At 38.0% G+C, this 115732-nt stretch overlaps 2 protein-coding genes across 3 annotated transcripts; one reads left to right on the top strand and one right to left on the bottom strand.

The window, feature by feature from the left end:
- Nucleotides 1–325: 325 nt before the first annotated feature.
- On the bottom strand, nt 326–70390 carry snrka (SNF related kinase a). Its single transcript, XM_039694491.2, has 6 exons — nt 70186–70390; nt 60345–61061; nt 29625–29766; nt 11480–11692; nt 7254–7388; nt 326–4262 (listed from the first exon to the last, which is right to left on the bottom strand). Exons 2-6 carry the CDS (start codon nt 60931–60933, stop codon nt 2933–2935), a joined length of 2409 nt encoding a protein of 802 aa, XP_039550425.2. The 5' UTR covers nt 60934–61061; nt 70186–70390; the 3' UTR covers nt 326–2932.
- Nucleotides 70391–76330: 5940 nt separating this feature from the next.
- Nucleotides 76331–91243, top strand: pomgnt2 (protein O-linked mannose N-acetylglucosaminyltransferase 2 (beta 1,4-)). 2 transcript variants are annotated; one of them, XM_039694566.2, is made up of 3 exons: nt 76331–77112; nt 77215–77230; nt 86815–91243. In XM_039694566.2, exon 3 carries the CDS (start codon nt 86853–86855, stop codon nt 88599–88601), a length of 1749 nt encoding a protein of 582 aa, XP_039550500.2. In that variant the 5' UTR covers nt 76331–77112; nt 77215–77230; nt 86815–86852; the 3' UTR covers nt 88602–91243. The 2 variants fall into 2 exon arrangements, with proteins under 2 accessions (XP_039550500.2, XP_039550501.2); XM_039694567.2 differs by lacking the exon at nt 77215–77230.
- Nucleotides 91244–115732: the final 24489 nt, after the last annotated feature.

The following is a 115732-nucleotide window of genomic DNA, read 5'->3' as shown; positions in this document are numbered from 1 at the left end:
CTTGAAACACCCCTGAAAAGCTCTGGGTTATTGGAAACTCCTTGGCAGCACAAGCGGGCCGTAAATTAGGAGCAAATACCTTTCAGCAGCAGGGAGTTGTGGGTAGCGCAACCCTTGCCAAGTCGAACTTCTTTCCACAGTGTGTAGTCCTCTGAACTGAGAGGTTTACTATTGTACAGAAAGCCCACATATGCGAACTTGGATCAATTTACTTTCATATCGTGACGTATTTTGGAGTGAAACAAGATATTCAAGGAGAAAACCGTAGTGACCCACCCCACCCCCACACCAACAGGGGGAAAAAAAAGGACAAAAGAAGTCCAGGTTTAAAGACAACATATTTCACATTTAATTTTGGACATCACCATAGCTATATGTAACTTTTAAGGACACGTTTCAGCAACAGAACATTTATTCATTTTGCTTGTTCAAAGTAGTTTTTTTTTTTTTCTTTTTCTTTTAACGTCAGTACATGGTTTGGTCCTGTAACATTTTCTGGTGGTTCTTTTCCTCTGAATGAACGGGGATCAAAAATGTCAAACGCACAACACATGCACATGTCGTTTAGCCGTTTACACAAAGGTAGGACAAAGTCAGAGACTGACATAATGCATATAGCACTGTTTTCTATTCACCCTCCCTTGCTCTGTTCTTGACACTCATATCTAATAAGGCTATATTACAGCTATGAACAAGAAGTCCAACACTGCATTTCTAAGTGTAGAGCACCATATTTACACCAATATTTACAGACGTTACATTTTAAAACAAAAAGACAAAACAAACAGAAATACTTAAGATAAATTTGGGTCAAATGAGCAATTTGAAGGATGTACAGGTTTGAAATAGAAAAACAAAACAAAAAAATATATATTTACATATAGCTGCAACTTATAGCTTAGCTTATTGCAAATGCCCTTTAAATCTCTCAGCCTATTCTTTCACACTCAGTCCTGTAGAGCTTTGACTTATTTCCATACCATATGATGGTCAGCCAATGACCAACTCTTGAGCCATATTTCCTGAAAGAGTGGCCATCCACTGAATAGATGACATACCATTTAATTATTTATCTGTGATCGGGTGGCAAAAAAAGCCCCATTTTATCCCAATATAAGCCGGTTTAAGGCTCGCATCCAAAACAGCAGTCCTTTCAAAAAATAAACTTTCAAAAAAACATATGTACATACTTATAAACAGCCCGTAAGGCCAGTCAATTCTGAGACTGGTGTATACAGTAACTCAAAGCTGAATGGTACAAGAACAACAGGGTTGAAATAGATCGGAATCTGCAACCGAAAGTGATTTCTTAAAGGCAAACTCCACTTTTTTTTGGAAATATGCTCATTTTACAACTCTCCCAGAGTTAAACAGTTGAGTTTTACCGTTTTCGAATCAGTTATCAGTAACCAGACAGTTTCTGGTCTCATTGACTTCCATAGTAGGAAAAAAATATACTATTAAAGTCAATGAGACCAAAAACTGCCTGTTTACTAATATTCTTGTAAATATCAGAAAATCGTCTGAATACATTCGAAAACGGTAAAACCCAACTGTTTACCGTTGGGGGAGTGGTAAAATGAGCCTATTTCGAAAAAAAAGTGGAGTATCCCTTTAAGCCAAAGAAGAGTCTTTAACGTTAAAATTATTTCTCCATTCAAATTTTGTCTTGGAATAATGACATTTGAAAAGAAGGGTACTGGCTCAATGGTTCTCATTAAAATATTCAGTACAACACAAGCTGAATACCGTCGCTGTCTGCTGGTTTGATTTCGCTCGGGCAGAAACGGCATTGTAAAGGCTAATTATCCCCACTGTGATTCAAAGTATCCTAATTGTAGACTCTACTTCAGTGCAATTTATTTTTATAATTTGATAAGAATAGGATGAACACATTAATGTGTGGGTGTATCCACAGTGCTGTCTGGGATGCGAATTTGGCAAACATTATTACTTAAGAGGGAATTTCGGAGAACAACATTTACCAGCTTGAACGGATAAATTGCACTTAAATCCTAAATGATCCCTCAAATATATATATATAAAAAACAAAAAAAACAAAATACATAGGTGGTGTGACTTAAATCAAAAACATGGTGAACGTGTCGATGTAATTCAAATAAAGTCATGTGGATTATCCGTAGCCCCCTTTTAGGAATTTGCCCTTGTTATTGCAACTGATTGTCACTAACCTCAAACATTTTGTTATACTGAACATTTCTAAAAGGTAACGAGGAAAACACTTCAAAAGCACTAAACAAAACAAAATGGTAATTAAGTTTAAAACTCATCAGACAGCACTATGAATTAAAACGGGGTTTGTTAATGTTATTTACTCTCACTATTGCTTTAACTGTATTACCATCTCGTTACAATCCTATTGGGGCTTAAATTCACAAAACCAATTGTGATATTTATAGGTTGAACTTCTTTAAGTGCTTTTGCATTATGAATTGCCATGTTCTGCTCTATCACATACTGTTGGTCTTAATTTAAATACCTCACTTTATTAAAAGGTCATTTTATTTATACATACAGTTTCCACAACTCTTGATTGATTGGATGGTGTTGGAACCATGGAATTCAAATTAAGAGTGTTTCATTTCAAGGGCTATAAAAGCAAAATAAACAGGACTTTAAAAAACCAACCAAATGTTGAATTCTAATAAAGTCTGACTGGGCAAAACGAATAAAGACACACAAAAAAAGGAAAGGATAGCAGCGTGCACTTCATTAAAAACAAATGGGTCCAAGAGAAGAAACTTAATAAATAAGTTGTAAAAATCATTAAGACGACACAGAAGGCAGGTTTAAAGGTCAAGTTGGGATCAAGAGAGGTCATATACAGCTACTGGTGGAGAACTCAAGTCATCATATGCTACAAATGTGGCAATTGGAACAATCCACTCAGAACCAGCCATGTGCTGTGCCATCATATGACTTGACAGCAGCTGGCCTGGGCTGAGGCACAGAGTAGCCCATCCCTGGGGCTTCGCTGGATGTTCACGGAGATGGTCTTTTCACACAGAGGTAGCTGGAGAACATTATTTTTCAAGTTCAGATTGTTCTCCTTGACCAGGCCGAGTTCGTTTAACATGACTGCTGTTTGGTCTTGATAGTGCTCCATTGCCCCAACGCCACCATTCAAGGCAGGGTTGATCACTTTGTCTAGACTGTTGTTGGAGCCAATGCACATCTTCCAGGAGGACTTCTCCTGGATTTTAACGCTGGACAGGCTCTGAGGATCAAGGATAAACCGCCCCCCACCACCCCCTCCAGAGCTGCGATGTTGAAACTGAGAACTTAAGCACAGACTCATGAGTTTTAGACTTTCCACCAGTTCCCCTGCACTCCGAGCGGCGCTACGTGTTGAGCCAGATGAAGCATTGTTGTTGTTGCTACGCGAACAGCTGGAAGGGCCTCCCTGTCCTTTTGTACTCCCGCCACCTCCACTGCTCCCTCCTGTACTTCCCCCATTTCCTCCTCCTGGAGGGCTGCCCTTGTCTGGTCCTGAGTTACCTTCCCCGGGTGGTTTGCCCTGCCCTCCGCTACTACCGCCCCCATTACCCCCAGAGTTTCCAGGCGGACCCTCACTACTGTCCCTGCGGTTCCAGCTGTAGGTGAACCCCGTGTCTTTGTCTAGTCGTCGGCGATGGCTCTCCGAATCATCATCGCTGGTCTCCGAGCTAGAGCAGCTCGAACCCCGGCCCTGACTTTTGCGCCGGTGGTAACGCTTCTGGGCCGTACCAGGAGATGCTATGTTCATCTTCAGCCGGCTGAGCTTGGGCGGAAGACTCTCATCCATGTCAAAGTCATCATCTGACTCGCCTTCCTCCTCGAAGATCTGATTGAGCACTGGGGCACTTTTTCGAGATGTAAGTCGGTTGGTGATGGACAGTGGTTTGCGCCGCAATACCACCTGATTCGGCAACGGCGAAGGCTCCTGTTCTTCCTCCTCCTCCTCATCTTCCTCCACCCGAAAGAGGCAAGTTCGTTGCTTGGCTGAAGCGGATGCAAGAGGGGCCATGACCCCAGGCTTAAGGGGGTTTGGGGGCAAAGCGGCAGGTACAGCAGAGCTGCTGGAGGCTTCGCTGATCTCCTCTCTACGGCTCACTTCCAGAAGCCCTTTATTGCGGTGACCGTTTAGCAGGCTCTCTGCACTGCGAGCCGGAGCCTGTGGACCACCAGCATGAGAGATGGACGAAGAAGCTAAGCTGTCCTCGATATCCTGATGCATGTCGATTTTGGTTGGCCATGACTGCCTGCAAAAAAGAAAACAACGTAGTCCTTGTTATAAATAACCTTGCTTTAAATAAAGTACAAAGTCAAAAACAGCATAAGGTTGTGACTAAAAGCAGGATAATATTAAGTACAGGTGGACACTGCCAAAAACCATTTTTAAAGACAGAAGCTCTAGAGTGCCTAAGGAAAACAACCCAAATGTGAATGACAGTCCTTGACAAAAAAAGCCAGACTTGCTTCTTGAGCCAAGCACTCGAGCAAGAAACATGGCAATTCAGAAATATATCTGTGACTTGATGCTGCAACTCGCTCTTTTCTTATATCCTTACCTTCCTGCTAGAGCATCATTTACAAAGCACAGTGTGTGCACTTATGCAAGTTGCTATGGAAAGATACTTTACTTTAGGCTTTTGAAACAAAGAGAAACAGAGCTCCACAATGTCCTCCTTGGTTGTCATAACCACATCAACACTGGTATGACAACAAACCAAACACAAAAAAATATTTAGCTATATTTAGCATGTTTAGAGGTCTGGTGTGAAATGATTGTAAACATTTCCGTATCTGTTCATCAGTGTTGTGCAAGTTACTTCCAAACTGTAATACATTAGGTATTACTAGTTACTGTTATTTAAAAGTAATTCATTACCTTATAATATTACTGTCCCAGAATTGTGTTACATTACTCATGTATTACTTTTGAGTTACTTTCACCAAAATAACTAAGTAGAACTTAACTTTGGGGCTGTAACGATATGCAATATGAAACCGAAATCGCGAATCGCCACACGACTCAGATCCACGAACCTACAGAATCGCGACACACCTCTTCCAACTCCAGCGTTATTCTCCTTACCGTCCAGATCCAATGCTGCCTTATCTTTAAATTAGGCTATTAGTATTATTTGAAGTTAACATTATAAAATACGTAGACCTACACCACAAAACTAGTTGAGGATAAATTATTGAAAATTGGGGAAGTCCAGCATTATGGACATTACATTTGCAGTCAAAACTTGAAATAAAAATTCTCAGAAAATACATGTATTGAAACATATATAGGCTACTTCCTTAAAGGACTCCAGACATTAGACAAATATCAGTTTATGTTTTATTTGCAATATTAGGGAAAAGACACACAGTCATGCGTGACAAAAAAATAGGAGGCAAAATATATTTTTTGTAATTCTGTTAATTACATGGCGCAAATCAGATGAGGAAGGGTTGGCTCTCCAGTCTCCATAGAACTTAAAATATTCATTTTATTTTAGTTTTTGTGTTCGCATTTATGAGGAAAAAACAATGTTACAGACGCGACCGCTCTGAACTGGCACTAAAAGACTGCTTTAAAACTTTCACAGAGTCTGTTGCCTTTAAGAAGTAAAAGTAATACAACTGTAATACAAGCCTCACTGAACATGTAACGAGTAAAATATTACTGAAAATTGATTAGTAATGCCTTACACTACTGCGTTACAGCAAAAACTAATATGTTACTGTAATGTATTACTTTTGTAATGCGTTACTCCAGTGTTATAGTCGAGACCACCTCACTCGAGTCCGAGTCGACACCGAGACCAGAGAGAGTCGAGTCCGAGTCGAGTCTGAGACCAGAGACGGTCGAGTCCGAGTCGAGACCGAGACCAGTGAGGGTTGATTACCTAATTTACTTTTATTTACTTAGAGAAATCCTTTTTTTTTTTTACTGAATTTACTTAGAGTTTAAAAATATGATCAGTTTAGGGTAAAAAGGCCACATAGCAGGTGGTGTTAAAAGTAATTTTATTACAATTTGTCATGAGCAGTTGCACACTAGAAAATCACCAATCACTGGGCGTGTCAATCAATTTAAATAAATATTTTATTAACATACATTAATAATCATGAAAAATATTTTTAATTGAACTCGAGTGGACTCGGGAATAAGTCCGAGTCCTAAAAAAAAAATGTTGAGTACGAGTCAATTCCGAGTCCAAATGGACACGAGTCCATGACAAGACCAAGAAGACCATTAAAATATGGTCTCGAGACCGAGTCCGAGACGAGTCCGAGTCTCGAGTACTACAACACTGCGTTACTCCCAACACTGCTGTTCATCATAAAGAAGAGAATAAGATCATTTCTGCAATGGCTTAAGGTTGTTGCAAATGATGCTGTCTCTACCACTCATCTATATTCTCCACTAGGATGAGGAATTACAATTCTGAGTACATACAGCCTATAAACTCTTTCTGTCTATGAAGGGCACACTGATGAACGAGAACAATACAATCGTGATCTGAGTAACCAATGGCTACAAAAAAATACATTTTTCGGTTCGGTTTGCTTTTGCATTCTGTTGATATTTCTACGTGGATTACCATAAAAAAATCATGTCACCCTTCATGATCCCTGCTGCATCCTGAGGACTCTTTCCTATCTTCACCCCATCCGACATATTCCTCTCTCACTACTTTCCCACACCACATCCTCTCATTTCTTCCATTCCCTGCTCCTTTCAAAAAGCATCCGCAGCCTCGCCGCTTTTCTAGGTCAGTCCAAACCAATTTCAGCCTCATCTTTTAAACACATTTGTCACCCCGTGCAGCGCTCAGAGGATGTGCTGGCTGTCCACACTCAGCAACAGAGAACAGACAGGGATACTGACATTCAGCAGAGCTGACCTCTCACAACCGCTTATAGTGAATCCTGCCCCTCTCTGAGCACTAAGAGCCAACAAACCTGTGTACACCATGACATGGTAAACTCTTTTGAAAGATAATATTTTTGACAACAAATAATACGAGCAAGACTATAAAGGATTTAATATTTCATTACATGTGGCTTCATACTGCAAAAACAATCTGGAATGAATACAAATCACAAAACGTTTCAAATACCTTCAACATGGAGTTGTGAATTTGTCTTTTTGCACCAGGACGACTTAATACATCTCATAACTAAATAGCATCGTACTGACAAAACGTGTCTAAATAACAGACAGCAGAGATGGGGCAACCCCCATGAAGTACCTGAATTGGGCCTTGATGTTACTGGGGCTGGAAGAACGAGGTTGCACCTCTTTCTCCTGCTTTTCCCTCAAGATCCGTTCAGCCAACAAGAAGTAAGTTGCAGTGATGTGGTTGTACTTGTTTGTCTCCAGGGCTCTGGAGGCAGAGCAAAGAGAATGGACAAGTGAGAAGGAGAAACAGTGTGTGAGAGAAACACCAGTTTAGACAATGAAATTTGGCATGTCGGTAACAAGTAAGACTCCACGGCTCTAACAACTAGAGACCCATGTGGCTTCTATGAGTTCAAAAGGTCTTGTATAGTGGCATACATTTTGAACACCTGAGACTAAAATAACTGAACAATCCCAAATAGCACACCGTCCCAATAAAAAAAAAGGGACATTCTGCATTTCGTTTTTTAAGATGGCGAGTCTGGGCATGTTAGCAGAGATTACACTGCTTCTTCAGGGATTGCATACCAACAATTGAACAAATGAGTTTGAATCATGCAGCGACAATCTTTTGGCAAGGACTGAGTTCACGTCATGGCCCAGTTCAGCTCTTATGTGTAATAAATGCACTGAGATCTAACTTATTTTTGTGAGTATGTGAAACAAGGACATTTTGGAAAAGGAAGAATGACTTGTACATGGGATTTTAATGCAGTCATTCAGTACACATCCTCTTTAAAACATCTTGAGGGTTCCTTTAAGGCAGATTGACTGCAGTTTGTCATAGTGGGGTTCCCCAGCTGCCAGGGAGTGGAATCGAAGACATTAAGGGAAGACTGATGGGTGCTTTGAACTGTCACCCAGCATGCATCTTTCTACAAGACTGTACAGCAGGAGTCTTCTACACTATGTTCGTTTCATGCTCCACTGTCATTGGGATGAACTTATTTTTCAACACTTGTGAAAAATGGTACCCTACTAATAATAAAACCATGTTATCTTACAATAGCTTAGATAGACACAACAGAATAGAACACAATCAATCATTTTGATTTAAGAGTCATAAAGTTGTCAATTTAGGCTTTGAGCATGCAAAATTTCTTCGAACACTGCAGCGGTCATGATATGCATTTAACATTTAGTAATACACTGAAAATGTAAAAAAATATGCACTCTACTTGACTTTATGGGACAAAAAAATATTGTTCTATTAATTCAGCCAAGAGGTCACGATGTGACGTATCGATCTGCTACTGGTCACAAGTGTTCACGTAATGCGAATTCGAAGCTCAGAATTCACCAAACTTGAATTTTGGAATGCAGTGAAATGCAAAACTTTTTTTACCTGTTGCTCTGCCATTACAGTAGTCGACTTAAAGGGGACATATCATGCAAAATCCACTTTTTTAGCCCTTAAATGCATTTTGTTGTATATTTGGAGTGTTTATAAGTACAGAAAGATGAAATTATTCTCTTCAGGTGCTTCGTTTATATCTTTATATTCTGTTTTGGTCATATTTTTCAACCTGTTCAGATAGTTCTGTTTTCTATGACGAGTTTTTTGAGCAAGTGCGTCACCGTATTTGCAGCGGAACTGCCAAATAAGGACATTGACTATCGGTCCAACACTTCGAGCAATCCGCCATTATTATTTCTCGCTCCGATTTTGTAGTCCGAGCTCAATGATGCAGAAGTTACGAGAGGGCAAGTCAAAATGTTCGGTTGTTGGATGTACGTTAGTGACCTGAAGCACTTCAAGGATTCCCACTTCAACAACCTCCGCCAGTATAAAGAAGGGTTTGCCGATTGACTTCGTCTGAATGAGGGGTAAATTCCTTCTATCTAAGGAAGACGACAAACAGAGCATTTCGATAAGCTGTAAATATCGTTAATAAAAATAAAGTACTTTACTTTCTTAAAACACATGGTGTTCATGGTTTAGCAGTACCTTTGTCTTTCTTTGTTTTTGTTTTGAAGTAACGTTACACGTCTGCAGTATTATTGTTCTTGAGTTTCATCAATGGTCATTTAGCTGCGTTGTGTACTGATGCTTTTCTAAACGCATCATATTGTCAATGCAGATTTTTTGTGGTAAGATTAGACCGTAGTCATTTATCTTGTCAGTGTGCTTGTTTTAACAAGAGAAATAGTCGACTTTCACTAATAACACAAAACAGTTATCTCACATACCAATACATCCATAAGAGGTTGTTCTGCAGGTTCGTCGTCGTCTTTATCAACTCGCTCGCTCTGGCTCGAATATGTAAGGCTTGATGGACAAGTCTTCTGTTGTTGACATTTTATTAACGTGTGATCTCTAATCAAACTACAATAATGGCCGAACGCGGGGAGTTGAACTGACCGTGAACTAGGGCTGGGCGATATGGCGATATATATCGTTACCGCGATAGAAAACATCGGTCGTAACAGATTTTTTTTATTCCGTGTATACCGCGAAATGCAAATAAGGGGGCGTGGTTAACTACCGTGCAGCGCGCGCGGGACTGATGCTGAGATTTGTCAAAGAAACATGGAGAAAGCAGATCAAGAGGATCCACAAAGGAATTACATTTTCTAAAGGATTGTTGTTAACGTGATATGTTCGGGGGGAAAGGCAGCCGTCAACTTGAGCAGAGCAGCAGCACCCAGGCTACAGTTTAGAGGAGTGCACGTTCGCAACGGGGAAAGCATGAAGTTACTTGATAACAACGTTTCATAGGCTATATCAATATCATTACGAGAAATAACCTTAAATAATGTATAGTTATCCGCATCTTTCCTTCTCTTATGTATAGTTACTTTTTAAACATGAAAATCGCTTTTAGCATGAATGAACATCCTGCCTGTTAAAACGAATGTATAATCCTGTTTCTGAGGCAAAATTACTAAATATGCAACGCGAGTTATATATGTTTTAACTCCAAACAATTGCCTACTGAACCAGTTGATAAAATCTTCCTTTGATTCGATCCGTGATTACAACTTCACTCTAATCGATCGTGCACATGCACTGAGAGGGAGCGCGCGGTGTTCGACACACTGTTATAAGGTGTGTATAATTTAAACTACTTAGTCAACACTAACAGTAGCTGCGGTTTGGTTTTCATATTGCTGCTCTCCTTCTTGTCACTTCTGAACTGACGGGTTGCCAGATATAACAAAAAGAGCAAAACAAGCCCGTTAAAACAACAGTGTGTGCAGTCTCCGGTTGTGCAGGAATACCCTTCTCCGTTAAAAACGCAGTATAATAAGCACATGTGGTAAAAAATATTATAATTATATTATATTATATTATAAACTGATTGATGAAGTAAAGCAATGCATGAGATTGAAAAATTATTTAAAGTTGAAATGCTTCTGAGTTGTATTTAATATCAATCTGTTGTGGGAAGTTCATCTAAAAGTTTGAGTGTTTTTTGTTAACTATATTTTGATATAAAAATAGTTTACCAAATAAATAATTTACCAAATAAAATAAAAATAAAACAAGGTGACATACTTTTCATTTCTAAAGTATTTGGGTTTATTTATTATACAAAGTCGATTTTTTTTTTTTTCTTTAGGATAACTATATAAATAACTATATCGTGAAATATATCGTTACCGTGAAATAAAATTAGTCATATCGTGAAACACAACTTTGGTCATATCGCCCACCCCTACCGTGAACTCATCGACTTGGAGAGCGGGCGGGGTATGACGCATCTCCTTTTTATTTAAAGGGGCCGCTTTGAAACTGGTCGCTCAAAGACGCACATCAGAAAAGGGGTAGAAAAGGGGCTTGTGGAGCTATAATAATGAGGAATTCAGACCCAAGCATTGCAGTTATGTTTTAAATAGACCACAACGGTATGATTTATATGTAAAAATGAATGATTTAAAAGCATGATATGTACCCTTTAACACAAAAGACAACTGTTCAGGCTAAATAGAAAGAATGTGTGAAATCTAGAACATTTTGTGTTCTTGAATTGTGTAGAGTACCTTTTGGGCCTAAGATGTTGGCTAAGACATATTACTTTAAGTGTCATTAAAACTAGATTGAACACTCCTCAAGTTTAATACTACCTATTCCTTGTCCAACTAACTGATCTTCAAGCAAAGTGCTTTGGAACCCTTTACACCAAATTCTTTAAGGTGACCACAGATAAACCTGGACTCTCTGTCTAACGCAATCTTTGATTTCAAGACGGTCCAACTTAAGGAAAAATATGAGGACAGAGATACACTTTTGTGGAAAATGTTGTACATCTCAGCTTCCTAAAATCTGCATCACAAGCCTACAACAAGCCTTACTCGATGATGGCTTCTCTATCGGCGATGTCTCCCAGCACCATGCGTTGGATGATACCGTTGTGTTCCTCTTCTGAAAGATTCTTGTGAGACACCAGTGGGGTGTTGAATTTGGTAGCTGGAGATGGGTCCACCCCTTGAAGCCACGCGTGGCTCTCGATCTCCTCCAGTGATGCTCGCCTCTTCGGATCCCTTTGAAGCATTCGGTTGATCAGGCTGTGAAGAGCAGAAAGAGAAAATGAGGATGCACATCAACATTTTCTTGAACATGTGAGCCTAATTCCAGACACCGTTCAAGCCTTAAAGGTACAATATGCATGATTTTTGCAGTAAAATATCCAAAAACCATAGGCCAATGTTATACATTTTGTTTAGTTGATTACTTACAATATCCCAAATGTTTACAACTATTTGTAGATTGTGAAAAAATTGCGATTTTTAACCAAGGAAACGGGGCGTGTGAGCAGGGGTGAGAGTCAATGACGTCATATCCGCGTTACCCCCAGTTTCCGCCAGGTTTGACCTCATACTGCAATAGTAACCATGGCGACAGACGTGGACAACTGGGTTGGTTATGCCCGTTATGCGAGCTCAACAGCGTGAGCCTCCCAAGCAGGGTTTTGTTCAAACATTATGGACCATGGCAAGCAGACTTTAAAACAAAAAGAGGACTAAAACGAAGATCCAACATCTTTCCAGATGCCGAGATCTCCATGTCCGCGACCAACTTCGACTCGAAAGAGACGCGAGTGTTGCATGTTACTTGAGCAAACAGGTAAGCAAATCAATGTATATAAAACTAATCAATGTTATGTAGTTCAACATGATGAAAAGTTAGAATATGATCTGTATGTTATTCTAATGTTGCCTAGCTTAGTCTTAGCCTAGAAATCTAGACGCACCCTAGCGGCAGCAAAAATTATTTTGCAGCAAAGTGTGGTCTAGCAACTCTCCGTTGGCTTTCGAAGCGGAAAAACCAAACTCTGGTCCGGCCAATCACATCGTGTATAGAGTTGGTGGACGGGCTTAACACAATGACGGCAGAGTTGTGATGGTTTTGCGCCGTGATTTCCATTGGTGATTTCCTTGATACTTGAAAACAAACAAGATGCAGCTGGCAGACAGCGGTCTTTCGATTCGGCTTTGGCCGCGACTCGGATGACTTGGAGTTAAGAGAATGTCACTTAAGTCATTCTTAAAAAAGGAAGATGTGTTCAGAGTTTTGACGACCAGATACGGCAAAAGTTTAATATATCAACTTGCTCCGCTGGAGAGAAAACCATATACGTCTGGTATACGTCTAGCAATCGTGCCCTGCTTCATACCACAGTCATGTTAAAAACATCAATGTATTCACTCATCCATAAAAGATCCATCAACTTGACAACAAGATCCATAATTCCGCTTAATGCGGAATATACGTCATCAATATACGCCTTTGTTATTGTAAGAGGTTAGCGACCCCTGGTGGCAAAAAAATCTTGCATATTGTACCTTTAACCCAGAAACCTTAACATGTTTCAATGGTCAAAATTCTAAAAGTTTAGCTAGGCATCTTACATGGTTATTTACACTGAGAACGAATAGAGAACATGCTTAAGATGTAGCTGCCACAGAGGGCCTTCTATCATTAACTGAAGAGAAGCCAATAACACTTGTATTAGCTGACTGAAAATGACTGGAGTTGCTGTTGTTGTGAGCAGCTGCTGAGGAAAAGTTCGACCGGGGCGCATCAGCATTCAGCACACGTACGTGGCAAAATTACAGCCCAACCACCATGAAAGAGCCGAGGAGATTCAGCAGGCTTACAGCGGCAGTCTAAAAATCAGCACCACTGAGCAGCAGAAGCAGCCAGCCCGCTCTAGTCATTATCTGCACGCTAGAAATTTGTGAAGGCAGAGAGAGAATAAATAGATATGAGAACTGGCGAGAGAATCTGCCTGTTCGACTCCACTTGATTATGCTGCCAGGCTCTTATCAACCAACATTACATCTCAAATTGCCATTATAATTCCAAAAATGGGATTCAGAACAAGAGGACTCTTTTAGAACAGAAACTAAGTGATTAAAGCCACAATTTCTCCATCACAATATGATAGGGGACGCGACTGTAAGCTGTCATGATGACGTTTCCTCTCCAGGGTTTCAGAAATAACTAGTCATTGGGCATTCTGGCAACAACAACTGTCATTAGTGAAATGTAATAAGAGTGTAGTTATCATTGATGTAACCTTTCAATGTCAACAATAAAAATCCCAAAAGAACAAACTGTGCACAGCACATATGTCTGACATCTCAAAGGCTGTGAATAAATGATGTCACGGAATTTCTGTCATCAAGGCTGCTAGAGTTTATTAATATGCTGTTGAAACGTTTAAAGGTGAAGTGCATTTTTCATTTTGATATTATTGAAAATAACGATAACTTGCAGTTTAAAGGCATACCATGTAATTTTTCACCACTAGAGGTGATGTATCCAAAACAAAGGCACGGCTTGATGATGCCTTGATTTAACAGAATCATGGGAGTTGTTGTCTTAGTTATGTGACTACACGGTCACAGCGTATGTTGCTCTTGCATAGTCCGTCAGGACAACTCAATAGTAAGATGTTCCTTGCCATTACTCCATGGTACATCTTTTACACCTTTTTATTGCATGACATTTAATACAGACAAAACTCACATTCAACACTCAAGCAAAAAAATTAAAAAAAAAAATGGCGAGCTGTAAAGTGGTGCAAGATGCACTAATATCTAAAGCCAATCTTTAAATCTGTGCTGCTAATGCCACACCACTGTTAGGCTTTCCAGTCACATTCCTGGTTTCTTATGGCAAAGAAAGCAATCTACCTAACCTCACCCAAAGAGAATCTGTCACCAGGAAAAAGGACACCACTTAGATTCATAGCCAACTATATACTTTTAAGTTTTAACCTGTCATTGTTTTGAACACATTTGTCTATGAAATATTCATGCTACAGAAGAGATTTCCATTTCTATACTCCACAGTTCTGCAAAACAAAATGCTTCAGGGCTTTGTCTAAAACAGTTACACTCGTCTCAATCTGGTAATGACTATTACGCCAAGTTGCTAACTGTCCGTGGCCTCTCTGTGAAGGTCATTTTACTACTTTCAAATGTTCTTATTAGCTAAAGACAAATGACAGCTAAAGAGAGATTTCACAAAAGCTAGACATTTGAGTAGCTTGCAGTTGAAATGAAGGGCTGTACATCAATAGCTTGAATTTCACATGCAAATCAAATGTGTGAAAATAGAGGTAGTTGTTTAATGAGAGTGAGAACATTATGCAAGAAGGCAGTGACTAAATTAATCTGCCTGACGCGATTTCCTTAAAATACCCAGTCTGAAAAGCCCTGGAGATAAAACCACCAAATCCAAACAAAAGAGCTTAAAACCGAAATCAGAGAGACTCTGACAAGCCGCAAGACAGTGAAAATGAAGGAGGGATCAAATCAAATGCTCATATATGAAATAATAAAATACTGCCAACATAGAAATTAGATTTAATGTCAACAATAAAGAGATTTGGACATTTAAAATCAAATTCCAATCCATTTATTTCGATAAATATTTAAATAGACAAAATTAGGGCTCAAGCACCGATGGTGTGAGGACCTTATTGGAATTGCTCTGTTTTAAAATAAATAAATATAACTTAATACTAGAAAAAAAAACTATTCTTAAGGTCAAGGTGTCTTTATTAGTACCCAAGGGGGAAAAAAATTCTTGTGCAGACAGCAAACCATATTTAAGACAATCCATTAAAAAAAAAAAAAAAAAAAAATCGAAACAATAAACATAAAATACAAAAAAATGTGATTTGTACACATTGTGATTTGTCATCTTGCTGCAGTGGGTTCAGCATTGGATTCATGGATCTCTCTATGATGCCAGACTGCTGTCAGCAACCACTTCCACACACTGCACAGATCTCCAGCATGACAGGCCACCCTGATAAGACGGCTACTCAAGCCTAATAATCACTCTATCGCTGCTGAACGCCCCAAAACAGTGTAGCAGACCACTACAGCTTCCTTACAGCACACATGCCAGCTCATATCTGGGACACAAGAGAAGGTTTATACTCCCAACGTTAAGTGAATGTCTCCTGTCTGGGAGGAAAAGTATCTAAGCAGAAATGCAAGGCCTCAAAATATACTTCAACCGAAATCAAAGAACGAACCGGTGACAGAATTACGAACAAAATCTGGCTAAAACAAAGTTCGCTTGAAGTTCTTTGAAAATAACTTGCCAAAGCAATTTTTTGGAAAAGTTTGCTCTGGCTGTTTAACACCTTTGAGCTACCATGTCGATTGCATAATAGGTAGGTGTGTTCAAAAGCTCCGCCTTCTTTGACGTGGAAATCTTCTTCATATCATTTCTTCAGTCCAGTCTTTCAAGGTCAGACGTGAGTAAAAACATGAACACACTGGAGAGCTGCTTTTACAGTACAAACTGAAGTTAATTTTTATTGAAAGTGACACTATCACTACTTTTTCATGTTTAATACTGTAAAACTCCTTGCTTTAAAGCATTTTAAGCATTTTTCATGGTCATTAAGCCGTGACCTAATTTTATTTTAGAAATTTGATCATATATAGCCAATAAAAATTATAAAAAAATTTGAACACTCAAAATGGTCTTGCAACCCACCAGTTGAGAAACACTGCTTTTAAAGCAATCAATTGTAAAAAGTTTTGCTGATAATTTACTCACCCCCATGTCTTCCTTTCTTCAGTCGAAAAGAAATTAAGGTCTTTGATGAAAACATTCCAGGATTTTTCTCCATATAATGGACTTCAGTGGGAACCAAACGGTTCAAGGTCCAAAAGACAGTTTCAGTGCAAACTGCAAACTGTTCAAAGGGCTTTAAACAATTCCAGATGATGTATTATCAAGCAAAACGATCACTCATTTAAAAAAAAAATCTTTTTCCGAGTCAATTTGTTAATTTCGTTCGTTGTCTAAACTGAAGAACTCGAAAAATAGATTCATTCATTTTGATGAACGAGTTCGAACAAGAGAGTCACGAACGCGCATCATAGAACAGAGCAAGACGAGCGTTTGTGCTTATAAAACTTAAACTTTGTTATATTTTTATAAAATGAGCGATCGTTTCAGTTGATAAGACTCTTATTCATCGTCTGGAATCGTTTAAAGGAGAGGTCTCAAACTCGCGGCCCGCAGTCCGCAAGGTGATATTTTGTGGCCCCCTCCTTGAAATTAAAGTTTAATGTTAGTGCGGCCCGTCGTTGCGTTTGCCGCATTTTTTTATTATTATTATCCCTTATGGGCTACCATATATAGTCTCGTGACAGCTTACGGTGGGTTTGTTGTCAATAGTCGTCATAGACAACCACGAAGTACAAATATACTGCGCCTGGAAAAAATGAGCGCGTCGCTTCAATTATGAGTGCGCTTGGCGATTGATTTGTAACGTAACGTTAGGCCTACTTGAGCGAGCGACGTGTTGGATACCCCTGCTCTAAAACAATGTGAGAATAATCATTTTGAGCTTGTAATATGTGTTGTGTCTGAACGCGTTCAATGAACGGTGGTTCATGAACTCGTTCATATTTTGGGCGAACGTGAACTGAACGTAGCCTACTGTATTACTTCCTGATGAACGTTACAGTGAACTCGTTCATTCTAGTGTCTGTGAACCGAGGAGCGAGGAGGCGTCGTAAGATCATTTAAAGGGGTTTTATGAGGTCGGTGAGGATGGGAAAATCTTACATGTCTGTGCAAACTTTGCCCGTCGATAAAATGATTGTTATCTGTGGTTGTATATGGGCTGTGGCAATAATAATAGCCTAATAATAAAAAAGAAGCTCGCAGCAACATATGGAAAAAAATAACTAGTTCATTTTTGAAATATGAACTGAACTAGTTCATTTTAAAATTTGGGAACTGAACTTTTAACTAGTTCATGTAATGAACTTGGTCCAACAGGTTGATAAGAAGGTTTGCTTTGATATGTGCAAAGTCAGTAATTTGCCTGAGACACTATAGCCTGGTTCAACCAGACTCTAGCTCATTTCATTTCCACATAGAGTCTGGAACCGCTCCATTGACAAACGTTTCCTTCCTTGTAGGCGGGTTCACTATTAAAGTTCAAATCTATTGGATCTGCCCAAAGTCACGTATGTCACGCGCCGAAATGGCTGGAAACAACAAGTCCGAATGATCAGAGGATTATGTTTACAATAGGATTTCAGTCAACGAGCGCCGCAGGTTTTGTTAATCTAGGAACAATTATTAATTCGAAATGTATATTTGACACGAAGGACAGTGATATATTCATTCAACGGTGGAAGCTGTGTCTAATCATTACAAATACGCCACTGTGGTCGTTTTCTGATCTGCTGCAAATGCTGTAGCAGCTACAGTGAATGATCAGTCTGTCTCTATCTGCAGATGTGTAATAAACAACAATTTTCATATTACGTCTTATTGTTTCTTAATTACCTTAATTATGGTCTTCAAAGTATGTGTTTGTACATTTTTATGTGGCATTTATTTTTTTTAGTAAAACAAATCAACCATTGCCATCTAAAACTGAAAATCAAATATTTTCAAAGTATGGTTTTTCACATTTTTATTTATGACAATTATTTTTTTTTAAATCACAACCAATTTGTATGATTTACAACATGTAAAACTGACACACCAACCTCCTGCACGAGTGCACAAAGGGGCTCAAAATGTTCTATTCATCACAAGAATCAGTAAATTTACTGTTGGGAATCTGAGCGACTGACATGACTCCTGAGGATTTTCAACAATAGTTTAGCAGCCAGGACTCGGGGCTTCCGAACACCGCCAACACCAGGCTAAACCGTCCGTCGGTCATCGTGCACGAGCTGCCCAGCACAAACTTCCAAACTTTCTGCCTCCTTCACTTGGTCCTCAGTTGTGCAACAAGAGGTTAGACGATAACAATCCGGATGTCGATAACAATCCGGATGCCAACAACGAATAGCTTTTCTCACGTCTTTCTCCGCTGCCATTACTGAATTGAAACTGACGCGCTTACATCAACGTCATCTTTCTCAGCCACTCCCTCTATTCGCTGATTGGTCCTACAAAAAATTGGTTTCTGGAAACCAAAGGATATGGAGCGATCCCAGACGTAGTACAGAAGTAAAATGAAATTGAGCGGAAGTACGTAGGAGGGCGCAGCCAGGCTAGAGACACTATACATGTGTAGAAAGAATTATTTGCATTTCAAAAGCAGTAATTGTTTTTCTAAGTATAATAAAAGGAAATGTGCCTTTCGACAAAAAAGACAAAGAAAGTTTGTAAAATGAACTTCAACTGTCAGAAGGACAGTTCAGAGGAACAGTTCAGAAGAAACGCTAATAATAAAGATTGAGAAGATTGGATCAGTTGTGCTCCATTTTTGGAATACTTAAATAAAAATTTTTTTGGAATACTCGATGCGGCCCGGCCTGAACCAGACTATCTCCAGCGGCCCCCAGTTAATTTGAGTTTGAGACCCCTGGTTTAAAGCCCTTTGAACAGTTTGCAGTCTGCACTGAAACTCTCCTTTGGACCTTGAACCGTTTGGTTACCAGTAAAGTCCATTATATGGAGAAAAATCCTGGAATGTTTTCATCAAAAACCTTCATTTCTTTTCGACTGAAGAAAAAAATGACATGGATATCTCGGATGACATGAGGGTGAGTAAATTATCAGCAAAAGTTAGTTATTGAGAGAAGCACGCAGCACTGACAATCACCTTAAAGCTTCCCTCAGATATTTTAAACGTATTTTTTAAGCAAAAGAACGAAAAGAACTTTGCCGTGTGCATATTGAGGCCTTAACACTTCAACTTCAGCAGAGATTTGTAAAGGATGTATGTCCCCCCCACCCACCCCAGCTGAGAAATGGGCCCTTTGATTGTTTAGTCTAAATTTATCTCCAGTATCTGTGCTAGCGGAAAGGCCATCGCAGGAGGAACCGTGGAAATCTGTTTGGAATGTTTTCGCTCCTCCCGAGGATAACAGCAGATATCACTGCATGTAAAATAACACACAGACTGAACAATTCAAATTATGCTTTCTTTTAGTGTTGCACTAAGAATATGGATGAGATCCACATGAAATTCAAAACCCTCTTTCTTCTCAAAGAATGTAGAGTAAAAAAAGGTGACCAAATAATGATGAATTATTCATGTTAATGATGGTTGACATTAAAATGGTGGCAGATGGAAGCCGAGTGATGTTGATGAGCCAACCACTGCTTGTACATGTATTAACCACATGGTGTGCTGCAATGCCTATCAAATTCATCTGTGATTCTGCAACGCTGAGAAAGCAAACTATCTGACAGCAGTCACTGGGGTATAGAGAGGGCTGAATCACACAGCTGGCTCTTTTTACGGCCAAAATACACCCTGAACGTGGATGTCAGTCTTAAACACTGCAAGTTTATGCTGCACGAGCCAAACTAAACACAGAAAAATAAATAAAATGAAGTCACAGGAGGAATTTGCAGAAGTGCCCCGCAGGGTTGGACGTGGAGCAGGGCACACCCTGATGAGAGGATATATTAAGACAAAATGACAGATAGTGCAACTAGTTCTTGTTGCTGAAGAATCTTTCCTTGTGTTGACACACAGGCCAGGGTTCCTTTTTTTTCTGTTAACAGTGTTTTAAAGGAGCAGTGCAATAATTTAGTTTGAATTAGATTTTCATTTTTTATCATTTCATTTGGTAATTTTTGTACGTTTTAGTAATTTGTGTTGCCATTTTTATTAGTTTTTTTTTTTTCACAAAATTTTGTTTTAGTTTATTTTAAAACTTGAGAAATGTTCATTTGAGAACTAGCTTAATTACAATTATAAAAAGTTTAAATGCTGTGGAACACCTTTTGATAAAGACCTTCACCTTTTGTGAATGAAACCCAGGAAAAGATTTAGCCAAGAAGTTGCACTTTTCACTTAAATGATTTAGTAATGGGAGAATCATGCTTTTTATCATACTTAATATTTAGACCCATGATAATCTTACACTGCATGGTACGGCTCACTTTTGGGGGTGTTTCCATGGTGGTTAACACTTTACTTGAATGGGTGTGTAATGACACCTTCGTTACCATGACATGACATATTTGTTGAATATGAAGTAAGGTTTATGCATGTTTATGACAACTGTCATTAAGTGACTTTCGCTCAATAATGACATTTTGAATGCAAATATGTCTTTGTTATGACATCTTGACATAAACCATTACATCATAACCCGTCAGTGTCTTTGTCATGACAACTTGTCATAAAATTAAGTTAAATTGTCATGTGGTTGGTTTTGACATTGGCCGTCATGAGGCCATTATAACTGTAATTTTTCATGAATATTTTTGTGACCTCAATTACAGTGATACAAATTGAATTTGTCATTAAAAAAGTTATTATGGCTTCATGACAACCAATGTGGTTGTAAGTGTTTTTTTTTTAAGTTGATAATGAATCTGTTATGTCATGTTTATGACATAGATTTATGTGTTGTCTTAGTAATGTCAAGTTGTCATGACAAAGACACTGACAGGTTATGATGTATTGGTTTGTCAAGGTGTCATTACCAAGACATCTCAAACAACGTAATATTTGCATTCTAAATGTCAGAACTGAGCGAATGACACATAATGACAGTTGAGTCACAAGAAACATGCATAAAAATTCCTTCATATTCATAACATGTCATGATTATGAAGGTGTCATGTTAGTCTTGCACACCCCTTCAAGTAAAGTGTTACCCCATGGTGTACAGTACCTAGTACCTGGTAATATTTTTAGTACCACCTCGGTTGAGGTTCCACGCGAGCCGTACCGATACTAAAATGTGACGTGTAAACACTGCAGATCACTGATTGGTCAGAGAGAATTGCCACTACCAGCATCATTGGATTTGCGACACGAGACACCAAACCTGCTATTTTTCAATAGTCAGTAACAACCAAATCAGTATAATTTGTTTGCACTTTTTTAAAAGACTTGATTTAAACGACCGTTGAAATGAAATGGATGTACATGGTCAGTAGACGAGGTGATGACGTTCCTCTCATTGGTAGCCGAGGAGCGGCAGTAGAGGCGGCTACAGTCTATAATCCCACACACTTTGAATCTTTGGGTGACACTAAATGGAGCTGTAAATGTAACGATATATCAAGTTTAATTACGTTTTTGTTGTTGTTGTTGTTTGTTTTTTCCCCCAAAGATGAATTATTCTAGCATAACGGGGGGAAAAAATACTTCAAGGTTTATTATTCTTATCTACTGAACATTTAAAGAAGCTTAAAAGCATTCTTTACTGTAAGTGATGGAATGTATCAATGCTGAAAGGTAAAGGAAATCATTTCAGAGAAAACCAAGTTTCTATAATATTGGTTTTAGTGGAGACAGTTTGCTGATAAAGCCATAAATCACATCGACCACACTGCACTGTAACAGAGAGTTTGTTTGTGCAGCAGATCCAGTTCCATCGTGAAATCAAAATGACAAACACCAGCAACAAACAAATGTGAAGAAAAAAATAAATAAATAAAATAAAATGAGAAGGGTGAAAGCACAGGACAAAAATAGAAAACTAATTGAGGCAAAAAAGAAAATGAAAACCACTAATGGAATGCTTACATTTTTCATGCATCACTTGTTCGCATTTGAAGATGCCGAGAGAGCTGCACATTAAATGATTATCATCCAATATTATAAAACTTCCAGAGAATAATAACAAACAGGAATTTGAAGACTATGAAAGGCAAAAACAGAAAAATGTTAATAAAGAAAAAATTATGAAATAAGATTTGAAAAAAATCAGCTAAGCGAACTTTTTCAACAGCCAATTAGCCCAGTGCTCTCCATGTGAACATTTGCACAGCTTACTGTGTTAACCTTATTAACATGTACTAATGTTGGCTCTACGGTGTGTTATTGCTTCTAACAACGTATGCATAAACAAATAAATCTTATGCTTTAACACCATGTACTAACCAGATGTGACAACATGTCGTTTTGTTATTTCTGCGTTACAAATTTTCATATTATCACAGAAGTTGGCTACTATGATAAAAGTTTAAGTTCTCATATAAACACTGTTGTCTACGATAACTATCAAGATTGTATCGATTGCATTGTTACACCACAGGGTGAAGCCATGGTGAAGCCATTGCCAATGTCATTGAAGCATTCGTTCAAAACCGCTGATTCATCCAGTAATGAAACAAGTGAAGTATTTAGAAATGAGTAATTGAATTGTTCATTCAAACAGTTGTTAAAATAATTAATTCAGATTAAACGTTTTAAATAGACTGCATCAATTAACATTTTGTCAGAACTCTTGTTAATTATATGTTATTTTGTTTAGTTGTCTGTTCAGAATTGTGATCTCTGTTTGAAAAAAAAAAAAAATGTGATTTAACCAGAATCGTGCTGCTCTAAAGCTGTGTTTTGAAATGAGTCTTGGTCATTTGAGAAACTGGCTAAACTAGGTTATCCTGAAGTCAGAATAACCACCTCAACATCTTTGTAGAACGTCACAATCTGTCACCTTAAAGGATTAGTTCACTTTTGAAAAAACTTTTGCTGATAATTTACTCACCCCCATGTCATCCAAGATGTCCATGTCTTTCTTTCCTCAGTCAAAAAGAAATTTAGGTTTTTGATGAAAACATTCCAGGATTTTTCTCCATATAATGGACTTCAATGGGAACCGGATGGTTCAAGGTCCAAAAGACAGTTAATAAGTTTCAGATGCAGCTTCAAATGTCTTTAAACGACACCAGACGATGAATAAGGGTCTTATCATGCGAAACGATCGGTTATTTCAAAACTTATTCCAAAAATGTAACTTTTCTAAGGACAAATGCTAGCCTTGCTATATTCTCTGAGGCGCGTTTGTAACGTCACGTAATACGTAATTACGTTCAAAAGGTCACGGGCGATGTAGCCGGAAGTACAGAATCAAAATCGTCCGACATCGTTGTTTTTCTTTTTAATTCCTTTTTTTGTAAACGGTGTTTGAGCTAGTTTGCACGTTCAACCTATGCGTTCAACTTGTAAACACTGACTCTGTACTTTCGGCTACGTCGCCCGTGACCTTTTGAACGTAATTACGTAATACGTGACGTTGCAAACGCGCCTCACAGAATAGAGCAAGGCTAGCATTTGTCCTTAGAAAAGTTACATTTTTGGAATAAGTTTTGAAATAACCGATCGTTTCGCATGATAGGACCCTTATTCATCGTCTGATATCGTTTAAAGACATTTGAAGCTGCATCTGAAACTGATATTAACTCTCTTTTGGACCTTGAACCATCCGGTTCCCATTGAAGCCCATTATATGGAGAAAAATCCTGAAATGTTTTCATCAAAAACCTAAATTTCTTTTCGACTGAGGAAAGAAAGACATGGACATCTTGGATGACATGGGGGTGAGTAAATTATCAGCAAAGGTTTTTTCAAAAGTGAACTAATCCTTTCACAAAGACAAAACCTAAAATTCCTTTCATTCTAAGAGTAGTTTGCCTTTATCAATGAGTTGAGTTTATCAATTGGTCTTTACGCAACTATGTACTGAAATATTAACCACCGGTGAAACAGGTTTTGCTTCTGTGCTAAACTGGCCCAACTGTTCATGTCAGTTCCAACAGAGCATTGTGTGAATCTTTTAACAGCCTAACAATTGCATCCCGCTGAGAAACGGCGTCAAGAACCAACACATTTCCGTACCCCGCCACAGTTTCCACCTTGTTCACCCTGAAAGTGATAACGACAGGATGAAGTCTGCAGCAGTGTCTGCATCTGAATTCTTTGTATGTGTTTGGTGGTACTTAAATGTATCTTAAACAGAGACTGTGATAATCAGAAAACCAAAATCCTGTATAAAATATCAAAAGTAGACACAAAAGGCATTAAGGATTAAGTATGTACAAATAACACAATTGGCTGACAAACTTAAAAGTGCAATATACACCGCGTTCCAAATTATTATGCAAATGATATTTTACACTGATTTTCCTAAATAGTCAATGCAAATGACAGAGTCAGTATAATTTTCCAGTCACCAACCACTAGGGTATAAGTTGAATTTCATAGAACAAAACACCCAACGAAAACAGTATTTTTTGAAAAAATAAAAAACTCAAAATGCACTGTTCCAAATTATTATGCACAAAAGAGTTTGAAAACATTTTATTGGTTGTAAAGAACTGAAAATGGTAATATGATGAATTTGCAGCATTAGGAGGTCAAATTTAATGAAAACAAAAGCTATTTCAATCAAACTCATCTTAACAGGGCAAGTTACATGTTAACCTTGGACCCCTCCTTTGATATGACCTTCACAATTCCTGTATCCATTGAAGTTGTGAGTTTATGGAGATTTCTGCTTGAAAATCTTTTCACGATGTCAGAATAGCCTTCCAGAGGTCTTTTGCTTGAGGATGCTCCAAAGGTTCTCAATAGGGTTGAGGTCAGTGTGGGGGCCACTCCAAGAGTTTATCTCCTTTTTTGCCCATAGCAGCCAATAACACAGAATTATTTTTTGCTGCATGAGATGGTGCATTGTCATGAAGGACAATAATTTTGCTACGGAAGGCATGGTTCTTCTTTTTGTACCATGGAAGAAAGTGAGAAGAAGAAAGTCAGAAACTCTGGATGCATTGCAGAGGGCATTTTCACACCTTCAGGGACGCTAAAGGGACCTACCAGCTCTCTCCCCATGATTCCGACCCAAAACATGACTCCGCCTCCTCCTTGCTGACGTCGCAGCCTTATTGGGACATGGTGGCCATCCACCAACGATCCACTACTCCATCCATCTGCGCCATCCAGGGTTGCACGGCACTCATCAGTAAGCAAGACTATTTAAAAATTAGTCTTCATCTATTTCTGGGCCCACTGCAACGTTTCGGCTTGTAAGTATTGGTTAGGGGTGGCAGAATAGTAGGTTTATGTACAACTGCAAGCCCTGGAGGATCCTACACCTTGAGGTTTGCGGGACTCCAGAGGCCCCAGCATCTTCAAATACCTGTTTGCTGCTTTGTAATGGCATTATAGCAGTGCTCTCCTAAATCCGATGCATTTGTCTGGCAGTAACCTTCCTCATTATGCCTTTTTCTGTACAAACCCATCTGTACTCTGAATCAGCCACAAATCTCTTCACAGTACATTGATCATGCTTACATTTTCGTGAACTATCTAAAGTTTTCATACCTTGTCCAAGGCACTGCACTATTTAACTCTTTTCCGCAACAAAGAGATCCTTTTTCTTTCCCATATTGCTTGAAACCTGTGGCCTGCTTAATAATGTGGAACATCCTTCTTAAGTAGTTTTCCATTAGTTGGGCTCACCTTGCAAACTACTTATCACAGGTGTCTGAGATTTTTTTCCGTGATCCAAAGAACTTGGAGACACAATACTATCCATGAGTTTGATTATAAAACTAAATATTACATTTTTATGACACTTATTTCCAATTTGCATAATAATTTGGAACGCGGTGTAGATTGTGTAGATATAGATTCTACAGAGGTCTCAAACTCGCAGCCCGCGGAATGATATTTTGTGGCCCCCTATTTGACATTAAAGTTTAATGTTAGTGCGGCCCGTCGTTGCGTGTGCTTTTTTTTTTTAATCCCTTATGGGCTACCATAGATAGTCTCGTGACAGCTTACGATGGGTTTGTTGTCAATAGTTGTAATAGACAACCACGAAGTACAAACATATACTGCACCCGGAAAAAATGAGCGCGTCGCTTGAATTATGAGCGCGCTCGGCGCTTGATGCGCGCCTACATTTGAAACGTACTTGAACGTGCAAAATATGTGAGCTACCACCACCAAATCAGGCCACAGCTACTGTTAGCTCGCGAGCGACGTGTTGGATATCCCTGCTCTAAAACAATGTGAGAATAATTTTGAGCTTGTAATATGTGTTGTGTCTGAACGCGTTCATGAACTCATTCATATTTTGGGCGAACGTGAACTGAACGTAGCCTACTGTATTACTGCCTGATGAACGTTACAGTGAACTCGTTCATTCTAGTGTCTGTGAACCGAGGAGCGAGGAGGCGTCGTAAGATCATTTAAAAGGCTTTTATGAGGTCGGTGAGGATGGGAAAATCTTACATGTCTGTGGAAACTTTGCCCATCTATAAAATGATTGTTATCTGTGGTTGTATATGGGCTGTGGCAATAATAATAGCCTAATAATAAAAAAGAAGCTCGCAGCAACATATGGAAAAAACAAGTATGAACTAGTTCATTTTTGAAATATGAACTTAACTAGTTCATTTTAAAATTTGTGAACTGAACTTTTAACTAGTTCATGTAATGAACTTGGTCCAACGGGTTGATAAGAAGGTTTGCTTTGACATGTGCAAAGTCAGTAATTTGCCTGAGACACTATACATGTGTAGAAAGAATTATTTGTATTTCAAAAGCAATAATTGTTTTTCTAAGTATAATAAAATTAAATGTGCCTTCTGAAAAAAAAAACATTCAATATAATAGTGTTGTATAAAGAAAATAAAACGCAAATATGACTATCATCACAAAGATGTTGTGTATAAGAAAAAGACAAAGAAAGTTTGTAAAATTAACTTCAACCGTCAGAAGGACAGCTCATGAAGAACCAATCATCTACAAAAAGGAATGTTCAAATTCAGAGGAACAGATCAGAAGAAACGTTAATAAAGATTGAGAAGATTGGATCAGTTGTGCTCCATTTTTGGAATACTTAAATACAATTTTTTTTTTTTTGAATACTTGATGCGGCCCGGCCTGATCTCCAGCAGGCCCCCAGTTAAGTTGAGTTTGAGACCCCTGATATAGATTATAGGTATAGATTATAGTTGTAATAGAAATGATTAAACATAAACATAAAACAAAAAAAATATAAGATAAATTTCTAAAGACTTGAGATTTGAAAAGACTTTTGCACTATTTTTTAAATGGTTTGATGTTACACAATGTATTGTCTTTGAAAAATCTTTTAATAAGACATTCATTTTTTATTGATAATAATTTGGGAGCAAATACTAATAATAAGTTGCAATTAATCACCATGTCAAGTAAATTAATATGCGTATATTGCAAAGAAAATCAGTTAAAGCTGGAGAGACGGTTCAATAGATAATCCAAGATAAATTTCTGCTCAAACAGTGGCAGGGCATCTAAAAATCACACAAAGCATTTTGGATCAGATTGTAGCGTGCAAGCATGTGTGTGTTCTGTGCTGTTTCTCTGTGAACAGACTTTCCATTTAAGCTATGATATAAGCAGAGTCTAATTTTAGCTTTTGGCAGTAGTTCTGAAAAATGTTAACACTAAACATGTGTGCTGCTCACAAAGCCCAGACAAAGAACTGAAAAAAATAAATAAAAATAAAACACTCGCCTGACATGCAAGTTCCCGAGGACAAACCTCAAGAGATAGCTAGTAGTGTGAGCTAAACGACACAGTTTGAAGTGGAGGGGGGGGGGGGGGAATATGATGAGTGAATGAGAAAGGTTAGTTCTGGCTTCTGTAAAGATGCCCGGAGCTTATCAGTTACATAACCATGCTGTTGGACTCAATACAATCAGTCTGGCTGCAACAGCCTATCATCACAACACAAACTCTGACTCCCGGAAAACCAATCACAAGCACCCTGACACCTTAAAGGGTGTTTCACCCAAAAATGAAAAATAGCCCAAGATTTACTCCTACAGTAGGTGTAAATGGCATTCTTCTTTCAGACGAATACAATCAGAGTTATATAAAAAAAAAATGTCCTGGCACTTCCTAATGGGAGTCAATGGGTATATTTTTTCAAAACGGCTCTGCAGGGGTTAATAAAGGTCTTTTGAAGTAAAATATCCATATTTAAAAAAATTATCGACTAAAAGAACTAGCTTCCGGCAGATGGCCGTACGCAGGTCGACTTGGGAGTACGCCAAAAGAGTAACTTGACGCACAACGTAATGACGAATGCAGTTTGCCCTGCTCTTTAATCACAGATAGATAGGCTTTGATGGACTTCGCAAAAAAAAACAAAAACAAAAAAACAATCCCTAATATAAATCTTGGAAGAGCCAGGGCATTTTTTTTTTTTTTTCATATAACTCTGATTGTATTAGTCTGAAAGAAGAATGATAGTTCTTTTTTGGGTGAACTATCCCTTTAAGGACACATGAGATCTCGTTTTACCTTAGGTCTTTAACCCTGCTAAATAAGGGAAATGTGTGGACATTTTCATATACCCTGTAGAAAAACTCTGTCTGTACAAAAGAAAAGGCATATAAATCTCTTGACACATGTAATTTGGTACTTAGCGCTCATGTCCAGTACATTGAATACCAATATTTGTTATTTTAATTTTTTTTATTATGGACCGAGGTACTGCCTAGTGTCAAGGACACAGCTATTTATGACGTGTGCTATAATAAACAAGTCATACAACTATGTATGTACGTGTGGTGTAGCACTTGCATGTTGCCTTCTAACCTTCTCTAATGCTACTACTACTACTACTATCTAGTCTATGAAAATGGTATAGGTTTAAATATTATTTTATGCCGTCATAACTGTAGGGATAATAGATTATTCCCTCTATTAACTGCGTATGTGCATATTAAGTAGATCTATTGTCATTTATCAGTCCAATCCATTTAATGGCTTGCAACCACAAAAGTCTGCGTTTAGCTTTAAAGCGCATCTTAGACAATGGTATTTTATAAAAATGAAGATCCCCATTACACATTCTAAAAGTATACAATTTGGCCCCACCACTTTTGGAGTAGTGGTGCCACCCTTGAATTAAATTATTAATTGCAATTAGTATGACAAACAATAACTGACAAAACTCATATAATCGTGACAGCTCCACATAAGACCTTTAAAAAAAAAAGTTGATCAAGACAGATATTTGGATTCTGGGAAGGTCCTTCAAAGTCTGTCTGAGGTAGCTTATTAATATGTCAACAATACTGTGTCTGGCTTTCTAGATGATGAACTCATGATGAAATACTTCAAAAAAACATTGCGTCTCAATGGCCTAGGGAAAAAAAAACGTCAACATTTAAGATGAAGGAAATGCCAGAGATGATCCGGCTGGGTCTGATACAGAGGTTAAGGCAGTGACTTACTCTTTGCAGGCGCTGGAGACGTGGGCAGGTACGGTGTATTTGCAGTCCATGATCATAGTGAGGGTCTCGCTGTCGTTGGCCTCCTGGAAGGGGGGCTGACCACACACTAGCATGAAGAGGATGACCCCTAGACTCCAGATATCTAGAGGGAAGAGGGTGAAAATGTCATCAGCCTTTTCAACAGATTGTTTCATTCATTAAAACATTGATGGAAGTCATCAGAGAGCCTTCACTGCCTCAGGAAAGGTAGAATTAAACAAACCAAAGGTAAGGCATACACATTTTTTTGTGTGGATTACACCTTAAACTGGTTCAAGGTAAGCGTGACTGAGTGCATGAGTGCATGTCAAGGTCTACACACCTTCAATGACAAGCAAGAATTTGGCAGTCACATCAGGCACATTTTTTGCTTTCTCATTTATGCTTCTCAAGAAATCAGCTGCTGTTGTTCTTGTTTTTGGTGTGGACCTATTTTCAGCCAACCATAACATTTGGTTACTTTGATTAGTGCGAACGCTGTCATTAAAACATGATTGCATACAAAAGAATGTTGGGGTGGTGATGGCGCAGTGGATAAGACACATGCCTTTGGTGTGAGAGACCTGTGTTCGAATCCACTGTGAGACACCAATGTGTCCCTGAGCAAGACACTTAACCCCTAGTTGCTCCAGAGGCGTGCGACCTCTGACATATTTGTAAGTCGCTTTGGATAAAAGTGTCAGCTAAATGAATAAATGTAGAAACTGTATGACTCTATCTAGGGGGGATAGCATACAAAAGGAAAGGGGTACAACATGATTTTGGTTTCAAACTTAAAGGGATAGTTCACTTTGAAATTAATTTTTTAAATGTTTTAGCTTACCTCAAGGGCATCCAAGATGTAGGTGTCTTTGTTTCCACAGTATTTTCAATTTTGACATTTTTTTCGGTCACCGTTGTTGTCTATCAGTCATATAATGCAGGTTTAGGTGGTCCCACCTCAAAGAGCATACACAGAGAAGTCAAAATTAAACATGATTTAATGACTCGTAAATGTAAGTACACTCTGATGGCCTAACACACGAAACGACACGAACAGTATTTATATAGTTTTTACCTCTTGTTAACAGCTACGTCGAACTGATCTGAATCAAATGTCCAATTGAACCGAACTGAACCGTGAACGTTACGCCGGAAGTGATCTCTACGTCACGCATTGTTTACACGGAGACTTCGGAAGTTTTTCCTTTCACTAAAATATTTAGATATATCGAAATCGTCTTCCATTGCGATTTCCCGTATATTTAAATATGTTTAGTGAAAGTTAAAACTCGAAATCTCCGTGTAAACAATGCGTGACGTAGACGCGCGAGAGATCACTTCCGGCGTAACATTCACGGTTCAGTTCGGTTCAGTTGGACATTTGATTCAGATCAGTTCGACGTAGCTGTTAACAAGAGGTAAAAACTATATAAATACTGTTCGTTTTCTCACACAAACCGCTCGTTTCGTGTCTTAGGCCATCAATGTGTACTTACATTTACGAGTCATTCAATCGTGTTTAATTTGGACTTCTCTGTGCATGCTCTTTGAGGTGGACCCCCTAAACCTCCATTATATGACTGACAAAAACGGTTTGACCGAAAAATGTCAAAATTGAAAATACTGTGGAAACAAAGACACCTACATCTTGGATGCCCTTGAGGTAAGCTAAAACATATCAAAAATTAATTTCAAAGTGAACTATCCCTTTAATTTTACAAACAATATAAAATAAATAGTTCACCGTGAAGTGAAAAACTATCATCACTATCAAAATAGTCAGATGATTTGAATTGAAAAAGTGTGTTTTGAAGAAAAGGGAAACAAACTGAATTCGGTTTCAGAGCCAATCAAATGTACCATGTGTGAACACAATTTTGAATTAGTTCACACTAAAATAAAAATTATGTCATCACTTTCACTCATATAATCTCAAACTGTTCTTTCTTATGTATTATTCTAAAGAAGAACAACTTAAATAAATGGACAGTTTATTTTTGCGAGAACAAGAAAATCTAATCACCACTGGTTACAGTTGGAAAAACATATGCATGTAATTTAGTCAAATAACATCTTGTGAGGTGGCGTAAATTGGACTGACTAGCCTGGCACAGGAATTTCCCTAGATTTTTCCCTGAGTTCCCAGAGTAAAACACACTAGCTTTAAAGGGTTAGCTCACCCAAAAATGAAAATTAAGTCATTAATAACTCACCCCCATGCTGTTCCAACCCCGTAAGACCTTCGTTCATCTTCGGAACACCTTTATATTTTTGATTGAATCTGAGAGCTGGATCAGTCCTACATAGACTGCCTAAGGGACTGGCTCTTGACGGCCCATAAAGTCATTAAAGAAAAGGTTTAAATATTCCATGTGCCTACAGCGGCTCAATTATAAGTTTATCAAGCGACGAGACTACTTTTTGTGCGAAAAAACATAAATAACGACTTTATTTCACTATTCCATTACTTCCTTATGGGCGCATGCGCGAGAACTGAGACGAGGACGTTCTCATTCGACCACTTCTTGTTACCGGCTGCTCACCGCTTAGGAGTTTTACCGCCCCCTACCGTATAAGATGATGTGCTGATATAGCTGGAAGCGCAAAACTTTCTGTTTACAAGCAGAGGAAGATGCGCGCTGTACATACGCTTTTCAATTTGCGTATTTTCCGCACTATAAGGTGCACTTAAAAGCCTTTAATCTTCTCAAAAAACGACAGTGTTCCTTATAATCCGGAGCGCCTTATATATGGATCATCATTTTATACGGTAGGTGGCGGTAAAACTCCTAAGCGGTGAGCAGCCGGTAACAAGAAGTAGACGAATGAGAACGTCCTCGTCTCAGTTCTCGCGCATGCGCCCATAAGGAAGTAATGGAATAGTCGAATAAAGTCGTTATTTGTTTTTTTCACACAAAAAGTAGTCTCGTCGCTTGATAAACTTATAATTGAGCCGCTGTAGGCACATGGAATATTTAAACCTTTTCTTTAATGACTTTATGGGCCGCCAACAGCCAGTCCCTTAGGCAGTCTATGTAGGACTGATCCAGCTCTCAGATTCAATCAAAAATATCTTTATTTGTGTTCCGAAGATGAACGAAGATCTTACGGGGTTGGAACAGCATGGGGGTGAGTCATTAATGACTTAATTTTCATTTTTGGGCGAACTAACCCTTTAAAGGTATGCGAATGTTCATTGATTAAAATGTTTCTGTAATCGTACAGTATTCCATATGCACTTTCCACTCCGGTGGTGAGCAACAGAAAAGAACACAGTTTGGAAGAAGTGGTTGAGCCCATTAGCAGACATTAAATCAATTTAGCAGTGTGGGTGGGCCACAGAATAGGATAAATTGTTTTGTCACAGCCAAAATCTACCACACGAGCCCAGACTGTCAAAACACATGGGGAGTAATTAACAAATGCTACGGAACGTTCAATAACTACCCACTGCATGAGCAGTTTGCCGTGGCATGAAGAATTTAATCTCAAATCAGAAATTCCAAGTACAGCTGTAACTTTAATGAAAGAGAAGTTTAAGCAAAACTTCCATCAGCCCTTCAATCTCAGAGGATGTTGGCACAACTATGGCAGTAGTTCGCACTTCGCAGTGGCAAGAAGCACCACTTTAACAGCCCTATTTATGAAATTGACAACACAGTCAAGAAAACGGAAGAGGCATGATTTCTTGCTCTAGCTTGCACAGATGGCAGGGGTGCATTACTAGGAGGTAATGGGAGATGTTTTATCTAATAATGGCCCCGCGGAGAGCTCCAATCTGCTGCGGAGTGTGCAGAAGTACACCTGAGGCACAGAGCAGACGTGGTTACGCACCGTGCCTGTGACTCCGGACCGTTTCTGTCCCTGCTGGGACTGTTCGGCTGTAATGACCTGTACACCCACAGGCCACAGGTTTTTGCTCTGACCACTGACAGACAGATGGATTAGAAACAAATCTGGCCCAGCAAGAGGTATTTTGTATAGCCAGAGATCCTGAAGTATGTCAAACTATATATCATTCACATGAGGGTAAACACACGGCATGCTCTACTATGAGCAAAGAGGTTAAAGCCCCCCTGTAGTAAATATTTGCTTCCCCTTAAAAATCATCTTTGATCACTAAATTATACATTTAAACGCTTTTTACTTTTAAAACAATTCCTGCCTTAAAGGGATACTCATTTTTAAAAGGGAAATAGACTCATTTTTATCACTCTCCTGGCACTTAAACAGTTGGGTTTTACAGTTTTTCGAATGTATTCAGCCAATTTTTATGATATTTAGAAGAATATCAGTAACTAGACAGTTTCTGGTCTCAATGACTTCCATAGTATATTTTTTTTCCTACTATGGAAGTCAATGAGACCAGAAACTGTCTGGTTACTGATATTCTTCTAAATATCAGGAAATCGGCTGAATGGATTTGAAAACTGTAAAACTCAACTGTTTAACTCTGGGGGAGTGGTAAAATGAGCCTATTTCCAAAAAAAAAGTGGAGTATCCCTTTAAAATAGCCTGAATGTAAGTCTACAACCTAGCTTCATTATATACCTGGTTCTATGAATATGCAAATGAGCCCTGCCTCCACTCACTCATACCAGCTCAGAGATCCAATCGTTGACAATGTCATTGACCCGAAACCCGATTGGTTACAAGGTAGTTAGGGCCTTTAAACAAAGGGCTGACTGACTAATGTGTATTCCTCATGCACTGGATCTATGAAATATTTTAAATATCCAATATAAATGCAATTCATAAACATAATGGTTTGAATGTGCTTCTATTTTTTTATTCTGAATTAAACTATCATCCAAAGAGTAATTTGCAATATTTTGTTACTGAAATATATCCCCTTAAGTGGAGCGACATGAGGCGTAAGTAATTAAATGACATAATTAATTCATTAATTAATGCTTTTAATAATTATTTAATTTGATTGTTAATGAGATTTAAATAAACAGATTTAAATGTCAATTAATTTGTAACTTGTGATTCATCAATATTATTATTATTATTGTTATGTTTAACTACATTTTAAACATGAATTAAGGATTTAAATTAGAGCCCGACCGATAAAGGATTTTGAAGGCCGATACCGATACAAATATTTGTTGGTTTTAAAATCCGATATTCCGATATATCGGCCGATATTTTTTATTTATTATTTGTTTTTTCAGAAATGCGCAGCAAAACATTAACAGATTTCCCTAACATTATTTGTAGTTATGAGTTTTAACTAAAATAATATGATAATGCATTTTAAAAAGAAACTTGTTTCTTTTATTGTCACAACAGAACAGACTGATGATAGTGGCATTAGCTAGCTTTGTGGTTAGCTAGTCTATGATAAGCCATAATTTAGCAATGGATAACATCATACTGCAAATTGTAAAACATTTTCAATATAGAGATGATACGTCTCATTGCTATAACTGTCACGTGCTATTAATTAAAGAAATACTTCAGTCACATTGTCAAAAGTTAAAAGGATAGTCAGTCAACTACACTGTAACAACGTAACGTAATTATTACTACCTAATTCTGCTTCACTCTCGGCTTATTTAACAGCAGCAAAACTGGATATGATAGTCACAAATTTTGTCATGCTTATTTGAGTTAAGAGAACTGATGGGGATGTTCTTTAAATTGTTATTCAAGCAATGTATGTATCGTGACCAAGTCAATGAGTGTTGCCAACAGGGACGGTGTAGAGTGCCCTCTGATGGACAAACTATACAACTCCAACACTCATGACATGGTTGAAGCGCGTTTTTATTTTATTTTTGAAATATTCATTTATCGGCCATTATAACTGCTGATACCGATTGTTTGGAAAATGTCTAAATGCCGATAAATCGGTCTGGCTCTAATTTAAATATGTATATTTATTTGTCAATTCGTTTTTTATTAAAGAGCCCCTATCATAGCATTTGAAATGTTCCTATTTTTGTTTTAGGAGTTCCCAAAAACAGTTTAACGTGCATGCAAGGATAAAAAACACTTTATTTGTCTTATAATATGCATTTATTTTTAATTGATTTGCTCAACGACTCCCAAATGATTCGTTCGACGATTAATTTTCCCAAACACCTCCTTTGAATGACGCGAATCTGTGGCGATTGGACAAATGACCCAGTCAGTTGTTATTGGTAAACCGTAGGCAGAGACTGTCGGCAACGGAACGCCCATAACCAGGATTATAGCTTGTCAAGCGTTGAAAATTGTATATAGTGTTTGAACAAACGTGTCAGAAAAAGTTCACGTTCCACACGGTCCCTTACTCGCGTCTCCGTCAAGAGCAAGCTTTCCCGGCGAAACTCACATTGCGGTGGCTTTTGAAGGGCAGGGCTTATTATAGAGCGAAGACATATTTGGCTAAGTCGTTTAGGAGGTAATTGCCATTTGTGAATATCAAAAACAAAACTAACTTTATCCCGCTTAGAAGCTGCGCGGAGTGTACACAACACACACAACACAATATAACTATATTGTGCATGCTACAGAAAACATAACAGCAAACATTATTAATATTACTTACAGATTGTGATTCGGAGGAGGAAGAACCTGATCCATATAGACTGAATACTGAGCCCTCCTTCAGGAACAACCGGCTTGCGAATCCACATTTGAATTCATTTAGGTTTTTGAATTTGAATGATTTGTCATTAAAATGATGAGAACACAAGGTCCGGGCTATACTGTTGTGGTATCGTTGCAAATATGAACTCTGACCACTGATTCTTCACATGCTCGTCCCTGGGCAATGAAAACAAGTGGTTGAACCGTCTTTGCAATGCAGAACACAGCGTCTTCTCGACATAATGCGATTCAGCTGAAGTATTTAAATGTGTTCTAGACGTCACTTCAAGTTTACACTTCCGTATGCGCGCGCAGTTGTTGGGAGCGGCCAATGACCTCTCTACGTCACGATGTAACAGCTACTGACTCGTTTCAAAAACAATTCATTTCATAGACTCAGAGTCGACTCTCACTTTTGAAAGACAATAACTTTATATACGGTGCACTTATAAATCTTTGCGTTTATTTTTAAGTGGCACTCCATATGTGATGAAAAAATAATCCAAAATGTCAGGCTGTGCATCTCCATCTCCATGATTAACTCCATCTAATTAAACGTGCTGGAAAAAGTAGACGTGTATCCTGTGAAAGCACCTTTATTCACTTCGTGGCTTCTATTATTTCAGCACACTATTACAACAATCATAATCAGATTATTGATAGATCATGCCTTTGCCAATTCGTTAGAGAAATTAAATTGCAACAAAAGGCGAAAACAAACAAAGACACTGAGACTCTCATGATCGAGATACTGGAATCATAACAATACGAAGTCATTCAAAGACACAATCTCAGATATTCACAGCTCGTTGGCACATCAAAGCTAAATAAATCAAACAAGTCGTTTCACCGTCTGCGTATTTCAAATATAAATGCATTTGGTGACGGGGCAATGCCTCCAACACACTCTCCCCAGCTCTAGACAAAGGCTAATGGGTTGTGGCCAAACATTTAGTGTACAAGTCCATCTGTGGCACTCTGTCTGTCAGCTGTGGATGAACTTCAAATGTAGTTCCCTTATAAAGAAACAATGGCACAGTCTGTGAAGTCTGCATTAGAACTGTAGCAAGTCTTGAACAGATGCCAACACCACTGCGCCCCGTGATGTCTGGAGTGCTTTTCTTTGTGTCAAGCCGTCAGATGCAGCTCTATTCACGGTTCGTTGTTGTCACAGCGCACTGGGTGACAGCGCCCTGAGTCAAGTCACCTTTATTTATATAGCGGTACAATACAGATTATTCCAAAGCAGCCTTACAGTGATTAACATTATTTAAAAAGACTTTGTTAAAGCGTTATAAGCCATAGGCCAAACCAACCCAACCAGCTACAAGGCAAATTAGGGATGCACCGATCCACATTTTTTCACTTCCGATCCGATCCCGATACCCGACTTTGGATATCGGCCGATACCGATACTTTTCCGATACCAGAGCTGGGTTTGCTTTAATATTATTTATCATTATTGTTGATTTTATATGATGTTGAAATAAACTCCTCTCTACAGGCAATGATGATACGTGCGTATGTATGTCAGTATATATATTAAACAATAGATAGACAATTAAACAAATATGCACATTATACAGGCCTACACACTGCTTTAATTTCAGGAAGGTCTACTAACATTATTCAGGTATGGTCTAAAAAGAATTATAATAAAGTAATCAAAAGTAAAATAGCACTGCAAAGCTTACCATAGATATATTTATACTTATTAGAGCTGAAGTTATTCATTCAAGAGCTGTGAGTGATTTTCTCTTTGCCTTTTGTTGTTTGACTCTCAGTAATGTCGCAATCGTCACATTTATACTGCTGCCCCTTTAAGAACGAGTTCAGATTTCATATCTACTGATGCACCATATTTTCTCCCAACTACTTCCATAACTACGTTCATTTTAGACATAAACGGTTTAAGTGTTAATCTCCAAGCCGGTCGGTTTGACATTTTTCTTGTGCAGGCTACATTTGATCGTTTAGACGCGCATATGAAGCCCAGATTATAATTTGCTTGTCTTGTTGCAGTCTGTTTCGGAGCGCGCGCGCATTGGGAACAGCATTTCTTGCGCAAATTTTGTGCTTTTAATAGCTCTCTTTATTATTAAAAGTGTCCCGCAATTTAGCAACAGCAGAGCCTGCATTTTACAACAATCACAGATCGTGCTGATTCTGTCTTAAAGTTTTAGTATTAAGGAGAAATGACAGCGCACCGCCGCGATGGGAAGAAAGTTGGCTAGACAGAATGCGGCTATTGTTTTTAATGTTTTTTTTACCTCAATATATTCTTTAATCTTTGGAAATCAGACTAATATCATAGCCTAGATATAACCAGGCTACGTTTCCTCTGTCGTCACTCATTAAAGGCACTCTATGCAAGATCTGTACCTTAATATAACAGCTTCAAAGTCGTTTTGGTGGTTAACAAAGTCTTAGTAGGGCGAATCATCCTGGTAGGAAAGCTTGGGGGGGACGCCGCCGGAAAAACCAGCCATGCAAGTTTGAGAGTGGCGCCCCTGACACAGCGCGTGAGAATCACGAAATGGTTTACGGCAACGACGTCACACGCATCAACGCTACTTTCGAAACAGGGAAAGAGAATCGGACCGTGCTAGAAACCGGACAAGAGTCCACTCGGTCGGGCTTTCACTCGTTGGCGCGAGCTTAAAAGCTGCACTAGATTGTAACTGCGATGCTGACCTGGCGATCTTGTTGATGGACTTGTAAGTAAATCTCTTATTTATAAACTTGTTTGTATTTGTATACTAGTTGTTTCTATATTGTATGTTGCTGCACTGGCTTGTGGTATGTAATTTTTTACGGTGCTGTTCATTCATTCATTGTTGATAATAAGACCAGTTCAATAATTCTCACATGTCTATAGCTTTCGATTACCAGAGCTTTAAGCAGACTTCCTAAAAACAGTCGTTTCTCTTAGTCTTGTTGTTTTTTTCGTTATGTTTTATTGCCGAGCTTGCCACAAGAGCTAGTTTGCCAGCTGAACTCAGGTGTTGTGATGTGTATTTATCACGTATCTTTAGTCCTGTGTCTGGTTCGGATTTCTTATGACGTGTGTAAGTTACTGTTATATCAAGTTTATCTGACTAACAGTACACTTCCCGACTGTAACTTCAAATTGTGTTGATTATGAATCAATCAAATCTTGACGCTGTTGATGTTGATTCTTGCGATTACCATGAGGACATAGTCAATATCTCACATAATTATTAGGACATGTAAGCCTAGAGGTTGTAAATAATTGAACACAATTTGCTATTATGATAAATTGTAATCATGTCTAAATCATAACGTCCAATGTTATGAAATAATGCGACGTACATTTAACTTGATTGATGTCATCTGACATTTTGTAATTTTAACATTACAATCAAAAAACATGAATGAAATTATACAGTAGCCTATACACTATAGGCTAATTACTTCTGATTTTGCAGAAATCATGTAAAAACGCTATAAGCCAGCAAACGCGATAGGCAACTTTATTATTAAAAAGCAGTCTAGCACTTGACAGTATATGCAGTAACAGGGGAATAACGGTTATTTACGACAGTGCAAGTACACCACAGCGGCTCTAGAGGTCACTGTTTTACAAAAAAACCAGAGAGTGCATAGTGTGCCTTTAAGCAGGGCTGTCGTGTTGTGCGTGCTGTGGGACTGCGTGAGAGATCTCTCTCTTTCTCTTCTGGACTGCGAATTGCAAACATGCATCACAGACAAATAGTTTAATTAATACGGCTTTGCAAACATTGCATTTTGCGGTCTTGCTCTGCTGCGGTGTTTCCAGTGTGAAGTATTTCCACACAGCGAACATGTTGGTAGCTCAATCCTATCCTGCTAGCTGGCTGCAAACTGCGGAATGGATTTCCTGAGTGGGGGTCTGTGTGTCTCATTGAGCCCTATTTTTTACAGTCTATGATTGAGCTGCACCTCCGTTCAGAATATCCATTCCACAGTTTGCAGCCAGCTAGCAGACTAGCAGGCCCGGGGAATCCCTTTTGCAGTCATTTCAGCAGACAACGTTAAAGCGCAGACATGGATCATAAATATCGGATTTCTCCGCAGGTTGGATCGGAAAAATCCGATACGTGAATTACGCTGGTATCGGTCCCGATACCGATACTGGATCGGATCGGCCCCATCCCTAAGGCAAATCATAACATAAACTTTTATTTGAAGCAAAAGACTATTTGAAAGTCATACAAAGTTGCCATTGGCTTGCTTAGTTGGGGACACTTAATATTCAACAATATTATTGATCTACCTGTATTGACACCATTATATGAGAACTGAACTGAGCTGGACGATGACATCACTATTTTTTCTCTACTGTTTTCTCCAGAGTGTAGAAATGTATGTGTATATATATACTGTAATATATATATATAGCCTAACTTAACTAAATTGCTAACTTTCTTTACAACAAAAATGAACAATCTGCATTGTAAAAAGTGCTATGTAAAAAAAAAGTTGACGACTTACAGGACTGATAGAAAGAAAAACAATCCCATGAAGCATTGCAAACAGCAAAATGAATGATGAACGATGGAGAAATATAAAACTAAAAATTTACAAATGTTGATTATTTAAAATAAAACAATATATATTAGCCTAAGTGTGTTATATTTAAGTATTTTGAGAGCAAGTTTTGCTTATTTCGATTCTCTCATTGGTGGAATTTTTTTGTACAGCATCATGGGTTACATAGTTTTACACCACGAATTCAGCTGTTAAACACAATTTTTTTTTTTTTAAACTAAGTTGAAATAATGCAGGCTAACGGCTTAAACAGAAGCAAATAGCCTCCCATCGATTAACAACCTCAACAGAAGCAAAGAGCCTACCATCGATTAACAACCTCATTGCTCACAGTAGGGATGTCTTCAAAGGCTGTAAGTTATTGTTAGAAACCGATTTCCCTATGGAGAAACTGAATGGAGGTGTCAGTGCAGTCAAGTCAATAACATTACAGAATATTAAGTGTCCCCAACTGTGTCCCTGACAGTGGCAAAGATCTCCAGAAATCTCACAAGAACTTCATCAGAGACGGAATGAAGAAAAACAACCTGGGGAGAAACCCAGCTCAGTCGGGGGTCCAGTTCTCCTCCGGCCAGACGAACCGAAATGGAGTTATTTCCGGGCTGCATCACAATTCATATTGTGGATTAATATCCTCCTGAATATTTCAACCAGTTCCTTCTGCTTGAAAATTGGGAAAAATTATGCCAGCATTTGGTGTTTCTACTAAGTCATTATGCAAAACCTGGGCTATTTTAACCTCAGGGCTGGACACTACTCAAGCCTGGAGGCATCTTAAGACTATTACACAACCTTGGCACTGGAAACGCCTGCACTAAAGATAAAATATTTACATAATAATCTAATCCAAGTTCAATTGGCTAGCATGACGAGCACATACACAGTCCAGCTCTAACTAAATCTCAAATGATATGTTTAAGCCTCACAGAACACCTAAAATAACCTGAAGTAATCAAGTCAAGTAGATTCAAAAATCTAAAAAAGACGCATTTAAAATGACATGACAAACACTTAAATGTCACTCCAGTAATCAATCACACCAGCATTCTTACAAAATCCTGAATCTGTGTGAAAGCACAAGCCCATATCCCTTCATGTCTCCAACAGTCTGCAGATGCTGCTCTCCCGGCGGCTCCATACATGCATAATGTGAGTGAAAAATCAGCATGTTAGACCTCTGGGGTTTGCCATAAACTAGAGCGCTCTACAATTCAGAAGAAAAAAAGCTCACATGGAAAACTGCCGTGTTTAATTGTTCAAAAGACTAGTAATGTGCACTAAAAAAGCAAATAGTGTCAATTTTGATATCATGCCGACTTTAAAGCAGAAGATCCAGCTCAGAACTTGTGCTATGACAGGGATGACAGTCATGCTTCTCTTGTTGAATCCAACAGGTTACCTGTTATTATATAACACAGGTGCAACAGTCTTAAAGGGATACTCCACTTTTTTTATAACTCCCCCAGAGTTAAACAGTCGAGTTTTACCGTTTTCGAATGTATTCAGTATATTTAGTATATATAATATAGTATATTTTTTTCCTACTATGGAAGTCAATGAGACAAGAATCTGTATGGTTACTGATATTCTTCTAACTATCAGAAAATCGTCTGAATGGATTCGAAAACGGTAAAACTCAACTGTTAAAATGAGCCTATTTCCAAAAAAAGTGAAGTATCCCTTTAAAGTGGATGGTGTGACTTTAGGACATTATATATATATTGTTTTGGCATGCATATATATATATATATATATATATATATATATATATATATATTCCAAAACAATGCCAATGCTGTTAAAGTCATTACAGTGTTCTGAATATTATATAATATAATATAATATACAATCTTGATATTTTTTTCATATATTTAAAAATAATCTGTATGGTTTAAAATTGCATTTGTAATTTTGCTGCAAAAATGTCAAATTTATGTTTCTTGCAAGTAAAAGAAGAAAATATATTTACAATATAATTTATGTTGGAAAAACAACAATTTTTTGTAATTATTGTTATCAGGAATGTACATTGTGGTGTTTTGTGTTACATTTTGTCATTTTAGTTGAAGGCACTATCTTTTTTTTGTTCAAAATGAACATCATTAACACAATGTGTAAATACATCAGGGAAATACCGTGTCTATTAATGGGTAAAGCTACAGTAATGTCTTCAGCTAGTCATCTTGAGATCCTTTCCAGCTAAACTGGTTATATCTCTAAAGCCTAGTATGGTGAATGTTTTATTAGACGTGAGATAACCACATTCATCCGTAGTCACGCAGAGCCAAAGCACAACCAAAACAATGTTCTTCTGCAGAATGCACGCAGTTTCGTTTCACCCGCTAAAGACTCAGAAGTTACACATTTTACCTTTAATGTTCATTGCATTATTTTAATGCCGCGTGTTACCCTGATGGTGTTTTGACTTTTGTGAATAATTAGTAAATGATTACCTTGTTTTATGGACCGGCCACTTACGATGAACTCTGATTCATCATGTGGCTGTGTATTTCACATTGTAACCATATTTATGGAAACCACTGCTGCCATTTTGTTACCGTAAATTTAATAGGATATTTTACAGTGTATGCCCATAGTCTGTAGCATCATGTTTTATTATCTGCCCGTCGAAAACCATAGAAAAGTATTGTCACAACACAATAAATCACACAATTAGAGGTATCAAACATTTTCATAATAAAATACGGTGTTTTTGTTCAAATCTCTGACCATAAGTAATCGTAATACATAATCTGCAGAAATGTTTTACAGAAAGAATGAGAGTTTCAAACACACTGGTGCTTTTACAACTACATAAGACTCAATGGCCAACTGGCTTTCAAAAGTCATTAAATGAAAGTAAATTTATCTAGAATCCATCAAGCTAAACAAAAATGGTAAAAAGTATCTTCAACAAACTTTTGGTTAAATGTAAGTTACCTATGCTTTTATAATTCTAAATTCATAATTCTTTTTTTTTTGACATATACAATATCTCAGGGTGTTTGGACACTTACACAACTTATAAAAACAAATGAAAGTAATTTAATTCAAATATAAAAGCATTTGGTATTTAATTTTAAGGATCTGTTAGAACGCCGACAAGGATGCCACGTGACATTGAACTGAAAACAACAAGACCTTTGTTTTGCTAAATATGTAACACCCACAACCAAACCCATCCAATGCTCTAATAACATTGTGGGACTGCTGACCTGAACACAAGGGGACCAAAACAATAAGGACTATTTAAGTTTCAGAGCAGGACTCAGGGGTTTTTTTTTTGTACGTCTCTGTGGCATCTGTGCTCCAACTGATGCTCCAGCAGGAACTGAAAGTGACAGATTTCTAGCACATCCTTGTTTGAGGGCAGTGGGTTCATGAGGAAGAGGAAAGCTTTGCCTTCATTTGTCCCGTCACCTCTGACAACTGTACGCACTCCTCCAGTGTGTTTACACAAAATAAAGAGTCCTATTGAATCAAAGGTCACATATTGGAAAGAATCACTGTCTAAGGAGAAAATAGTGTGTGTGACTGCACAAGGAAGTTGCGTGCAAAAACATTACACACACAAAAAACACAAAGTGCCCAATCACTGCACATAGACACCTGTGACAACAGAGAATACCAACTGGGGAAGGGCGGACGATTTTATTTTTAGACATTAATAATGTTCTCAGCTCACGCAACTAGACACCAGCTGATGTCGCTTGATATTAACCGAGTCCTCAGAGTTAAAAACACAACAAAAAACAGATGAACCGAAATATTTAATCTGTTAAAAGCACCAGGGAATGCAATCAAACCAAGGCAATGTTATCTAGGTGGCGAATACAATATACAAGCAGTTGTTCAAATTGAGAGAACGATTTAATAATTTTACAAAAGCAAATACCATTATTATTATTTATTTATATTTTTCAAATAATGTGCATTTATGAACAGATGTTGATTTATGGCAATTTCTAGGTAGTGTTCTTAAACTTAAAGCTGCAGTCCATAGCTTCAAACGGAGATGGTGACAAAGAGGAAAAACTGCAGACTACAACTTTAATAAATGAATGGATGCAAGTTGTTTTAAAGAAAAATATACAAGATCTACACAAAAATGTTGTATAATAGTTATTTATTAATTAATATAAAATATTCTTATTTTTAATATTCTTATTCTTTCAAATAAAATAATTGTTTATATTATTCCTGCTACTAATACTATAATATATATATATATATATTTGTTCCTAATTATATTATTTATAAATTAATAAATAACATATAATATGTATATATATATATATATATATATGTATATATAAATTATTTATGTATGTATGTATATATATATATATATATATATATATATATATATATATACACATACATAAATAATTTATATATATATATATATATATATATATATATTACATTACAAGTAACAGGCTTGTTTTGCTTTTTTTTTACTAATAAAAATATGTATTTTTTTCTGAAACATAATACTAATTAAATAATCACAGTGAGTAAAATATCGGTTACATTTTTGGAATTTGCTACGGATTAATATTATAGAATTCATTTGTTTACGTGCGCGTGTTTGTGTGTTGTCTGGGTAAGTAGCCTGACTGGGCCTAGCAACAAAACAAATGATTGTTGAGCGCTAAAAGAGTGAAACGCATCAGTAGCCCTGCACCTGGAGTCATGTTCTTGTGTACTTGTGTCAGGTCTGATGAGTGATCTGAAGAGGCGGGGGGGGGGGGCACACGTCTCCTGAAAACCTCGCATGTCCCGGACACACCTGGATCAACAGCGGAGGCAGGTGTTACCATAGCAACCACTGAACCTCTGGGTGGATTTCACATTGCACACTTGTATCAGGCATAATCTCCAAAAGTCGCCACTGCTAACATAGTTCCTCCATTTCCTTTAATAGCCTGCACCATCCATCTCATGGTACATCCATATTCTGCTCCCTCCCTTTCCAATCCAGAGAAGAAAGAGACGCAAGAGGAGGGTATAGGTCCCCTGGTTGTGGTGCCAGTGCAGCAGAAGTGACGGGACCCGTGTAAGCATGCAGGCAGCATATGTGCCTCGCTGGTGCTTTAATTAGTGATTGCGGTTTAGCCACTTGGCAACTTTCTCTGGTGAGCTCAGCGCACAGTAACGATCTTCAGAGCGGCTCAGAGAACAGCAGTGGGGTGCTCCGACAGAAAGAACGCATCATTTTCTCAAACACAGGCATAGAGTCCTTCACTTAAACTAGCCAATCCAAATCCTGATGTAGGCCTATACCTCGCCACACAGGGCTAGTCAGAGAAGTCCTGGAGACACCAGTCTGTGCTAAAGGTTAGTTAAAGCAAGGATGGATCTTTTTTTCTATTTTTATACACCCTTTACTTTTCAAAAGTTTGGGGTCTGTAAGATAAAACAACAACAACAACACACACTTAAAGCCACAATATGTATTTTTTCTGAAGTGTACCCTTATAATCTTTAATCAAATACATAACCCTACCCTCCCCCATCGAAACGACCTCTCTTCTATTTCGGTCACGTGGAATGGCGAAAGGGTGCGGCCAGATCTGATGAGGGTGTGGCTATCGGTGCTCCGCCATTCAGAGAATCGCATTCAAATATGCCTCCATTTTGTTTGCAACACCCAACCTCCAACGATCCAATCAATTCCCGAAAGACGAAATCAAGCCCTGCCCTACATTTTTTTCTAGTTTCAGAAGCCGTTTCACTCGAATATATGTCACAACAAGGAAAAAATTACAATCTCAACTTCCGTTTGACACCGACTTTAATGCCTACCTAGTGCAAGGGGTTTCAACAATATGCTGATTGAGGACTGTTGGGGAGACTGAGCCATTTGCACCTCAATGACAGGTCTGTGGCATTTGCTTCACAGGACATATGCTTTCAACTACATACTGTTTATTAACTAGAGTGTTATAATGTGTAATTATGTCATGTTTGGTCTCATCTGACAGTTTATACACTAAAAATGAATGTTGGTGAACTTAATAGACATTAAGGGCCCTTTCACACCTACCTTGTTTGGTCTGAACTTTCGCACTTTTCAGTTTGGTCCGAATTAAAATTACAGGTGTGAAACCTACCCCGGACTACGGTTCGGACCAAACAGATGAAATTTGGTCCGACGAAAAGAGGTAGTCTCGGTCCGGATCAAACTGAACAAAGGTTTGGTTCATTTCTGGTGTGAAAGAATCTCTGCATGGTTCGGACTTTCAGACCTTTTACAGAAAGTTCTGGTGCTTCCAGCATAGCCGAAAAAACAGAGGTGGCAGGAAATATAAGCCGTGGTAGCACACGGGGAGGTTTTTAATTGAAGTATGGTCTGATGACATAAGAAATCAACTTGCAGTCTTCTCCTCCTTTCCTGGAGGCGACGATAAAATGTTCGCATGACGAGGACGTTCATTTGACGAATTTGAACTAGCCTTGTGTATAGTTGGTGCTGCAAGTAATCATGCTATAAAAATAACAATATAGTTGCAATGATATGCGTCTGTTCGTTCATGTTGTCAAAGTTACCTGGCGAATTGACAACACGCTGAAGTCAGACGCACGTCCATTTACTAAACCAATCAATGTCAAGATGCGTCCTGTCGTCATCATCTATGTGGGCTGCAAGTACGTCATGTAAAGTTCTTTAGTGCGCTTGCATAATTGCAGTGTGAAACCAACCCTAAACTTTCTGAAAGTATAAAATGTATCTCAACGTGTACTTTGGTTCGGACCTTGATGTGGACTTTCAGGTGTGAAAACGCCCTAAGTATCCTAATGTACAATCTAGGAACGATTGGTTAAACTATCCTTCAAAAATCATTCTGTTACGAGCATTTATATTTTAGAATTGTCAGGATGGTTTTCGTTGGAAATTGTTTAAATGCGGGTGTTTGTGACATCATGATTTTTGATCGCGGACGAAACATAAAGAAATATCGTAGTATTGTGCTAGAGTGTATTCTATCAGTTGCAGTTCTGGTGCCTCCATCCCAACATATACTGTAAAGGGTGAGTTACACTCACGGGACACAAAAGTCCATTATTTGCATGTGCTTTAAAGCCTTGCTGGTTAAACATTTCATTTGCTTGCTGATGTGCCATTTTAACATGCGCTTTTCTCAAAGCATGCACACACTAAAAGCCTGTCAAAAAGCCTGTGAATACCAAACTTAGTTGTCTTTCGAGTCTTTCTGAACCAAACACACACTTGATTATATGAGCTGTCAGCTGGCCTCTGGGTTTTCTGACAAAACTGTGGGAAATCATTCCTTTTTTTTTTTTTCTGAACATTTTTGAGTGACACTTTGCTGGGTCTAGGCGAACATCAACAGCAAAAGCCAAAACAATTACCCACTGACCTGTCTATCCAATCTTTACTTTTGCCAGTTTCATTCTATAGGGATGTTCGCCAGCATCATATGTGGCGCGAACTGGTTGGCAGAAAGAACCAAAACATACGCAGCAGCAGTCTATGTGTTCTGTCAAAAGCTAAAAGGAGATATAAGGTAAAGCTTTTATATAACCAGGGTTCATGTTCTATGCCTGATCCATATCGATTGAGTGAGAATTGGAGCAAAAGCCATAACACATGGCCACATTTGACATTCGGCGACATCTACCTGTATATCATCGACACGCCATCTATGTTTATCAGAGAGTCAATGAAGGCGTACAACTCTTTAGATGCCTATAAGTCATAATTACGAATATTACTTGTGTTAACTGGATAACTAGTAAATTTGTTACAAATAGAGTAAAATTGAGGTGTAATTTGTCCATGGGCTATATTTTGAATCAAAATTATCTTACCTCTGATGTATAACATTGGTCAACATATACGTAAAAATGTATCGAAGAAAATACAATAATTTGCCCTTAATCTATAAGGGTGTGTACACAGATGATACACTGACTGTACAATACCCAATCTTTGGGTTAAATTATGACTTTATAATACTGTGCCGCAAATGGCCATTACTTTTCTGCCAACCAGAGCACATGTAACCGCGTCGTGACGTCACGGGCGAAGATCCCTATTGGTTAGAGATGTCTTGATACCAACTGAATCCATAATAATAGCAATGAAATTGTCTCTCTGGATATCTCTATTATTATAAACAAGTTAAAACAATGGCACAGTTTTTCTAGTCATTATAGCAAACAGTCAGTAATGAAGAAATATATTATATTTCTTCTGTCAATATTGTTGCTTTATTAATATTAATGACATAATAGACAGTGGCAGGTCTATTAGCCTAATGTAGTGCCAAGGCTTAATGCATTGATCCATTTGACTGTTGACCATTTATATTAATATATCACCAAGATGGGAATTTACACATACCATAAGCCACGCACAGTCTCCATAAGCTGATTGTTGGAATACAGTCACCAGTCTGTCAGACAACAGTACAACTGAAAAAATCTTTTTCCGAGTCATTTGGTTCATTCAACGAATGATTTAAGTGCATTATATTGAGAAAAATGCTGGAATGTTTTCATCAAAAAACTTAATTTCTTTTCGACTGAAGAAAGAAAGACATGGACATCTTAGGTGACATGGGTGTGAGTAAATTAAGTGAACTACTCCTTTAAGCTGAACAATGACAATATTTGTATATGCCAACTGTGATTTAAAAAAAAAATCTCTGCGTGAGCTTGCTTCAAAACTGCTTTCCTGACAGGGATCAATAAATAAACACTACTACTACTGTACAGCCGAAATGAACTCCATTTGCATCATTAAATCATTCTGATGTTATCACTGTAAAGTGGCTTTGAAACAATCTGTATGGCGCTCTATAAATAAAGATGACTTGACGTGAATTTTGTATTATTCTATTAAAAACTATTTTTAATTAACTATTTAGAGTGAAGATCTAAGTGGGGAGTTCAGATCAGCTATTGTTTTTACTGTTAAAGACCTGTGAAACGTTTTATGGAGGAGGCTAATGTTGTACAATACCCCTAGGCTCACAGCTAGAATTAATTTTATTAATACCTGTATATATGCACATTGTCCAATATACATCTTTTTTTAAAAACGGTATCAAACCATGAGTATTCGAGTAAAAGGCATTGCTGTGACAAATAGCCGATTAGGAGAAATTACTGAATCTATATTGACCTGACAATGCAGTGTTGTTTTACATTCGTTAGCCATTCACTTTTTGAATCTGAATATAACTGTTATTTAATTTGTATATTTGTTCTATTGCTTGTGATTTGTTTATTTGTTCTTATTTCATTACAGTTTACTTGTGTCATATTTGAGATTAAAAAAATGTAACCATAGAAAAAATCCTTAGCATTGAGCCCTAAAAGCATTAACCAATAATGCAATGACTAAAGTGTATACGCCATTACATGATGCTCTGATAAGAGTTCAATTCAGATCATTTATAGCAGGCGTGAAACGCTCTAGGAGGTGAACCTGAGCTGAGCTGAGGGACTCAAAGCTGAGAACATTCACACACAAGCTGCGTGTGTGTGCGCGTGTTTGCCTTTGGTGATGTTTCAGATGACTGAATGGCCAGGGTTCTAGATGAATGAGGCTACATGCACACAAAGCCACTAGAAGGTGTTCAGATGTGACTTTTTGAATGTGCAAAATGGAGACATTTGCTTTATCTGGCTGGACGAGGAGTACAAATGCTGATCCACCATTTTTTAAATGCAGGAATTTGCAGTTTACATTAATATCTAGTCGCTTAGTCTTTTTGACCAATCTTGATATTGAAAGCAGAATAATTCAGGAATGTTATGTTCAAAACAAACCAAAATTCTACTGTTATAGTGCCAATAAACCAACCAACCACAATCAAGATTGAATTTTACAGACTTCAGTGTTCATGGTCCTGGAATTCAGTTTGTGTTTCCGGTGTTTGGATTATCATACAACAAATCGAACAAACGTCAACACTCCAGAGCCTAAGAAAAACATGGAAAATTTGAGCTTTGCTATAAATAATAAATATTTAAGATTGTGTTGATGCAAAGAAGCTTCTAGTTTGCCATAACATGATGAAGACATTGATTTAATTAACGAAATAATGACACAATTTTCCATGTGCTGCTTGTTACAAATACTTTTGTGATCTCAACATACTTTTTCTGCCACGATGCATTGCAGTAGCACAGTCCTATAAGACTATAGGATGTCATATAGCCCATAACACGCTCTCACGTGTTTATTTTTGAACATTTTGGTAGGAGTTTGTGGTTTCAACAACCAGACGCATTGACACGTCCAGTTTCATCTGGAACGCATCTCAGACCACCTTCTGAAGTGGTTTGATTGATCGGATTTAAATCCTGAAAGCATTTCAGAAGGCATTTATACCTGGTCTTTTCACGACTGGATAGCTATTGGATCAGAGAAAACGCATGAAGTAGCCAGGTGTAAACAGCCCATAGTCTGTGCCTGAGGCTGCTAACTTAAAAACTGGATAAACACAGACAGCGCTAGACAAATAATACAGTGTTCTTGACTTAGCGTTAAACAAATTAGACTTAAAATAAAAAAAAGTCAGATCATTGCAGATCAAGATGAGGTCAAGAATTCAAAAAAATAAATCAAAAAATTCGAAAACGTTTTACAGGTTTTCCATGACCGTGGGAAACCTGGAGTTAATGTGTTTTCAAATCCTGCTATGCATAGAGTCAAGCCAAAGATAACTTGGTCTTTTGTCACGGAAACTAAGTAAAGAATTGAGAAGTGAAGGAAACCAACAACAACAAACATGTCACTGCACGATTCAACATTTTCATTAGTCTTTTTAATCAGATAAGCGTCACGCTATGAATCAATTCACTGAGGTGAAAAGTCAAATTCCTTTTTAGAGTTGCCATCGTTTCAAATGGCAGAACCTTTCACGAGTCGGTTCTTCATTCATTTGTATTACAGTAGATGGCAGGGCTGAAAATGATAATCACGATTGTTTTGATCAATATTGAGATCACAATTAATTATCACAATTTTTTGTTGATTTTACCAAAACAAATGTCATTGTCACATAGGCTAATTATAACTGCTTTTACTACTGCATTCCTGCTAATGTCCAACTATGTGCATCAAAATGAAACAGATCATCTTATTCACCAAAATGTAGTGCATCTCCTTAAAGAATAAAGAAAAATAAAGAAAATGTAGCAAAACTTCAACAGGGCACTATTTTACATTTTAAATTGTATAAATAGGCTATATTTTAGGAAGCAAAATATAAACTTGCGAATGTGAATAAAACTCAAAATATACAATCAAATAACAGAATGTAACCAAATGAGAACATTTCAAGGCAGGACTATGCACTGTGGAAGTTCGATTAATGGATAAAATTTAGAGTTGTTATGACGCTTAAGAAACGTAAAACCTGGTTGTGGTTCAGTGTCAGTGATTAGTTGTGAAATCTTACTGCATCTTATTTAATCCTCCATATGAAAGTTTATGTGCTCGAATTATTTCTATTTATTAAACAATAGTTCAAAACAAGACGTTTATAGTAGGCTACTGAGGCCATTAATCAAATTCCCATGCCTTTTATATAGTAATTATATATTAACTTACTAATGCTCACACTTGGTCTCTCATGCGCTGTCGCTCGCACGCAGACATACTCGCTGTACGTTCACACCGCCGTCGACTTGAGCATTAAAGAAGATCTGGCCGCACTGTCAAGGACGCTTGTCAAAAAGTACAGGGATGCTTGTTGACACTATGAACGCTCTGACGTTGCAGGGAGAATAGAAGTGTTACAATATGAAATGTAATAAACAGGGAAAAAAACAAGCAATACATTGAAGAAACCTTTTATAAAGACAGCATTTTTATAACTGTTTAGTCACATTTCATTGATTAAAAAAAACAATAGTTAGCTATTATTATTATTAGCATTTAGGCTATAAATGCAATTGGTCAAATCGGTGTCACCATTAGCAACTTAATTGCATTCCCACTTTAAAACAAGCGTTTGTAAATATTTCAAATAAAAGTTGTGCTCATGTGGTCCCTATAAGCAAACAACATCAAGCCACAATATATAGGAAACCTGTAGGGAACCCAGCAATGGCGATTACAAGCTTCTCTTCCATTTTCTCGGAATTAATGTTTTAGTAGGAACGAAAGTTTTAAATTCTGTTTCTCCGGAATCAGCCAGTGCAAAGGACGTCTATATTCCAATTGGTTGCTGGTGTTTTGCCGCTGCTTGCCGCTGAACCGCATCATAGCTCATTCACATAAAGTTGAGCTTCTTTCAACTTTCTGATTGACGCTCAAAACGCGACGTCGATGGATTTGAAAAGCCAGCTTCCATTGAAAATAATTGACTATGGAAGCTCAAGTCGGCGGTGGTGTGAACGTACAGTCGCCTCTCTCGTGCGGAGACACACTCGGTAACTCTCACGCGCTGTTGATCGCGCTCTTGGACACTCGGTCTCTCCCCTTGTGCACTGTCGCTCATGGAGGCACGTGATCAGACGGGTTTACGGAGCGCTAAATTGGCTTTGCAAAAAAAATAAATAAAAATAAAATAAAAAAAAACTTAAATACAGAGCATTCTGTGAACAGAATGACGGATTTTAAATATCCCTTGATCACGCACATTTGATTGTGGGAAGCCAAAATCGTGATCGTGATTAAAATTCGATTAATCATGCAGCCCTAGTAGATGACTAGAAACCATCAATGCTAAAGGCCTGTTTACTGGGATTAATTTTGCGCGCGATAATCGCCGACGTTTAACGCCTTTTGACTAAACAAAGGGCGCCAATGTAAGTGTGCACACCGATGCGCAAAACGCCACGTGTAAAAGCGTCATTTTTTTAAAAAAACGCTTCGAGTTAGTTTTTTTTAGTTTGACGTGCCGCGTCAAAAAATATCCGACCAATGAGATTGGTGCTTTTGCTCACGTGTTTGGAGCTTTTGAAGTTACAGTAAAACAACTTGGGGGCGCTCAAACACAAAACGGTCTTGCCAAGCACACATACGGAACGGAGAAGATGATATACGCCAAGTAGCGTCGCCGTCTACACAGCCAGGAAGAAATAAGACGAGGAAGATGCGAGGCAAGATGAATGTAGAGCTGCTGGTCTGTTTGGTGCTAGAAAATAAAGAACTATATGACTTTACGTGACAGTGACTACAAACATCTTGATAAAAGTGAACTGTTATGGAGTGGTATTGCAGAGCAAATGGGCGGCATCTAATGTTAGGGAATGAATTAGCATGTTCACTCAGCTCATCGTCAGCGAAAATCGCTTGGGTGTGAACACAAAAAACGCGTTGAAAAACACTGGCGAATAACGCGTGCTGATATTCGTCCTGGTGTGTACAGGCCTTAAAGGGTTAGCTCCCCAAAAAATGAAAATTCTGTCAGTATTTACTCACCCTCATTTTGTTCCAACCCCGTATGACCTTTGTTCATCTTCGGAACACAAATTAAGATATTTAAGATATTAAGATCGCTCCTGCATACAGTCCGTAGGCTTCTTGAGGGAATGACACTTGCTGGCATCTAAAAGTCATTAAAGACATCGTTAAAATAGTCCAAGTGACTACAGTGGCTCAATCTTAAGTTTAACAAACGACGAGAATACTTTTTGTGCACCAAAACAAACAAAAATAACGACTTTATTTCAAATATTTACTTCCTTCTCTATGGGCCTGTAGTCCGTTAACGTAGTGTGATAGCGTAAAGCTACGTCACACGAAGGCTCACTATTGGCCGACGCTGGTCATGTGTGTGATGCGTGTGACGTACAATAACAGAAGCTTACGCTATTAAACTAGTAACCTGACTCGAGGCAGAGAGAGAAATAAACGAATAGTTGAAATAAAGTCGTTATTTTTGTTGTTTTTTTGCGCACAAAAAGTGTTCTCGTCGTTTGATAAACTTAAGATTGAGCCAGTCTAGTCACTTGGACAATTTTAACGATGTCTTTAATGACTTTTAGATGCCAGCAAGTGTCATTCCCTCAAGAAGCCTATGGACTAGTATGCAGGAGCGATCTTAATATCTTAAATATCTTAATTTGTGTTCCGAAGATGAACGAAGGTCTTACGGGGTTGGAACAACATGAGGGTGAGTAAATACTGACAGAATTTTCATTTTTGGGTGAACTAACCTTTTAAGGTAAAAATGTGAAAAATAAATTGGGGATGCATCAAGATCACGCTCAGTCGAGAACGGTCAAACTAACTAGTTGCAGTCTGACAAATAATAGAGAGATGTAAAGAGAAATGTAAAAGGCATTCAATTAATAAATACCCATTAACCATTTAAGTTATATCAAGATTACAGACAGAGCTGCTACGATTGATGTTTTAATGATTATGCCAGAAAATGTACAGGTGTGTGAATGCAGTGTTCACTGCAGCAAATAACCGAACTGTGTATGAACGCAACCGTATTAAGGACTCAAATACAGGACTGACAACAGTATTCTCCTGCTGTGTACTCGTATGAACTGCACACGAAATTAACAAATATTTAGTGCTCACAGGAACTAACATTTAGGATCCGAATATGCGTCAGTCACAGAAGTGCATTTTCGGGTCGCACAATGAGGTATTAAACAGGTTTTCAAGCCAAACACTGGACAAATTATTATCGATTAGGAAGCGAAACCAGAACTCACCCGCCAGTATCAGAGCACAATGTCTGTTTAATCACACTGACAGTGTCAATAACAAGTGTTTAACCAGGGCTCCGGCAGGGAAGCTCAGCTCAAACAAAGAGCGGATTAACTGTCCCACCACCTGCCTGTATAAGGCCTGGAAATACAATTAACCCAAGACCATGTCACTATGACTGCAGTGTTGTGACAGTTACTGTACAAATGTGTACAGAGCTTACGCAAGTGCTATCTGCTCTGGGTGTTTAGATTAGGCCTAAAGCTTTTCAGCACAACCACAACTCTTATCTATATATATTACATTTATTATTAGAAATACAACAATATTACAATTGTGGTCTATATAGACAAGTCGATACAAACTTTTTTATGTTATGGCAGATAGCATACATTTCTTTAAATGCCCTACAATTTGGCATTTTGTCCAAATAAACATTCAAAACTCTTCAAATGCTACAAATGAAATACTGTAATGTTTTATTTTACTGTCCTTGTTACACGTTGCATATAGTTAATATTAATAACTATAAATGCATAATTACAAGCAAGTAACCCAATCCTAACTCTATAGTAAGTTCATATTACTCAGTACCTAAATGTATTACACTGTAAGAGGGCACCTTAAAATAATGTAACCCCAATACTAAAAATGAATTACAATAACTACATTTAATATAGCATTTTGTTTATTAGTGGGACATTATTAAATAGTTAAAACAATGGTGTTTTAAAAGATTAAATAGATTCAAATGAATGTTGAAGATTTTAAAACATGCAATTAAATAGAGACATAAAGAAATCTAGCTGTCAATAACTGATATGGTACTCATCATATCAGTGACATGTATTTTTTTAACGTGTCGTGTAGTATTTTATTTTGTTAAAAGAAATTGTTGCAGACAGTTTCTAATGATAATAGCTGCAATAATTCATTAAATAAGGCATTATCAGATCTGAATATTTCATATCAAGTGCAAAAAAAGTGCTTGTTTTGAGTGGTCACCTTTGCTTGCCTGTCTTGGCCAGTGGAGAGATTGGAGCTTTGCATGCCAAGACATGTCTAACGCCTCTACCACCTCTTACTCTTGGAAAGGTTACGTCTCAACCTGCATTAACTTGAATGCTGGTGTTCACTATCTCAAGGAGCCAACACAACAATGATGAAAGGATTCCACCAACACGCTTCAAGAATCCATGGCCTAATAATCCAGGACTTGAAGCTCAAGTGAAATTCTCTCTTCATAACCACATTTGCAGTATAGGGTTGTTCTGACATGTTTTCTAATAAAGAGTTTAAGCCGTGTTTTTGACAGCAGTATGGACATGCCTTACAGCGACAGATAATAAAATCAATTGAATATGATGCTGCTCAGTCCTGCTCACACTGGGATAGTTTATCATATGACAAATGCTTGCATGTTAGAAACACTCTAACAATACTTAGATGGCTTTTAGAGGTCACCTGTAAACAGGAACCAAAGCTGCAAAGCCTGGTCACACTAAAAAGAATGTTTGGGACGAGAATTTGGTCCGACTTTCACTTACAGCCTGATTGAAAACGCTAATTTACTCTCGGACAGTAGGTGGCGCTTAATTAATACCATGTGACAGCCTGGGCTTTTTCACAGTGTGAAGGAAAAGAGATTAGACCATGTGACACCAGTGAGATATTGAGTAAAAGTTAAGTCAAGAGTGCAAAAAAATACTCGTAGGTTTGTGAAGAGCATTTTTGAAGCCAAAAGTGGGCGGAGCCGGCTATCGCCATCTTAGCAGCGTAATTTTATGGTTTTGTGATAGACCGAAAATGGACAAAGAGGCGGGATTAGCTGAGGTAACGTGACGGCTAACAGACCGCAGACAAACAGCTAGTAGTGACAGCAAGTGCCCACGCCCTTAATTGACCTATGGCTAAGCCACACCCTAAAACGTGATGAGCCAATCACAGTGCGCAACTAACCCAATACACTCGGACATTCTCTGCTTCCACGTCCATTGAAATGCATTGCAGTTAGTCAGTTTTCATTCGTTTTTTCTTGTCATTTTAAGTTTAAAATGGTCAAACGGTGTGCATGGGGTACATGCAACTCCGACACTAGGTTCCCGAGAGGCTGGGCGACGGTTTGTATTTGTTTTTACCCTTTCCCGAACCACATCTCAGCCGAGATAAGTGTCTGCTCTGGATTAAGTTATGCGGTAGACCACAACACCAACTAAACGTGGATAAATTAAACAAGGATGTCAACATCTGTTCTAAGTCAACAACGTATTTGAACGTTATCTTTAAATATCTGACATAACGTTAGGTTAGACTAACATTAGAAAACGTTAATGTTAGCTTCAAGCTGCGTTGATGTTGTGCTGAATGATTCATGTAAATACTGTAGCACCAAACGGTGATGGCAACGATATGCGGTTTATCACGTTTACACTGTGACCTGTACATTTTTCCCAGGAACTGAAGCTTTTCATCGAACTTCTTAATAAAATTATTAATTTAACCCTCCAATTAGGCATGTGCCGGTATCAAATTTTCATGCTGCGGTTAATTGATTGAGCTTTTATCACGGTATATACGGTATTATCACAATATTTTAATGAAGTTATATTTTAATGCTCAAGAAAAACAGATGCATTGTGGGTCTCTAAAAAAACCTCAACTTGTATCACAATGTGTAATTGTGATTTTCGAAACATATGGTAAACTAAACCAAATTGTTTAAAGTTTAGTGACAACATGTTACAATGACTGGTAGGTTACTGTTTGTATTATTCAATTAAATTCTTGGATTTGATTTCAGTCTTAATTCAATATTGACTCATTTGGATAAATATTAGGTAGGCCCCAGTCTATTAATGTTTCTCAAGAAAAAAACATAACTCACATAATGCTGTAAACATACAGAGAGAAATTAAATATAATATTTAGCAAAATACTCCTTGATATTTTTTTTTCTAGTCAACTAATGTGCTGGTCATTAAATGGCTTTCCTGAGGTAAATGTAACGTTTTGTGACACAACTGTTCTCCTGCAGTTTTACTGACCTCTTTCCATGTTTGAAAACACTGATTGATCGTTATTATGTATAAGTAAATATACCTTTCGGTAAGTTGTACTGTATCTTTAAATAAAAACGAAAGTAACATGATGATCGGTTTACTTGAACTGAGGAGCAACGATCTGTGATCAGAAGAGCTGATTTATCAACTTCAATTTATCAATAACAACTTTCATATCAAAAGTAACCTGCTCTGTCTAGTCTGTCGGTGTCAGTGTCCTCTTTGCTCTGTGATTTTTCTCTGTAGAAGAGCGTGTGAAAAGTGTCAAATGCGTTAATCGTCTTTCAGACAGGACGCGGAATGCGCGACGCTGCGGCCGCTTGGTTCAACGTTGCCCTTCAGATACAACGCGATTTGCCATTTTACAAATAAAAAGTTTAACTATTTTGAACTTTAACACCGGCGTGGTCGATGCAGGTCGACGCAGCAACAAAACATCCCTGCGCGTCGCGCGCGTATTCCGCGTCCTGTCTGAAAGTCTCAAGCTTGAGTCTAAAGCGGAATGTCTGAGAGTTGGCAGCCCTGCGGGAATAAATCGTCGGGAGTATTCCGCCATGCTTCTACTCCATGTGAGGACTGTTTACATTAGACTAGTGCGCACTGCATGCACACAGTGCTTATACATAATGGGGATTGTTTACATCAGAGTGCGCACGTGTTCTGCGCAGCACGCAGTGTTTGAGCGGTTGAAGGAAAATAAGCAGCTAATGCGCGCTTTAAAAGTCTAAATTCGAATCTATTATTTTTCACGGTATTTTGAAGAGCCCGCGATAACAATATCGTGCATATTCATTACCGCGATTTATCGCATTACCGAATACCGGCACATGTCTACCTCCAATGCATAGTTAAGGCCCTTTAGTTGACTTCGAGATGATATATAATCTTTCTGTCTCCAAAAATCCCTAATTGCCTCTTGTAAAATGTGTCATACTATGACGGCTGGCCCCGAAAGCTGACTGTGTGTCCGAGTGTGTGGAGGGGGCGTGGCTTAGCCATAGGTCAATTGTGCATAACTTTAAGGCTTAATATAATTCAAATGGATGAGTTATAATATATGTATATATATATTCTTTTTTTAAATCCCCCTCACACTAGTCATGAAGGGAAAAATTATAGCTATATAGACCAAAACCACTTTTTGTAGCAGGCTGTAAACATATCTTCTGCTGTAAAGTTGGTCATTTCATCATGGGGTGTCTTTTGGAGCCTGTCTCTAGAGGTCAGTCGATGAATTGCAGTTTAAGTCACTTCCATCTTGGATTCAAGAGAGAATCCTGAAGGTTGCCGCTTGGTTTTGTAAGGGGATTTACAGTCAAAGACCCAAGGACCAGATATGATGAATGAAGAACCCAGAGTCAGAATTATAATATATTGAAGAAACGTTTTACTGAAAATAGTTTGCATTTTTATGAGCAGAAGTCAGCTTTAAAAGTCACAAGGAGTTCGCAGGCCGCCCATTGCAGAATGCACCCCCTTCAGTCTGTTCTGACAATCTCATTTTCACACATTTTCACAAACTTCAACTTGAATTACAATACTTTCATTATTTATATATTTTTTTCAGTTACTCTATTTTCCTGAAAATGGTTTTAGGCTTTAGTTTTAGTTAACTGGCCTGATTATTGTTAATTATATTATGGGGGTAAAGCGAATTCTCTCAACCATTCAAAAACATTGTGCCAAACAACATCTTTACACGTGATAATTAAAAATCACTGTAAAACAGATTTTTGAGACACTAACATACTAATGAGGAAATAAACAGAGCCTGAATAAATGCCCATGGCAAACTGAAACTTTGATTTGTATGTTGGAGTGTGAATTACTGAGCTGAGATGCACAGGCACTTACCCACAGCAGGTGCATCATACTCATCTCCCAGCAGGATCTCCGGGGCAGAATAAGCCAACGAGCCACAGCTGGTGGTCAGCTTCTTTCCCGGCTGGAACTTATTGCTGAAACCAAAGTCGGTGAGCTTGACCACTCCCTGTTTCTCAAAGAACACCACATTCTCCGGCTTCAGGTCGCGGTGAACCACGTGCAACCGGTGACAGTACGAGATGGCGTGCACTATCTGGGCGAAATATTTCTTTGCCAGCTCCTCGCTCAATCCCTCCTCGTGCTTCATGATGTAATCAAACATGTCACCGCCATCGCCGAGCTCCAAGATCAGGTAGAGCTTTGTCTGTGTGTCGATGACCTCGTAGAGCCGAACGATGTTGGGGTGCTGGACCAGTTTCATACAGCGGACCTCCTGGAAGAGGTGACCGGTTGCGACCGTGTCAAGCTTGGTCTTGTCGATTACCTTGACCGCAACTTTTTCGCCGGTGAAGACGTGACGCGCGAGTTTGACCACGGCGAAATGGCCACGGCCGAGCGTCTTGTCCAGGTCGTACAGTCCAGCGATCTTTCCGTCGTATCCGCGCTTGATTCCCGCCATGATTGCTGGTCCTCCGGTGGGATGGAGGGGGTGTGGCCCCTGGGGGAGGGGTGAGGTTTAAACCGGAGGGAAAATCCAGCTCACTTTAGCACACTGGCTGGTAACGACAATACCATGATGGCAGGTTCCTGTTAATCAGAGATAAACCAGGACAAACATTAGTCATTAGAACACAAACAGTCATAAATTGATAACAACCACAATCATCATTTTATAATGTTTGTAATCTTGCATGTTGATGTCACATTGAAGACCTTATAGCTGTATGTGGTTAGAGAGCTATTCCAATAACCAATTTCAGCCTAATTTGCTGAAGGTTGTACAACTGTTTTTAAGTCTGTTAATGTTGTGGTGAATATTAGAGCCAGACCGATATGTCGGCAGACCGATATTATCGGCCGATATTAGGCATTTTCCAAACTATCGGTATCGGCAGTTATAATGGCCGATAAATGAATATTTCAACAATAAATTTAAAACGGACGAAACACGCTTGAACCATGTCATGAGTGTTGGAGTTGTATAGTTTGTCCACAGTCCCTGTTGGCAACACTCGTTGAGTTGGTCACGAGACATTGCTTGAATAACAATTAAAAGAACATCCCCATCAGTTCTCTAAACTCAAATAAGTGACAAAATTTGTGACTATAATGTCCAGTTTAAAAAAATAAATAAATAAATAAAATATCGGCCGATATATCGGAATATCGGATTTTAAAACCCAAAAATATTTGTATCGGTATCGGCCTTCAAAATCCTTCATCGGTCGGGCTCTTGTGAATATAGATGAAAATGTAAAAAAAAAAAAAAAAACTCTAAATGGGCTCTATGCACGGCGTTATTTCCGGTGAAGGTGTAAGGATGCTTGATAACTTCCGCCGATCGTAGAGTCCAATGCAATACCGAGAATTTATATTGAATTTTATACTCCATGGTTATACTAAAGAAACGTTAGTCACAAAAACAGATAAAACAGACACCCCTCGTTGTGTTTATGCTTCTTTTTAAAATTATATTAAATAAACCTAACTATATATAAAATTACATCTAAACGTATGAACGTTTTGTTTTAAAGACGGGAGGACAGTCAATTTTGAAGACTCCGCTTTAATCTCCCCAACCGGAAACTGTTGAGCATCCTTGCGTCAAATGCGGAACTTATGCGTGCATATGGCCCATTGTTTTATAAACACCTAAATATGTAGACGGTTAGAGGTAGCTAGGGCAAAAAACAAAAAGATATTAAAGTTAAAAGGAAAATAAAGCAAAAGTCCAGAATGAAACAGCACCATTAATACATTTCAAAAGAAGAAATTATTAATAATGAAATAGAATACAACATTAAAAGTAAAAATAAAGGCTTTTCTAAAATTACATGTTATGCAAACAACATTCAGTCTACTAGTCATGCTCGTTAAAGTGTAGAAGGGTCAAATACAATGTTTGTCAAATGAGAATCAAACATTTCAAAGAGCCACTAATAAAAAAATTAAGGCCTAACTATTAAGTTTTAGAGTCTATTTAACTCTTTATTCTAGCATCAAATATAAATGATTCATTATTCATCATGTTTATATAGTCCAACAGCAGATTTGACTGAAAATCAGAGTAATCCATTCCCATCATGCCAAGCTGCATAGTGGTTCCACTGCCACAGGCCTTCAACATCATGGACCATCATGGATTTGTATTGATTTCCTCTTGTTAGTGAAAAAATAAAAGCCACATGGCTGGCAAGTAAGCTGGTGCTCCAGAAGAGAGGCTGCCTCCTAAAAGGGCTGATTCAATTCCAGTAGCATTAACCTCAGGCCAGTGCTGGAGATGACTGCCAAGGGAGTGGCCATGACTTTCACATGTCCACAGCATCCTATATCTTCTCCTTATCTCCATAAATCATGTCAGTCATCAGGAAGAGATGAAGACATGAAGTGTAAAATCAATGAGGATGCTAAAACATATTCAAAAACATTTTTGATACCCCAGGGAAAACTGCCATCTATTCTGCTATTATATTAGAATTGTTTGATAACTTGGGTAATTTATTTTGTTACAGCACAAGGGAGGCTTTACTTAAATCTTTGAACTTAAATCACACAAAAAGAAAGACAAGTAAAACAGTCAGCAATAAAATTAGAACAAATGAGCAAATTCATATTCAGCATTTTCAGGAAGGGCCCTATGATTTTCATGATGAGGAAAACATGGACGGAATCCAGTCAAAAAAACTGAATTCACTGTATAATGCAGAATTAAACGGAATGTCAATTTTTTATGAATTATTAAAAAGCAGGTCTTTACACTTAAATCAAATCACGTACAGTTTTACAGCAGAATTTAGCTACGTCTCAACGATACTAACAAAAATAATAATACGTTTTTATTACAATATTATTTCAGGAAAAATCAAAGGTTTGTTTAATTTCATATAATTAAAAAAGATCAATTAAATTAATGTTTTACCTACATTTGATTGCCAGAAAATGTTAAATACGAGTTAGTTTTTTTTTCTTTTTTATGCAATTAAGTAGACATGTTTTTTGATTATTAATATAATCATTCAAATGGAATCCAGAAAATTTTAAAAAGAAAACACAGAATTCGGTTAAAAAAAATAATGGAATTTGAGAAGAATTAAAATATATTTCATAAGGACCTAAACAAGTCATTTTTGTTAAACGTATAATAAAATTGCTGTTAAATTGTATAAGTTTAATGATTTCAATTAATTACATTATAATTTAACCATTACGTGGATTTCATAGGCCCCTAAAGCAAATTAAAGTAATCAAATGAAAAATGACACTTCATTGTAAAAATTAAATACATATTGATGCTAAGAACTAAAATTACAAAAAAGTTATTCAGTCAAGAACAATGCTTTTCTTTGTTTTTGCTCCTTGATTAACATGGCGGACAACAGCAGACTTTTTAGACTTTAAGCTTATGCACATATCTTATAACATGTATTGTCTTTCTCAACTATTTAAGTTCCAAAACTGACTGTTTTCACCTGAATATTTGCCAAGACATAATTTTGTGTGTATTTGGCCATTTAAGAGCAGTAAGTAGGGCTGTCGCGGTTATGGAATTTTCCTTGCGGTAATGTTGAGTGATATGCAGCATTACCGCCATTTATTTATTTATTTAATTTATATGTATTTGTTGCTATATAAATAAGTTTACGATGTGGACAAAAACGAGGACATTTTTCAGTAACCAATGTAAGCGAAACTAAACAGCGTCTATGCGCATTGAAAGGCTTTCACTCAGCGCGCACATTGTTATGACAACGGACTTTGTGCGAGTCATTAAACCGTTCATTCAACGAACACATTCAAAAAAGCTGATTCATTAAAAGAGATGTAATGAAACAAGGTGTTACTTATTTTAAAATTTGAGTTCCACTTTTCAAGGCTCAGCTAAGCAGCAATGTGTTGCATGGGTAACGCTGAAGCTTCACTTAGAGACCAATCTGGCGTTGATTCAATGCGTGACTGTAATTTTATTTCCCCGAGCAGTCTTGTTATCATTATGAACTTACATGCATACACATGCATGAAGTTCAATAGAAAAAGGGTATAGCCTTATTGAAAAAATAACAAAAAAACTTGAATATCGTGGTTGTTGCGGTTACGTGCAATCCTCTGCAAGCGCGGTACTACAATATTGCGGTTATCGCGATAGCCCTAGCAGTAAGCCACTTATTTTGAGGGGTGGACCATTTAAATCAGTGGACCATTTAAATCATTTTGTCTGGTTAGCTCTGTTGGTGGATGTCGTTATACAGAAAGAATGTTTTGGCAGTTGGTCGGGTGTGGTATGTCCCGCCACTCCTCCACTGTGATTGGACGGTTGGGTAAAAAGTGACAGTGATGAGCATTGCATTTTACCCAAAGTTGAAAATACTTCAATTCTCGGCGACCTGTAAAAAAACGCCAAACTCTCAGCGCTTTCAGCGTTAAAAAAAACGAAAAACTCTCAGTGGCCACGTTACGCGCAAGCGGTTCTAAAAAACGCGGCGCTCCGATTGAAAACAAAAAAAGCGTGAAAAAACGCTTTGGTGGACACACGGCCTTAAAGGTGGAATACCTAAGATTTTTGCATTAAAATATCCCAAAATCACAAGGCCAGTGTTATACATTTAGTAAAGATGATAACTCACAATATTCCATATGTTTCAAACAATATTTAAATCGAGAGAAAATTGAGATTTTAACCAAGGAAACGGGACGTGTGAGCAGGGGTGATCTGGGAGTCGCGAGTCAATCGCGTCATATCCGCTTACCTCGGTTTCCGCTCGTACTACGTGTAGTCCTGGACAAATGCGGTAGTTGTGCGTTAGCGTCTATCAAACGACAGCTTGTTTCGCGTCTAACAAATGACAGCTTGTTTCGCGCATTTGTCATGGAATGGAGCACATTTGTTCTTTTCATTTATTCTCGGAATGTGAACTGTTGGCTGTAAAGGGGGTCGCACACCGGACGAGAAGCGCCGCGTCACGTTTAGGACAACTCCACAGTAACGTTATCGAACACCGGACGCACACTTTCTCATCAGTGTATGGCCAGCCATATTGTTATGTTTAATGACAGAAAATTAAGATAATGTCTGTTCTATGTTATGATTGTACTGTACAATTAAATACAATCGTTGCTGAGTCTGCATTCTGAAAACTTTACCTCAGATCATCCGTTCACGGAATGAATTGAGAATCTCACCTGAAAAATCTAATAATAACATCAGCAATTGTCATTCAAGTAGCTAATTTCTGTAAATCACTGCAAAACTAAATATATATTGCAGCATAGGGCGAAGTCAGGATCCTTTAGCAACGATTTGAGACAAAAATAATTAAATTTTTATATAAAACTGTGTAAATGGCGCTCTGTGGCGCAGCAGGATTTTGAACACGGTCCTGATTGAGGCGTTGCTGGGCGCCGCGGACAGACGCCGAATGGCGCCGCCGGTATGTGTACACTTATAGATAATAATGTGTTCGAATAATTATGTGGTGCGACGCGGCGCTGCAGCTTCTCGTCCGGTGTGCGACCCCCTTAACGTTAATTTTGTGAAACTGTAGCTGTGGTTGAATACTTACACGACATGAAAAGATGTGTCAAATGTACATTAAATTGATTTTTTATTTTTATAAAGTTACCAAGGAGGACCAGCCACGTCAAATCCTTGCAAGAGACCTGCCCCTTCAAACCCTCTCCACCATAGCTTCGTCCAGTGACTCGTACAGTAACATCTGTGATAACTAATTTACTTTTAAACCTGACTTTTCCTGCACGGTTATTTCAGTTTAATGAAAAACAAGCATGTCATTAAACGCAACGTTTATAGAAATCGAACTTTACCTCATCCATGACAACTAATTTTCGATTCCCGTCTGACTGATTTATCCACGGTGGAGTTGAAAACAACAGTTCCCATCATTCCGCGTTTCTCCACGTCGTCATCAAGCAAAGCCATTGTTGTTGTTTTGAATGTAGCGCCCTCTAGCGGCATCTAAATCTTAGGTATTGCAGCTTTAAGGGGACAAACAATAGCCTAATAAACTCCCCGTTTCATTCATGTCAATTTAAAAAATAAAATAAAAAAAATCACTCACTAAAATGAAATAATTTTCAATGTTTACAATTAATTCAGTTGTTTGTTTTTTTCTTCAAGAGCTATTAAACTGTCTAACCACAGTTCAATTGCGAAAAGTAATAAAAAACCTAGGCTATGCCTATAATTCTTAAAGTTAGAAATTCATTCAGACCCCTAACCCTAAATATGAGAAGCAGCAGCATGTTTGCCTTAATAGCAAACAAAATAAATTAGTCTGCAAAATCCATTAATTTTACATAGTGCTTTCACGGTCCTTAAATATCATAGTAATAGCTTGAATCATTAACAATGAACACTACATGCCACTACATCATCTTTTGTTCAACCAAAATAAATGTCCTTCTCTTTTCATAAAAAAAAGCTCATTGTGGTTTAGAGGAGTAATTCAAGGATTTGGATTGTTCGGCCCCCTTCACTAGTGATTATGTTGTCATCATAAACAGTTGATTATTACAGATATCGATAGCAAAGCCCATATTAAATTGGTCAAAATTTCTAAGGATAATATTAATATGCATTTATAAAATCTGGTCATCTTACAAACAAGGCGGCCCAGATGCTCCAGACCATTTTGTACACAACAAAAGTGGAAGATTACCACAAATAGCATTTCAGATTTCAGCTTGCCTATTGAACAGCCTATAAAAAAGCTTAAATAAATCATATCCCGCTGTAATGCCTCACGCTGGCAGACTACCAATTACCATGCAGTCGTAATGGATTCAAATGTCCCCCAGCTGAATGGTCAAGGGGTTGTTCCAATGTGAAATACTAAAATCAGAATACATTTACAGTCCTTTCGAAATAACACATCAAAATTCAACAGCTCCACTTTTTTAGAGAATTCCAAATACAACACCATATCAGCCAACAATCTGTCAGTGAATGACAGTCTATGGCCAGGAATGTACTGTAACTGTTGTGTAATATTGCACGGTCTCTCTAATATTGCACAGGTGAGATCAGATTAACCCTGTAAAGCCTGACATATGAAATCTTTCTCTTTTTTTTTTTTTTTTTTTTACAAAAGATTATTAAACATTTCAATAAAATCTGTTTAATATTTGATAAATCAGGCTTTTGGTTTTATGGCCCATTTCGTATGATATATTGAGAATATGGAGATCGTTTATTTAATATGAGCTGTTTGAGAGACAAAAATATGCAATTTTTATAGCAGACTGTATTACACAAAAAATATATCAGACTGGTACACAAAATACCAATATTAGTTGTCTATATATATATATATATATATATATATATATATTGTATATATATATATGTGTGTATATATATATATATATATATATATTGGCTGTGCAAAGATTGATTACGATTAATCGCATCCAAAATAAAAGTTTGTGTTTATATATAAAAATATTTTTATATATATATAATATATATATATATATATATATATATATATATATATAAAGTATTTATGTGCAAATAATTCTTAAATGTATGCATGCACACCCTTCACTGAAGATATGTCCAAGCTGCACCTTTAAGGTGTCTCAAATCTACACAGCACACACACACATATATATTATATAAACACAAACTTTTATTTTGGATGCAATTAATTGCAATTAATCTTTGCACAGCCGTATATATGCATATTAAATGGTTATATTAATTAAACATATATCAATTAAATGTATATTACATAAATGCTTAGTTTTACGATCAAATATAGATGCACCTCATGATGGAAATAACATCGAACATTTATTTTCATCAAGAGGTGCAGTAATTTTTGTACTTTGGTCATTTTTGGACATGTAGTTGCCTCCAGCACATCCCAATGACTTTCAATGAATTTAAGGTCTGGACTCAGAGGTGCCAATTCATGTGTGAAAACGACACTTCATGCTCCCTTCCAATCATTCTTTCACAGTTTAAGCCTGAAGAATCTTGACATTGTCATCCTGTAATATGGCTATGATGTGTCTTCCTACATGGAGTGTGTAGCTTTTCATCTCTTAAACAACTATCAATAGGGTTAGAAGAGCAGTTGCCAAACACATATAATCCCTGCAATAAGGATCCAGTCATAGACTCTCACCCCTGGTTTCACAGGCAAGAATGAATGTTTGAGCTGTTTTAACTGAAAGCAACTTGCATCGACATATCTTAAAATGTCAGTGCCATTGCTTTGTCTCATGATACACACCGGTAACGTTTTTTTTTTTTTTCCTAAGATTCCGATTGTGTATAAAAGCTACTTAAATGCCCAAATTGAACTAAGGCCTAATCCTGGCTTAATCTAAGCCCTGTCTTCGAAACCGGTTTAATGGCAATGGACAACGCAAATATAAGAGAAATATAAATAAAAACATTTGTCAAAAATATGTTGTACCACATTCAATACTTAGAAAAATTATTACATTCGATTTTTCAATTAAAAAAATTATAATTCTGTAAATCTAGGTTACTTCAGTAAATACTTTGACGTTTACTTTTTAAAAAAATCCTATTACGCAGAAAGATGTTTAACGGTACCATAACCTGAATAATTTTTAGAATTATATGAAAAGGCCTTTTACTTACTAAAAAGAACTATCAATCAGACAACAGAAGGCATGTAGTAGATTGTGTAAAACAAGTTTTTCAGCAGTTTTGATCATGTTGATAATTTAGAGGCCTTCCATGTCAAAAATGAAATGGTAGGCTTTACAAAGTTATGGTCAAAGTCATAAACTTGAGCTGTTCTTAGGCTCAGTTTTACATCAAGAAGTGGGTATTTCTTCAATATTAACATCACATTCTAACCACAAATGATAGGACAACCCTGCCAAATCAACACAATCATTTGGCAAGCAGTTACAGGCCCTGTTTTACCTTTCAGGTTGCATAACATGATTACAGTACATTAGGCTGAAGGAACGTGTTCCACACCTTACACATTCCAGTGTGACATGAGACATATTGACCAGAGTACACTAGGCTGAACCTGATCTTCTGAACTCTTACATACCTCTTCAGTTGAAAATTTTAAAACTCCAAGTGTAGACTTTAACGATTAAAACATTGTGAAATCAAGCAAATGAAAGCGTTTTATGTTCACAAAGCTATTGTGAACAATAGAAAATGGACATACCACATACCAAACCACACACTCACATCAGAAGCATGCAAAACCACATCCATCATCTTGATACGATGCAATTAACCAAGCTTATCCATTAAAAAACAGACTAGTTAAAGCCCATCATCATTAAACATTCTTCTACCATCAATACTAGCAAAACCACATGTGGAAAGAGAGAATAGCACCCATGTCTGGTGATGATCATGGACACATCATGTGAAAGCAGACCTGATATGCCCATACATGTCAGGCCTGATCTGGCCCATAAGCTCCTTATGAGCTCCATACATCCATAGAGAGGAAGAGGATATAAATAATGGCTAACTGGCTACAAGCTTCTACCACAGCCCATGATTATCAGATAAACTGGGACCAGGCCGATCCAGCATCATGCACCTCCATAGAGCATGCATGCAGCTGTCAAAACACATCCACAATACTGGATGTTGTTTAACGCACGTTTATTGTGTCTTAAACAGAGGCTAACCGGCTAACCGTGTTAGCATTCTAACGCACTATCACACAAAGCTTTGACTTACCGCTCTCTCCGGCGAACATTAAAACCACTTAAAACTCCTGAATGTTCCGGCGGCTGTAGATCCGTAGACGGGTGAAGCCCGGCTGAGTGTGAGTCCAGCCCCGTGAGTGTGTGTGTGTATGTGTGTGTGAGTGAGGTTACTGATCAGTGTGAGAGTAAAGGCTGCTGGTGGAAGTGCGACTCTCAGCGCTTCTCGCTCTCCGCCCTGAAACCATGGAACTGCACGGAAACATTGGATGAGTCACATTGTCACGGGCTGCACTGAGAAATACCGTCAACAGAGGGCGCTATGCGGCCGTAACTTTAAACGCTTGTGTGGAGAGAATTCATACCGTTTTTTACATTCCTTCATCTGATGTGAGCCTTCAATCTTCCAAATCATGTTGAAATGGGGTCTAACAAGAAGTACAATAAATATGTTTAATTCTGAGTATTGCTTAAGGAAGGTTAAATAGCATTTTACACGGGTGTTCTGTAAAATAAAATATCTTTCTGCGAACAGAAATCGCGATTTCATGGACGTAAACAATAACAAACTCGTTGGAACGCTACTGCGCATGTCCGGTTCTGGAGCATTTCCGGTGGCGCCATTTTTTAATCACAAATCTGTCAAAACCCTATGGTCAAAACAAGTGCATACTCTTTGTCTTGCGTACAAAAAAACTGTTAAGGTATTTGCAAAAAATGAAAACAAAATATGTGGAATAACTGGGCCCTTAAGACTTTGAGGCGCAAACTTTTCACTCAGAACATTAAACATTCCACTGGTATCTTATCATTGTTTGGTTGATAGGCTACTGTGTGTGTGCCCTATGATGCTTTTAAAGCATATCGCAGTCTGCTTATAATGTGTTTGTACAATATGGATGCTATGGGCTATATGCACGCATAAGTTCCGCATTTGACGCAAGGATGCTCGTCCATTTCCGGTTGTGGAGATTTAAGCGGAGGAGAACCGAGGAAAACGGGATTATGGCAGAGTCTTCAAAATTTACTGTCCTCCCGTCTTTGAAACGAAACATACATACGTTTAGATGTAATTTTATATATAGTTATGTTTATTTTATATAATTTTAAAAAGAAGCATAAACACAACGAGGGGTGTCTGTTTTATCTGTTTTTGTGACTAACGTTTCTTTATTATAACCATGGAGTATAAAATTCAATATAAATTCTCAGTATTGCATTGGACTCTATGATCGGCGGAAGTTATCGAGCATCCTTAATCCTTCACCGGAAATACCGCCGTGCATAGAGCCCATTGGTCTTGTGTTTGATGAAGCTGAAGCCATTCAACTGGTGGAAAAAAAGAATAAATACTCTGGTCAATGACATGACCTGCATATTTTTGTGTCCAAGTGCATTATTTCCTTTTTAAATTATTTGAATTCATATGACTTTATTCTAAAACCTATTTAGTTTGAATTCATTTTTAGTCAATTTAAATAATACATGTTATTTTATGTGTTGTTATCTTAAACCCCACAAAAATGTCAGGTGGTGCAACTGTCTGGACAAATGAACAGACTAAGAAAACTATTTAAAATGGTGTCTTAATAAAATAAAAAAAAACCCTATGGTATCATTTTAAATTTGAAACCTTTCATGTAAACAAATTTTATATGTAGTCTTAAAGCTGTTGAGATAAGTCAGGGAGGCACAACTGCAAACAGCTCCTTTTTTAAAGCTTTTTCATGGTTTGATGCTAATGTGCCTGGGCAGAGTTTACATTGCACTTGCATTGTTGGGTTATTATGTATATATGCAAATAGTGTTCGTACATTGCTGTGTGCTAAACTAATTGAAATGTGCCATTATTGCTTATTTTATATATTTCATTGGCTTTTCTAAGCCAGTCAGACAAAGACCAGTTCAGAATCTACTTATTGGATCATTGAAGTTAAGGGAAACATTTGTAGGCTAGACACCTGACAAATGACAACATATGCAAAATATGTTCCTATATGGTTTTCAAGATATAGCCTACAGTCGCGGATATATGCAAAGAACACAGACATTAAAAATATATTAGATGTCATTTATTAGATAAATTAGAATTCCGGTCACAATTTATGTGGCCTTGGCTAATGTACTAACCATTTTATACAATATAATCATTAAATATGCACCCTATATGTAACTACACCTAAAATAGTTTTAATTACTTTTAATAAATTTAATTAACATTTGTTGTAACTTGTTACACTGTAAACTGTAACCCATAACCTAACTCAATACCTTAACTCCTAAACCTAACCATCCCTCATAATATAAATAATAATACATAAATATTATTATTTTATAAATAAGACAATTGCGTCACAATTTTTGCAAGTTTACATCTAGCAATTCTGAATTATAAAGTCAGAATTTAGAAATAGACAAATACGATGAAAAATTCGAAAATCTTATAAAAACTTGTTTTAAAAGCATGCACCAGGTATGTTAAAATGTAGTGCATTTATGTTGATTTATGTAATTAAAAATTACATTTGCAACATTTTTTAAGACAATTAAGACTGAATGTGTCAAACGGTGTAACTGCCAAAGAATGGGAATTATTAAACATTCTATCCAACAAGATGGCATGTGAGTGTACATATAAAAATAAATACTTAATTTTAATATATCACACAAACAAAGATTGTATTAGAGTTATCTCTAAATGGAATCTTTAATTTTTTATTTATTTATTTTTATTTATTTATTTATTTTTTGCAATATTTGGCAGGACATACAGTATGCTGAAAACACCTCTGTTTTCTAAATAAAATTTGACAATTAATGTAAAAATTGTTGAAAACCATGTTATTTCACTAAACTGGATTATACAATTTTATTCCACATTAAATTTACTGTATATAATTGTATATTTTTATGAAAAATACTGGTTACCCCAATTCACACCGCCTGGCCATGTTGTTTCTAGAGTCAAAGGCCATTGTTTGTTGAAGAAATTGTTATGAAAATCAACCATGATGATAGTCAACAAGTTCAGCAGAAGTGGTTTATTTTTTGTCAGTGCTAAAGGGGGTTCTTTCAGCACTTTTGTCAACCCCTTGAAAAGAGCTAATGAGATTCATTTTCATGTTACACAGTAAGTTTGAGCTTCAGCGAGAACCAATGAGGTTCATTCTCATGTTACGCAGCACGTTTGAGCTTCAGCGAGAACCAATGAGGTTCATTCGCATGTTACGCAGCACGTTTGAGCTTCAGCAAGAACCAATGAGGTTCATTCCCGTGTTACGCAGCATGACGACTGAGCGTGACGACAGTCTGACAGTTGAAAAATCTTCTAGTAGCTGTGCCAAGACAAATCTGAATCACCTAATTCCTCAAAAACGTTAAAATATTTTGTCCTGTTGCTTTAATGGACTCTCTACACTCAAAAAAAGAAATTGTTGAATGAACGTGATTTAAACGTAGCACCCATCATGCATCTAATCAAATCAAGTAAACTTAAACTACTTTGAATATTTTGAACACAATATACATTTGTAGATTCAACACGATTGTAATATGTTAATGTAACTTCTTCACAACTAATTGAATCAAAATGTTTGTATTGTGTTAGTCTAATCAAATTTATTCTTATCCACTCAATGTCAGTAAAGCACTTCAATTCAACAAGATTCTGCCTTGTTGCATAAACTAGTTAACGTGTTGGTTTGGTTGTTGATTGAGCATTAATGAAGACACCTGATGTTAACAAGCAGAATCACTGAAGGAGAAAACCGTCATTTTTAAGTCACCATTATGGAGATCCGTGTTTGCTTTAGTTGGGCTCTTGAACCTTATATCATTAACTTTAGATTTTGTTTCTCAATGTTCAACTCATTAAAGGGTTAGTTCACCCAAAAATGAAAATTAAGTCATTAATTACTCACCCCCATGCTGTACCAACCCCGTAAGACCTTCGTTCGTCTTCGGAACACAAATGAAGATATTTTTGATTAAATTTGAGAGCTGTATAACTACCACATTGGCTCCTAAGGGACTGCCTCTTGACGGCCCAGAAAGTCAATGAAGAAAATGTCGCAATTCTCGCGCATGCGTCGTGGAAATCTAAGGAAATCTCGTTTCTGGCCTACAAGGAAGAAAAGAAATAGTCGAATAAACTCGTTATTTTTGTTTGTTTTTTCGCACAAAAAGTATTCACGTCGCTTGATAAACATATAGTTGAGCCACGGTAGTCACTTGGGATATTTAAACATTTTCTTCATTGACTTTCTGGGCCGTCAAGAGGCAGTCCCTTAGGAGCCAATGTGGTAGTTATACAGCTCTCAATTTAATCAAAAATATCTTCATTTGTGTTCCGAAGACGAACGAAGGTCTTACGGGGTTGGTACAGCATGGGGGTGAGTAATTAATGACTTAATTTTCATTTTTGGGTGAACTAACCCTTTAAATGTGGGAATTTTCCAGAATAGCAGTAACACAGTATGCATAAATGCAGGGTCTTGTGGTTAGTATGTCTATTTAATGTTACTACCTAGTCAATGCCACCTAATATAAAGTGTGATCAGAATTTCTGTTGAAAATCCTGTCATCATAGCCTAACCTTACACACCGAACCTCATGTTAATCAAGTCCAGCATTATGACTTTCTTCACCAGCATCAGTCCTCCTTCACTGAAAGAAAAAAAAAAAAAAACCCCTGAAACATCATATGCCTACATCAGTACATGTTCGACGGAAGAATATTAAGTAAACACATTATACGTCGTAAAATATATATGCAATACAATTAGCTACATTTATTAACAAGACTTGTTTTAAGAGATTAGGTTCGTTTTCATATCACGTGACAGGTTTGACCAATCAGAGGTAACTTTAACAGTGCGGAAATAATAGTAATTCATTTGAAACCTCCCGTCTTTTCTAGGTTTTAAATGCAGTTCTAATATTAAAACAATATCATTCCTGTACGTCACTGGACGCGTTTATATTGTGGTGGGTTTTGCATTTTTTAAATTTAAATTAATATTCTTAAATCGATTTTGTATGGGCCATTCGAAAGTTATTTGTTCACGGCATATTTTTCCATGCTTTCAAAACATAGTGGATTATAAAACCATGCCTTAAATCGCGGCCAAATGCACAGGGTTATGGATTTGTCAGTTTTTATATTTGTTTCTAGACCTATATAGTGCACCGCACCTGCCTCACAGTGCTTTCCACAGAATGAAAATGTGTTATAATATGCCTATTTGAGATAACATCTTATTTTAGCGTAAGGAACACATCAATTCAAGTAAACGGGTACATATGGAATCATTGTTGTAATACATGATACCATAAAATGCCATAGCAATCAGCAATGTGACACATTTAATAGAGTTATAGGATACTGATTATACTTGTAGAAGCCATAATATCCTGGTTCTTGACCCAGGAGACAAGAGTTTGCAATGGCTCTTATAAAAGATGTAATAAAGCTGCAGTTCACTGGAGAGAGATGCAGGCCAAATACATGACTGCAGAGAGCATGAGCAATGCAATTACCATTTGTTTCTCGAAAAGAAGTTTCGTTATACAATAGCCAACTACACACTGCCTCAACAATGAATATTAAATTCAGCATTTATTTTCGCATTCCACATACTGTAGTAAGGAACTGAAAAGCACAAATGGCTTTTTAAAGCTATCGTCTGCCATCTACTGGTCAATTAGTGATACTCTTTGTATTTAAAGAGCTCTGCATTAACAATTTACCACAGAATAAATTACAATTATTAAGAATATTATGAGACACGCAGGCACTGGTCACTTTAGTGATTAAAATATAAAATTTTGCTAGTTTGCTAATCTTCTATGAACGCATTTTTATGAATTGTTGCTGTACCTCAAAATTGGCTCTAGAGGGCGCCGTATTACCGCTTAGAATCAACAAGAACTGACAATTCATATCACGTTTAAAAGAGAATCGTTTTCAAAACACGAGACTCAATCATGGCATGGACAATTTCTCAGTTAGGCAAATTGTAAGTCAATAAAAAAGTTCTGTAGCCTGGTCAGGTCATGTTATCTGCGTTCATGACAAAGATGTAGGCTAGCCTCCATAATAGGCCTACAATCCCCGTGTCATTATATATTAGCTTATTAGTTTTAGAAGGTTTGCTAAAGTAAACTTTTAAAATTACAGTGACACCCAAGATTCTGAATAGTATTCACTCAATCATATACTATTAAAACACCTTCCAGAGATCTCCAAAGTCACCAACAGTTTCTCAAATAAACGAGTTGAATGTCGAGTTGAATGTTGAGTTGAAAGTTTGAACTTTAATACATACATTAAGTGAATAAGTATAATATGTATAAGTATGCCACAAGGCAATATTCTTAAGTTATTTAACTAGTAAAAAAATAATTAAATATATAGGTAGCCTACAATTACATTGGTGGGGGCAGCGTGTCAGCCTTATACCGAGTTTTTTTTCCCCCAATTTACCATTTAATATTTAAAAAACATTATTTTAAATAAATTAAATTAACTAGGAGATGATATGTAGCCTACTTTCATTGTGCTTCTCATATGGGACTTTTTTAATTGTGCTGCGATGCTCTCGCGATAACACACGAATACAAACGTCAGACTGATTAGAGGCGATAAGATCTCGCGAGGTTTTCTCTTCTGAGCTCGGTCATAGCTGTGGGTGGAGACTTCGCCAGCAGCTGTAAATGCTCGCAGAATACGCGCGACAGAGTCGATTTTGTGCAACGTAGCGATAAAATTGCCGATAAGCCGTCAGTTAGTCGCTGTGGTGAATGAACACATCTCGTATTTAACACAATTACCCCTACAATGATGCGTTTGTCCGTTGTAAAGTTGTAAATGATCATTGGCGCTGGTTTGCTGGAGCTGCTGCTGAAACAGTGTATCCGCAGTGAATTCACATCACTTCGTCCTGGCTCACCTTTCCCACAGGTATGATATGCATTTGCTTTTCCATATGGTTTGTTATGTATTATTGTCTGTCTGTTTTGGAAAACTTATTGCAACAAAAGTTTTTTTTTTCTTCCCAACCAGCTGTCGTCATGAAAAGGTATATGCTTATTCTCTTTTATTACCGATCGATCATCCGCATGATTTCTATTCTATATGTCCAATCACAACTCGCGACATAATTTCTAGACTAGACTTGTATATATTATATATAAAGCATCGCATAAGACCAATAGCTGTAATAAACTGCTACCTGTTGTGTTTCACAGTATTGTGTGTGTGTCTATATATATATATATATATATATATATATATATATATATATAATGTATGTATATACATATGCATGCAGAGAGAGAGAGAGGGCATATCCCATTTATTTATGTATTTATTTGATCATTTAAGAGTGCCTGTATTGCAATTATGATTGACTTGTACTCAAATGAGTCAGATCTGTTTGATACAAATTATTTTGACCTGATCATTCATCATGTCATCATTGCTGGAAAACTTCAAAGAGTGACCTTTTAAAAGCACAGGCAATTAGAATAGAAGTAAAACCGGATGCAAAGGGCACAACTGGAAGGACAGCACCAGATTTGATGCTGCCACTATTATAAACATTTGACATATATAAGCCAACCTTTTTAAAGGCATTTGTCCTGATGTACATGCTTTCTTGCTGACTGTTACAATGGATCAACTTTCATTTTCGTCAAGGACAGGAATGCCTGCTAGATGTCACTCTCAAAACTATAGAACTGCCTTAATCGTCTGAGACATCCTAACTCTAATGTCTAACCAGGATATTGGTGCAGAGACAGGGGTTATATGAAACTAAATTTTGTTATCTGTTTGACTTTATCCGTCTTCAAATGAATGTTTCTTTTTAGTTGACAGGTCTTTAATACACGGAGTTTGCTATTAGCTAACATTCCCATTCATCTCAATGGCAGTTGCTAGGTTGGTGCAGGACGCAAGACTAGTAATAGAAATAAAGTTATGACAATGCTCAAGAACATGCATCTCAATCTGTTCACTAGCAACTATCTTGTGCTGAACTGTATGAGGCAACAGACAGGAAAATATATAAGCCTAGGCTATTTAATGCTTTTTTGATCTCCCTAAAACACTGCATTTCAAATTAAAATTGATAACGGACATTGACTGCCTGCATTGAATCCAACAGCCGCAACATTTAGGGGTTGATGTTATCATCAAAAGAATCAGCGAAAGTATTTTTCTATTCAGATTGTTCCCTATTCTCTAAAAATGCTATAGCCTGTGCCAAAATATAGCCAGATTGGCTGGTGTGTGGTGGGCGTTGTGGCGCAATATGGCCGCCGTCGCATCATCCAGGTGGATGCTGCACATTGGTGGTGGTTGAGGAGATTCCCCTTTCCATATGCAAAGCGCTTTGCGTACCTAGAAAAGCACTATATATAAATGTAACAAATTATTATTATTTATATTGCCTCACTTTCCATAACCAAACTCAATTCTTATGTATATTTCCTCTTTTTGATTTGCCCCCTGTCTTTTTCCTGCTCCAGTGTTTTGTCATTTAGCTGTCCTCAACCCAGCTCTGCAGTGTTACGTAGAGTCCTTCTCCCAGGAGGCAGAGTGACACTGTTTCCTGTAACCCCCTCTGAAAAGCTCTTTCAGACCCATTCTTCATCTGTCCCTGAGGAACAGAGGGACACTGAAGACGTTTGCCTTTTTCTGTGCTTAGTTTACTATATGAATCAGCATGCAGCTTATTAAAGGGATACTCCACTTTTTTTTTTGGAAATAGGCCCATTTTACAACTCCCCCAGAGTTAAACAGTTGAGTTTTACCGTTTTTGAATCAGTTATCAGTAACCAGTTTCTGGTCTCATTGACTTCCATAGTAGGAAAAAAAATATACTATGGAAGTCAATGAGACCAAAAACTGTCTGTATACTCATATTCTTCTAAATATGAGAAAATCGGCTGAATGGATTCGAAAACGGTAAAACCCAACTGTTTAACTCTGGGGGAGTGGTAAAATGAGCCTATTTAAAAAAAAAAAGTGGAGTATCCCTTTAAGGGTAATAACAATAAGTGAATTCTGGAACCTGCTTCATCACCCTATGCTAATTTATAGAAGATAAAAGACAATACATCTGTGTACTACAAGAGTTAGGCATTTTAAAAATGATTTGCTAAGTGTAGTTTTTTTTTTTTTTGGTTCAAAAAGAGAAGTGCATTGTATGAAATTGTTAAACTCAAAACACTTACGGCGCAAAATGCTAAAAAAACAACTGCAAATCAAAGTCCGTCTGAAGTACTTCAGCAAAATTCAAAATCGGCACATAAATTAGCACAAAATGGCTAAAAAGCTTGGTCACAAAAAAAATTGCAGAACATACGAAGAAGCTGGGATGCATATTGACCAAACCGTTAACTGAAAGTAAAAATTTTGATCGATTATCATCAGGTACTATTAGCAACTATCAGGTAATGGTTTAAAAGTTAAAAGTATTTGAATTTTGGACTTTTTTTTTGCTGCATGGTTAAAAATAATACTTTATAGCCTATATTTTTTAACTCGCGGGGCGCGTCGACTCGCGCAACCACACGTGCTTACAGACATATTTAGCTGAGCAAGCAAAATGAAGCGAGCGAAAAGAAGTAGTGTTGGACTATTTTGACAGAAAGGTTGACGAAATTACTTGCAAAATATGCTACTCAGTATTACAATACAGCAGTAGGTACAAAAACAATGCAATATCACTTGCGACGCAAACATCCATAAGCAAATGAAAGGCGCTTCCCGAAGCTGGCCTCTCTGGACACTCCATGCGAGACGTAATTTCTGTATTCCCGGGACATCTGTCTCATCGGTGAGGGTGTTTTCTGCCGCGACTCTTACTGTCAACAGGCTGCACTCCAGACTAAACCCCATCGTGTAGACATGTTGGCCTGCTATTTTTATTTGACAAAAAAAACTCTGACGGAAAACAAAAAAAAATGTAAAAAAAAAATTCAAAGCTTCAAACGGATTCAGCGCTCTTAATTTGTGAATTATTTAAATAAAAAAGGCCTATTTTATGTTTTTATTTTATATTATTTTGTTCTGTTTTTCTTTGTAGTCACTGTCAAAAATGCTGCAGGTCCGTGAAAATTTTATTTGGGTCACAGACACTCGTTAATTTTATTTTTATTTAATGCCAAATCAATATTATAATCTTATCAATAACGGTTAATGCTCGGATAACGAGCTGCGGTTGTCGGTTGGGAAATCAACCGAAATGAGCATCCCTAGAAGGGGCATAATGATTGTGTCTCTTTAACCCGAGCGTTTTCTGTTATGGGCAGGGAGCCGAGTAGGGAATCTCCTTGGCTATCCTGAAGGGAAGAAAGCCACTGAAAGACTGAGAGCCGTGTCTTTCCAGGAGCCTTATTAAAATGCATTAGAAGCACTAGGCTGCCTTCCCCCATCATTGCGGTGCTTATCATCCACATAGCAAACAGCCCAGCTGTACACAAGGGAGCTTGGCAAACCCTGTCAGCCAGGCCCATAATCCCATTCTCTCTCATGCGGTCATAAACACGTGGGCCCGGCTCCCCCGAAAAATAAAACCACTCTCTTACATGATGTGACCCCCTGCTTCCTTTCTTCATATGCATGGAAAGGACAGCTTTTCAAGGACGTGAGGTCTGCCTGCTCTTGCTGAGGGATTTAGATCTGGACAGCTCCTTAGTGCCATGCGCTCCCAAAGTCTTTATGCTCTTTAGCATATTACTCGCCTCTGTGTCTCTTTAATCTGTTTGCATATCGCTTCACCAAACAAATCAGTTTTAAACCCCTTTTCCCCCATGATAAGAGCTCTGCCATGTTAATATGCGCCAATGGTCTGGATTTAGCTTAGATTTTTTTTCATTGTAGCCGTGAATTAACCTCCCATAATCTGATCAGTGCATTACATGCAAGGAGTTTCAACATCCTTCGTGTGTCTGTGTGTGTGTCAAACATATGCCAGTTCTGAATGATGGCCAAGCAGTCAAGCATGTGATACACATGAGCTTGCATGTGATCTTCATATCAGATCCACAGCCTAGATGCTGCTAATACAAGCATCAACCACTTTGCAGAGTTAAATGTATACACTGTAATAATTAAAATCCATTGTAAAACAGAAAAGGTACTGGGGTTGTGCCGATAGAGTCAGATTCAGAGATATCAGAGGTGGCTGATGCTTTTGACGATATCAAGATGATTATTATTATAGCTGCGTTCACACCATGTGCATGTCATAATTGCTGGAAATTCTAGATGAATACACGTGATGTTCAACTCAAAGCTGTTCACGTCCTCGGACCAGGAATTATGCGTTTCTGATCAGAAGCGCGTTTACACTTGTCTTTTCAATGTGTATGTGGACAACATCTGGATACAGGAGTTAAAGGAGTAGTTCAATTAAAAAAAAATATGGTTATTGATAATTACATCTTGTGAAAGATGTCTTTAACATTTGTTACTCTGGTCAAATAAGGAGTAAGATAGCTATTAAAATCATTGCTGATTTTATTTCTCGTTCTTTTGTCAGACTGAAAATTCGATAAAAATGGCTCTTTTCCACTGAGGGGTACGGTACGGTACAGTACGGGTCAGGTACACCATGATCTGGCTTGCGTTTCCACCGCCAACAGTACCATTACTTGATAGGCGTGTTTGCTGGAAAGAAGCGATCGACGTCATTTTCGCGCGAAGAAACGACATAGTAAACAACAACAACAACAACAACAATAATGAATGACAGACAGATCTTGTTCTTGCTTCTCGGCATGTTTGTCACTAGAAACAAGCGCTGGCATTAGGCGTTTCTCAATACCAAGTAGATATACAAAGTCCGACTCAGGAGAATGAGGACGCGAGTCCAGTAATTCTGCTAATGGAACAGCTCGCTCTGGCTCTGTGACTCCGGATATCTCTGTATGTTCATTTTAGGCAACAATAAAACGAAATATGTTATAAAACACCACTCTGCTTCTATTCGATTTCATTTCAGTACATTTTAAACATTCTAAAGCACACAAATGTGGTTCAGGCAACGTATTGATTATCTTCACTGCATGTATGTAACGTTATATTTATAACAAAACTAAATATAAAACACAACCCTGCCTCTTTTCGTTTAAATTTAAAAATATTAAACATATTCCAGGCAATATGTAATGTATTGCATATCGCATTGGTACAAATGTTGCAATAAACAACATTACAGATGATCTTGTAATAAAATAAAATAATGACAAAACTATCTCTTTTTGTTGAATATCAGTTTTATCAATAATAGCCATTATAAAAGTATAAGTAAAAGGTACAAAAAGATATACAGTAAAGCTTAAATATAACATCAAGAATCAATTCAGTCAATATACAAATTCAGCGCTCAAAGATCTGAAACTTCATGTAGTCTTCTGCAAAAACTATTGGCCAGGGAATGAATTATAGATTCACGAGACCAAAGATCACCTGTTAGGTTTATACAGGACGAACTATATCTCATGTTTAACCACTACAGAGAGAGTCAGCGGCAAACATCAGAACGACTAGCCGAGGAAAGGCTGTTCCAGGCGGGGGACACGAGCGCGAGTGTCCGGTGATCGCTTGGAATGGATCTCAGTCAAATTATCAAAAATCTATAAATAAACCACAGATTTGAGCTTTAAAAAACTACTTTCTCGCCTTAAAACTACATTTCGTGACACAATAACAGTAGAATTATATTTCAACTGCTTCTAATGCCCTTGTAGCACGCGCGAGTGACGATACTCTGTCCACCAATCAGCGTTCTGCAGTGAGTCTAGCTCCACCTTTTAGTACCCTTTCACTGTGCTAGGTACCCCAACGGAAGGGTACCCAAAAAGTGGTACGGTACGGTTCAGCTTTTCGGTACCATTCACAACTTTTGACAGTGGAAACGCAAATAATTGCGTACCGAACTGTACCGTACCGTACCACTCAGTGGAAACGAGCCAAAAGTCAAACATATTGCATTATAGACCTTATGCACCAGAGAAACGTGGGCGCCGTCATCTTTAGAATGTTGTCTTTGAACTTGCGTTTTTGCGGTCGCTCTGTATATTTCTATTGCATCGTTGTCGAGGAGTAATTAGCTGGTGAAGTGGATTTACTTATTGTAGAGTTTACAATGCTCATGATAACTTTTGTTATGTTTATCATAAGCATTGTAAAGCAGATGTCTTAACAAATGTCGTCCGGGAATTTTTTTTACGAGCAGTTCATTCATACCTATGCAAGATCGCTGTCAAAAGACAACAAGCGCAGCACTGAAAAGGGGCGGGGCTACATAAGGTCTATTCCATGCAGAATACTGATTCTATTACAGAAAATGTGCATGTTGTGCACAGTGTACTTTCAATCAGGACTGAAGAACTTTTGAAATTGCAGAATGAGCAACATATTAGTATATTTTGCCTTTTTTTTAAAAATGAGAGTGGTGCATATTCTTACTGAAACATTTTGTTGGTTCGTTTTATCAAGGCTATACTTTCTTTGCGCGATTATGGTGCAGTGTCATTGAGTTGAGTGAAGTTATTTGAAATAATCACTGGCAGAATGGTGTAGGCGTAACAGCGATGTGGGTGTTAAGTCCCAAGAGAGAGAGGAAGACTGAACACTGAAACGGATGTAAATGTTACCTGAAACCAAAATAGACTTGATTATAAATGACTCTGACAGTTCTTACTTTATTAAAAACTTCTTTTTTTTACACCCCTCCTTGCTGATTTGATTTTTTTTTCCCCCAGATAAATAGTGTATGAGATGAAGTGCAATGTTGATTTGATTATCACCTCTTGTATAAGCCAAATTTAGGTATGTCTTAAATTATTTGTGATTTTTACATTTTCTTTCATTTGATTATATAGCAAGAATGAATGATGATGAAGTATTATTATCATGAAAATGATTAATTAGTAAAAGCTTATTGTTGCCCTTTTAGGAGATCATGTGAAATTTTGAGGCAATACACCCTGGGGAGCTCAAGTAATATGGGGTTTATAACCATTAATTCTTCAGTTTATGGCTAATTTCCAAGCAGACATCAAAGACATTTAAGTCTTATGTGAGCCACTAAGGGTTTGCTGAGTAGTTTCAATGCATAGCTGACATTTTGCAGGCATTTGTTAGTTGGTGAAGCCTTTTTATGTTTCCCTCTGGGTTGTCTATGCAGTGAAGGGAAATAAATGCATAAATGGCGACACTGCCATTCCTGCTGTTTGTATCCTTGTGGATTGAACGTTAATACCGCTTAATTCTCCAAACATGAAAAACTGTGGATGAAAACAAACAAGGTAGATTGTCCTTCACATCCTGAAAATTAGCATTTTTCATCCACAAGATGTGACCGCAAGAAGCTCTGCCAGCCTCCTCCTAATTTTTAGCACTGATAAAACTTTTAACATAGCTAGAATGTCGTCTCCCTCAATTTGATGCAGTCGTTGTGAACAATAGGAAGAGCTGTCACTATTTTAGATTACAGTAGCAGGTTCTTTGTCTTTTCGAAAATATTTTCTTATCTCATATATTTCATTTATTCATTTAACAGACACTTTTATCCAAAGCGACTTACAAATGAAAACAATAGAAGCAGTTAAACTAACCATAGAACAACAAGATGCAAGTGCTATGATCCTTCCCAGTTTAATCTCATGCATTATGTGTACTTTCATTTTATTTTATTTTTTTATATATATAAAGATAATAGATATAGAATAGAAGTTAAAGTGTTAGTATTAATGGACCAAGTGTTGCCTAAAAAGAAGCTTCTTCAGCCATTTCTTGAAAATGGCCACAGACTCAGCAGCTCTGGGGTGCGTTTCCAGAAAGAATCGTTAGCCAACTATGGTCGCAATTTCCATTGAAGTCTATTGGTAACGACGGAACTTGCGACCATAGGTGGCTAACGATGCTTTCGGGAAACTCACCCCTGGTTGGGTGTGGGCCAGGTCATTCGACCAGAAGGGAACAAACCAGAAAAGGAAAGAGATTCTGTGCCTCTTTTTGCCCCTTTCACACAGAGATTCCAGAAAATACACGGGTAATTTGACCCAGCATTTGTCCCGGGATTGTTTGATTTCGCCAGTGATTTGCCGGGATCTGTGAGTGCGTTCACACATAACCCATAAAGATCCCGGAAAGAAACATGACGTCAGGATGAGATGTGTAATGTACTACGCGTCAAACATGTACACACGCATACCGTTCTACAAAGCTGGTGAACGATCTCAGCTTCAGCGCAGATAGTGAGGATCTCCTGATCTCTGCTTCGTTCCAGTTTGCAGACATTTGTTCGTCCTTTCTTTGTTGATGACGAACATAAACTTTCTTCTGAGAGCAACAGAGTTGCACGATGGCACGAGCGTCATCACTATGACACACCCTTTACGGCATTGGTCCTGGCTTTTGTTCACACAGCGCGGGTTCTGGGACTGAATTCGGCAATGTTACTACTGTAGGTCACCAACCCGGCATCGATGCCGGTATCAATCTCGGGTCGTGTTTGCATTCACACAGAAGGCGTTATGGCAAGTTCCCAGCAATTTCCCTGTGTGAAAGGTGCTTTTGAGATGGCACCACAATACGGTGTTCACTAGAGCACAAGTTTCTGGATGGCACGTAGGTCTGAGGGAGCTCGATACGTTTAGGTAGGAGGGAGTAGACCCAGTGGTTGTTCTGTAGGCAAAAGTCAGGTGTTGAGCTTGTGAGCACAGTCAAAAAACACAATTTCCTAGTAACTACAACTGCACTTTAAATCATATGAGAAAAAGACACAAAACACTTTTACAGTTACTGTCACCTCATGTTTGACTGCTTCTTTCTAAAGAACCATCTCTTTTTTTTGATCTCCTTCTAAAAACAGTCTAGCAGGCACAGCTAATACCCTGTTGCAAACATGGTGCACTGAGAACACACACTAAAATGAATTTCAGTGCCAAATTCTGTGAAAATGTGGATTCAGGTGGGCATCTTTAGCCACTCTGTGGTCTCCATAGCTCTGCTGGCCACCCTAGAATGCCAAAAGCTTAAAGGATTAGATTATGTCAAGGTTTTTCTTTTTTGAAGTAATGCAAACTTCCTGCCGTAGTCTTCTTTTTTTTTTTTTGCCATGATTTGGAGTCTTGAGATATATAAATACATCACAATGTATTCACAATGGAAAACACACTCTCTCTCTCTCTCTCTCTCTCTCTCTCTCTCTCTCTCTCTCTCTCTCTCTCTCTCTATAAATATATATATATATATATACAGTATTAGTCCTAACATGAAACAGTCTTCTATAAACGTGGAGTTCACTTCACGGGAAGGGAAGGGTACCATATACCACAATTTATGGTACCCTTCCCTTTCTCCATACCCTACAATCTCCTTCTTTTTTCCCCTCTGTGGTTATTCTGTACTCTGTTTATGATGAATTAAGAAATAGGTATTCATTCCCTCTTGGAGTTTAGCTCCAAGTAATGAAGCAGGTTTGGTATAAACTTTGCCAGACATCCAGGAGAAGGGTTGAAGACCTCTGTTTTAAAAATGTATACGAGTGGTGTTATTCATTCCCCATTAATGACTGTTTAAACATATATTGGTGTTAGTTACTCACAAACTTCCTGATTCATGGTATTCTGATCTTTGCAGGTAGAGGAGCATGATTGTGGGGTCGGAGTTCTGCTGCGATGCGTGCTATTGGGTGTAGGATGAACCTGCCGGCAGTGCTAAATGGCCTGCTGGTGTCAGTGGTGGCAGCCTTGCTTTGGAAATACGTTCGCCTGATTGAACACACATCTCAGTTGGAAGAGGAGCTACAGCTCACACGCCAATCACAGGAGTTCTCACAGGTGCGTATCGACTACCACGGTGCCCTGTTGGCACTCCAAGAACATGGCACCAGAATGGTCTGCACTGGGAAGATGCACACTGATCGCATCTGCCGCTTTGACTACCTCTGCTACTGCTCGGAGGCTGAGGAGTTTGTATTCTTCCACAGTAATGACTCTGTGATGCTGCCCAACCTTGGCCCTCGGCGTTTCCAGCCTGCCCTGCTGGACTTCTCTTCTGTAGAAGACCACAACACTCAATACTTTAACTTTCTTGAGCTCCCGGCAGCGGCTCTGAAGTTCATGCCGAAACCTGTGTTTGTGCCAGATGTCACTCTGATTCTGAACCGATTTAACCCAGACAACCTCATGCACATTTTCCACGATGATCTTTTGCCAATCTACTACACAATGCAGCAGTATTCAGACTTGGATGACGAAGCCAGGCTTGTCTTCATGGAGGGTTGGGGTGAAGGTGCTCACTTCGATCTCTACCGTTTGCTCAGCAGCAAGCAACCACTACTCAAGATGCAGTTAAAGACCTTTGGCAAACTCATGTGCTTCACTAAGTCCTACGTAGGACTTTCAAAGATGACAACATGGTACCAATATGGCTTTGTTCAACCGCAAGGACCCAAAGCCAACATTCTGATATCGGGTAACGAGATCCGCCAGTTTGCTTCATTTTTGATGGAGAGGCTTAACATCACGCGAGAGGAGGGCGATGACTACATTGTAGTTTTTAAACGTACCACTAACAGGCTCATCCTCAATGAGGCGGAACTTCTTCTTGCTTTAGCCCAAGAGTTTCAAATGAGGACTGTCACTGTGTCTTTGGAGGAGCAGTCATTTGATAGCATCATCCAAATAATTAGTGGGGCGTCTATGTTGGTCAGCATGCACGGAGCCCAGATGATCACCTCCATGTTCTTGCCCCGTGGCGCCGCTGTGGTTGAACTCTACCCTTATGCTGTAAACCCAGAGCAGTACACTCCCTACAAAACCTTGGCCTCCTTACCTGGCATGGACCTTCAGTATGTCGCATGGCGAAACACCATGGAAAAAAACACTGTTACATATCCCGATCGCCCCTGGGATCAGGGTGGAATCGTCCACTTGGACAAAGAGGAACAAGAACGTATCCTTGCCAGCAAGGATGTGCCAAGACATCTTTGTTGTCGTAATCCAGAGTGGCTTTTTCGCATTTACCAGGACACTTTTGTGGACATCGCCTCCTTTCTGGACGTACTCAGAGAAGCTCTAAAAAAGCCCAATCTCAAAAAGGTTAAGGTGGCTAGCACTGTACATCCTGGTCGAGTCAGAGAGCCCAAGTGTCAGACGTCAGTACAGGCCACCAATGAAGCAAAGCTCTCGGTGTCATGGCAGATCCCTTGGAACCTGAAGTACTTGAAGGTCAAAGAGGTGAAATATGAGGTGTGGATCCAGGAGCAGGGAGAGAACACATATATGCCTTACATTCTGCCCCATCAGAACTACACATTCTCAGAGAACATCAAACCCTTTACCACATATTTAGTATGGGTGCGCTGTATCTTTAACAAGAACCTCTTGGGCCCATTTGCAGATGTTCTTATATGTAAAACTTGATTCAGCAATCAGTTTAAACGCAACACTGTCAGCTAGTGGAGATTTAATTTGAAGATTAATTCTCAGCAGCTATCCTGAAAATTAAACGGCGTGACACGGGTGAATTGTTTTCGACTTTGGTAGTCATTCTTGTGACTTGACTGTTCTTCATGGTCCTTATGGAGTGTCATGAACTAACGGATAATGAAAGCCCTGGCTGCAATGAAGGTTAGAAAGGGAATCCAGTTTACACAACTGGCTAGTCCTTTCAGATTGCAAAGTTCTCAATTAATTTATTTATAAGAAATGTATTATGTAATTTAAATTCATATTTATAAGTTCAAGACACTGGTTTTGTCTGACACCTGCTTTTGTGCAACTGAAATATTGCACACATTTCTGGCTTAAGTGAACTCTTCCCCAAGGTTTTGCATATTATTTTTTAACCCTTTTAGTTATAATGAAGTGTTTTGAGGGGTTTAAGAGAAGACAATAAATACAAGCAAAATTTTGAGTAAACGTTGTACTATTAATTGTACTATTTTAAAAATAAGATACTGTTTTCTAGCTTGGGTTAATTCGTTTATCTGTAGTGTTGATGTTCTCTTTATGTTTTCAACCAGCCTTAAAACCACTGATTATTATTTAGCCTACCTGTTCAATGGGAAATATTTGAATTTGTTTGCCAGTGAGATCAAATTCTGCTCATGTTTGTAAGGTTTTATGAACCAGCCTCAAAACCACTGCTTATTATTTAGCCTACCTGTTCAATATGAAATATTTGAATTTGTTTGCCAGTGAGATCAAATTCTCCTCTTGTTTGTAAGGTTTATAGAATCTGAGATAGTGTCCTGATTGAAATCTGAAAATGTCCTATTCTTTGTTTGATGGCATGTCAGTAATTACCTCTATGTTAAGTCATTTGGAACCTCTATGTTAGGAGGGGTAGTATATTTGGTAGTAGCAGCATAGTGGTCTAGTAGTACAAATCAATTCGGTTCAAATCTTGGAAAGGCCAATTCACGAAGTTACCGAGTAGACATTCCAAGTAACTGGCTAAAAGCATTTGCTTAATGTCCACTAAGGAGTAAAAGTACTTCCAAACCTTTTATGACTGCATACGCCTTAGGCTACATGCAATAAAGATCTAAAGATTACTATTCATATGATATGTAAAGAAACAACAGTTTAGATATGCTTGTCCTGTTATTCAACAAATGAGCGTAAAACAGCATTTATATCTGCTTTAGGGAATCACAGTGCCCGTTTCTCTTGTTTTCTTTCTTTTTTTTCTTTTTTTTTTTTTAGATGATGTTGCGCATCTTCATATGTTTCATTAGCCTGGGAAAACCCAGACAACTTCTGGCAAATTTAGATTTGGTCTGAAAGTTAGTCTGGCAAAGAGCTCACTCAAGCCCTTTTCCGTCGAAATTACGGCACCAATTAGAAACGTTGGGGCGGGCTTTGCGCTGGGATTTTGAAGCAGATGTTGTAGCCTACATTACAAAGATGGATGCCGTCAAACTTCACTCGTTCGAATCAGCTATCGCGTCTGATTTAAGCAATTTGAACGTTTCCTTTTGTTAAAAGGAAACTTGAAACTTGGAGATGTTTCTCCACCGGCCGCCGCTCTGCATACGTCATCTCCTTCATCGCTCTGATTGGTTTTAGGTCTACCCGCGATGCCCGTTGGTGACGCCACCCTGTAAATGATTTGTTTATGAAGCTTTGCCAGACCATAAATCGTTTACAACTGAGAATGGTCTGGTTTTAACCAGGCTAATGTCTCATCTGCATTTCTGTAAAGTGTTGTGCTGGCCTCTGGATTATTGAGAGGATGGAAACACATACTTTATCTCTGCCAATTATTTGTTGAAGACTCTTGAAAGCTATACATACTGTGGCCCAGATTTGTTAAAGGTTTCACTGTGTTTATTTTTGTATTTTTTTCACTGCTGTGATCAATGAATGGGAACATGAGAAATTCAACAACTAACCACAAGCGTTCTTTCTCTGTGTTCTGAATGGCCTGTCAAGGCATCTGTATTGTTTTTTTTTTTGTTTTTTTTCCTAAGTGAGGTTTTATTCTGTCCTTCGCTTTGAGGACATTCTGCATCACATGGAAATGGATTTAAATGATGCTAAAACAGATTAAACAAAGATCATTTCTAATTGAAATTCGGGAAATGGCAAACCTGAGCCATGCAGTTTATTAGCATAACTCTGTGTTTCGATGGTAATTTTATTCAAGTATGAGGATAATAAATGAATTCTGTTTGTTATACAAAATAGCACAAATGTCCTTTGCATATATTCAGAGAAAAGCAACCTAGCATGTAAATTTTTAACCATCTTGCCTCCACTCTGAGTTGAGAAATGGTTGTCAGTGATTGGAAACTTCTCAGATTTCGCATTTTCATTTCAATCATTAGATGGTGGTTTTTAGTTCTTGTTCTTGTGTGAGCGCGCGCGCACGCGCGTGTGTGTGTGTTATTTTTTATTTATTTATTTTTTTACATAGAAACAGATATATGTAAGGATTGCAGGCTTGGGTCCTGTAAACACTCTCATTCCCTGAGCCTGTTCATGAGATTTACCATTATGTGCCACTGGAATGCCATACATAATTTTTGTCAGTTTTATTAAATGGACAATTTCTCAGATGTCTTTGTGAGGTCTTGTTATTTAACATGTCTGTATCGTTTATCATTATTATTATTTAATGTTGATGAATTTATTGTCTTTCAATTCAATGCCTTATGATTTTTGTAAACATTTTCTAAACCTTTATGAAGTGCTTGATTATTAAACTGAAATCCGTAACAGAAGGTAAATAAATAACATTGATCCAACAGCCATGATTAGGGGAATTTTGCCCCCACCCCACCTACTCCCGCCTTTTATTTTGGTCAGAATGTGTAGTCTAGAGTGGTGTTTGAAATTGCCCCAATACCCTAATTCACTCTTCCCTATATTACTCCACTAATATAGTCCACTTGAAGAAGTGAGTGAATTCAAACAATGAGTGTGCCAGAATGGCTGCCGCTTTTGCATAGTTTGTGCTTGCCGTTAGTAATAATTTTAAACTTGCAGCTCCATTATAAATGGAAAGATTTGTCTTTAACTCTATGGAGACTAGCATGTTATACCTCTTTTATTTAAAGAATGTATTAATCAATTAGAAAGGATATTTACCTGTATGATATTACTCTGTACCCACATTGGACCAGCGGTTTGGAAGATGGATGGATGGATGATTAAGTGCCATTCAGTGTACGGCAAAATCCTCACAGTGCATTATGGGTATTCTCTGGCCTTGATGATAAGGTCCACCATGGTTTCAGACACCACTACAAATGGCTGTCCCCTATAACCTCAAGGGTATAGGGAGCGATTTCGGACACAGCCCACTATACCCACCCACCATGCCAGAGATTCATTGGAGTTTTCATTGGTTAAACTTTCAAATGACGTTTAAAACTGAGTCATGATCACAACCAGGGCCAGATTTGCCTCATTTTGTGATGCGCAAAAGAACAATTTTGAAAAGCATTGTTGCTGTAGCTATATGAACGCTCTTTTATTATGTCATATGGACAAAATCTCACATTATAATGAAGCGTGGCTATTTTGGCTATGACTTCTCCACCCCTCAATACTTAAAAAAATCAACCTTTATATTTAAAATGTTTTATTCAGTATATACACATACACACACACACACACACACACACACATATATATATATATATATATATATATATATAAACAGTTATTTATTTACCCTTGCATCGTAAATAAACAGAGACACTTCAAACTGCTTGTGGCACTTCATTCACAATAGACATGGTGCAGAGTTATGACTTTTGACTGGCAGTTTTGAGGATCTTTTTTAATACTTCTCATTAAATATTCGCAAAACCCACAGGCAGGATTAAAGAGTTTTAGGTTATCTATTAATTTAACGACAAACGATTATGGGAATTTATGTAATTTGACATCTTTAGTTTGAACCCATTATATAGAAATAATGTAAGGATATATTTGATACTGTCATTGTGAAAGCATTTATAATGCTACTGCTGTCTCGGAGGACAGTGAAATAATTCTTTCCTCTGTGTAGTAACGCATCATTTCCTCTGCTTGCTATTTTTTGCCTTTCTAATTTTGAGATCAGAATCACTGTGAACTCCAGTTTGTTTATGGATGCTCCATCTGCCTACAGAAAGGAACATGAAGGAATAGTGAATCTGATAATATACTGAGCATCTCATTGTAGGGCAGTGTCAGTTCAAGGTGTTATGTATAGCCGAAGGGGACACTGCTGAACTGCAATGAGACGATTGAAGAGAGAGAGACTGTGCGTTGTGCTTAACATGTTGAGACCAATTCAAGGTTTCAGGCACAAAGTACAAATTACGTCAGCTTGCTCTGAACTCATTAAACTAAACACAAAGTGGCATGGTGGTTTTATTTTTCAATTCTAAAGGAATCTTTAGAAATTTGCCTTCTGTATTAGAGCATATCATTTTCAAGGAAAAACACTTTTCAAGAGTTCAGTTCCAACCCTAATCAAAGACAACTGAACATGCTAATCAAGGGCTGCGTCTGAAAAATGAGGCATGATTGCCTTGCTAAAATGACTTTGTAGTTGTAGGCAGCGTTCGCGCACAAAGGCACCTCACGAAGCGGACTTCTGATTCTGAGGCAGCGTAACGATTTAATGATCTACAGCAAAATAGAGCGCGCTTTGGTGAAAACAAAGCAAATATTTAATTACTACACTTGAAATTACATCAGAAGTGGAAAATGTTGGTCAGAAACATACATTCACACACAAACTGACTGGCAACCGCTACTTTGAGACACCATCTTATTTTTTCTTAGCCTAACCCCCACAGAATGGAGCACATGATTGTGATAACAAAGGTAGTGAAGGATGCATCTGCTGCGTTCAGATGAAGGAATATCAGGAGACGGGAAGTGAAGCAAACATTCGCCCGTGACCTTTTGAACGTAATTACGTATTACGTGACGTTACAAACGCGCCTCAGAGAATATAGCAAGGCTAGCATTTGTCCTTAGAAAAGTTACATTTTTGGAATAAGTTTTGAAATAACCGATCGTTTCGCATGATAAGACCCTTATTCATCGTCTGGTGTCGTTTAAAGACATTTGAAGCTGCATCTGAAACTCTTATTAACACTATCTTTTGGACCTTGAACCATCCGGTTCCCATTGAAGTCCATTATATGGAGAAAAATCCTGGAATGTTTTCATCGAAAACCTAAATTTCTTTTCGACTGAGGAAAGAAAGACATGGACATCTTGGATGACATGGGGGTGAGTAAATTATCAGCAAAAGTTTTTTCAAAAGTGAACTAATCCTTTAATAGCTTGTTTAGATAACCTTTTCATGACATGCTAATTTTTTTGAGATAGGAATTTGGGGTTTTCATGAGCTGTATGCCAAAATCATCAGTATTAAAACAATAAAACACCTGAAATATTTCAGTTGGTGTGCAATGAATCTAAAATATATGAAAGTTTAATTTTTATCATTACATTATGGAAAATAATGAACTTTATCACAATATGCTAATTTTTTTAGAAGGACCTATACTTCATGCTTTTAAAGCTACTGTTGTCCATTTTTTTGGCCATTAAAACACCTTAAAATAAGATCAGGAAAATCACATTTTTCTAGGTGCTAGCAATAAAATACTATAATATATACATGGGTATTTAGAAAATTCTACATACGACCCTGATATGCAAAAATACTAGTGATTCTATATGTTCTATTGTATTCATTATATTTTATATTCTAAAGTCTTGCATTTTCATTACTAATGCAAGACTAGTAGTCTTGTATGTCACTGTTTATAACACAGAGCGTTTATCCTTTGCTAGGACGCTTAAAAAAATATTGGGGACATAAATTAAGAGTATACACACTTCTTTAGTCACCACTACATCACTGCTGCTGGCTTATACTTTTGTTTTATATTTGTTCATTTTACTATTAAAGTGTTTAAATGTTCGCCGGTTCCCGTCTCCTTCTTCCCACAACAACAAACCCGGTTAACGTAACCTTGGCAAACTCATTAGTGAATTACTCCTCGTTTGTATTTATTTCTATATGGTGTATTACTGCATGATACCTGGATGTTCAGTCAGGGCGAAACTAGGATGGTTCACAACACAAACATCCGTGTGCTCGTCTGATTCACAGATTTTCTCTGCAGCAGACATACTCTATCTGTGTTCGTAGCGCACAGCGAGAGCACATGCACAGCAGTCCGCCTCAGCTCGAGCCAGTCCGGGCTCCTCGACCGCGACAGGCAGCCGCCTCCTGTTCCTCCATCAGCCTCAGCTGCTCTTCACTATACTGGGATTTGTAAAGATAGCCACGAACATTGGATTCGAGCAGCAGAATTTCAAAATCCTCTTCTTGCATATCATGTTTAGTTTCTTCCATCATTGTCATAACTTCCTATCTCCACAGCACTTGTTAGCTTAGCTTCCAAACAAGATGGCTATGATTCAGTATGTGCAAGTGAAGTCCCACCCACTGATCTCATCTGTAATAGGCCTGTAGGGTGAGTGGGTCCCACACCCTTGAATAATGAGGAGCTAAGTTTGTAGTCTCTACACTTTTTAATGAAATATGACTGCCTGCTTATTATGACACAAAATACTATTTTTAAGTCATAATACGCAGGAAGTAAAACACTTAAATCCTTATTTATCCCATCTCAGGGGAAAATAAGGGAATAAACCATGACCATTCAAAAATATGTCTGGGTTTCTAAAGATACAAAGCTTAATGCAAATGGGTGAAGTGTCCCTTTAAATAAATAAATAACTAAAACAACTCCATTCTAAACCCCCATGAATTCCTTAGGAAACCCATGGTCATAATAAATGAGGAGAAGCGTTTTTAAAAAATAATAATAATAATACTTAATCTTAATCACAGTAATTCCTGCATGGACTGGATTTGGTTTCTCAGGACCTCGTAGTAACCCCAAAAATAGAACATACATTGGGTCATTTGCTACATCGTTTTTCTGAGGTTATGTGATTTATAACCAAAATACAGTCGTTTATTTTAGATAGTATTGAAATCACAGTGTGTCTTTGAAGCAAAAATGTACTAACCTCCACAGGGAAAACTGTCCAAATAATGTTAAAGACCAGAAATTCGCATTTGTTAGTGGACACATTTCTTAGATGTGCTACACATTGATAGAGTTTCTCTTTTCAAAGGAAATGTGGCTCATTAATTGGACTTTATTTTCAAAAGTAACTCCATTTGAGTAAAGATGGGGATAAGGTTAAGCTCACAGCATTTGAGGTTTCATTGCAGGCAATTGTTCAACCTTTGATGTTATTTCCTGAGCTATTTTTCTAAAAGAACATCATAACATGTTTACAATGGTAATAACTGCGGAATCATGTCATCACAGTCTGTGCAAATGGTCCATTGTTGGTCTCTTTCAGTTTCAGTTACTGGGGAATAAGGTTTTAAACTTTAAAAAAGAATTTTGGTGAATTATGTTCACCAAGATTTGAAATCTCTGTCATCTAAACAATGATTAATTTTTTTAATGACAGAAATTGGACATCGCTAGTTATCACATGAAATATTTATTTTGATCAATGTGTCAAGGAGAGCTTGGGTGGATTGCAAGATTTACATCAAATTATGAATACAATTTTAGCCAGTTTCTCTCAAAAAGCTAGTATATGACAGAAAACTTGAATGAAGAAGTGTTATGAATATTTTTTATGGTAGATGTATTCTGCTTTTACACCCTTTTTAAAGTTGAAAACCTGCGAGAGACCAACAATGGACCCTTTTTACAGACTTTGATGATGCATTTCCATAATAAATAATATTTAATAATAAAAAAAGGTTTCCTTCATCTTAGTGCAATAAGACTTTGTGACTTTTCATACATTATCTATCTATACACACACACACACACACACAAACTGGGCTTGATTTGGTTGTTTTTTCTTTGGCCCTTTGGAGCAAATGGGATTTTATGAATATTGATTTTGAACAAATGTGCAAAAATTTGGAACAGTATTACCAGAATTGATTTCTGGTACAATTTCACTTAATTCAGCAGAATTACCTTTACAAACCTGGGCAGAATCACCAAAACATAAAAAACCGTGTATCTTTTTTTTTTTTTTTTTTTTTTTTTAAAGAATAGCACTTTTGCAATGGAGCCCATTTGTGCTTGCAATATGCTAACACCCACTATATAAAACCAGTAACATAAACAATTTACGATCCCACTTTATATTAAGTGGCTTTATGTACTTTCATTGAAACAAATAATTTGATACAATGGACTTATTGAGTACATACATGCCTTTACATTGTACTTATATTTTTAAAATACCAGCATGTAATTACAGCTGTAACTAATGTATGTAATTACATCTGTAATTACACAGCTGACCCATCCCTTACACTTAAACCTACCCATAAACCTACCCATACCACCACACCTGTCCCTAACCTTACCCAGATCACACAGCAATAGCAGCAAAAGTGTTTTACAATACAACATGAGCACAACAAGTACATTGTAGCCTACTTATTTTTCAATGTAAGCACATAGTACTTAAAGCCACTTAATATAAAGTGGGACCCAATTTACAACCAGAAGTAAGTAAGTTTGAATTGAACAAATGTGACATTGGCATATTTTTTCTCATATTCACCATATTATCTCAGTCTGAGATCCCATTTTAAAGTGAGCCATTGCCAGCTGTGTAAACTCTTATTAAAGCTGTGGAACGAAAGAGAGAGGGCAGCCAAATGACAACCTCTCCTGTTACTGTCACATCTTTACACCTGAGACAGCAGCCTCGAGTGGAATCTGTCAATCACATCGTCACAATGAGCCTGAGAGGGTGCCCGGAGCCGACTGCTCATTGTCATGGCAACACTCCAAGGTGAGGACCTTAAGGACTCTCATTTGCGTCAGAGAGTTTCACCAGAGGGCACAATAGTTTCTGAACAGGTATAGGAATATCTTTTAGAAGCAAGACTTTAAGACTACATCCTCTGTCAAATAGTTTCCAAAAAATGTGTTTTATTAGCAAAGCTTGGGAGTACTTTGAGTTCAGGCCAAATTCCGAGCTCGGAGCCCTCCTTTCGGAACATCACAAGACAATAAACTTATTCCATCTGATTAAACAGTATGTACAAACAAGTAAAAGTATATATCTGAAACAACAATGCATTCTCATCCTAGGGAGTCATATAGTGACAATGCATCTAAATCCGAAGCACATCATGTAACGAAGTAGAACTACTTAAAGGTTCTCTAAGCGATGTGGGGCCAAAACATTTTTTGTCACATACATCAAACGTCTCCTCACTATCGGCTAGCTGCCTGTCCGCTAAACACACTGTAAAAAAACACGGCCTCTGTAGACACCACAGGCTCCACAAACGGCAACAAAAACAATCATGTCTCACCCGGACCACGAAACCTAACAAACAGTGTTCCAGCCAATCACTGGCAAGAAGTATATGAGGGTGGGTCTGGGGGGTTAGTGCGCGTGCACATGAAGGGGGTGTGTGTGTGAAGGAGAGAGAAGCATCAGAGGGAAGTTTGGAAAATGGCCGACACACGACCAAACAGACGTCGTTCTGAAGAACAAATTAAAAAGAAGAAGGAGTCGGATAAAGAACGTGCGAAGTTCCGAATGTACATCAGTAGCAAAGCTTTTGAACGATGGTGAGAACTCCGGCGGCAGAAGGGCTTCCAATCCGACATTCAGGTTGCTCTGTTTTTGCTGGACAGGTGGGTAACGTTAAATTGTTTTTTTTATTCTAAATTGACGCTTATGTTCGCCAAACCCACACAAGGATATAATTAGCTAGAACTATGCAGTCAGCGAAATTCACAATTATTTCAGGAAGGACGGAAGGGAGGGGAAGGAGATGAGATGCGGAGGAGGGAGGGTCTAGCTAGCCTCCGATTGGTTTGAAAATATTCTGAACATCAACACCCAGGATCGCTTAGAGAACTTTTTAAGTACTGTACTTAAGTACTAAAATGCTGTATCTGTACTCTACTAGAGTATTGTTTTTTCTCATACTTCTAGTTTTACTTCAGTAGATATTTTCGATGAATTTAATACTTTTACTTAGATATTTTTTTTTAATGTTCTGCTATAGTTACTCGTTACAATTATAAAAAATGTACGAATCATTCGTTGCAAATTGGCTTTCATGCTGCTTAAATCACACACCAGTTTTATAGGGTAATGGTATTGATTGACACACACATTGACAACTAACACAGGGGTTGTCCTGCAATGACATTTTTTTGGCGGTCGCCAAAGCATATTTGTATCCTGCCAAAGCGCCTTATTTAATTGCTAATCCAAACTTTTGACTGCTTTCTTTAATAATTACATGACACAATACTTGTACTTTTACTTTTAGTACTTAAGTAGTGGATTTTAAAATAATACTTGCAATACTTAAGTACAAAAAATGTTGAATACTTTACTTCTACTTAAGTGTGGTGCTTAAAGAGCACTTCAACTTCTACTCAAGTCACTTTTTTGATAGAGCACTTGTACTTTTACTCAAGTCCGGGTTTCTAGTACTTTATACATCTCTGAGCACATGGCACCCTTTAGCATCAATATAACACACTTTAGTTATGGGTAGGTTTAGGTCTGGGGTAGGGTTAGGGTTACACCAGGCTGGAAGCATGGAAGCATTTTTTTTTTCTCTTGCTGAATTGTTCTTTATGTTTAATTACTAAAATGAGATATGTTGACAGTCAAGACAAGATTTAATTCTGGCAAAAAAACGTTCTAAACATGAGCCACGAAATAACTGTTGATGTAAAAGACATTCATAATAAAACATGTCAGACACGGACAGAGTGTTCAAAAATATAGTCATCCCAAACCAGTTAAATCCATATTTTTAAAAAGGACATGGTTATATTCTGCTTTTTTCATGAAACATGGTTTTTGTGCTGTCTTATGAAATGTTTTGAGGGTAGCGTGACCCTGATAATGACAGTCTTTCTGCTGCTGTCTGCATGCGCATAGCTGTCTCTCCAGACGAGGGTTAATAGGATAACCGTGTTTTAAATAAATCACTAGCAACAAGGAAAGAAGAGACAGCAGAGATAACAGCCTCGCTGAGCTCTCAGGGTTCTGAAACCAAATATATCACATGCTGTTAGTCAGTGAATGCTCACTAAGGCGGCTTTTACTTGATGAAAAAAAAATGCAGTACAATATTTTACAATTTAAAATGTTTTCTATTTTTAAATTTTAAATGCCTTTTATTCCAAAGATGAAGTTTCATCAGCCATTACTCACATGGTCCTTCAGAAATCATAATACACTGCTTCTGTGCTCAATAAATACAATTCCTATATAACAATTGTTTCATATAACTTTCTATTTAGTAGAGAGTCTTGCAAAAATCTTTCACTAATAATAATATAATACTGAGAATATTTATTATATTAATGTTGAAAACAGTTGTGCAGCTTACTGTTTTGTGGAAACACAGTAATAGATTTTTTCAAGGCTCTTTAAAAAAAAAAAAAGTTATAAAACATTTTTTTTTTCTTCAGATTTATTTAAACGTTTTATATTTAAATAAATATATGAAGAGTTCAGATGCAAAAGCCTCTAAATGCCATTTGAAATTTTCTTCTTTAATGATGATTTTTATCAAACTTGTATATTTAAGTTCAGTAATTTCACTTAAATAACAATTATTGCCATTTAAGTGAAATTACTGAACTTAAAGGGTTAGTTCACCCAAAAATGAAAATTAAGTCATTAATGACTCACCCCCATGCTGTTCCAACCCCGTAAGACCTTCGTTCATCTTCGGAACACAAATAAAGCTATTTTTGATTGAATCTGAGAGCTGGATCAGTCCTAGACTGCCTAAGGGACTGGCTCTTGACGGCCCATAAAGTCATTAAAGAAAAGGTTTAAATATTCCATGTGCCTACAGCGGCTCAATTATAAGTTTATCAAGCGACGAGACTACTTTTTGTGCGAAAAAAACATAAATAACGACTTTATTAAACTATTCCATTACTTCCTTATGGGCGCATGCGCGAGAACTGAGACGAGGACGTTCTCATTCGTCTACTTCTTGTTACTTAGGAGTATTACCGCCACCTACCGTATAAAATGATGATCCATATATAAGGCGCTCCGGATTATAAGGAACACTGTCGTTTTTTGAGAAGATTAAAGGCTTTTAAGTGCACCTTCTAGTGCGGAAAATACGCAAATTAAAAAGCGTATGTACAGCGCACATCTTCCTCTGCTTGTAAACAGAAAGTTTTGCGCTTCCAGCTATATCAGCACATCATCTTATACGGTAGGAGCCGGTAAAACTCCTAAGCGGTGAGCAGCCGGTAACAAGTCGAAGGAGAACGTCCTCGTCTCAGTTCTCGCGCATGCGCCCATAAGGAAGTAATGGAATAGTTGAATAAAGTCGTTATTTATGTTTTTTTCGCACAAAAAGTAGTCTCGTCGCTTGATAAACTTATAATTGAGCCGCTGTAGGCACATGGAATATTTAAACCTTTTCTTTAATGACTTTATGGGCCGTCAAGAGCCAGTCCCTTAGGCAGTCTATGTAGGACTGATCTAGCTCTCAGATTCAATCAAAAATATTTTTATTTGTGTTCCGAAGATGAACGAAGGTCTTACGGGGTTGGAACAGCATGGGGGTGAGTAATTAATGAATTAATACAAGTTTGATAAAAATCATCATTAAAGAAGAAAATTTCAAATGGCATTTAGAGGCTTTTGCATCTGAACTCTTCATATGAAAGTACTGCCAGTGCAGTGGTTACTTTTGAAGTTGGCAAATGAGAGAGAGTTAGTTAATTCTTTCCAGAGAGCAATGAGTTGCTTTTGAAAATAACATTTTGTTCCCCCAGTACTTTCCAAAGGAACACACAATCTCAAAGCAGATTCAGTTTTGGCATAGATTATTTATTTTATGTTTCCAAAAACATGATTTTTTTGACGTTTATGATTTTATTATACAGTATGGCAAGAATTATAATGTCAGTGACAAGAAACAGAAGGGCAAGTGTTCCTCATTTACTTCTAAGAGCCTCCTTACTGTTGTAAGGCTCTGAAGACACTTGGCTATAGTGTGCTCACATTTGGCCGGTTTAATTCGACAAAAATGAACTCTGGTGTGATTGCTCTTTTAGTGCGGTTGATCTGAATAACTGTGAACGCTGCCATCAGAACCCTGTGTGCACAAGCGGACCAAGACCCATCAAAAGGTTCCTAATGAACTCTGGTGTAGCTTGAGTGAAATATGAACGCAACACAGACAAAGACATCCAAGCAAACTAAAAATAGGATCTGATGTCACAAGATGCAACACTATAGATGAGAATGTTCAAGCGAATCCCAGATTATTCTGATAATAGGAGCTACGTTGGCCATTACTTTTCGCTACAGGCAATGGAAACGCTGTCTCCTTGCAGTAGTAGATCTTTATTTGTGTGTGTAACAAGCGAATTCCTGCTGCTGTTTTGATCCCTTTACACATTTTTTAAGCTCTTTCTGAGTTCTCAGCTGGTAAAAATACTTAAACAATACAGACAAAAAAAAAAAAATACAACTAAATGTAGACAAATGCAACAAGAGCATTTAGCCCCGCACACAGCATTATTGTGGATGTTCTAAATCCAGTCGAAAAAATCTACATCATTATTTTTTTTTAACTTTTTTTTTTTTTTTTAACTTTTTGTTGTTGTTCAGTTCAGTCTTAAAAATGGCAGAGTGCTAAGTGAACCAGGACTAAATGTATCATTTTATTTGATCTTTATTTGACCCCCCCCCCCCCAGAAATCAAGAGAAATGAACTAAAAGTGTGAACACAACCTATCAACATGTTAAGTAGTCATGAAATTCAGAGAAATAGTCACAGATACATTTCTGAAGAAAATGTGTGTGGTGTAATTCTCATGCAAACATAAGGTTGTTGCTGGTGGATGTCACATTGCAAGATTGTTCTAGGTTGTTGCGAGGTAGTTATTTAAAGGTAGGGTAGGACATTTTTGGAGAGGCTAGCAATAGCAAGCTAGCTTTGAAAGCATGAGATCCCACCCTCCCTTCAGAGCATCTCCTCAAAGCCACACCTCTTCCAAAAGACATTGTTTTTCTTCCACAGCGTTGAGCAAAAAAAGCAAATAAAAAAAATAAAAAAACCTTCATGAGTCACGTATCAAAGCACATAGCAGTACAATAATAATGACCATAAACAACTCAAAGAGCACTGACCTGTACCATCTGACTGCTGCAGATCAAAATTTTTCATATAGTTGCCATTGAAATGCATACATTCAAGTATCGAGTTTAAAGTTGTGGGTTTCCATCTCTTCCTGGTAGTTATGGTCTGAACGCAGCATAAGCTCGTTGTTTTGGTTCAGGAGGAAGGTGGCTACTGTTTCGGACCAAATGCAATCATTGGACGAACATTTTATGGTCCTATGCCTTCCACAGACAATAAATTTAGGAGTCCAGTATAGTAGTTGAGTGCCAAAATGTATAATTAAGGGGATAGTTAACTAAAAAAAATGAAAATTACGTAATATCTCACCCTAATGTCATTTTCTTTCTCATGTGGAACACAAAATAAATTTTTTTTGGGAAGAATTTTGGTCATCAAACAGTTTCAGTGACATTAGCATATATATATATATATATATATATATATATATATATATATATATATATATATATTAAAAAAAATCTCAAAATATATATTTTTTATGTTCATGAGTAGAAAGATTGTCATACAGGTTTAGAACGACATGAGAGTGAGCAAAGGTTGACATAATTGTCCTTTTTGGGTGAACTATCCCTTTAAGGGATTGTTTTCTTGGTGTAAATATTAGTAACCTTAGCATGATTGAGTATTGGAGAGTTAAATTGTGACCAAAAAAGAAGGCACCCTAGGTACATTTACAAAGATGCTCTAACACATGGGTGCCCAATTGTGTTCCTGGAGACCTTCTTGCTAATTTCAGCTCCAACCCTGATCAAAACAACTAAACCAACTAATTAAGATATCTAGGAGCACTTGACAATTACAGGAAGCTGTGTTTGATCAGGGTGGGAGCGGAACTCTGAAGTAGATCTCAGGACTGGGCACCCCTGGGCTAACAAAATATCACCGAACATGTGAAGAACTGCAGTTTTACTATTATAAATAGATGATGATTTTATCTGTGCTCAAGGGGAAGAATACGTTATGTGCTCACTTGTCAACAAAAACGGAGAACAGAGGTTATAAAATAGCTCACTTTGATCAGGAGAATTACATCCTTGTTCACTTTTTTGCGTTTCTGTGTCATTCTTTGTCTTTCTCTCTAATTATACTTAGTTTAATCACTCCTTGGTTATGTTTAATTAGAATGATGTTTCTAAAATGGATGCAGGCCAAAGGTAACACATGGAAGATACTTCTGCTTTACTGAGAAAGCCTTTTACATGGTCCAGCAATAATGGCTTGGTCCACTAATCTCTTGCCTAATGATGAGAGGTAGTTTTATATTTCATCTTTTTTTATCCTGACCTTGTAAGACAACTGCGATCGAGTTGCACTTATTTATAAATTGCAAAACCAAGGACTCGGAGGGAAATTAAATGCTAAATGGAAAGTAAGGCTAAGCTGATTATAAAACACAGAAAAGTAATTATATTTTGGAATACTTAATGGACAGTTTGACATTAGGGAATTAAGTAATTCTGATCGAGCAATGACGCAAATGTCCTTCAAGGAATTTATTTCTTCACTTTTCACAATTAATATTTGTTGATTGCAGAAAGGGAAATTTTATACTTTCATCAATTTACACCAAAATGTGAATTTCTTAGCTTTTGTTATTACGTGAATAAAATGTTTTCCCTCAAGGCCGTGACACACCAAGCCGACCTAAAAGAACTAGTGGTGACAAGAGCTGTGTTTGGGCCAAAAAGCTGGACAACACACCAAAAGTATAACAGGACTGCCAACTTGCATGTGTGTTTTGCACACAAAAATGAACTAATGATATTAAAAAGAGGATCTGTGACCTCTGGAAGCATCTCTTTTGGTAGTTTAGTCGGTATAGGGTCTAACATACATGTTGTTTATTTAGATTATTTGACGAGTCTAGGCAATTTCTACCGCTCCTGAAGCAGGACCAAACAAGCCCGAGGGGGAAAACAGGGAGTTGAGGAAAACTGTTTTGTCAGCGTCCTTGATCTCTGTTAAGTTGAGCAAAAGGTGGCTCTCAAGTACCACCAAATTGGCCATGGTGTGCCCGATTTCCTGGGCTGTGTCTTTAGTGGCGAGGTCAGTTGCACTTCATAGCTCCTTTAAGACTGACGGGCCTGGGATGCTTTCGTCCATATCGTGGAGGAGCTTGGCTCCTTGTTTTTTTCTTTTTGAATGAAGTATAGAGACTATTGACATCTGCTGATATAGACAGTTCCATTTCAATATGGTTCACTTCACATTGCGTCAGTCTCTGATTGGGGGAAATCAGTTTTCTCCGAATACTAAAGCCTGTATTACGTCTATACGAAGCTTCCTCTACATCTTTGTCACCGCACATCTGTGCCACCCATAGCCCTCGGCTGGAAGACCAAGGCTTCCCATCGATCCAAGCCATGCAGGATGACATCTGTGCTCGCGGCTAGAAGGTCTTCCAGCTTGTGGAGGGCGGAGCCTGCCAGGCCGCTAGCGACGTATGTTCTGTCCATGAGCACAGCTGTAAATGCATTATTATATTCAAATTGCAAACACATGAGAGTCTCCACATGAAAGACCCACGTGCTCACAGATCAACGTGCTACAACATTTTTCTCCAAAACTAAATTAGATTAAATGTAGGATTTTAACTGTGACAAGATGATTGACAGGGCAGTTTACAGTGAAAGGATGTGTGTAAATAAGCGACAGAGCTGTCCGTTAAAGATGACGTAGTCAAAGCTTGCCAACTCTTTTGCTACACGCTCAAACGTATGTACTTTTTCTTCACAAAAAGAGAACATTTATTAAAGTCCCTATGAAATCAAAATTGACCATACTTACTTTGTTTGCCAAAATTGATCGTTTTGTGGTGAACAATTCATACATGCAAGTCAATCCGCACAAAAAAAATTTTGGCTTCGTAATCTTTAATCAAATTTTGAAAATGCCCCTCCCCTCTGCATTGGAGGACCTTGCCCGATGACGTAGGCTTTACGGTTTGGGTGTCTCCTTAACATCCATAACCACGCCCCTCCAACTGACAGCTGCTGTGTGTTTGCGAGCGCCGAGCGAGCATTCATTGACAGCGTGTGTAAACTTGCGTCATCCTCCATTTCAGAATGAAACACCCACTTTTCTAGATCCAATCAGGTGCTAGCTAGAAAAAAAGCCACGCCCACTATTTTGCCTCATTTAGTATTCCGTTTCTCTCCGAAATACGTCACAACACTGGAGAAAACTCCTTTGCAACTTCCGGTTCACGGGGACTTTAAAGGAGCATTTGACCTATTTCAACATTAATCTTTATTGAAAGTGGATCATATATGTAGAGTCATAAATGTAAAAGAATTTTTGAATTTGGTGCCCTCTTGACCGAGAAAAGACAGAAAATAACCGAAGGGTGCAAATGTATGAAAGACTACAACACCCACAATGCACCACATTGCACAGCTCCGCAAGCCACACCCACTAATCCGGAACTGCCCGCACATCAGAGAAATCATTCTTTCGTCAACTGGTTAGCTGCCACCAGAGTTTGAAATTCATTTCACGCAAAATTTCTAGTTAGTTGGCTGTGGCGAGCAGGACGAGGGACGTGAGAGGGCGCGAGAGGACGGCGCGAGGCCGGTGGCGTGAGTGATAATGAAAGACAAGAGACGCAGCAACCGGTCTCGTATCTCTCACAGAGGAGCCAGAGCATAAACGGCAGATTGAGAGAGAAACAAGCCTGATTTTATGTTGTGTGTGGACATCAGTCCTCAATGAGGGGGCTACTGGCTTATACTTTCGTTTTGTATTTGTTCATTTTACTATTAAAATGTTTAAATGTTCGCCGGTTCCCGTCTCCTTCTTCCCACGACAACAAACCCTGTTAATGTAACCTTGGCAAACTCATTAGTGAATTACTCCTCGTTTGTATTTCTTTCTAAATATGGTGAATTACTGCATGATACCTGGATGTTCAGTCAGGCAAAACTATGATGGTTCACAACACAAACGTCCGTGTGCTCGTCTGATTCCCAGGAGAAATTGCCATTGTTGAAATTCTGCAGCAGACGGACTCTATCTGTGTCCGTAGGCCGTAGTTCACAGCGAGAGCACATGCACCAGCAGTCCGCCTCAGCTCGAGCCAGTCCGGGCTCCTCGACCATGACAGGCAGCCGCCTCCTGTTCCTCCATCAGCCTCAGCTGCTCTTCACTATACTGAGACTCGTAAAGATAGCCACGAACATCGGATTCGAGCAGCAGACTTTTAAAATCCTCTTCTTGCATATCATGTTTAGTTTCTTCTGTCATTGTCATACTTTCTATCTCCACAGCACTTGTTAGCTTAGCTTCCAAAAATAAGATGGCAGATATTGATTTCAGTTTCTGCAAGTGAAGTCCCACCCACTGATCTCATCTCTAATAGGCCTGTAGGGTGAGTGGGTCCCACACCCTTGAATAACGAGGAGCTAAGTTTGTAGTCTCTACACTTTTCAATGAAATGTGACTTCCTGCTTATTATGACGCAAAATGACGATATTTACGTCATAATAAGCAGGACGTAAAACACTTAAATCCTTATTTCTCCCATCCATATGGGGAAAATAAGGGAATAAACCATGACCATTCAAAAATATCACTGGGTTTCTAAAGATACAAAGCTTAATGCAAATGGGCGAATTGTCCCTTTATTTATTTATTTATTTGGATCCTCATTAGCTTCCACAATGTGGTTGCTAGTCTTCCTGGGGCCCATAAGTCTTCCTGCTAGTCTTCCTTCGCCCTTATAACAAGGCGAATTGGGACGCAGCATAGGACTACAGATATACAAACCGTAAACAAACAGCGCTTACCCCTTTGCTCAGGGAAGATGTAGTGCCATTTTGACTTCTTTGCATTGTTTTCATCGCTTTCGTTTTTTAAATTTATCCACGGACTCGTTCTCTAACCTGAACAGCCAATTCACTAATGATCTGTCTCACAGAAGGCCCAATGTTGATTGAACCAACAACGATGAGCCCAACTAGAGACGACGTGTAGAACACACCACAAAACCTAGCTCAACAGACGCTCACCGATGGAACACGTTCTCACTCCCAACTTGTCACATTTTGACGCTTTGTCAGGAACACTTGACTTGACTTACATGTAATTCTTTGCATTTGTGAAAGTATCCCCACCCCAAACCAAATCTACCCACATCTTAACAATTTACTACATGTAGCAGACAAATAAAAAGGCAAAATCTGACCAAAAACAGTATAAAAGTATTACAAACAACTTGTGTTACATTCCAAGTCTTCTGAAGCCATGCAATATCTTAAAGGTGTCATATAATGGCATTTCTTTAGGGTCTAAATGAAAAGTTGTAATACTTTTACTATAAATTCTCATTAGTGTAAGAAAACACTAATTTTACCTAATCAAAAACAGCTCTGTTTAACTTTATTTATATACCTTTAAACACCACAAGTGAAACCAAAGTGATGTACATAAGGTATAAAAGAGAAAATAAAAACAAAGACATAAAACAATGAAAACATATGTCATACACAACTAACAAAGCACTATCAAAATGCTAAAGAAAACAAGTACATTTTAAGCACACTCTGAAATGAAGGACAAGTTTTTACAGACAGAGGAAGTTCATTCCTGAGCTGGAGCTGCAACCGCAAAAAACGATCGATCTGCAACCGATCACCTTAGCAAAAACTTCTTTGCAAAACCAGCTTATACTGACCCTCGTTTATAAAGCAGTCTGGTGAGAAATGAAAGCATTGACGTTGCTTGTGGGGAATATTCCCATTTGAAAACAAAACTCAGCCACTGGGTCTTCAGCGTTTCTGATTTAGGAACATCAAAATGACTGTGTTCGTTATTACACCCAAGAAAAGAACACCACAATCGCTTAGACTCCATTCGGCTCCAGCGTGTCAAAAATAGCGGACTATGACAGCTCGCTCAGGGCGGGTCTGTGTTGAAACGCTGCTGTCAATTATCAATCGTGGGAGGGGCGTCCGATCTGGTGATGTCACAAGATCGAACAGCTCAATTTGAGGCAGGGGAAAACCAGTGACGTGCGGTGATGTCTTGGTGAGGCTAGGCACTGAGTTATGAAATCCAGATTACCTGATTTATTGTTTAGGCTAAAGGCCTGTTCACACCGTGACGAATTTCACGCCCGATATTCGTCGACGTTTAACGCCCCGTGACTAAACAATGGGTACCAATGTGAGTGTTCACACCGACGCGAAAAACGGCATTTTTTAAAAAACGCCTCGGGTTCGTTTTTTTTGGTTTGACGCGCCGCGTCAAAACCTATCCGACCAACGAGATTGGCGGGTTTGCTCACGTGTCTGGTACTTCTGAAGTTACAGTAAAACACAACTTGAGGGCGCTCAAACACAAAACGGTCTTGCCGAGCAAAAGGAAGAAGAAGATACTTATGGGCAAGATGAATGTTGAGCTGCTGGTCTCGGAGCATAAAGAGCTATGCTAATATTTATATTAGTATTTCTGTAATAATAGTATAGGGTGACCAACAGTCCTGTTTTCCCGGGACATGTGTAACGGTCACTTTGTGCTTTATATAAATCTGAGTTGAGATGAGAACTGCGCATATGTGCGTAGTGTCAGTTAGATTTTGACAAGTGAGGAGAGGAGATAGATAACCGCTCTGCCGACTCTTTCTATTCTTTCTTTTATTTAATTTTTCTATTGTGACCAGATGTTTGTTTGTGTTTTTTTCTCTCTCGCTCTATCCCCATGTATGAGGACGAGTGTAACGTTTGAGTGGTTTTATTAAACGCGGGGAAATACGACAACTCTCGTCTCTCGTGCATCTGTTCATCCGACAACTAGTGCTATGTTTTTATCTCTGGGCAACATCTCAACTTTGCGTTACACATGTCCTGTTTCCACGTCCTGTCCTGGCTGTTTTTAAGTGATGAAAATGTCCTGGTTTTCAAAAAAAAAAAACTGCTGGGAAAGATCAGTTCTACAGCAAAATATAGATGGGCAAACAAGGTGGATGAGGAAGAAAAACAGGATAAAGAGGATGAAAACTAAAGATATAAATAGATTTTGTTAGTTCGTTTTTGTAAGTTCGTGAGAGCTATTTTTTGTTACATTTGGAGGCATTTATTTTAGTTATTTATTATTTATATAATTATTTTTCTAATACAGAAGACATTATTTCTATCATTATTTCATTTGTTTTTTTTTTATCTGTCATAATAAAACATTCAGACATGAATATGATCAATAATATGAGTATTATTTCTGTTTTACATTAAGCGCCATCTAATGTCAGGGAATGAATTTGCATGTTCACTCGAAAAACGCTTGGGTGTGAACACAAAAAACTCGTTGAAAAACGCTGACGAATAACGCGCGCTGATATTCGTCCCGGTGTGTACGGGCCTTAATAATACGTAATAACAGAAAATGTTACGCACAAACGCAGCATAACAAGAAATGTACAAATCAGGATGTATATCGTGTACTCTCACACAATGCATTCTCACCCCAAGGCGTCACCTTTGACCATGCTTCAATATTTGACGTTTTAGGCGCCCTTTAGCGTCACTTACATGACGCGATCCTACGGCGTCATCTAACTGACGCTAAAGGAAAGCGTCAGTTAGAGGACGCGGTTAGGTTTAGGTATGGGGTGGGGGTAGGGTACACCACGCGATCCTAGGGCGTCATCTAACTGACGCTAAAGGGCGCCTAAAGCGTCAGATATTGAAGCATGTCCAAATGCTTCCCAAGGCGTCAGTTAAGTGACGCCTTGGGGGTGAGAATGGGCTGTCTCACAGTCTCTCTCTCTCCCTCTCTCTTTTTTTCTTTCTCTCGCACACACACACACGTAAGCGCGGCACAGGCACACACCGGTAATTAATGTCCACTCCAGCATCAGAATACAACCATTCTGCACATTAATTTTTGCACAGCGGCCAATTATGTCTGTCAGCAAAAGTAAAATCACACACTGCTCAATTGAATATGAAGACAAATGGCTTGCATTAATTCAACCACATTTATCAATTCAATATTAAGCCCAAAATAGGTTTTGACTCACCAAGATTATTAGATTATTTGTACATAAAAGCCATCCGCCGCTCTTTCCTCTTAAAGACGTCGATGACAACTTTGTAAAACTCGTCTTTACGGCCTTCAGTTGGTGCACTAGTCCATCTAAGGCTGGCGTAAACCTCCCTCTTGCTATTAACTCAAATTTTGAATTAAAATCGAGCTTGAAAAAATTTCTTAACTCTGCTAGCTGTGGTCATAGAAAGTAAAAGAAATGGACAGAGCGACCCCATTGATTTCAAGAGAGAAGACTGAAGCCCGACTATTACACTTCCTGTCTGATGTCTGAGCGACTGCGCAGGCTCAAACTGAGCGTGACGACAGTCTGACAGTTGAAAATCTTCTAGTAGCTGTGCCAAGACAAATCTGAATCACCTAATTCCTCAAAAACATTGAAATATTTTGTCCCGTTGCTTTTATGGACTCTCTATGAGCTTCTCCCTCGACTTTGTGCCTCCATGGCCCCCGATTCCCTCATAGACAGTAAAAGATTGCCTGTGAGCTTCTCCTCCTGTCTATATGGTAATGTCTCTATTGTGTGACAGAAAGTCCCATCGTTAAGACGCAATCTTTAGCCTATTTTTACAAAAACGGCTTCTACTGGGCCGTAATGTAAGATACATTAAGCAAGTAATGGAGCATTTTATACATTGTCGTGTTTCTTTAGAAGTAAATAATGGACAAATTAAGTCTTTGGACGCCTCAGATGTAAAGTTATACCAATGCATTCTCATCCTTTAACGTAAGTATAGTGCCGCTTTTGCATATAGCGTTCTATATGACGTTAAAGGATGAGAACGGGCTGGTTATTCGCTGTCAAAGTGATGCTAAAATGAATGGGAGTCAATGGGATGCTTAACAGCAGGTGAAGTTTTGCTACAATGGCGGCTCCCACGAGGCTTCAACTTCCAGCTGATGGATTACCCCCTTGGGCTGTGGTGTAATGACGTTAGCTATGCAAATGTGTCCAGTATCTCGATTTTAATTGGTTCATGTCTGATATGTAACGTAGATGGGTTAGGGCATATATTTACGTCCAAAGGCACAGCAGAGTTGTGTTTTTTGCCGTACATGTTAAAGAATACAGGATCAAAGTGCGCATGCGCAACATGGATTTTCCGCTTGTTGTCTGCAATGAATGGACCGTAAAATTAGTTTTTTATTTGATTATGCGTAACTGCTACATTTGTCATCGTAACGTCTAAACAATTGGAATAACACCCTAATTGCATAAAATCACAAGAATAAACAAATGATTTTTGGCAGGGTAGGCAGTGCCTACCCAGACCGCACGTCACTGGGAAAAACATATAAGGAGATTCAAACAAAAACACTGGATGGATTTGTATCATGATGGTTGTTTACAGGCACTGCCAACACACATTTCAATACAATCAACTTGTAAAAGTGCATTTACCATTAAATGACCCCTTTAATATGAAGAGCAGAATGGAACTTAAGCTTTTAATCGCTGAAAATGATCTCGCTCTGTGAAGACATGCATGGTGAGTTGGTGCCATGTTGTATACCGTAATTTTGAGATTTCAACTGTAAAAGCGTTCATGTCATCGTAGACCTCGTAATTACAATTTGTAAGCTGAGAATTTTCTGAGAGCTCCACTTGTACCATGTGACTGCTGCACCACTCAACTACTGCAGATTCATTTGGGGCGTTGATAGTTGCCTTAAAAACGCATAATTCCCTGTCTGAGGACGTGAACAGCTTGGAGTTGAACTTTTGTGTTGGCATTTCGAAATTGCAGTAATTAATATATGGCGTGAACATAGCATATGATGCACCCAAAAATGAGCATGACACATTTGGTCATTAGACACTCGAGAGCCAATATCATTTCACAATCAAGGCTGACAACACTTATTCTGGTGGCAAATCAATAGTTTGGCCTCAGAACACATGGAATATTTCTTTTTTTAATAAATTGTGATTGTAGTCGTATTTGCCAGTAATATTCTGTGTTTTATATTATGTGGAAATAAAGAAGTAAAATAAATGTAAATAAAATTATGTTGGGTGATTAAATTGAGAACTACACCCCAACATGTATGTCATAAAGGTAAAATTATACCACAATATATAATTTCATCATGATGATAAAATTCCCATGTCCATTGCATCTGTGTATGTAATAGGATCAACTGGAGGCAAGTGAAGATGAGAAGCCAAGTACAGTTTATTACAAAAAAAACTCAAAATGAAGACACAACAGATGTTGCAGTGACTCAAAACTTGACTAAGGCTTAAATACACAGACTAATGCCAAGACAAGGGACACCTGTGAACAATGAACTGACGATTAACCAATGAGAAGACACATGGCATGATCACATGACAAACAGGGAATCACATGACAAGAACGTGACCAAGACAAGACCAAATTGTGACAGGTTTCTCATTGAAAGCAATGGAGTATCCTCCACATTGAAAAATGATGCTTAAGTGGTACCCTGTGCATTAAAAAGTGACCAAGTGACCAAAAATTGACCCTGACCAAGCGTCAATTGGCCAACGGCCAACCATCGGCTCTTATGAGACCTGCTCTTATGGTTTACCCATCTTTTCTTACAAAACACTATCCTTGCCCTTTTAAATACAAAATCGCTTCATCAAGAATATAAAATATCTCTGCATTCAGCATTTATGCAAAACAAGTCTGATTTTCTCGGGGGTTACAATTTCTTACACTCTTTGCTGTTTGGTGAACTCTCTTCCTAAGTTTAAAAAGAATCAGTCAAAGTACTTTGAAGTGAAATTGGAAGCAGAACACAGGCAGGAATCTCTCGCCCACATTAGGCAAATGTAAATGAGACCTGTGGGAATATAAACTGGATGAAAGGGAGATTTAATGTTTCGCTGATATCATTTATTTTTCTCCCTCTGCGTGCTCCTAATCTCCAAATGTGCGATCAGTATGAGGCTTATAGGAAGTGACAAGATCAGCTCATGAACAGATGGCCTCGATATAGCCACTCCAAACAGTCTCTGTCTCTGATTGAACTCATATCTGCTGGATATTGTTGGATTATTTTAAAGTTTCCAGTTGCGTTTGATCAACGATAAACTCAAAAGTGCAAACTCCAAAAATGTGATTTGATCATTGATGTCATTTTCATTTATATACAGAGGTTGGACAAAAAAACTGAAACACCTGGTTTCACTACACAATAACTTGTTAGAATGGTGAGGGCCTCATTTTGCATCCAAATACAGCACCAATTGACAGATAGAAGTCCTTCACAGTGACCAGAGGGATTATGAGCCGTTCCTCTTCCAGAACAGTGTCCAGGTCACTATATGATGCTGGTGGACTCGCTCCTCCAAAACACCTCAATAATATTCAGATCTGGTGACTGTCAGACCATGGGAGATGTTCAACGTCACTTTCATCTTCATCAAACCCTTCTGTCACAAGTCTTGCTGTGAGTGTTGGTGCATGATCATGCTGATACACGGTTTGAGCATCAGGTGCTCATGATCCTCCAGAAGGGTTTGGTAGTCCTCGGCAGTGTTGTGTCCATCAAATACAATCAGGATTGTAATGATATTGGAGCTCAAACCATCACTGATCCACCCGTGCTTCACTCTGAAGATTGGCCGCCAGGCATAGAGATGTGAAACCTCCAACATTGGCCAGTGTTTCAGTTTCATTGTCCAACCCCTGTATATACAGCACTTTTAACAATGTAGATTGTTCAGCTTTACAGTGATAATAGGCAAGTGAAGTACAGATTGTTTTGGTTTTATGGCAGCTCTAGAGTAAAGTTATTTTCCAGTTAAAGTTAGTTTTGATCGATTCACTTCCTTCGCAACGATCATTAGTTATTAACTTATGGCTCTTTCAGACTGCACGATTTTCAAAGTAGTCAGGTCGCTGCTCTTTTCACACTGCATGACTATCTTGGCCAGCATTCAGTCGCTGCTCTGTTCACACTGGACGATGGATCGGCGACAGAAGGTTTCACACTGCATGACTTTAGAAAAATCGCCGACAGACTCTGTCTAGCACGCTGCACGCAAACTACATTTCACAACAAACACGCGTGAGATATGAAAAGGAAACAACGCGCGACACCACACGTGCAAGACCGGAGTTCTCACGTGAGACTTTTTTTTTCGACCCGGTTGTGGTACAGCTGGTGAAACAGACACGAGTGCTCCTGCCAAATTTCTACTAATTTTTCTTCCATTTATTGTGTCCAAATAGACCGAGAAGAAGCTTTTTTTGTTGAAACAATGCCATATCATGTTGATATGTGATCTATAACTCCTCCCCGAACTCCCTGCTGCTCTGTATCTTGCTCTCTCACTGGCTGCCGGTGATCGCCGATGTAGTTTTCAGTCAAAACACTTTTCACACAGCAGGATTTTGAATCGCCGACAGGTCCAGATATTTAGCATGCCAAATATCTCACGGGCGTCGGCGACTCGTCGGTGATTCTCTCAGTTCGCGTCTTTGTTCATTCACACTGCGTGATTGTCACTCGCGTGAACGAGCGCCGATTTGCCTGTGATTTCGGGCATTTGTCGGCGATTTCTCAAAACCTGTCGGCGAGCCAAAATCGTGGCTAAAATCATGCAGTCTGAACTCGGCATTAGGGTCGCTAACACGACACCATTTTAACAGAAATCTCTTAAGTTCTCTCTACGCAAACTTTAAAAATGCAAACCTGTGAGAATGCTGATGGCGTGCACATGCGTACCTAGAGTTCATTATAGGTATGTGCAGGCATAGTCCTTCCATAAAAAACAGCCCTC

Source organism: Pimephales promelas, chromosome 12, assembly GCF_988280905.1.
Source record: "Pimephales promelas chromosome 12, fPimPro1.hap1.1, whole genome shotgun sequence".
Taxonomy (NCBI): Eukaryota; Metazoa; Chordata; class Actinopteri; order Cypriniformes; family Leuciscidae; genus Pimephales; species Pimephales promelas.
This window is presented reverse-complemented; position numbering and strand designations above follow the sequence as displayed.

Coding starts and splice junctions, on each gene's coding strand:
- snrka (XM_039694491.2), bottom strand. CDS start 60,933: ATGGCGGGAATCAAGCGCGGATACGACGGAAAGATCGCTGGACTGTAC. Junction 11,693..29,624: donor GTCTCCAGCGCCTGCAAAGA/GTAAGTCACTGC, acceptor TGCTCTTCACAG/CCTGATCAACCGAATGCTTC. Junction 4,263..7,253: donor AACATCAAGGCCCAATTCAG/GTACTTCATGGG, acceptor TCTTTTTTGCAG/GCAGTCATGGCCAACCAAAA.
- pomgnt2 (XM_039694567.2), top strand. CDS start 86,853: ATGCGTGCTATTGGGTGTAGGATGAACCTGCCGGCAGTGCTAAATGGC.